A 144,179-nucleotide genomic window follows, 5' to 3' on the forward strand; every position below is an offset into this window, starting at 1 on the left:
GGTTAACTGAGGGGCGGAGGGGCGACGATCGCCGTACCAATACGCGCTAGGACGGCCTGTACGCGTATCAACAAACTTGTGTTCCGAGATAACCCTCGCCGTCCGAGGCACCTTTTCCGAGGAAATCCGGCTCGTATTCTGAAAAACTCGTATACAGGGACACTCGTATTCCGAGGTACCACTGTGTGTGTGTGTGTGTGTGTGTGTATATATATATATATATATATATATATATATATATATATATATATATATATATATATATATATATTTATTTATTTATTTTACATGTTCAGGGAAGGAATTTTAACCATTTACAAAGAAAACAATTTTTAGGGGAACTTAAAATTTCAGTTTCTTAAATTTTTATTATGTCACAATAAAAGCCATGTAGTATGAAGGCAAATTCAACACTGGTTATGATGCATACCCTCAATGAAACCCTGGTTGTGACGTGCAGTTTAAACATTAAGAGTCTATCTCATCAAACCTTTGAAGAACTTAATTGAATTATTTTAATTTATGCCAAAAGTGATTTTCATGTTAATGGCCTATGAAATATAAATATTCTGTAGCAATTATTAACCCCTTAACTGTGTTGCCTCCAAATGTGACACCCCCGCAGTGCGCAGGAAATAAATTATCTGGAAAAAATTCTTTTTTCTTTTTAACACTTTCGCGCTCTCGGCGCTCAAAAAAAATCAATACCCCAGATGCTTTCGGCACTTCGCGCGCCTACGCGGTAAGACCGAAAAAGTGTACACTCTTTTGACTGTCCTGACAATAATTGAAGGCGCACGTATTTAAATTTGGTATCACTGTGTTCGCAATGAAATTGTCTATAAGAGCATACCTATAAAATGCCGCCCAACCATAAGGAGTATCAACACCAAATAAAAAACTATGCAGATCACTCGCCGAGAGCGCCAAACAGCAACAAAATGTTTCCACTCTCTTAATGGTTGCAAAGCCTACAGTTGTCCTACATCGCTAATTTTGGTATCATTGGAATCGCAATAAAATTCTCTACACGGACATATGCATATGAATGTTTAATATAGGTAATTGCCCACTTGCAAGAGTGTGTGAAGTGGAGAGTAGTTAGCCGCGAGCGCACTGGCGAAAACACAGGGGGGAAATCATGCTTGGAAAGTTTATACATTTATACGTTTCCTGACCCTACTTTTCTATGTACGTATTTCTTTTTTATACCAATGTGTTCGCAATAAAATTTTCTATAAGATGAAATGTATAACATTTGTACAAAGCATGTGTAAGAGAAGCGCCAAATATAGAACCACGTCGCTCAGTATGCGTTCGCGGCAGAAACGAACGCATTGTTTTCGTTCTTGATGTTTGTCATGTTTATACTTGTTGAAACATTTTATAATTTGTATGACAGTGATCGCAGTAAAATTCCCTACACAGACATATACATAACACATACAAATATTTCCCACGTGTCGGATATATCAACGGCTAAAGGGAACCCACTACCATACAGCCGCCACACCCAGAGCCACACCCGCCACACCCCCAAACATACTTTGTGTTTTTTTTTTTTATATCACATAAACTCATAGAAGTTTGTGATATAATATTCATTCTGGTACCAAACAATTCGCAAATAAATTCTCTACAAAACGTATATAATATAACTTCTTATAGATGATAAAAAATTCCAAATAGGTGTGCTTACCCTGTCTATGTTGATTGAAGATCAACAGTTGAGCATTTTTTCTTCACTCCACCATCTTCAGGCTTCTGATCCTGAAGTTGCTCATCTGATGTTTCTTAGGTAGAGTGAAGCTGTTGCCGGTGGTTATTTTTTCTCCACCCAAAATATCTTTCTTCGGTGGTACCTTGTGTAGCAAGGCGCAGCGCACAGTGCCACATCACAAGTTTTACATCCATATATCACGTCCCTCCTTTTGCCAGACTTGAAACAAACACGGCATCTTCTTTTTTTTAGCCAAGTGCACGAGTTCATGCGTCAACTTGTAGTTGAGACGTTGTTCTGAATCTATAATTCTTGTATTTCTTGGATGCACTGGAGGAATATTGCCTTCTACAGGAACCACCAAACTTGTAGTAGAATCTTCTATGAAATCAGAAACATCAAGTGGTTCTATGTCCTCAATGTCCATTTCAGAATTTGTGGTTGATGAGTGGGCTTGAGGTGTTGAGGTGAACAGAGGACGCCTCGCACCAGATGGCCCGGGTGTTGAAACTGCCGCGTCAGCAGGAGGAGCTGCGCTGGCATCTATGTCGGGAACATGTGGTATGCTTGTTGTTGTTGGCCATTCCTCGCTGTTCCACGCCAATAAGGCTGAGTCACAAGGCTAAGGCCAATCTGAGAGTATCCCCATCCATTTCGGTTAAAAAATGGAATTTATAGAAATATTTTTTCGATGGACGAGAAAAGTAGTCTGTTATGCGGAATCGTAAGAAAAAACAGTGACGAGTTATCTCTAATCTAAAGCGCGAAAGTGTTAAAGTGTCAAAAACCCTTCCCTCAGTATGGGTATGTAAAAAAAAAGTCGAAATTGTACTTACTTTGGCTGCTATGGGGTCCGGAAGTTGGGGCGTGACGTCATCATTCCCCGTGCGCCCGTGCCGTAAGCTCTCGGGGGCGGTGGGGCGCTCGGGGCTGGGCGCGCGAGTTGCCGCGAATATATTTTCGTTCATTTTTTGCGCACCTTTCCAAATACATTTTCATTGTTTTTATGTGCCAATCAATGTATAATGAACACGTACACTATAATATCGCAGTACAACATCCGTACTGTCCGTAGACACTGTGTTACGTGCATGAAACTTGTGTACACATATGCAGCACATATTTACTATGTATCATGCTAATTTGTGTATATATACAATCTATTTACACACTATACACTGTCACACACTATATACATTAACCATCAACACATTCAGAACACCGCGTAGCAGCTGCTTCGTATGGGCCAACAGGAGCATTTGGCCATGAACACATTCAGAACACCTCGAGTGAGAGCAGCCACACCCAGCCTGTCTCCCTCACTCCAACATCTTACTCGCCAAAATTGCTCCTCCCACCATACTGTTATAGTTCTTATTACACATGTTCTATATACCTATCTACATGTTTTATTTACCAGAACTATGTAAGTAAGCCGGTATTGTGTCCAAACAGTACAGTGGCCACCATACACTGCATGAAAAATCATACAGCAGACGACGCTACGATTATGTCACCTCCCTCACCAAAATAGCTCCTCTCAACATGCTCCTGTTGCTGTTCTTACACTATATACACACACTATATATACCCATGTACATATGTGTTGCCCATAGCGAACCACTAAGCTAGTATGGTGAGCAAAACAAGAGTGGCAGCCACACACACAATGAGGCTACCTCAATTCTCGCCCTCCCTCCCTCATCAAAATTCCTCCTTCCACAATACTACGCACAATGCTAATTATAACCACATTCCTGCTATTATCACAATCCTGGTCACTAATTCCTGTAAATGAATAATTGACCACACGTTTATTTTGAAAAGGAACCTAAGAAATCATTTGAAGATTCCTAGATGAACGAAATAATGCTGTGGTGCTGTGGCTAGCGCTGTGAACATCGTGAACAGCATTGAATCACTGATATTTGAACATTGTACCCAGTCATTATCACACTCAGGCTCTAATATAACACTATCATAGCTAAATAATACAAGTTATATATATATTTTGACATTATTAGGCGATGCTGTGGTCACATGCTGAACAGCAGTGCTGTGCGCTCATGCTGCGAGCGCCAGCCTTGGTTGCTCACACACTACTGAGGCTCCCACACCCGGGAATGTGGACCACGATTTTTTTTTAAGATGGCGTCTGTTTACAAGAGCCCTGAGGAAGCTGATGTGAACCCCATGTAGCCGCGGGAGTTTTGAATGGAACGTGAAAAATACAAACACCCGGAGGCGCGTTGCGCAAACCAGACGTGAGCCTGCAGGCGCGTTGCGCAGTTTAAGGGTTAAACCACTGATTCACATTCATATGTATATTTTTTAAATAAAAAATATTTGTGTTATTATTATCTGATCATTGCTCAAAGAAGGGGGTATGAATATTGTAGAAAATGGAGGTTATATGATAAAAATACATTAGTGTTCATAAAAAATGTGCAGATATCTGCTATTTTACTAATAATCTTGATTATACTGTACATTCACAGAACCTGATTTAATACATTTGGAAAATGTTAAGGTCATCAAGTTTCAATCCATATACAATTCACATCCCTACATTGTTAACATTAATTATTTATTGTCTTCAGAACTTCCTGAGTTTCATATGAAGATTCTTTTCTTTCATGGCCATGTGTCTTAACCTCTTCCAGTAGGCTTTGGTATTGGGATCCAGCTCTTCCAATGGTGGTGGCTTACCTGCAGAAAACATCACAAGTGTTAGTGCTAAACTTCATATCGATATATACATTGTGTAAGGAAAAAGGATGACCTTTGGAGACAGTAATAGCCTCTCAAGACAGTAGGTCTCAAAGTTCATGATGGAGTAAACAAGAACATTTTTTCCATAACTTTCTCATAGAAGAGAATGGAAGATTGATATGTTTTTATATACTAATAGTACTACTTTCATGAGACAGGAAGACTCTTCTACTCTTCTCAGCTTCTCTTCTACTATTTGATCAAAGTACAGTATCTACAACACAGTCCCACATTTCCCGCAATAGAAGTGTGGGTATATTTGAGTGTAGCCAAATTCATCAATACAAAGGGCTGGCTCAGCCTCAGCTTTATGACCCACACCAACCTGGTCCCTAATAAGCACACACACACTGGCGTGTAATATAAGCAAGTGACAATTCCTAACTGCAGAATCTTCTTTCATAACACTATTCCTATAGATAATTTTTTGCCAACAACTTATCTTGGGTAAAATCAGCAATCAACTTGCTGGCTGACTGCCGATTTTGGTGGAACTGATTAAATTTGTTAATCGAGGCACCACTGTAGTACCAGGGACAGCATGGTCCCGGTAGAGTGAACCAGACTGCAAAATGATCATCCGCTGCTATCAAGACCATCTGTCTACATCCATTAGTATAGAACTGGGAGGATGTTAATTAGGGGATAAGAACTTGTTATCTGTATTGCAAAAAACCCAGAGTTGAATGTAATGAAATGCCATTTTCTGGGTAAGTCCAGGAGGCTCCCGGGAGCTATCCATGGCTGATATGGATACCCAAACTATTTTCCATCAGTTGAAGTGGGTGGAGTTCTAGGCCTACCGGGGACCACGAGTCAGAACCTGGCCCCCCTCACAGAGGCACGAGGAGCAATGGCCCATAGAAATGCACATGTGATTGTGGGGCATTCTATATCTGCCATCGATCGGGACAGGCACCCAGAAAGGTAAGCGCCACAGAACAAACTCCTATTCTGGTTAACAACGAAAATCATCAAACGAGTGGACATAACTCCCCAAAAGAAATATGAGCAAACAAGCGTGACGTTACACGAGCCGCGCTGCATGTCTGCGCAGCTCCTCCTTCCCCGGGAGGCGGAAGGGGGGAGTCCCAGACCCTCGCACCGACCGGAGGGAGGGAGGGTTGCCGGGAGCCTCTGGGACTCACCCATAAAATGGCGTTTCATTACTTTCAACGTTGGTTTTCTGGGGGAGCCCCTACGGCTCTCCGGAGCTACTTCACCAAAGACAACGTAAGAAAAGGGGACTTACCCGGGAGGCGGTCGGTGCTCCACTCCTCAACTCGAATTCGAGACAACAGGCTGCAACCACGGACCCAAAGCAACACAGGCCTGACTGGGCCAAGGAACGTTCACGAGGTAGCGTGCAGCCAGGACCCTGTTCGAAAGCAAAAAAACCCAATGCCCAAATGTCAGCCCAAGACATATTGCCAAAGACGGCAGCAAGAGCAGCAAACTTATGAACAACATGGGCACAGGGATAGACTGCAGGCTGACTGGATTTAATTACCCTACAGACGACCTGAGAGACCCGAACCCATGAACAGGGAAGAAGGGAAACCGGATCAACCGAAAGCGCATCCCTGGACACAGAGGCCGTGGCGCGCAGATAACAGAGGGGGGCCGCAACCGGACAACACATGATGAACCCCAGCCTTGACGAACCAAGCATCAACAACCCAAGGACCCCTCCGGAAAGCAGCAGTCTCATTCTTCCCCAGAAAAGAGGGAGACGGTTGTAGATAAACATACCTATGACCACGACCAAAAGAGGTAAAACCTCTGCACCGGAGAAGAGCATGAAGCTCCGCCATTCAACCCCCAGAGGCCAATGCCAACAGAAAAAGAGCCTTAGCAAAACAATCCTGAACCGAAGGGGCCACAACAAAGCGAGGAGAAGAAAGATAGAAGAGCACTCTGCCCAAACACCAGGACGGCTCAGGCAGCGCATGAGTAGGCCAGAGGTGAAACAACGCACGAGACAGCTTGCAAAATGGTGCAGAAGTAATTTCGATACCGAAAGAAAGTTGCAGCAGCTCCGCCAGTGCCGCATGATACAAGGCGACAGAATTAGGCATAAGATGACGGTCCTGGAACAACCAAGAGAGAAAGGACAACACCACCCGATCCAAAAATGAAAAGCAATGACAAAGGGACAAAAAGAATCGGAAGGACAGCCTGGAAACTTCATGCTGACACCGAGAGGAAGCCTGCAGATGGGAAACCAGCAAAGAAGCCACCTGATCACCATAGTGATGGTGATAAACTCGAGTAAAAAATACCCAACACGAAGACTTGAGGAGAAGAGCGAACCAGTCTCGTACCGGAACGGGCCGATCTCCTGAAAAAGGCAGAGCCGTGGAAAAACCTCCAGGTTCGGACACCGGGCAAGCAGCACCTGAAATCACAGCCGAGCCGGCCACCATGGGGCTAGATGGACTACACGCCCCTGGTAAGTCTCCAAGCGAGCCAGGACCTGGAGCAACAGCTGAACCGAGGAGAAGAGGTACTGGAACCCCCTTCCTTACCTCAACCAGTCCTGCCGAAAGGCATCCATCCCGAGAGCCTCGCAGTCGGGGAAGGACACCACATATACCGGAAGACGCCTCGACCACGCTGACGCGAAGAGGTCCACTTCCCAGTCTGAACATCTGGCAGAGCCAACTGAATGAGTCGGCGTCGACCATCCATTCCATGGACAGGGGAACGAACCGGGACAGGCTGTCCGCCAGGACGTTGGACACCCTCCGGACGTAAATCGCCAGGAGAGCCAAACCTCAAGAACTCTGCAGATGAGTCACCCGAAGCGACCAACCCCAAAGAGCGAAGGATTGCATCAAACTCCCTTGGTTCAGGCAATGAACCACAGGGGAGCAGTCCGAATGGAGACGGATTGTCGATGTGTGGGCGACCTGAATCCTCAAAAGTGCAAACCACACCGCTGCGAATTCCTGCATGGTGCTGTGGGCCCAACGGAAGGACGGATCCCACCACCCCTGACTGGCCTGGTAAACAGTGGACACAAAGCCCCAGCCGAGAGATGATTCATCTGTGAACACATCGAGCAAGGGCTCGGGTAGGCGCCAAGGCACAGAACCCCGAAAAACCCAAAGAGAAAGCCAGTACAGGCGACACAAGGCCCCCGGAGGACGATTGCAAGAGAGGTGGAAGGGACGTGCCCAAAGGAACCACAACAGCCGATGAAGCCAAACCTGGCCCGGCGGGTAGACCAACATCGCAAAGTTCAGGCACCCACACAGACCCCCGAGCAACTTCCAGGTGACCCGGGAGTGCCCCAGAAACAAGCACAGGCGGGACCGCAGCCTAAGGAGAGACGCCGAAAGAAGAGACAAGGAAGCGGTCTGAGAGTCTCACACAAGACCCAGCCAGGACCAAACCTGGGAGGGAACCAGATGGGACTTCCTCCAGTTCACCAGGAACCCGAACCCGGCGAGCTGGGAAAACACCAAATCCCTGGCGAGCAGACACGCGGACCGACTGGGAGCCCAAACCAGTCAGTCGTCAAGGTAAGCTAACACTCGAACACTTAACAGATGCGGACGGGCCACCATGACCCGGGTAAGGCGTGTGAACATGTGAGGTGCCAGATTCAACCCGAACGGGAGACAACGAAAGTACTAACTCTGACGCCCCACAACAAAACCAAGCCAGTCCCGAAACCCCAGATGAATAGGGACGGGCCAATACGCATCCTTAAGGTCCAGTGACACCATCCAAGACCCCTGCTTCAACAGAAGCTGGACCTGGGACAGAGTGGTCATCCAAAATGAGGGGCAAGAAACCCACGGGTTCAGACGGGACAAGTTTAGAATGAACCTCAGGTCCACAGTCCCATTTCAAAACTGGAAATAGGCGGGAAACCTACCTGAGAGATATCGTCGTTTCGACCACGCCCAAGCGCACCCACTCCAAGACGATCTGACAGAGTGCAAAAGAGGAAGCCTACCCCATCAGCCCTGAACCACCCAAAGGAGGAGCTACCCAATGCCACCGCAGGCCAAGAGAAACGACCCAAAAAGCCCACAAATCGTGAGAACAAGCGTGAGTGAAAAGAGCAAGCCTCCCCCCATCGCCCTGTCAATGGGGCGAACCGCAAAGGGGCCGCTGTCTCTTACGAGAACTCGACCTGTGCGCAGAGCAAACACCGCGTCGGCCAGGAGCAGTCAGGACCGCAGGCGGCATCGGCACTGAACCCGACACCTGTGGCTGACCCCGACGAACGGAACTGCGAGCCCTGGCACGACCTCGCCAGGAAGGAACCCTTCGGTTCCCTGGGAGCACCAACAATTCAGACATTGGGCGGCAAGTGGAAGAAGCCGCCTGAATATAATGCTCAACCGCAGAGGCCACAAAAAGCAGAGGACAAAAAGGGGAAGACAACCTAAGAACCAGGGCCCAAGCGGATTCAAAGGAGGAGGCGAGAACAGCCAGTTGACACGTGAAACGTAAAGCAAAAAACCGCAGCAACGCCTCTCGCAGGATCGGCACAAGCAGCTTAAAAAAAACAGACGACACACGAGCAGCCGAGACTAAGGCACCAGACCAAGGAATGGCCCCAAGCGCCTCTACATCCTCCGCAAGCCAATCCGAGGACAGTTCCAGGAGGGAAAAGAACCACAGGACCAAAGTCAAAAACCCACGAGCTCGCAAGTCCTCAGCCACAAGTGCAGCTGACAGGGAAGGAACCTGCACACGAGGTTCCTTCCCTCCTGGAAGGAAGGCAGGAGCGATAAGGCACTCATTATGATGTGCAAAATCATCCCCCCCCCAGGTACACCTGAACCACCGTCAACACTTCGTGCCACTCAAACGCGTGGGTCCGACAAAACGAGTCCCAAGCATCCAACAAGAACAAGGGGTAGTCTGCAGGCCAGGATGACCCCGGAACCTCATAACGCACCCAGCAAGGACACAATGATCCAAACCTGAACGAAGAAGGATCCATTATGGAGGCATACCCCGGGTCATGTAGGAGGTAAGCCACAATGGCTGACCGAATCTCAGGCGGTGAGATGCGGAAAGCCGAAAACCTCTGCAAAGACGGACCCGAAGAATCCGCAGGGACACGGAACAGAACTCGGGGAGGAGCAGAACCAAAGTCCAAATTGCAAGCAGAGGGGAGAAAATAAAACCCCACTCCTTGCAACAGTAAGGATGGAAAATACAGGCAGGGCCCAACGGAGCCCAAGGCCCCCAAGCCAGCTCCTCCCCAACCCCGGGAACCCCCACTCCAGGCCCCGGGGCTGAGTTGTCCTCCAAAGCCCCGGCCTCACAAGAAAAAGCCAAGGCAGCCGAAAAAACGGAAGGGAAGGGAAGGGAAGGGGCCCACTGGTCAGACCCCGGAGCAACAACAGGAGGAACAGACTAATATCTCTGCAGCTACCCTGAACGGGGCAATCCCCAAAACTGCCCGAGTCTCAAAAACCTCTAAACTCTGCCCCGACCCCGAAGCCCTCAGACGCTTAGGGGCCGAAAGCAAGGGGGGGGGGGGAGGACAAATGAACTACCAAAGGAGAAGAACGAGGGGCGCGGATGGAACCAAGGCCGAAGCGACCAACACCCCCAAGTCCGAGTCCCTACAGGCAAAGCGGGGCAGCCTCCGGGTGTCCAGGGAAGCGACAACCTGAACGCGTTGCAATAACCTAAACCTATCCTGCAACGCGCGTGCTGTCTGCACTCGAAGAAAATCATTATCAGTCTGGGTGAATTGAGTCACAAACAAGCAACAAAGCTTGCAGGACTCAGGGTCGAATGTGTCACCAACCCAACAGGCAGCATGACGGAGGCAAAAACAATGAGTGTCACCCTGAGACAAGAGGCCAGAGCAACCCTCAAACTCGCACAAAACGAGAGGGGGACGCAGGGGTCTCCTCCATCGGATCCAAGAGCCCTTGCGGGGTTTTCCAGGGCCCCTAGACTGGGTCTGCTTAGGGTTATCCCAGGCAGGGTACTGCTAACCGATGCCCCAAACTACCAAGTAAACTGCTAAAAGCTGAACCCACGGGGGAGTCCACTAACGAGGGCGAAGCAGGGGGTGCCACCAAAACGACCCTAATATAAGGAGGGTGGGAGAAGACAAGGCAGACCTCCCCCCCCAGGCAAAAGGAAAAGAAAAACCTTGCAAGAGGGCAACATACCCAGAGGGAACAGAGCCAGCTGCTGTTATAGGTGAAAACTAGCTACACAGTACCCCGTGCCCCACCAGTGCAATAACTGCCACTTACCCCAAGGCAAACAAGGAAGGAAACCCCCCACACACTTGGGCAGCCAAACGTCAAGCAGCGAAAGGTCAACAGAGATAGACCCAAGGCGACTTGTGGAAGGGAACCCAAAGCCCAAGGGTGATACTTACAGGGCACTCAGGGAAGGAGACCCTAAGTACATGCAGCCCGAGTACCTGAGAATACTACTCCCAACTCAAACGACCACCGTAAGAGCAGCACTGAAAACAATGAACAGCACTGTGAGAAGACTGGAGCTGGAGCCACACGACTGTGCACGATCCCATCAGCCGAGGAACTGGGGTGAGGATCGCCGGCGCGAGGGTCTGGGGCTCCCCCTCCCGGGGAAGGGGGAGCTGCGCAGACATGCGTGTGTGACGTCATACTTGTTTGTTCATTTTTCTTTTGGGGAGTTCTGTCCACTCGTTTGATGATTTTCGTTGTTAATCAGAATAGGAGTTTGTTTTGTGGTGCTTACCTTTCTGGGTACCTCTCCCAGTTGATGGCAGATACAAAATGCTCCAAATCACATGTGCATTTCTATGGGCCATTGCTCCTCGTGCCTCTGTGAGGGGGCCAGGTTCTGGTTCGTGGTCCCCGGTAGGCCTAGAACTCCACCCACTTCGACTGATGCAAAATAGTTAGGGTATCCATATCAGTCATGGATAGCTCCAGGGAACCGTAGAGGCTCCCCCCAGAAAACTGTCTCAAGTAAATTATGTGAATTTTGGCTACCTTTCTGGACGTAGTGTTTTCCCAACACTGCGCTGTCACCCTGCGTACCTTAACATGTGGTCACCACCCATTGTGTCACCATGTGCCACACTGTGTTCACGCATGTTCATCACCCCGTGTCACAAACACGCTCCATACGCTGCACGTTGAGAGCGCGCCAATCTCACCCGTGTGAGCGAGACCCTACTCACCTCCACCCCTCACACACTCCATGAGTGTTCCTACACCATTACTCCACATATGTTCCTACATGCAAAAATTGCCGAGTTCGATCTTCAATCAACTACAGAGTCATCTCTTGTATGTATGGGAGAGGTTGAGCAAAAGAAGGCCGGTTTTATTAATGTGAGTACAGTACTCATAAATTTATCTCTATATTTTGTTCTATAAATTTATCTCTATATATAGAGATATATCTATATCTTGAGTTCCTAGTGTTGACTTTTTACATCAACCTTCTGACTTGACATTGTCTCATTAGCACCTGTACAGGTGAGAGAAGCGTAGTAGAGGAACGCACATGTAAGGGACTGTTACAATACATCTGTGGGATTACTGTAAATTTGGTCTCTGTTTGCATATGTGTTACACATATTTACACATTTAGTCAGGTTGTACTATTGTGTTGAGTTGTGGTTCGGTTCAATATTACACCAATCTGGTTATAGATTTCCATGTGCATGCTTTGATATCATTTCTTAAGAAACCAGTGAGTCCAGAGAGATAAGCGGTGATCTGTTGAGATACCCTGATTTATTGGTTACCGTGTACTCGCCTAGTTGTGCTTGCGGGGGTTGAGCTTTGGCTCTTTGGTCCCACCTTTGGTATGTTTATTGATTGATGTCTTTGTGATTATTAATGCTATTGTGAGTTGTGTTGTGTTATAATTTTGTGTTACCATTTTCTGATCTGTTTGCGTGACAAGGATTTATGTTATCTTTAATTGTAAATTGAAGAGTCAGTGCAGTTAATTAGTTGTTTTGATAGCTGTTTGATGAGGCAGTGTAATTAATGCAATCAAGTGAAGTGATATATTCTTGTTTGGCAAGCTGTCTTAAGTGAAAGCGTTGTGTGAACATAATTCGTTTTGATTAATTAGCTGTCCATGTCGCGGTAATTAATGTAATTACTTACTGATTGTTTAATTGTCTTGGTGACAGAGTAATTATGGTGGGAGAATTGTTGTTTTGATTGTTGGACTGACAAAGTGCCAGGTTGTAATTAACGTAAATAACCTTTGACTGTCTGGATGATAATAATTAATGTAATTAACAAAATTAGTGTAACTAACTAAATAGTTGTTTTGATTAAATTGATGGAGAATCAATTGTTCTAGTCTGTGTAATAGAACGATAAAGTAATTGCTGTTGTTTTGATTGCCATCCTAAGAGACGTGTGTCAACGTAATTTTAGTTAATTAACATACGGAGACTGTCTCAATGACCAGTCTTGCTGTGGTTACATTGTTGTTAAACTGTTTTGCTGTAATTGTTTAGATTTGCATCTTGAGTCCAGGTGAGCACCCATTTGTTCAGTCTGGTTCATTATACCAACCAAGAGAGGTACAGACAGGAGTCCATACTATACTAAGGGCTGTTTGTTTAACTGTCATTAGTGTTAAATTTTTGGGGGAGTCTGGAATGATTAATTCAATTTCCATTATTTCTTATGGAAAAATTCCCTTCAGTTTACGAATATTCAGCTTACGAGCCGTCAAAGGGAACAGATTCAATACGTAAGCTGAGGTACCACTGTACCAATTTTAAAAAAATGGTACTCTCCCCGTACCTTATCCTGATTCTCAGTTCTACGAGTTAAGTACCTTATACTGTGTTACCATGTTCTGGTAAAGTGTGTAGTTAGTACTTGTGTAGCCTAAGCTAGTGTTTATATCCCTAAGTTTACTCTAGGGTGTTTTAGGGAAACCACGTGTGCTCAAGTTTTACCAGACTACCTAGAGCCTTTACAAGTGTCCTCCTGTTGCAATTGTAAACCTTGCATCCTGTCTATGTGGACCAAGGTGTTTAACATAAGGTAGAGTGGTAAAGTGATTTATGGTATTAATGTATATGGGGAGGTTGTTATTAGAGGGTTTAATAAATAAGTTAGATTTTGAGATGTATCAATTCATCCTGTTGAAGTGGTGTAGATGATTAGCTACTAGACTGCAGACCTGTAATTTAAAACATAGAATCATTACTAGGAATCTTGTTCCTTGGGGGCCAGGCCTATCTATCCCACTATTTTGGATACATCTTGAATCTAGCTATTGGCCCTTCTCAGTACAACCATTGCCCCCATAACAGGGTCCGTTACGAGATTCCGGAGTCGTCCTGGCTGGCGGACTTTCCTGTCTTTGATTTGAAGGTCTGGCATTCTTTCTTCCGAACCCGCATGCTTCAGTGGCGCGAGGCTTCAACGGGGGGGCGGGGGGGGGAGGGGGGGGGAGGAGGAGGAGGAGGACATGGAGCACCTCAATGAGTGCTTGTTTGCCCCTGCCCTTTCCCCGGGATGTGCGCGTGGTGCAGCTCCATGTGCAGGTTCCCTCCTCGACTGCACAGGTTGGTGAGGACATGCTTGCCCATGTCATGCTTTGGCCAAAGCCAAAGCCTTTTGGCTTTGGCCTTGCATTTCTTTTCCCTCCTGGAGCTGTCTTCAGACTGGCTTGAGGAGGATGTGGGGACGCTCGGGGCCATTCCGGGGTCCGGTGCCTTAGGCTCGGCGGCCCGCTCGTCATCTGCCTTGCTGAAGCTGTTTGCGTCAATCCTGCGGGATGCGGTTTCCCTGTTCTATGCTTCCCGGCTCGTGTGTCAGCAGGCGGTGCTTGCCTCCTCCCTGGAATCGGCCTGGGCCCTGGCTCTTAGGATGTCTTCGCCTTTCTGTCCTCTGCTTTATGAGGATTCTGCCGTGGCGCAGTATATTCAGGCTGCTTCAGCTACTTGTCAGCCTATGTCTGACTTGTTGGTTCTCCAGTGGTCACGAGGGGGGCCTTGCCGGAGGGGTTGTGCCAGGGCTTGGGGTTCCTCTCGTTATGGTAGGCCACAGGCGCTGGGTTCGGGTTCGGCCCCGCATTCGGAAACGCCTTCGTCTGGTCAGCGCGGTGTTCGCTCTGTGCGAGGTTCTAGGTCTCGTAAGGGGTGCCGGCCCTTTCACGGTTCGCACCATTGACGAGGCGATGGGGGGGGGGGGCTTGCGCTGTTCGCTCACGCTTGGCCCCACGATTTGTGAGCATCTTGGGTCGTTTCTCTCAGCCTGAGGTGGCGTTGGGTGGCCCCTCCTCCTTCGGGAGGTTCGGGGCTGGCGAGGCTGGCAGGGCAGGCCTCTTCCCCTGCGCCCTGTCGAGTCATCTTGGAGTGGGTTTGCGTGGTCGAGATGACGACGTTCCTCAGATGGGTTTCCTGTCTGTTCCCAGTACCGAAACGGGACTGTGCAGACCTGCAGTACATTCTAAACTTGTCCCGTCTGAACCCCTGGGTTCATTACCCTTCCTTTCGGATGACTATGCTATCCCGGGTTCGACTCCTGTTGGAGCCGGGCGCTTGGATGGTGTCCTTGGACCTCAGGGACGCTTATTGGCACATCCTGATTCATCCGGGGTTCAGGGACTGGCTCGGGTTTATTGTGGGACGTCAGGGTTACCGCTTCCGTTGTCTCCCATTTGGGTTGAACCTGGCACCTCGTGTGTTCACACTCCTTACATGGGTCGTAGTGGCCCATCTGCGTCTCTTAGGTGTTCGGGTGTTGGCCGAACTAGACTCGACGACTGGTTGGTTTGGGCTTCCAGCCAGTCCAGTTGTCTGCTAGCCAGGGATTTGGATCTTTCCCAGAATGCCGGGTTCGGGTTCTTGGTGAACAGGAGGAAGTCCCATCTGGTTCCCTCCCAGGTTCGGACATGGCTGGGTCTTGTGTGGGACTCTCAGACCTCTTCGTTGTCTCTCCCTCCGGAGTCTCTCCTTTAGCTGCAGTCCTGCTTGCTCCTGTTTCTGGGTGGTTCCCAGGTCATCCAGCAGTTGCTCGAGGGTCTGTGCGGGAGCCTGAACTTTGCGATGATGGTCTACCCGCCGGGTCGGGTTTAGCTACATCGGTTGTTCTGGTTCCTTTGGGGACGTCCCCTCCGCCTGCCTCTTTTTCCGATTGCTGGGTTCGGACCCCGGGGGCTTTGCGTCGGTTGTTGCATCGTTAGCTTCCTCTTTGGGTTTTTCGAGGTTCTGTGCCTTGGCGCCTACCCGAGCCCTCGCTCGATGTGTTCATGGACGCGTTCTCTCTCAGTTGGGGTTTTGTGACCAGTGCTCACCAGGCCAGCCAAGGACGGTGGGGTCCATCCTTCCGTCGATCCCACGGCACAGTGCAGGAGTTCGCAGTAGTGTGGTTTGCTCGTTGAGGATTCGGGTCGCCCGTGGATTGACGATCCGGCTCCATTTGGACTGCTCCCCGGAGGTTCATTGTCTGAACCGAGGGGAATCGATGCGGTCTTTGGCTCTTTGGTGCTGGTCGCTTCAGGGGAATCGTCTGCTAAGTTCTCGGGGTTTGGCTCTCCTGGCAGTTCATGTGCAGGGAGTGTCCAATGTCTTGTCCGACAGCCTGTCTAGTTTCATTCCCCTCTCCACGGAATGGATGGTCGATGCAGACTCCTTCAGTTGGCTTTGGCAGACGTTCGGTCACCTTGAGGTGGACCTCTTCGCGTTCGCGTGGTCGCGGCGCCTTCCCCTGTATGTGGCGCCCTTCCCCGACTCCGAGGCCGTTGGGCTCGATGCCTTTCGGTAGGACTGGTTGAGGTGGGGGTTCCTGTACCTCTTTCCCCCGGTTCAGCTGTTGCTCCAGGTCCTGAGTCGCTTGGAGACTTACCAGGGGAAAGTTTTCCTCTTGGCCCCATGGTGGCCGGCCCAGCCGTGGTTTCAGGCGCTGCTTGTTCGGTGTCCAAACCCGGAGGTTTTCCCACGACTCCGCCTCTTCCAGCAGATCGGACCAGAACATCATGTGGCTGGTTCGATCTTCTCCTAGAGTCTTCGTGTATGGTATTTTTTACTAAAAAAAAAAAAAGTTTATCATCATCTCTATGGTGATCAGGTGGCTTCTTTGTTAGTGTCCCACCTGCAGGCTTCGTCTCGGCGGCAGTATGAATGGTTTTGTCCGTCTGCAGCCGTCTCTTTCTTTTCTGGCAAAGAATGAGACTGCTGCTTTCTGGAGGGGTTCCTGGGTTGTTGATGCTTGGTTGGTTAGGCCGGGGGTGCATCATGTTTTGTGTCCGGTTGCGGCTCTTCGCCATTATTTGCACGCCACGGCTTTTGTGTCTGGGGACACACTTTGGGTTGATCCGGTTTCCCTTCTTCCCTGTTTGCGGGTGCAGGTCTCCCAGGTCGTCTGTAGAGTTATTAAGGCTAGCCAGCCTGCTGCTATCTGCATGCCCATGACGTTCGTAAGTTTGCTGCTCTTGCTGCTGTCTTTGGCAACATGTCCTGAACTGACATTCAGGCACGGTGATTTTGGCAGTCGAACAGGGTCCTGGCTGCCCATTATCTCATGAACGTTCTGGGGCCCAGTCAGGCCAGTGTCGCTTTGGGTCGGCGGTTGGAGCCAGTTGTCTCGACTTCGAGTTGAGGAGTGAGCAGCGACCGCCTCCCAGGTAAGTCCCTATTACAATTTTCCTCTGTGGGTAGTTAGCTCCGGGGAGCCGAAGTGGCTCCCCCCCCACCCCCAGAAAACCAGCATTGAATGTAATGAAACACCATTTTCTGGGTGAGACCGGGAGGCTTCCCAGCATCCCTCCCTCCCTCCGGTCGGCTGTTTTTCGCGTACTTTGACATCCAGCCTTAGAACTGACAGGTGGATAGCCAGTGTGGGGGTCTGGGGCTTCCCCCTTTCTCTGTCCCGGCGAGGAGGGAGCTGCACAGACAGCGGCGCGGCGACATCTGACATCATGACGTTGGAGCCAGTCGGCCGAGCGGACAGCATGCGGGACATTTGATCCTGTGGTCATGGGTTCGATCCCAGGCGCCAGCGAGAAACAATGGACAGAGTTTCTTTCCTCCCTATGCCCCTGTTACCTAGCAGTAAAATAGGTACCTGGGTGTTAGTCAGCTGTCACGGGCTGCTTCCTGGGGGGTGGAGGCCTGGTCGAGGACCGGGCCGCGGGGACACTAAAAATGCCCCGAAATCATCTCAAGATAACCTCAAGATGCTCATTTCTTTTAGGGGAGTTCTATCTACTTGTTCGGTTTTTGGTAGCAATATTTTCAACAGAATAGGGGTTTGTTTTGGAATGCTTACCTTTCTGGGTGCCTGACCCAGTCGATGGCAGACAGAATGCTTCCAACCACCCGGGGGTGTCTATAGGCCATTGCTCCCCCATGCCTCTCTGAGGGGGCCAGGTTCTGGCTCGTGGTCCCCAATAGGCCCACAGAACTCCATACACATGACCGATGCCAAAGTCTGACATTAACATATCAGCCTAGTAAACTCCGGGAACCCTTTGGGTCTCGCCCAGAAAATTTCATTACATTCAACACTGTTTTTTTTTGCCTCGTCAAATCAACTTAAGTGGTTCGTTATGGTGAACAAAACATGCAGATACTTGTATATAGCCTGTGTATATAGTGTAATAGCCACAAAAGTATTTGTTTATTGTTTTATGAACATAATAATTGAATTACTAATATGCACACCATAATTTTGAGTATAGTGATGATTCACACATTTTATTATATAAATATATCACACTACACACTACTGAATAATATTACTGCAAAAAACTAAGAAAAAATCAGAGACATTGAAATAATTAGGTAATAATATCTTTGTGGCAACTCTTGCCTGTCAGCTGGGGTGGAGCAGACTTCCTCTGGCCCCTGTTCTGTTACGCCTCGTTTTTGCCAGACTTTCCCCCCGCCTTATTGTGGCCAAAATATGCCACTTACGATTTTGTATTATTTTTCCTGTGATCAGGGAACACCAATGAACACTTTTAAAGATGAATTTTTTTTTTTTTTTTTTGCACCTGTGGGTGTTGAGGGCCAAATAGCCCAAAGCAGCTTTCGGGGCACTGCACACCTTGTTTCGGCAAACACTTCACAGTGCAGTTGTTAAGGACATATTTTTATTGTTTTTATAAATGTTCAGGTAACGATAATTTAAAAATGTTTCCAAGCTCAACCATTTTCGTTAACCAGACCATACACTAAAAGGTGAAGGGAGAGCGACGTTTCGGTCCGTCCTGGACCATTCTCAAGTCGATTGTGATGAAGTAGATGAAGGGAATAAATAGGCTAGAGAGAGATGAGGAGCAAAGTGTAGTAGCGGAGATAGTAGTAGGAACTGCAGAAGCCTATTGGCCCATACGAGGCAGCTTCTATTATAACCACCGAATGAGAAGAAGATAGTAATAGGAATAAGAAGAGGATAGTAAGGGAACGTAAAGAAAACAAACCATTTTCATTTTCAACCATTTTCATTTCAAAACACAAAGAGTGATGAAAACATTAAAAAACAATAAAATATAGCCTAATTAAAAAAACCAGCGTTGAATGTAATGAAACGCCATTTTCTGGGTGAGTCCCGGAGGCTCCCCGGAGCTATCCCAGGCTGATATGCTAATGTCAGACTTTGGCATCAGTCATGTGTATGGAGTTCTTAGGCCTACCGGGGACCACGGCCAGAACCGGGCCCCCTCAGAGAGGCAAGGGGAGCAATGGCCTATAGAAGCCCCCGTGTAGTTGGAAGCATTCTATGTCTGCCATCGACCGGAACAGGCACCCAGAAAGGTAAGCGCCCCAAAACAAACCCCTATTCTGGTTAAAATTGCTACCAAAAACCGAACTAGTGGATAGAACTCCCCAACCGAAAACAAGCAAACTAGTGTGACGTCACACACTGCCGCGCCGCTGTCTGCGCAGCTCCCCCATCCCCGGGAGGGGGAAGGGGGAGCCCCAGACCCCCCGCGCCGGCTACCCACACCTCAGTTCTTGAGGCTGGATGTCAAAAACGCGAAAAACCGCCGACCGGAGGGAGGGAGGGATGCCGGGGGGCCTCCGGGACTCACCCAGAAAATGGCGTTTCATTACATTCAACACTGGTTTTCTGGGGGGAGCCCCGTCGGCTCCCCGGAGCTAACTACCCACAGACAGAAAAAGAGGGACTTACCCGGGAGGCGGTCCTCGCTCACCCCTCAACTCGAAGCCGAGACAACTGGCTGCAACCGCCGACCCAAAGCAACACAGGCCCGACGAGGCCCAGGGACATTCTCAAGGTAACGAGCAGCCAGGACCCTGTTCGACTGCCAAAATCCCCGCGCCCGAATATCAGACCAAGACATGTTCCCAAAGACGGCAGCAAGAGCCGCGAACTTACGAACGTCATGGGCACGGGGATAGACCGCAGGCTGGCTGGACATAATAACCCTGCGGACGACCTGAGAGACCCGAACCCGCGAACAGGGAAGAAGGGAAACCGGATCAACCCACAGCGCGTCCCCGGACACAGAAGCTGTGGCGCGCAAATAACGGCGAAGCGCCGCAACCGGACACAAAATATGATGCACCCCCGGCCTGACCAACCAAGCATCAACCACCCATGGACCCCTCCGGAATGCAGCAGTCTCATTCTTCGCCAGAAAAGAAGGAGACGGCTGCAAACGAACAAAACTATCACCACGACCAAAAGAGCAGAAACCCCTGCGCCGGAGGAGAGCATGAAGCTCCCCTACCCGACCCCCAGAGGCCAAAGCCAACAAGAAAAGTGCCTTGGAAAAACAATCCTGGACCGAAGGGGCCACAACGAAACGAGGAGATGAAAGGAAAGCGAGCACTCTGTCCAAAGACCAGGACGGCTCAGGCGACGCATGAGCAGGCCGGAGGTGAAACAATGCACGAGACAGCTTGCGAAACGGCGCAGACGTAACATCGATACCGAAAGCAAGCTGAAGCGGCTCCGCCAGCGCCGCACGATACGAAGCGACAGTGTTAGGCATAAGATGACGGTCCTGAAACAACCACGAGAGGAAGGACAAGACCACCCAAACAGACAAGGAGCTAACACGACGAAGACGCAAAAAGAAACGGAAGGACCGCCAGGAAACTTCATACTGCCGCCGAGAAGAAGCCCTCAGGTGGGACACCAACAAGGAGGCCACCTGATCACCATAGAGATGATGATAGACTCGAGTCAAAAAAACCATACGCGAAGACTCGAGGAGAAGATCGAACCAGCTACGTGACGTACCGGCCCGATCTGCTGAAAGAGGCGGAGCCGCGGGAAAACCCTCGGGTTCGGACACCGAGCAACCAGCGCCTGAAACCAAGGCTGGGCCGGCCACCAAGGGGCCAGAAGGACAACTCTCCCCCGGTAAGTCTCTAAGCGAGTCAGGACCTGGAGCAACAGCCGAACCGGGGGAAAGAGGTATAGGAACCCCCACCTCGACCAGTCTAGCCGAAAGGCATCGACCCCGACGGCCTCGCAATCGGGGAAGGGCGCCGCATAAACGGGAAGACGCCGCGACCACGCCGACGCGAAGAGGTCCACTTCGGGGCGCCCGAACGTCTGGCAAAGCCAACGGAAGGACTCGTCGTCGACCGTCCACTCTGTGGAGAGGGGAACGAAGCGAGACAGGGCGTCGGCCAAGACGTTGGACACGCCCGTACGTGAACCGCCAGGAGAGCCAAACCCCGAGAACTCAGCAGACGAGTCACCCGAAGCGACCAACCCCAAAGAGACAAGGACCGCATCGAACCCCCGCGGTTCAGGCAATGAACCACCGGAGAGCAGTCCGAATGGAGCTGAATCGTCGATCTGCGGGCCACCCGAATCCTCCCCAGAGCAAACCACACTGCCGCGAACTCCCGCACCGTACTGTGAGCTCGACGGAAGGACGGATCCCAACGCCCCTGGCCGGCCTGGTGAGCACTGGTCACAAAACCCCAGCCGAGAGACGATGCATCCGTGTACACATCGAGCGAGGGCTCGGGTAGGCGCCAAGGCACTGAACCCCGAAAAACCCGAAGAGGAAGCCGGTGACGCAGCAACCGACGCAAGGCCCCCGGGGGTCGAACTCTGCGATCGCGAGAGAGGCGGAAGGGGGAACCCCGAAGGAACCAGAACAGCCGTCGAAGCCAAACCCGACCCGGCGGGTAGACCACCATCGCGAAGTTCAGGCTCCCGCACAGCCCCTCGAGCAACTGCCGGGTGACCCGAGGGCCCTCCAGAAACAGACGAAGGCGGGACCGCAGCCGCAGGAGAGACTCTGGAGGGAGAGACAAGGAGGCGGTTCGAGAGTCCCACACGAGACCCAGCCAAGTCCAAACCTGAGAGGGAACCAGATGGGACTTCCTCCAGTTCACCAAGAACCCGAACTCGGCGAGCTGGGAAAGAACCAAATCCCTGGCTAGCAAGCAAGCTGACTGGCTGGGAGCCCAAACCAGCCAGTCGTCGAGGTAGGCCAACACCCGAACACCTAGGAGACGCAAACGAGCCACCACAACCCGTGTAAGGCGCATGAACACGCGAGGTGCCAGGTTCAACCCGAACGGGAGACAACGAAAGCGGTAACTCAGACGCCCCACAACAAAACCGAGGCAGTCCCTGAACCGCGGATGAATCGGGACATGCCAATAAGCGTCCCGGAGATCCAGGGACACCATCCAAGCTCCCGGCTCCAAGAGGAGCCGAACCTGAGACAGCGTAGTCATCCGAAAGGAGGGGCAATGAACCCAGGGGTTCAGACGGGACAAGTCCAGAATGAACCGCAGGTCCGCGCAGTCCCGTTTTGGAACCGGAAACAGACGGGAAACCCATCTGAGGGACGACGTCGTTTCGACGACGCCCAAGCGTACCCACTCCAAGACGACTCGACAGAGCGCAGGGGAAGAAACCTGCCCTGCCAGCCCCGACCCCCCAAAGGGGGGAGGGGCCACCCAACGCCACCGCAGGCCACGAGACACGACCCGAAAGGCCCATGAATCGTGGGACCAGGCGCGGGCGAACAGCGCAAGCCGCCCCCCCATCGCCCCGTCAAGGGGGCAAACCGCGAAAGGGCCGGCGACCCTTACGAGACCCAGAACCCCGCACGGCGCGAACACCGCGCCGACCAGACGAGGGAGGGTCCGCAGGAGGAGCCAACCCCAAACCTGACACCACAGGCCTACCACGACGAGAGGAACCCTGGCACGACCTTTCCAGGAAGACCCACCCCGGGACCCCCGGAAAACCAACAAGTCCGACATCGGACGACAAGCCGCCTAAGAGCCAGAGCCCAAGCAGATTCCACGGAGGAACCCAGCACAGCCTGCCGACACGTGAGACGGGAAGCATAGAACAGGGAAACCGCATCCCGCAAAATCTGAGTGAACAGCTTCAACAAGGCAGCCGACGAACGCGCAGCCGAGGACAAGGTGCCGGACCCCGGGACGGACCCAAGCGTCCCCACATCCTCCATGAGCCAATCCGAAGACAGCTCCAGGAGGGAAAAGAACCGCAAGGCCGAACACAAAAGGCCCCGGGCGCGCAAGTCCTCCGCCACGAGCGCCGCCGAAAGGGAGGGAACCTGCACATGGAGCTGAATAACGCCCACATCGCGGGGAAGGGCAGGGGCAAACAAGCACTCATTCAGGTACTCAAGTTCACCCCCAGGAAAACCTGAAGCACCATGGAAGCTTCCCGCCACTCCAGCGTGCGGGAACGACAGAAGGAATGCCAGGAATCCAGACCAAACAAGGGGCAGTCTGCTAGCCAGGACGACTCCGGAACCTCGTAACGGAGCCAGAAAGGGAACGAAGTCCCAAACCTGAACGTGGACGGATTCATTTCCGAGGCATAATCGGGTCACGCAGGAGGTAAGCTGCAAAGGCCGCTCGCACCACACCAGGTTGGATGCGATAAGCCGAAAACCTCCGGAAGGACGGAACCGACGTACCCGGGGAACACGGAACCGAACCCGGGGAGGGGCCGACACCAAATCCAACTCGTACGCAGAGGGGGGAAAAGAAAACCCCACTCCTTGTAACAATAAGCCCCGCTCAGTGGGAAGAAAAACCCAGGCGGGGTCCAGCGGGGCCCAAGGCCACCAAGTCAGCCCCTCCCCAGCCTCGAGGTCCGTCACCACAGGACCCGAGGCCGAGTCCTCTCCCCAAGCCCCGACCCCACTAGACAAGGACAGAGCAGCCGGAAAAGCTGGAGGAAGGGGGGCCCCACTGGTCAGACCCTGAAGCTTCGGCCGGGAGACAAGACTCGAATGCCTCTGCCGCCCCCCCGGGAAGGGGCAACCCCCGAAGCTGCCCGAGTCTCGAGATCAAGTAACCCCTGCTCCGACCCCGAAACCCTCAGACGCTTCGGGGCCGGAAGCAGGGGCGGGGGACCAGAACAAACAGAAGGGGAAGGACGAGGAGGTGCGGACTGAACCAGGATCGAAGCGACCCCCACCCCCAAGTCCGGGTCTCGAAAAGCAAAGCGGGGCAGCCCCAGGGCATCCGGGGAAGCAACCAACCGAGCGCGTTGCAACAGACGAAACCTAGACTGCAACGCACGTGCCGCCTGTACCCGAACAGAATCATCAGAGGATTGGGTAAATTGAGTCACAAGCAAGCAGCAACACTCACAGGACTCAGGGTCGAAAGTATCACCGACCCAACAGGCAGCGTGGCAGAGGCAAAAACAATGAGGGTCACCCTGAGACAAGGGGACCGAGCAACCCTCAAACTCGCACACAGCGAGTGGGGACTCCGGGGTCACATCCATCGGACCCACGCACCCCCTAGGGGATTCCCAGGGTCCTGAGCGTTTACTTTAAGAGGACTCGCGCTCAGGTAGTCCCAGGCAGGGTGCTGCAAACCGGCGCCCAAAACTACCAAGCAAACTTCTAAAGCTGAACCCCAGGGACGTGTACTCTCACGGGGACCTAGCAGGGGGCGCCACCGAGGAAAACAGTGGAAGGGCAAAAACAAACTGAATAAAATGACAGAACCCCCCACCAGGCAAAAACAAAAAGAAAAACAAAACCCCGCAAGAGGACAGCGAACCCCAAGGAACAGAGCCGGCCGCGATGTCGGGAAATACAAGCTGAGCAGCACCCTGCGCCCCTACCAGTGCAAACTGCCTCTTACCTGCCGGGAACAAGGGAGAACAGAACACCCAAGAGCCCAACAGGCGGCCGAAAAACCGAAAGGTAAAACGGACCAGCAGAGGCAGACCCCGAGGTGCCTGTGGAAGGTGGCCCCAAGCCCCAAGGGCAGTACTTACAGGGCACCTAGGGAAGGCAGCCCTAGGCGCATGCAGCCCGAGTACTGAAGATAACTCCTGGCTCTCGCACCCACAAAACTAACACCACATGCAAAGCACAGTGCAGTAGCGACACCGGAGCCAGAGCACACGACCATCGCCTATAGCATCAGCCTCAAGAACTGAGGTGTGGGTAGCCGGCGCGGGGGGTCTGGGGCTCCCCCTTCCCCCTCCCGGGGAGGGGGGAGCTGCGCAGACAGCGGCGCGGCAGTGTGTGACGTCACACTAGTTTGCTTGTTTTCGGTTGGGGAGTTCTATCCACTAGTTCGGTTTTTGGTAGCCATTTTAACCAGAATAGGGGTTTGTTTTGGGGCGCTTACCTTTCTGGGTGCCTGTTCCGGTCGAAGGCAGACATAGAATGCTTCCAACTACACGGGGGCTTCTATAGGCCATTGCTCCCCTTGCCTCTCTGAGGGGGCCCGGTTCTGGCCGTGGTCCCCGGTAGGCCTAAGAACTCCATACACATGACTGATGCCAAAGTCTGACATTAGCATATCAGCCTGGGATAGCTCCGGGGAGCCGACGGGGCTCCCCCCAGAAAATAGCACAACTCTCAAGAGTGCCTTTAGGCGCTCTGCGCATTTTGATTGTTAAGCATTTCAGTTATTTTCTTTTCTTCTTTTGTAGTAGTGTCGTCTGCATTCTCTTTCTACATTAGACCTCTTTCTGGCTTTTCTCAAAGCCAGTATGAGTGCCTTTAGGCGCTCTGCGCATTTTGATTGTTAAGCATTTCAGTTATTTTCTTTTCTTCTTTTGTAGTAGTGTCGTCTGCATTCTCTTTCTACATTAGACCTCTTTCTGGCTTTTCTCAAAGCCAGTATGTTTCAGGCAGACTTTATATGCTTCAGAAGTAAATTTTTCTATTCCTTGTGTAGGATTTTTATTACTTAGGACAGTTTCCCATTGAATGCAGGCGATGAGTCACAATAACGTGGCTAAAGTATGATGACAAGACCACACACTAGAATGTGAAGGGACGACGACGTTTCAGTCCGTCCTGGACATCAATCGACTTGAGAAGGGTCCAGGACGGACCGAAACGTCGTCGTCCCTTCACATTCTAGTGTGTGGACATCCCATTGAATGTTTGTAGGTTCCCTGTTTATTTTCTTCCAGTGTATACTTTTATTATTAAAACTGAATTTACTGAATAACTCCCTCTCGCTTGATCACTGTTTTAGGTCTTTTCTGAGTATTGATGGTAGTTAGCACTTCAATGATCATGTGATCTGAGTATGTGATATCCGAGATCGTAATTTCCCTTTTTATGTCTTCATTGTTTGTGAAGATCAGATCTAGAATATTTTCATTCCTAGCTGGCTGTGATATCTGCTGGTTGAGTGAAAATTTGTCACAGAATCTTAGTGGTTCTCTAATCTGTGTTTGGTTATGTCCAGATAGATTTCCTGGTATAATATTATTGCTTGCTATTCTCTATCTTAGGCTAGTCAGGTTGAAGTCACCTAGGAAGATAATATTAGGTATTGGGTTTGACAAATTATCAAGGTTATTCTCTACTTTGTTTATCTGTTCTGTGAATTCATCAGCCATTGCATCTGGCAGTTTGTACATTTTCCTTCGTGAGGGGTGATCATAACAATACCTTGCTTCTTGCACCTCTGTGAGGCGGCCAGGTTCTGGCTCTAGTCTCTGGTAAGCCAGTAAGAACTCCTAGGATTGATGTGACTCGTGTGTGTGCTATCTCAGTGAGTTAGCTTCAGGGAACCGCTCTTCAGCCCCTCCAGAAAAGGTACAAAATTTAATAAATTACACTCACCAGTTCGAAGTGTCCAGAGCCAATCTGGGTACTCGGAGTCATCCTTTATTTTAACGTCTTCTCTATTCTCCTTCACTGGATGTGACCCACATACATAAGTAACCAGTTTTACTGGATCTGTCTCCACTGGCAGATGCTAGAAAATAAAATTTACATAGGATAAGAGAGAAAGCAGTGAAATCCTGACAGAACAGTATAAATTCATGGTCAGAAACCTGATAAATCCAGAAACAGCACTACTGTATTTTATGAATGCAGTCCATCCACCATTTCAAATTCTATATATAAATGCAAAATATAATAAACAAAATTTGCCTGTATACCCAGGCATGGGAGGTCTATTTTAAAAACATACTCGTGACACAACTGTACACTCAGTAGCAAAATGTTAAATAATGCTTGAATGGAAATGTAAGTGTACCAAAAAACCAGCGTTGAATGTAATGAAACGCCATTTTCTGGGTGAGACCTGGAGGCTGCCCGGAGCTATCCAGGCTGATATGTAACTATTAGCTTTCTGGCATTAGTCAAAGTGCATGGAGTTCTTGCCTACCGGGGACCATGAGCCAGAACATGGCCCCCTCAGAGAGGCACGAGGAGCAATGGCCTATAGAAACCCGTGTGGTTGGGAGCATTCTGTGTCTGCCATTGACTGGGTCTGGCACCCAGAAAGATAGACACCCCAAAACAAACCCCTATTCTGGTGAAAATATTACTATAGAAAGCCGAATGAGTGGAAAGAACTCTCCAAAGAAAATTAGCAAACGAGTATGACACCATCATGTATGTTGCCGTGCCGCTGTCTGCGCAACCCTTTACCCCTCCCCGTGGAGGGGTAAAGGGCCTTTACCCCGTTTTCCCCCGTGGAAAATAATTGAGGGGCTGGTCCCAAACCTGCACACAGAAATAACACCACATGAGACCAGAAGACATGGCAGGATGTGCAGAATACCCCCGTTGAAAAGCAGAGGTGCAACAGGTACTCTGAGAGAGAACTCTATCAACATCAGAGGCCCGAGACTGTTCAACACGCTTCCACTACACATAAGGGGCATAACTGGCAAACCCCTCACAGTGTTCAAGAGAGAACTGGATAAGCACCTCCAAAGGATACCTGATCAACCAGGCTGTGACTCATACGTCAGGCTGCGAGCAGCCGCGTCTAACAGCCTGGTTGATCAGTCCAGCAACCAGGAGGCCTGGTCGACGACCGGGCCGCGGGGACACTAAGCCCCGGAAGCACCTCAAGGTAGCCTCAAGGTAGCTCCCCAGAAGTGGGGAGGGGGAAGGGGGAGCCCCAGACCCTCATGCCGGCGATCCAACTGGCAGTTCTTAGGCTGGATGTCAAAAAATATGAAAAGACCGCCGACTGGAGGGAGGAAGGGATGCCGGGGAGCCTCCGAGTTTCACCCAGAAAAAGGCGTTTCATTACATTCAATGCCGGTTTTCTGGAGGGGGAGCTCTGTTGACTCCCCGGAGCTAACTACCCAAAGACAAGGAAAAATGCAGGGACTTACCCGGGAGGCAGTCAGTCCATTCCTCAATGCGAAGTTGAGACAACTGGCTGCAACCGCCGACCCAATGCAACGCAGGCCCCTACCAGGCCCAGGGACACTGACACGGTAGCGAGTGGCCAGGACCCTGTTTGACCTCCAAAAAGCCCGCGCCCGAATGTCAACCCAAGACATGTTGCCAAAGACGGCACCCAAAGCAGCTAACTTACGAACGTCGTGGGCATGGGGAATGACCGCAGACCGGCTGGACTTAACACTTTCGCGCTTTGGGCAAGCGAGCATTTCTCCTATCCTAGTGGTTTTGGACGTTCCGCGGGAGCTCGTGGGAGCGCGTGGTAATACTGAAAAATGTATACTCTTTTCAACTTTGTCACCTTAATTCTCGTCCAAGGTTTTCCAATTTGATATCAATGTGTTCGCAATAGAATTCTCTACACGATTAAATGCATATGAAGTCCAGAAACCTGGCTTACCACCCGCAGCAAACAGAGAAATTGAGAGAAAGTTACCCGGGAGCGCGCAAGAGCGATAAAATATGTACACTCTTTTTCACTTTGGTCACCTCAATTTTCGTGCTAGGTTTTTCATTTTGGTATCAATGTGTTTGCAATAAAATTCCCAACAGGAGCATATGCATATAATGTAAAAAACCGTGGCGTGCTCCACCCGCCGACGTGATGAAAGTAGGTGATGAGAGCAGGGTAGAGTGCACGGCTGTCCATTACAGAGTGCGGTAATACTGAAAAGTGTATACTCTTTTCAACTTTGTCATCTCAATTCTCATCCTAGGTTTACCAATTTGATATCAATGTGTTTGCAATAGAATTCTCTACACGATTAAATACATATGAAGTCCAAAAGCCCAGCGTACCACCCGCACAAAACAAGGTGAAAGCAAGTTACCGAGGAGTGCTAAAGAGCAATGAAATTTGTACACTCTTTTCACTTTGGTCACTTCAATTCTCATCTTAGGTCTTTCATTTTTATATCATTGTATTCGCAATAGAATTCTCAACAGGAGTATATGCATATATAAAGTAAAATAAGCACAGCGTACCACCCACAGCAAACAGAAAAAGTGACAGCGCATTACCCCAGTGAGTGCGAAAAGGAATAAAATGGGTTTGCTCTTTTTAACTTCGTTACCTCAATTCTGGTCCTAGGTCTTTCATTTTGGTATCAACGTATTCACAATGAAATTCTCTAGAGGACTAAATGTATATAAAGCCCAAAAGCCCGGTGAGAAAGTGAGAGCGTGTAACCCGGGAGCGCGCAAGAGCAATAAAATGTGTACTCTCTCTACACTTTGGACATCTCAATTCGAGAATTGAGATGTCCAAAGTGTAGAGTGTGTACACATTTTATTGTACAAAGTGTAGAGAGTGTACACAAAGTGTAGAGAGTGTACACATGTGTACACATCCTAGATTTTTTATTTTGGTATCATTGTGTTCACAATAGAATTCCCTACAGGAGTATATGCAAATATAATGTCCAAAAGCCCAGTGTACCACTCACAGCAAATAGAGAAAGTGACAGCGTTACCCCAGTGAGCGCTAATAAAGGGCAATAAAATGGGTATACTCTTTCAACTTTGTTACCTCAATTCTGGTCCTAGGTCTTTCATTTTGGTATCAAGGTATTCGCAATGAAATTCCATACAGGAGTATATGCACATAATGTCCAAAACCACGGCGCGCCCCTCCCGAAGCCACCACCAATTTGACGCCCGCCAATTACTGCCGAGGACTGAATGCTGAGTCCTTACCGGACCTTCCTCTATTTAACGGAGGACTCAATGCCGAGTTTTCGCCAAGCGAAAGTGATAAAAAAAATGTTTCTCCTAGTTAAAATACCAGTTTGTTTTGTGTTTAATTTAATATTTCATTTGTAAGTGTTTGAGAGTATGTTGAGCCAAGTATTAGTAAATGTGTATGATTGTGTGTGTGTGGAAAGTTTTCCCGCGCATTTTCGCATCAACCATCCATTCCGTGGACAGGGGAACGAACCGGGAAAGGCCATTCGCCAGGACATTGGACACCCCCCAAACGTGAACCACCAGGAGAGCCAAACCCCGAGAACTCGGCAGGCGAGTCACCTAAAGCGACCAGCCCCAAAGAGCCAAGGACCGCATCGAACCACCCTCAGTTCAGGCAATGAACCACTGGGGAACAGTCTGAATGGAGCCAGATCGATTGCGAGTGACCCGAACCCTCTAGAGTGACATCCACACAGCCGCAAACTCCCGCACCGTGCTGTGAGCCTGACAGAAGAACGGACCCCAGTGTCCCTGGCCAGCCTGGTGAGCACTGGTCACAAAACCCCAGCCCAGAGACGACACTTTCATGAATACATCAAGCGAGGGCTCGGGTAGGCGCCAAGGCACTGAACCCTGATAAACCCGAAGAGGAAGCCGGCGACACAGCTACTGATGCAAAGTCCCCGGAGGCTGAACTCAGCAGTCGTAAGAGAGACGGAAGGGACGTCCCCAAAGGAACCAGAACAGCAAAACCACACCCGACACAGCAAGTAGACCATCGTGGCTAAGTTCAGGCTCTCGCACACACCCTCGAGCAACCGCCGCATGACAGGAGTCCCGCAGAAACAGACGAAGGTGGGAACGCAGGCAAAGCAGGGCCGCCGGAAGAAGAGACATGGAAGCGGTCCGAGTGTCCTATACAAGACCCAGCCAAGAGCGAACCTATGTGGGAACCAGATGGGACTTCCACCAGTTCACCAGGAACACAAACCCGGCGAGCTGGACAAGAACCAAATCCCTGGTGAGTAGACACACGGACTGGCTGGTAACCCAAACCAGCCAGTCATCGAGGTAGGCCAGAACCCGAACACCTAACAGACGCAGGTGGGTCACCACAACCCAAGTAAGGCGTGTGAAAACATGAGGCGCCAGATTTCAAGCCGAATGGAAGGCAACGAAAGCGGCAACCTTGCCGCCCCACAACAAAACCGAGCGAGTCCCTGAACTTCGGATGAATCGGGACGGGCCAATACGCATCCTTGAGGTCCAGGGACACCATCCAAGCGCCCGGTTCCAACAGAAGATGGACCTGGGACAGAGTAGTCATCCGAAAGGAGGGGCAATAAACCCACGGGTTCCGACGGGACAAGTCCAGAATGAACTGCAGGTCTGCGCAGTCGCAACCGCGAAGCCTCCCCCTATCACCCTGTCAATGGGACGAGCCGCGAAACGGCCGACGCACCTTATGAGAACTAAGCAGCGCACAGGGCCAACCAGAAAAAGACGGAACCGAAGGACCAACATCCCACAGAAGGGTAACAGTGAACAAACATGCACCGAGATGCTCAAATTCACCCCCTAGGAAAATCTGCAACGCTGTCTGAGCCTCCCTCCGCTCAAGCGTGCGGGACCGACAGAACGTGTTCGAAGCCTCCAACGAGAAGAGCGGACAGTCTGCTAACCAGGACGACTCCAGAACTTCATAACGAACCCAGTACAGACACGAAGATCCATATACGTATTAACGTGGATCCATCATGAAAGCATAATCTAGGTCCTACAGGAGGTAAGCCACAAGAGCTTCCAGCAACACACGTGACGGAACATAGGAAGCTGAAAACCACCGGAAGAACGGGACCAAAGAACCCACAGGATCACGGAACGAAACCTGGGCAGGGGTAGACGCCAAATCCAATTTGTACGAGGAGGGAGCAAAAGAACCCCTCTCCTTGTACCACCAAGCCCCGTTCCGAGGATACAAAAACCCAGGCGGGGTTCAATGGGGCCCTAGGCCTCCGAAGGCCTCCAAGGCCTCCAAGTCAACCCCTTCCCAGCCCCGGGAACCTCACCCCGAGGACCCGGGGCCGAGCCGTCCTCCAAAACCCCCCCGCCTCTAAAGAAAAGACAGTAGCAGCCGAAAAAGCAGAAACGAAGAGGGCCCACTGGTCAGATCCAGAAGCTCCAGCTGGAAGCATTCTTGACTCGAATGCCTCTGCCGTCATCCCGGAAAGGGACTTCCAGAGACCACTCGAGTCTGCACACCAACTAAACCCTGCCCTGCCTCCGAAACCCTCATACATTTCAGAGCTGACAGCCGGGGGGGAGGGGGGGTGTGAACCACTGAAGGAGAAGGACAAGGAGGGGCAGACGGAACCAAAGTCAAAGAGACTCCCACCCCAAGTCCAGATCCCTATAACCAAAACGGGGCAGTCTTGGGACTTCCGGGGAAGCAACGAACCCATTGTGTTGCAGCAACCAAAACCGAGCATGCAACGCCTCTGCTGCCTGCACCCTCATATCATGCTTGGGTGAACTGGAGCACGTACAAAGAACAAACATCGCATAACTCTGCGTCAAAAGAATCACTGACCCGACAGACAGCATGGCAGAGGCACAACCCGTGATTATCACCCTGAGACGAGGGTACGGAGCAACTATCAACCTCACACGAAGCGAGAGGGGACTCAAGGGTCGCACCCATCGGACCACGGTTACCTGGTTGATACCTGGTTGATGGGGTTCTGGGAGTTCTTCTACTCCCCAAGCCCGGCCCGAGGCCAGGCTTGACTTGTGAGAGTTTGGTCCACTAGGCTGTTGCTTGGAGCGGCCCGCAGGCCCACATACCCACCACAGCCCGGTTGGTCCGGCACTCCTTGGAGGAATAAATCTAGTTTCCTCTTGAAGATATCCACGGTTGTTCCGGCAATATTTCTTATGCTTGCTGGGAGGACGTTGAACAACCACGGACCTCTGATGTTTATACAGTATCCACTCAATTTAACGGCCTCTTTTATACCGATCTGCCGGTATTAACGACCGGTTTGGGAGACCGGTATCTGCAGCCTACTATACCGGTCTGTGGTCGATATTACCGACGGTCGGTATTGGGTTTGTTGTGGCATCAGCGTCCCCTCACATGGCGACCAGGCCACCGACCTGGATCGTCCAGAGTCATATATTACATCTTAATTTTCTTTTAAAATGATTCACTTTAATGAAGAAAATTGTAAATTATTATTAATAAAATATTTTGAAACAGTTTTTATTAAGCAAAAGTCTTTGTTTTCTATTAAATACCTTTTATAGTATAGGCCACTAGGTATTTTTTTCCCACGGACCTAGAATGTACTCCGCCGGGCCATGTGTTCCCATTGTTTATCGTGAACTCGCGCGGCTAGCTTCAATTGTAAAGGATATTACTGTACTGTAATTGTGATCTTTTTCAATTTACAAAATGCCAAAAGTTACCCAAAGGAAGCGCTTGACGGTTGCACAGAAGCTGGAGTTAATTAAAAAACTTGATAAAGGATATTCTCATGCACGAGCAGCAGCAGAGTTTAACATCGGGAAAAGTACAGCAAGTGACATCAAGAACAGAAGGATACTCTATTAAAATATGTGAGCACAACAGAGTGTGCTACTTCTGGTGCTGCATGTTCGAGAAAAACAGTAAAGTCTGGTCAGTATCCACAATTGGATGCTGCAGTGTATAAGTGGTTTATTCAGCACCGCACAATTGGCATGGCAATAAGATTGAAGAGCTTAAAGTTGCAGCAAGTAAACTTGCCATTCAATTAGGTATAAAAGATTTCAATGCAAGTGATGGTGGGTTGGAAGATTTAGGCTCGGCATAACATTTCAACACCAAAAAATTTCTGGTGAGGCATCAAGTGCTGATCCCACTAATGTTGATTCATTCAAGGCTAAATTAAACGAGTACATTGTCAGTAATAATTTAAGCAATATCAAGTATATAATGCTGACGAGACTGGGTTTATGTGGCGAGCTGTACCAAGTACATCCTTAACCAGTAGGATGCAAGAAACTATTCCTGGACGAAAGATAAGCAAGGAACAGCTCTCAGTCTTGCTCTGTGCTAATGCTGATGCCTCTCACAGGACAAAATGTGCCGTGGTAGGCAAGTCTAAAAATCCTCGAGCCTTAAAAAATATAATGCAGGCATTACCTGTAATATATTACAATTCTAAGAAATCATGGTTTAATCAAACAATATTTATGGACTGGTTTGAAAACCACTTTTGCAAAGAAGTCAGAGAATTCCAGATCAACAAATGTGGAATAAAGGCCAGTGAGGTTAAGGCATTGTTGCTGCTAGATAATGCTCCTGCTCATCCCATTAGCAAGTTAATTTCAAGGGATGGCAGAATAAAAATGCATGGCACTTCCACCAAACACAACATCCTTGATCCAGCCCATGGACCAAGGTGTTATCCTTGCTGCTAAACGTATGTACCAAACAGCAATGCTTGAAGATGTTTTAGTTGTTTACCTAGTGAGGAAGATGAATTGACAGGAAAGGATACAAGGGCTCAAAGAACACTAGAAAATCTAAAAAAGTACACAATCAGGGAAGCAATATTCCACTGGGCTAGCTTTGGAATAAAGTGAAAGAAACCACACTAACAAATTCATGGAAGAAACTGTTAACAGAGAGGCTAGATGTGAAGCAGCAGTATCTGATAGTGAATTTGAAGGTTTTGAAAATGAAGCCAATGATTTTTGAAGGGTTTGAAGAAACGATCCGAACAATGTTGCTCCAAGCTGGTCAGGGTGTACAAGTGAATGATATCAATGAATGGTTAGAAAATGATTACGATCCTGGTTATGAATTGTTAACTGAAGAACAGATTGCGCAAAGTGTTCTCGGAAATGACTCTGATGATGACTCGGACGATGTTGGTGAGCTCTGCCTAGAGGTGTCGGATATCAGAAAAGATTGAACAAGTTGAGGAACTCATTGAATATTCAATAAAAAGTAACATGAGGTTATTGAAATTTTTATGTACACCTTACAGCCTTAAAGCAATGTCTCAGAACGTTAGCCAGAGAAAATCAGATTCAGACAAAAATAGATAAATTCATGATTTCAACGGTTCGTGAAAAATCTTCGTCGACAAGCGATGCTGCACCCGTCGATGCTGAATCACCATCGACAAGTCGTGGAGCATCCGCCAGCAACGAATGCTCTGCAAGCGATGCTGCACCCGCCGATGCTGAATTCCCATCGACAAGACGTGGAGCATCCGCCAGCAATGAATGCTCTGCAAGCGATGCTGCACCACGCCGATGCTGAATTCCCATCGACAAGACGTGGAACATCCGCCAGCAATGAATGCTCTACAAGCCATGCTGCACCCGCCGATGCTGAATTCACCATCGACAAGTCGTGGGAACATCCGCCAGCAACGAATGCTCTACAAGCCATGCTGCACCCGCCGATGCTGAATTCCCACCAACAAGTCGTGACAAGTCATCCACTAACGATATAAAATATGGATTGAAAGGCATATAAATTAGTGTAAAAAGTGTTGATAGAGTACAGTATTGTAAGTGTTAATGATTAATTAAGCCTAGACAAAAAGATACTGTACAGTGTAAATATACAGTAGAAATAATTGTCAATAGTGAAGTAGAATTAGAACACATGTGAATTAGTAGTAAGGCTAGCTGTTGTGTGAAGTGATTGCCTGAAAATAAGTGTACATACAGTATGTACCCTGTACAGGCATACCTCAGAATAAGAGTTTAATCCGTTCCTGGAGACGCCTCGCCTTCCGAAAACTCGCATTCCGAAGTTAATTTCCCCATAAGAAATAAAGGGAAATGAATTAATCCGTTCCTGACTACCCCAAAAACCCCACATCAACTAAATTTTTATACCTAATTTACCTAATTCATCTAAATAAACCTACAAAACTGTGTTCCAGTTATTACTTACCTTGCTGTCGAGTGCTGTAGGCGTATGGAAGATGGTGAGGAGGGGGGAGGAGGAGAGGAGTTACTTGTTTGGAAGGGGAGTCCCCTTCCATAATCACATCACATAACCCCATGCCTTGTAACACTATGGATACCACTTCTCTTTCTAAATTTTTCAAACCAGCCCCTGCTTGCCTTAAACTCTTTCTTATCTGCATCACTCGTTGCAGGGGTATTCTTTAGAAGGTCTTCGTGCAACACCCTGGCTTTCTCACAAATAATGGCCTCCGAAACACTATCACCCCTCAACTCCTTGTCGTGTATCCAAATTAATAACAACTTTTCCACTTCTTCAAGTATTTGTGGTCTTTGTGCCATTTATGTTCTTACTCCTTTTGCCACTTTAGCACCCATAATCTTATTTTTCTTCTTAAGTATAGTGCATATTGTTGATGTGGCTTTGTTGTACTGCCTACAAAGTTCAACAACACGTGTACCGTTCTCATGCTTCCGAATGATCTCTTGTTTCTCCTCTATTGTCATCCTCACATGAGCTTTCTGGCCTTTATCCTTACCACTGGCTTCTTGGGACCGATGGTGAGATATATAATAACAAATTGTATAGACAAATCACCAAAAATCCAACAAAACACTGAAAATCCGCGAGAAGAATTGATGTGGGGGTAGTCACTGAGCGCGAGACAATAATAAACTGAGGGGCGGCGGGGCGGAGGGGCGACGATCGCCGAACCACCACGCGCTAGGTCGGCTGTACGCGTATCAACAAACTCGCGTCCAAACTCGCCTCCCGAAGTAACCATCGCCTTCCGAGACAAATTTTTGGAGTAAATACACCTCGCCTTCCAAAAACCTCGCATACAGGGACAATCGCATTCCGAGGTACCACTGTATACAATATAAACAATATAAAACAAGCGCTGCAGAGGATGACGTAATCATCACAGCTTCGTAATCTTCAGCTTCATTAAAAGTAAGTCAATTTACCAATTTCATTATAGTATTACAAGATATTAATTGTTTTTTTTCAACAAAAGCTACATATTAGTCTCTGCAAATGTATATTCTATCGTCAGCAGAGAAAAGGTGAGCTCAAAATATTTCGTCTTGGCTAGCTCTCAGTGACAAGGCTCGATCGCCATTGTTATGGCATGGCCGCCACAGCCTGTGTCGTAACATTAAAAATACATTACCTGCACTGTTCAGGGTAAATCAAAACACATCTCTAAAATTTTATTAACACTTTCGCGCTCTCGGCGTTCAAAAAAAAACAATACCCCAGATGCTTTCGGCACTTCGCGCGCCTACGCGGTAAGACCGAAAAAGTGTACACTCTTTTGACTGTCCTGACAATAATTGAAGGCGCATGTATTTAAATTTGGTATCACTGTGTTCGCAATGAAATTGTCTATAAGAGCATACCTATAAAATGCCGCCCAAGCATAAGGAGTATCAACACCAAATAAAAAACTATGCAGATCACTCGCCGAGAGCGCCAAACAGCAACAAAATGTTTCCACTCTCTTAATGGTTGCGAAGCCTACAGTTGTCCTACATCGCTAATTTTGGTATCATTGGAATCGCAATAAAATTCTCTACACGGACATATGCATATGAATGTTTAATATAGGTAATTGCCCACCCGCAAGAGTGTGTGAAGTGGAGAGTAGTTAGCCGCGAGCGCACTGGCGAAAACACAGGGGGGGAAATCATGCTTGGAAAGTTTATACGTTTCCTGACCCTACTTTTCTATGTACGTATTTCTTTTTTATACCAATGTGTTTCGCAATAAAATTTTCTATAAGATGAACTGTATAACATTTGTACAAAGCATGTGTAAGAGAAGCGCCAAATATAGAACCACGTCGCTCAGTATGCGTTCGCGGCAGAAACGAACGCATTGTTTTCGTTCATTTGATGTTTGTCATGTTTATATTTGTTGAAACATTTTATAATTTGTATGACAGTGATCGCAGTAAAATTCCCTACACAGACATATACATAACACATACAATATTTCCCAGGTGTTGGATATATCAACGGCTAAAGGGAACCCACTGCCACACGCTCGCCACACCCCAAACATACTTTGTGTATTTTTTTTTTTACTCATAGAAGTTTATGTGATATAATATTCATTCTGGTACCAAAAAATTCGCAAATAAATTCTCTACAAAACAAAAGTATCCCCATCCATTTCGGTTAAAAAATGGAATTTATAGAAATATTTTTTCGATGGACGAGAAAAGTAGGCTGTTATGCGGAATCATAAGAAAAAACGGCGACGAGTTATCTCTAATCTAAAGCGCGAAAGTGTTAAGACAATATTAACTCACTGATTGATACATGAAATATTTTGCAATACAAAGGAATGAATCAATTTTTTTCCCACCCATCTGGACTTGATCAGAGTGTGTTTACACATCATCCATGCAGCAGCCAGCAACTGGCTTAATCGTCGGCCGTGCACTAAATTGGAATGCAATTACACAATGAACTTTATTAATTTTAGTTATTACAGGCATACCTCAGAATGCGAGTTTAATCCGTTCCTGGAGACGCCTCGCCTTCCGAAAACTCGCATTCCGAAGTTAATTTCCCCATAAGAAATAAAGGGAAATGAATTAATCCGTTCCTGACTACCCCAAAAACCCCACATCAAACTAAATTTTTATACCTAATTTACCTAATTCATCTAAATAAACCTACAAAACTATGTTCCAGTTATTACTTACCTTACTGTCGAGTGCTGTAGGCGTATGGAAGATGGTGAGGAGGGGGGGAGGAGGAGAGGAATTACTGTTTGGAAGGGGAGTCCCCTTCCATAATCACATCAGGCAGTGAGGACCTTTCTGGTGTGCTCTCCCTGGGACGTTTAACCTGAGTGCCACTAGGTCCTGGTTGAGGCTCACTGCTCGATTTCTTCACCAATATTTGTCCATGGAAGCTTGCTTTTCCCTTCTTCGCAAGCTCTCTCTGTAGTAAGGCATCACATTGTCATTGAAAAGATTAAGACAACGGCCTACTACAGCTTTGTCTGGGTGAGTCTGTTCAATAGTTGTTTGAATCTCTTCCCACATCTGACACACCTTCTTAATTACTGCAGAAGGGACATTCGCTGGTGCTGTTGCCACCACCTCCTCCTCCACTGCAGAATCATTCGCTGCTGTGTTGGCTTGCTGTTCCTGTTGAAGGGCTAGGAGTCTTCGGTGGTCAGTTCTTCGTTGTGTTCTTCCACCAACTCCTCCACATCATCACCATCCAATTCCAAGCCATTTTCTGGCCTAGACTAACAATTTCCTCAACAATAGGCGCATCATTTATAGGCTCAAAACCCCTCAAAGTCTAGTTCTCTCACACCTTCAGGCCCACAATTTTCTCCAGCCAGAGATCAGGGTTCTTTGAGTCACTTCTTGCCAGGCTTTGTCAACGAGTTTTAAAGCACTAAAAATGTTAAAATGCTCTCTCCAGAACTCTTTGAGGGTGAGGTTTGTGGCTTCAGTCACTTCAAAACATTTCCGGAAAAGTGCCCTTTCATAAAGTTTCTTAAAATTCGCTATGATTTTCTGGTCCATAGGCTGAATTAGAGGAGTGGTGTTAGGAGGAAGGAATTTAACTGTGAGGAATTTATTGTATTGAGGCATCAAATCATCTTCCAAGCCTGGAGGATGAGCAGGAGCATTGTCAAGGAGAAGCACGGCTCTGAGTGGCAATTGTTTCTCCTGCAGATATTTTTCTATGGCAGGGCACAGCACTTCATTCACCCACTCTGAAAAAATAAGCCTAGTCACCATGCTTTTTTATTAGACTTCCACATCACAGACAAACGGGTTTTCTGCACATTATACTGTTTGAAAACCCTTGGATTTTCAGAATGATACACTAGCAAGGGTTTAATTTTAAATCGCCACTCGCATTTGAACACAGCACAAGCGTAAACCTATCTTTCATAGGCTTGTGTCCAGGCAAGGATTTTTTCCTCCTTGGTAATGTATGTCCTCTTAGGCATTCTTTTCCAAAACAGTCCTGTTTCGTCACAATTAAACACTTGTTGCGGTAGGTATCCCTCAGCCTGTGCAAACTCTTTAAATTCGTCAATAAATCGTCCAGCGGCTGGTTTGTCTGAGCTGGCTGCCCTCCCCATGCCTTGTAACACTATGGATACCACTTCTCTTTCTAAATTTTTCAAACCAGCCCCTGCTTGCCTTAAACTCTTTCTTATCTGCATCACTCGTTGCAGGGGTCTTCTTTAGAAGGTCTTCGTGCAACACCCTGGCTTCTCTCACAAATAATGGCCTCCGAAACACTATCACCCCTCAACTCCTTGTCGTGTATCCAAATTAATAACAACTTTTCCACTTCTTCAAGTATTTGTGGTCTTTGTGTCGTTAATGTTCTTACTCCTTTTGCCACATTAGCACTCATAATCTTATTTTTCTTCTTAAGTATAGTGCATATTGTTGATGTCGCTTTGTTGTACTGCCTACAAAGATCAACAACACGTGTACCGTTCTCATGCTTTCGAATGATCTCTTGTTTCTCCTCTATTGTCATCCTCACATGAGCTTTCTGGCCTTTATCCTTACCACTGGCTTTCTTGGGACTCATGGTGAGATATATAATAACAAATTGTATAGACAAATCACCAAAAATCCAACAAAACACTGAAATTCACAACAAGATTTGATGTGGGGGTAGTCACTGCGCGCGAGACAATGGTGAACTGAGGGGCAGCGGGGCAGAGGGGCGACGATCGCCGAACGACCACGGCGCTAGGTCGGCTGTACGCATATCAACAAACTCGCGTTCAAACTCGACTCCCGAAGTAACCATCGCCTTCCGAGACAAATTTTGGAGTAAATACACCTCGCCTTCCGAAAATCTCGCATACAGGGACAATCGCATTCCGAGGTACCACTGTACAGTATAAAATATATCCTACCTGAATGTTACTTGAAAAATTACCCGACCCGACTTAACTTCGGAAATAACGGAGCTCCAGAAATAACGACCAGGGTACAGCCCCATATAGGCCGTTAAATTGAGTGGATACTGTGTTCTCTGATTGTGCCTATGGCACCTCTGCTCTTCACTGGTTCTATTCTGCATTTTCTTCCATATCGTTCACTCCAGTACGTTGTTTTTTTACTGTGTAGATTTGGTACTTAGCCCTCCAGTATCTTCCAGGTGTATGTTATTTGATATCTCTCTCGTCTTCTTTCTAGTGAGTACATTTGGAGGGCTTTGAAACGATCCAAATAATTTAGATGCTTTATTGCGTCTATGCGTGCTGTATATGTTCTCTGTATTCCCTCTATTTCAGCAATCTCTCCTGCTCTGAAGGGGGAAGTGAGTACTGAGCAGTACTCAAGACGGGACAACACAAGTGACTTGAAGAGTACAACCATTGAGATGGGATCCCTAGATTTGAAAGTTCTCGTAATCCATCCTATCATTTTTCTGGCTGTCGCAATATTTGCTTGGTTATGCTCCTTAAACGTTAGGTCGTCAGACATTATTATTCCCAAATCCTTTACATGCTGTTTTCCTACTATGGGTACATTTGATTGTGTTTTATACCCTGGAATTACCCTGGAGTACCTGGAATTTATCACTGTTAAACATCATGTTATTTTCTGATGCCCAGTCGAAAACTTTATTAATATCAGCTTGAAGTTTTTCAATGTCTTCAGCCGAGGTAATTTTCATACTGACTTTTGTGTCATCTGCAAAGGATGATACGAAGCTGTGACTTGTATTTTTGTCTATATCTGATATGAGAATAAGGAAAAGCAGCGGTGCAAGGACTGTACCCTGAGGTACAGAGCTTTTAACTGCACTTGGACTAGATTTTATATGGTTGACCGTTACTCGCTGAGTCCTGTTTGACAGAAAACTGAGTATACAGCGTCCTACTTTACCGGTTATTCCCATTGACTTCATTTTGTGTGCTATCACGCCATGGTCACATTTATCGAAAGCCTTTGCAAAGTCCGTGTATATCACATCAGCATTCTGTTTTTATTCTAATGCTTCAGTGACTTTGTCATAGATACCTGGTTGATACCTGGTTGATGGGGTTCTGGGAGTTCTTCTACTCCCCAAGCCCGGCCCAATGCCAGGCTCGACTTGTGAGTTTGGTCCACCAGGCTGTTGCTTGGAGCGGCCCGCAGGGCCACGTACCCGCCACAGCCCGGCTGATCTGGAACTTCTCTTAGAAAACAGTCCAGTTTTCTCTTGAAGATGTCCACGGTTGTTCCGGCAATATTTCATATAGTCGCTGGGAGGACGTTGAACAACCGCGGACCTCTGATGTTTATACAGTGCTCTCTGATTGTGCCTATGGCACCTCTGCTCTTCACTGGTTCAATCTTGCATTTTCTTCCATATCGTTCACTCCAGTACATTGTTATTTTACTGTGTAGATTTGGGACCTGACCCTCCAGTATTTTCCATGTGTATATTATTTGGTATCTCTCTCGTCTCCTTTCTAGAGACGAGAGAGATACCAATACCTTTTTTTCTCCTTTATCTCGTCTATGCGTTGCCGTATATGTTCTCTATATTCCCTCTATTTCAGCAATCTCTCCTGCTCTGAAGGGGGAAGCGAGTACTGAGCAGTACTCGAGACGGGACAACACAAGTGACTTGAGAGTAACAACCATTGTGATGGGATCCCTGGATTTGAAAGTTCTTGTAATCCATCTGATCATTTTTCTGGCTGACGCGATATTTGCTTGGTTATACTCCCTAAATGTTAGATCGTCGGACATCATTAGTAATCACCTAATTGTACTCACCTAATTGTGCTTGCGGGGGTTGAGCTTTGGCTCTTTGGTCCCGCCTCTCAACTGTCAATCAACTGGTGTACAGATTCCTGAGCCTACTGGCTCTATCATATCTACATTTGAAACTGTGTATGGAGTCAGCCTCCACCACATCACTTCCTAGTGCATTCCATTTATTAACTACTCTGACACTGAAAAATTCCTTCTAACGTCTCTGTGGCTCATCTGGGTACTAAGTTTTCCACCTGTGTCCCCTTGTTCGTGTCCCACCCGTGCTGAAGAGTTTGTCTTTGTCCACCCTGTCAATTCCCCTGAGAATTTTGTAGGTGGTTATCATGTCTCCCCTTACTCTTCTGTTTTCCAGGGATGTGAGGTTCACTCCTTTAGCCTTTCCTCGTAGCTCAATCCTCTCAGTTCCGGGACGAGCCTGGTGGCATACCGCTGAATCTTCTCTAACTTTGTCTTGTGTTTAACTAGGTATGGACTCCAGGCTGGAGCTGCATCCTCCAGGATTGGTCTTACATAAGTGGTATACAGGGTTCTGAAAGATTCCTTACTCAAGTTTCTGAAGGCAGTTCTTATGTTGGCCAGTCTAGCATATGCCGCTGATGATATTCTTTGATGTGGGCCTCTGGGGACAGGTTCGGTGTGATATCAACTCCCAGATCCTTCTCTCTATTTGACTCTTGCAGGATTTCCCCTACCAGATGATACCTTGTGTTCAGCCTCCTGCTCCCTTCGCCTAATTTCATCACCTTAACACTTTCCCGAGTTGAACTTTAGCAGCCATTTTCTAGACCATTCCTCCAGTTTATCCAGGTCATCCTCTAGTCTCTGTCTATCTTCATCCGTCTTGATTCATCTCATAATTTTTGCATCATCAGCAAACATCGAGAGGAATGAGTCTATACCCTCTGGAAGATCGTTCACATATATTAGAAACAGGATGGGTCCAAGTACTGAGCCCTGTGGGACCTCCGCTGGTGACATCTCGCCACTCTGATGTCTCCCCCCTCACCGTTACTCGCTGTTTCCTGTTGCTTAAGTACTCCCTTATCCACTGGAGCACCTTCCCTTTTACTCCTGCCTGTTGCTCCAACTTTTTTAACAGCCTTTTATGGGGTACTGTGTCAAAGGCTTTTTGGCATTCCAGGAAAATGCAGTCGGCCCACCCTTCTCTTTCCTGCCTAATTTCGTTGCCTGGTCATAAAATTCTATTAACCTGTGAGGCAACGATTTACCATCCCTGAACCCATGGTTGGTGGTGCGTTACAAAGTTATTTCCCTCCAGATGCTCTACGAGCCTTTTCCTCACGATCTTCTCCAGCACCTTGCATGGTATACAAGTTAAGGAAACTGGCCTGTAATTCAGTGCTTCTTGCCTGTCACCCTTTTTGTATATTGGGACCATGTTAGCTGTCTTCCAACTTTCTGGTAAGTCTCCTGTTTCCAGTGACCTGTTATACACCATAGAGAGTGGCACACTTAGTGCTTCTGCACCTTCCTTTAGTATCCATGGTGAGATTCTATCAGGCCCAACAGCCTTTGTCACATCCAGCTCCAGCAGACACCTTTTGACCTCATCACTGGTGAGGTCAAATTCCTCCAAGGTTGCTTGGTTTGCCGCCTCCTCATTTAGTGCAGGGCTTCTCCTTGTTCTATTGTGAAGACCTCCTGGAATCTCTTGCCGAGTTCTTCACACACCTCCTTGTCATTCTCTGTGTATTTGTTCTCCCCTATCTGCAGCTTCATCACTTGTTCCTTCACTGCTGTTTTCCTCCTGATGTGGCTGTGGAGCAGCTTTGGTTGGGTCTTGGCTTTACTCGCAATGTCATTTTCAAACTGTCTCTCTGCTTCCCTCCTCACTCTGATGTACTCATTTCTGGCCCTCTGGTATCTCTCCCTGCTCTCTGGTGTTCTGTTATTTCTGTAGTTTCTCCATGTTCGTTTACTCAGTTGTTTTGCTACCTTACATTCCTGGTTGAACCATGGCTTTTTCTGTTGTTTTTCGTTTTCTCCTTTTGGACGGGGATAAACCTGTCTGCAGCTTCCTGGCACTTTTGGGTGACAAAATCCATCATGATCTGCACATTCTTGTCTCTAAGTTCTGTTTCCCATGGTATTCCCCTGAGGAAGTTCCTCATCTTGTCATATTTTCCTCTTCGGTAATTCAGTCTTTTCCCCTCCACTCCCATCCTTGGATAGGTTATCCCTACCTCCACCACGTACTCAAAGGTCAGTACACTGTGGTCACTCATTCCTATGGGGGCTTCAACTTTGACTTCCCTTATTTCTGACTCATTCAGGGTGAATATCAAGTCGAGTCTAGCTGGTTCATCATTGCCTCTCACTCTTGTGGGTTCCTTGACATGCTGGCTCAGAAAATTCCTTGTTGCCACTTCCAAGAGTTTAGCTCGCCACGCATCTGCACCACCATGTGGGTCCCCATTCTCCCAGTCTATCTTTCCATGGTTGAAATCACCCATGATTAAGAGTCTTGAGCCATTCCTGCAGGCAACTGAAGCTGCTCTCTCTATTATATTAATGGTTGCCATGTTGTTCCTATCAAACTCCTGTCTAGGTCTTCTGTCATTTAGGGGAGGGTTGTAAATGACTGCCACTATTATCTTAGGTCCACCCATTGTTATAGTACAAGTAGCTCAAGTAGCTGTGAGAGGCACGATCTTCCCGCTAGAAATCCATGTTGGCCTGGGTTGTGAAGGTCATTGGTCTCCATGAAATTGGTGACCTGACTCCTAATCACTCTCTCAAACACTTTTATTATGTGCGATGTTAGTGCAACTGGTCTATAACTCTTTGCCAATGCTTTGCTCCCTCCCTTGTGTAGAGGGGGTATGTCTGCTACTTTAAGTGCATCTGGTATCTCCCCCGTGTCCAAGCTCTTCCTCTACACTATACCGAGTGCCTGTGCTACCGGCACTTTGCATTTCTTTATAAATATTGAATTCCATGAGTCTGGACCTGGGACCGAGTGCATGGGCATGTTTTCAATTCTCTTTCAAAATTTAGTGCACTCGTGTTGATATCAGTTATATTTACAGGGGTTTGAATATCCCGCATAAAGAAATTGTCTGGATCTTCCACTTTCATGTTCAGTAGCTATAGTTCAAACCCTATGGGGGGCCCCCATAGGGTTTCCCATGGCCCTTTGTTTTGGTATCACGCTAAGGATAGCCCAGGCAGGGTACTTTCGAACCGGCGCCCCAAAACTACCGAGCAAACTTCTAAAGCTGAACCCCCGGGATGTGTCCACTCATGGGGGCTAAGCAGGAAGTACCACCAAGATGAATGATGATGAAGATAGACTGAGACTACAGGACGACCTGGACAAACTGGAGGAATGGTCTTGAAAATGGCTACTAAAGTTCAATTCAGGAAAGTGTAAAATGTTGAAATTAGGCGAAGGGAGCAGAAGGCTGAACACAAGGTGCCATCTGGGAGGTGAAATCCTGCAAGAGACAAATAGAAAGGTCTGGGGGTTGATATCACACCAAACTTGTCCCCAGAGCCCCACACCAAAAGGATATCATCAACGGCATATGCTAGGTTGACCCACGTAAGAACTGCCTTTAGAAACTTGTGTAAGGAATCATTAACCACCGTGCTGCGCGGAGTTTATTGTGAATTTCCCCCGGTGCACATGAAATAAAGTGTTCCCAAAAAATTGTTTTTCTTCATAAAATGATAAATTCCCTTCCCTGAACATGTATTTGGACATGAACATTTGGAATACCAAATTCCACTTACTTTGGCTGTGAGGACGTGGACAAGGTGCGCTGTGACGTCATCAGGGCCTGGTCGCCCGTGCGTGAACAGCCCAGACACGGTCGCGTGGGCCATTCAAGCACCGGGCGTTGCCACAAATATATTTTCAATTATTTGTTTTATGTATTTCCAATGCGGTTTTATTTGTTTTTGTTTTCATATATGATGCATATTTGTGTCCTTTACAATATGTATACAGTAGAACGTTCATAATGTTCCATGGAACTGTGATACATGTGTCAGTAATGTGTCCACAATAAATGCTTATTGTCGCAATATTACCTGTTAAAATTTTACTAAAATTACAATATGTACAGTTTCACACACTTTTTACACAGTAACACAATGTATTACACACTCAGTACTTCGGAAGTGAGTAATAGTCAACGAAGTAGCCCATGGTACACAGCGCGACTTCGCTCCCAGTGCACCAGGTACAGATAAATTTTCGCTTCCTGTTTCTTCATTCTGTGTGTTTGCAAATAACGCACTCACGTACACTCTTGTCTTTAGTACTTGTAGGTTGTATGTAGCCAAGCTTGTAAAGCATAAGGTAGTACTGAAAAGATTATAGGAAAAGATCAATTTGTAAGGTAAGTCTTGAAAGGATCGCTTTGTATGGTCCCACACAGAAAGAGATTCAGCCAGCCTCAAAGAGTGTCCGTCAGTTAGGAAGAGATTCAGGTATTCTTGAAAATATCTATGGAAAACACCACCATGGAAGCTGCTAACACTGTTAATCTATGCTATTTGTATTAGATGCATCATCACTGAATGCAGAAAACGATTCATCTACAGTATGTATCATCTAAATAAATTGTAGATAGCATAGGATTGCAAGGGTGACGCTCCGAGCTACAACTGGATACACCCGCTGTATCGTCCTCATAGGTGCTGTATCACTTACATCTGACCTTTGTGTTAGGTCCTCATTGCGCCTGGCTTGACCAATATTATGACCCCTTATACTGTATTATTCAAAAAATAAGGTTTGAATTTCACCGACAGAGCGTTATCTTTAAACACCGCATCGGACAGGTGTTTGGGAGCATTGGTCACAAAACCCCATTCAAGGGACCAGGCAGATGTGAACGCATCAAGCGAGGGCTCTGGAAGGCACCAAGGCACCGAACCCCAAAAAATTCGAGGAGGAAGCCGGCAATGCAGTAACCGACGCAAGGCCCACAGGGGTCGAACCCAGTGGTCGCGAGAGAGGCAGAAAGGACAGCCCTGAAGAAACCAGTACAGGTGCCAAGCCAAACCTGTCCCAGCGGGTAAACCAGCATGGCAAAGTTCAGACACCTACACAACTACTCGAGCAACCTTCGGGTGACCCGGAACCCCCTCAGAAACAGCTGAAGGCATAACTGCAGTTGCAGCAATGCCGCAGTAGGGAGACAAATGAACGCAGTTCGAGCGTCCCAAATAAGGCCCAGCCAAGTCCAAACCAGGGACGGAACCAAATGGGACTTCCGCCAGTTCACCAGGAACCCGAACCTGGCGAGCTGGGAAAGAACCAGACCAAGGAAGCCGGACCTTGGACAGAGTAGTCATCCAAAAAGAGGGGCAAGGAATCCAGCAGTTCAGACGGGACAAGTCTAGAATGAACCGAAGATGCGTACAATCCCATTTCGGCACCAGAAACAAGCAGGAAACCCACTTGAGAGACGAGGTTGTTTCGGCAACGCCCAAGCACACCCAGTTCAGGATGACCTGATGGAGTGAAGGGGAAGAAGCCTGCCCCGCAGCACCGAACCTTCAAATGGTGAAGCCGCCTAACGCCACCACAAGCCAGAAGACACGACCCAAAACGCCCATGAATCATGGGACTAAACACCGCCCGACATGCAGAGCAAGCACTGCGCCGACCAGACGACGACGGCTCCAAAGCTGGCACCAATGTCCCACCACACCTTGTTCCCCCTCTTATTTTTCACTCCCCCTTTCTCAAACCAACAAAATCATTAGAGAAAGGGGGAGTGAAAAATAAGAAGAGGGGGAACAAGTTCCTGAAGAGGGCATACACCAACATAGTAAGATCAAAGATACTGGAGTTAAGTGATATAATACAGCTGCAGACACCAGACATTGTTGCACTTACGGAGACAAAACTTGAAGATGCTATTTTAAATGAGGTCATATTCCCAAGGGGCTACTCAATTTGCAGACGGGACAGAAAAATCAGGAAAGGCGGTGGCGTTGCTATGCTGGTGAAAGAACACCTAAAGGTGAAGGAAATAATGACTGCCAATCCACAAGAAGTTGACATAATAGCACTAGAGATCTGCCATGAGGATGATAAACTAATGATCATAAATGCATATAGTCCACCGCTAAGCAGCACATGGTCAAAGGAGGAGCTAGATAGTAAACGAGAAGGTCTTATAACAATAATGAGAGAGATCATAGCGAGAGCGGATAACGATAGTTCACGACTGTTGATAGTCAGCGACTTCAACTTGAAATCCATAGACTGGGAAGCATATGAAGCTAAAACAGAAGATTTTGGACCTGTAAATTTGTAGACCTCATCCTGGAAACATTCTTGTATCAACATGTTAAACAAGCTACGAGGATGAGGGAAGGGGACGTTCCCTCCGTGCTAGATATGATATTTACCAGGAAGGAGGAAGAAATATTTGACATTCAGTACCTTCCTCCCTTGGGTAAAAGTGACCATGTCTTTTGGGAATAAAGTATGCAATGCATTATAATCTGGAAGAAAATATGACGGTCGATGCAATAGAAAAACCTGACTTTAGGAGAGGACATTATGGCAACCTTAGAAAAAATTTATTGAGTATAATTGGACAGACTTGTTGCTAGGCAAGGAAGTGAATGAGATGTATGTCAAGTTTTGTGAAATATATAACAAAGGCACAAAAAAATTTATACTAAACAGAGAAGCAGAACTAGGAAACAGGATTGGTTCAACAGAAAGTGCGAGAGGGCCAGAGACCAAAAGACACAAAAATGGAACCAATACAGGAAGAGGCCAAACCCCCAAACATACCAGCGATACAAAGATGCGAGAAACAACTACACGGCAGTGAGGAGAGTGGCAGAAAGAAATTTTGAAAAAGGGATTGCAGACAAATGTAAACAGAACCAGGTCTATACTATAAATTCATAAACAACAAATTGCAGGTAAAGGATAATATTCAGAGGTTGAAAATGGGAAATAGATTCACGGAAAATGAAAAGGAAATGTGTGAAACATTAAACGAAAAGTTCCAAAATGTGTTTGTACAAAATGAAATCTTCAGGGAACCAGATACAATAAGAATTCCAGAGAACAACATAGAGCACAGAGGTGTCTAGAGACGAAGTGGAAAAAAATGCTCAAGGAGCTAAATAAGAACAAAGCAGTTGGTCCAGATGGAGTTTCACCATGGGTTCTGAGAGAATGTGCACCTGAGCTCAGCATTCCTCTTCAACTGATTTTTCAGGCATCCCTGTTTACAGGAGTTGTAGCTGATGTGTGGAAAAAGGCTAACATAGTTCCAATCTACAAAAGTGGAAGCAGGGAAGACCCCCTTAATTATAGACTGGTATCATTGACAAGTGTAATAGTCAAAATATTGGAAAAAATAATTAAATCTAAATGGGTAGAACACCTGGAGAGAAATGATATAATATCAGACAGGCAGTATGGTTTTCGATCTGGAAGATCCTGTGTATCGAATTTACTCAGTTTCTATGATCGAGCAACAGAGATATTACAGGAAAGAGATGGTTGGGCTGACTGCATCCATCTGGACCTAAAAAAGGCTTTCGACAGAGTTCCACATAAGAGGTTGTTCTGGAAACTGGAAAATATTGGAGGAGTGACAGGTACGCTTCTAACATGGATGAAAAATTTTCTGACTGATAGAAAAATGAGGGCTGTGATCAGAGGCAATGTATCGGACTGGAGAAATGTCACAAGTGGAGTACCACAGGGTTCAGTTCTTGCACCAGTGATGTTTATTGTGTACATAAATGATCTACCAGTTGGTATACAGAATTATATGAACATGTTTGCTGATGATGCTAAGATAATAGGAAGGATAAGAAACTTAGATGATTGTCATGCCCTTCAAGATGACCTGGACAAAATAAGTATATGGAGCACCACTTGGCAAATGGAATTTAATGTTAATAAATGCCATGTTATGGAATGTGGAATAGGAGAACACAGACCCCACACAACCAATATATTATGTGAGAAATCTTTAAAGAATTCTGATAAAGAAAGAGATCTAGGGGTGGTTCTAGATAGAAAACTATCACCTGAGGACCACATAAAGAATATTGTGCGAGGAGCCTATGCCACGCTTTCTAACTTCAGAATTGCTTTTAAATACATGGATGGCGATATACTAAAGAAATTGTTCACAACTTTTGTTAGGCCAAAGCTAGAATATGCAGCGGTTGTGTGGTGCCCATATCTTAAGAAGCACATCAACAAACTTGAAAAGGTGCAAACACATGCTACTAAGTGGCTCCCAGAACTGAAGGGCAAGAGCTACGAGGAGAGGTTAGAGGCATTAAATATGCCAAAACTAAACGACAGAAGAAAAAGAGGTGATATGATCACTACATACAAAATAGTAACAGGAATTGATAAAATCGATAGGGAAGATTTCCTGAGACCTGGAACCTTAAGAACAAGAGGTCATAGATATAAACTAGCTAAACACAGATGCCGAAGAAATATAAGAAAATTCACTTTCGCAAACAGAGTGGTAGACGGTTGGAACAAGTTAGGGGAGAAGGTGGTGGAGGCCAAGACCGTCAGTAGTTTCAAAGCATTATATGACAAAAAGAGCTGGGAAGACCGGACACCACGAGCGTAGCTCTCATCCTGTAACTACACTTAGGTAATTACACTTAGGCAATTACACACAGCAGAAACTCGATGCCTGGCACTACCCCTCTGAGAGGCCTAAGAACGGCCACCCCAGAGCACTCGGCCTCGGCAACTAGCCGAAGCCGCCTGCAAAAACTGAGCAACAGCTCTGTCTGCAAACAGCAACGGACAAAATGGTAACAAAAACCTAAGAGCCAGGGCCCAAGCAGAGTCCAAGGAGAGAGCGAGGATGGCTTGACGACACGTGAGGCGAGAGGCAAAAAATACACACACTGCCTCCTGAATCGTAGAAACCTTTCACCATTCAAGCACACGGGTACAACAAAACCCGTGCTACGCTCCCTGAGAAAAGAAAGGGCATTCTGCCAGCCAGGAAGACTCGGGAACCTCATAAAGCACCCAATACGGGGAAGAACTGAACTCAAAAGAGATCGGATCCATCACAGAGGCGAATCCGGGTCATCTCTAGGTTATCTTGAGGTTGCCTTGAGATGATTTTGGGGCTTAGTGTCCCCGTGGCCCGGTCCTCAACCAGGCCTCCTTTTTTGTTACACAACCCCAGGAAGCAGCCCGTAGCAGCTGTCTAACTCCCAGGTACCTATTTATTGCTAGGTAATAGGAGCATCAAAATGAAAGAAACTCTGCCCATTTGTTTCCGCCTCCACCGGGGATCGAATCCGGAACCTCAGGACTACAAATTCAAAGCGCTATCCACTCAGTTGTCAGGGTCACACAGGCGGTACGAAGGTATCGGTATGCAGCAAGGGCCTCCTGAACCTTCTTCTGGGAAATGTGGGAGGTAGAAAACCCTCCAGAAAGAGGAAACCGAGGAACCCAAAGGAACCCGGAGGCGAATGTGGGGGGAAGCTGACCCCAAATCAAATTCGTACAGGGAAGGGGGATACAAAAAACCCCAAACCCTGAAACAGCAGGTCCCCACAACGAGGGCACCAAAACCCAAGCAGGATCAAAGAATGTCCAAGAACCCCAGGCCGACTCTCCCCCAGCCCCGGGAGCCTCCGAACCAGGTACCGGGGTGGAGCTGTCCTCCATGCCCTCAACCCTTGAAAGAAAGGCAGCAAAGGCAGACTGCAGGGGCTTCCCAGCAGTCTTCCCTGCTGGGAAGACCTAGAAGATTCAGCAGGAGGACTAGGCTCAAATGCCTACATCTCCGTCCCAAATTGGGCAGCCCCCAGAGCCGCCCGAGTCTTATCACCATTTAAACACTGCCCCGACTCTGAAACCCTTAAATGTTTGGGAGCCGGCAGCAGGTGGGGGTGGGGGGTGGAAGAAGGGTGAGCCACACCCACCAGGGAAGGAACTGAAGGCGCGGACTGAACCAAGTTCAAAGTGACCAACGCCCCCAGGTTCAGGTCTCTAAAACCAAAACGGGGCAGCCCTGGGGCATTCGAGCTGGCAACCAAACCTAGCTCATTGCAACAACCTATACCTAATATGCAATGTTAATGCCACCTGACCTCTGAGAAGTTACGAAGAAGAATGGGTAATCTGAAGTACAAGTGGGGAACACATCTCGCAAGACTCCGGGTCGAAGGTGTCGTCGACCCAACTGGCAGCATGAAGGAGGCAAAACAGGCAATAGTCACCCCCCAAGACAAGGATAACGAACAACCCTCGAACTCGCACAAGGCGAGATGGGATTCGGAGGACACGTTCATCGGTCAACCAAGCCTGGTTGGCCCTGGAAAATAGGGCTAGCATCAGGGCTAGCCCTGATAGCATCAGCCCTATTTTTCAGGGCCAGCAAGGGGAAGCATCCCTATGGGAAGACCAAGTAATGGTACTGCAAAGCCAGTTAAGCCCATATGGTAATTTAAATTGACAACAGATATAATAGGGCGAACTGATCCCCTGTGAAGTGTACAAGCACAGGGGCCTAGAGGAGGGCCACCCAAATAATCCAAGGCAGACGAATAGTCAAATCAGGCAGATCCCCTCCTGGCAGGAAGAAACAAAAAGAAAGGAAAACTCCGCAAAAGCACAACAACAACAACAGAGGGACAGAAAACACGGCCGCCATTAGGTAGGTGAGCTGCACAGCACCTTGCGCCTCAGCCAGCAACAAAAACACTCCCTACCCAGAGCCAAACAAAGGTCACAAGACCCCAGCTGACTCCAAGGGTGGGATCAAAGCTGAGCAGCAGTAACCCCTACGGGAGTGAGATCCCAAAGGCCCCAGGGAAGATAACCCTGGAACCCAAGGGTAGTACTTACAGGGTGCTTAGGGAAGGTATTCCTAAGAGAATGCAGCCCCAGTACACTAATTTCTCCTTGCCATCACACCACACTCAGCAGGCGACACCACAAGGGCACAAATTCCTGGCAGGAAATTGAGGCCAGAGTTGACAAATGCCCCAGTCGGCTCCAGTCTACTAACTGGGAAGTGGATTGCCGGGTGGGGAGAGGCAGCGCGAACAAACTGCGTGCCGGGTCAATGATATTTGCTTCTTTCCTTGTTTCTTTTGGTAGGAGTACTGGGTCTCTGTTCGGTCTTAGGTTGCAATTTTCTACCAGGTGTGGTTTGTTTGGGGATGCTTATCTCCCTAGATGCCTAACCCCGGTCAATAGCAAACATGGAAAACTCAAAAAAACAGTGGGGATTTCCTTAGGCCATTGCTCCCTGCGCCTCTCTGAGGGGGGCCAGGTTCTGGCTCGTGGTCCCCGGTAGGCAGAACTCCAATTGACTGAAGATCCAGATTAATATCGCTAATATCAGTCCGATAGTTCCAGGAAGCCGACAGGGTTCCACACAGAAAGAAAACTTAACATATTTCATGAAATAGTATTATTTCTTTATTTCCTATCACTTCACAGTGATAAGTTTGCTATACAGCACTGACGTACACTGAACTTTGTACAGGAGTATTATTAGATTATTATTAGTATTATTAAATATACACCTACAGTATATAAAACAAATAGCAATGAAAAGCAGAATAACTTACCACTTTTTCAATAGTTGGACCAATTTTTCCCTTGCCCTTTTTACCAATACCACCACCTGAAAAATATTAAAAAATTACTTTTCTTACCAAGTAAAAAAAAAACGTTGAATGTAATGAAATGTCATTTTCTGGGTGAGCCCCAGTGACTCTCTGGAGCTGTACCCAGCACGAGCAGAGCACAGCCGTACCCAGCACGAGCAGAGCACAGCCGTACCCAGCACAAGCACAGCCGTACCCAGCATGAGCACAGCTGTACCCAGCATGAGCACAGCCATAGCCAGCACGAGCAGAGCACAGCCGTACCCAGCACGAGCAGAGCACAGCCGTACCCAGCATGAGCACAGCCATAGCCAGCACGAGCAGAGCACAGCCGTACCCAGCACGAGCAGAGCACAGCCGTACCCAGCACAAGCACAGCCGTACCCAGCATGAGCACAGCCATAGCCAGCACGAGCAGAGCACAGCCGTACCCAGCACGAGCAGAGCACAGCCGTACCCAGCACGAGCAGAGCACAGCCGTACCCAGCATGAGCACAGCCATAGCCAGCACGAGCAGAGCACAGCCGTACCCAGCACGAGCAGAGCACAGCCGTACCCAGCACGAGCAGAGCACAGCCGTACCCAGCACAAGCACAGCCGTACCCAGCATGAGCACAGCCATAGCCAGCACGAGCAGAGCACAGCCGTACCCAGCATGAGCACAGCCATAGCCAGCACGAGCAGAGCACAGCCGTACCCAGCACGAGCAGAGCACAGCTGTACCCAGCACAAGCACAGCCGTACCCAGCATGAGCACAGCTGTACCCAGCATGAGCACAGCTGTACCCAGCATGAGCACAGCCGTACCCAGCATGAGCACAGCCGTACCCAGCATGAGCACAGCCATAGCCAGCACGAGCAGAGTCGTACCTCAAGACCGTCAGTAGTTTCAAAGCGTTGTATGACAAAGAGTGCTGGGAAGACGGGACACCACGAGCGTAGCTCTCATCCTGTAACTACACTTAGGTAATTACCTAGCACAAGCACAGCCATACCCAACCCAAGCACAGTTGTACCCAGCACGAGCACAGCAGTAGTTAGCACCAGTACAACAGCAGCCAGCACCAGCTCAGAAACAGCTGAAGCAAACACAGCAGCAGCGAGCACCAGCAAAGCTGATGCAAACATCTAAGAACATCGTGTGTGGAGTGTACAGTTAGAACAAGTGTTAAATTTAAGTCATAGTGTTAGTGTTAAAATTAGGGTTGCAGTAATTTGTGTACAATAGTTTTCATAAACTGTATTGTAGAACTGTAGAAACCCGCTAATCCGGGATCCGCCAATCCGGAAAACTTCCCAATTCGGCAAAAATCGTGGGTGGGTAAAGTTATCTCCCTATCTGGCCAAATGTTCACAGAAGTCGGATTAGTGGATATTTGGCCGGATCAGAAATCTGAGCTGGTTAACTTGCTACCGATGTTACCAAATTCCGAGAATAAGCCAAACAAGTGGTGAATAGTCTGGATCAAAAAGGCAGGCATCAGGCCATACCATATTAATCACATACGGCTGTGGCTCGAGGCATGTGGTGGAGGAAGGGGTGGGGTGGGTGGCTGGTGTCGGGAGAGAGGGGGAGCGTTGGGAGGGACTGCCTGGGGGAATATGGGGGATGTGGAGGGGCCTATACAGAACAGTAATTACCATTAATTTTAGAACAATTCATCACAGTCAAAAACAAAAGAAATAATTATATAATAACAAATATACAAGTTTCCTAAAAACAATTTCCACAGGCTGAAGTTTGCTTAAAAAATAACGAGTTTTTTCCTCCTGGTGACCTACTTAACGTGCCTGCCTGCCCCAAATGGACCAGTCCAGGCCTGGTCAAGCCAAACAGCCCATGTGCTCCAGACTCTCAGCCTGTGCAAATTTTCTGATAAAGAAAGAGATCTAGGGGTGGTTCTAGATAGAAAACTATCACCTGAGGACCACATAAAGAATATTGTGCGAGGAGCCTATGCCACGCTTTCTAACTTCAGAATTGCTTTTAAATACATGGATGGCGATATACTAAAGAAATTGTTCACGATTTTTGTTAAGCCAAAGCTAGAATATGCATCAGTTGTGTGGTGCCCATATCTTAAGAAGCACATCAACAAACTGGAAAAGGTGCAAAGACATGCTACTAAGTGGCTCCCAGAACAGAAGGGCAAGAGCTACGAGGAGAGGTTAGAGGCATTAAATATGCCAAAACTAGAAGACAGAAGAAAAAGAGGTGATATGATCACTACATACAAAATAGTAACAGGAATTGATAAAATCGATAGGGAAAATTTCCTGAGACCTGGAACTTTAAGAACAAGAGGTCATAGATATAAACTAGCTAAACACAGATGCCGAAGAAATATAAGAAAATTCACTTTCGCAAACAGAGTGGTAGACGGTTGGAACAAGTTAGGTGAGAAGGTGGTGGAGGCCAAGACCGTCAGTAGTTTCAAAGCGTTATATGACAAAGGGTGCTGGGAAGACGGGACACCACGAGCGTAGCTCTCATCCTGTAACTACACTTAGGTAATTACTGCTAGGAGGTGAAAGGTTACACCACAGTGCCGCGCCATGAGTGAAACATTTTTTAAATAACTCTTTTGTTTTCATAGTAACTTTGAACATTTTTGGCCAGGACTATGTCTGGTAGCAGCATCAATCATTCTGGAGGTGTTAAGAGGAAGAAGGTTACCCTAACAATTAAAGACAAGTTACGTGTTATACAACTTTGTGAAAGTGGCCGGTCGACTTCAAGTGTTGCCAAGGACTTTAATATAGGCACTAGAACTGTTTTTGATATATGGAAACAAAAAGAGCAATACCTGAAATACATTTCAACCAGAAGGTGCAAGCACTAGCAGAGGGGTGCAGTGGAAGAACTTTAAAGTCATTGAAGAAGGCTTTAAAGAATTCACAGTAATTCTTTGAAGAATTCTTCAAAGTTCTTTGAAGACCTTTGAAGAATTTGAAGAGAAAAACTCTTCACATCTACGGTCAGCAATGAGGAGAATGAAGAAATGAATTTTGAAGGATTTACAGATGAAATCCATGGAATGTTCAGAAATGTTGGCAAAAATTTAGAAAGACAGGATGTGGTTGATTGGCTTGAAAAACATGCTAATGAGACAGAATATGGTGTGATGAGTGAAGAAGAAATTCTCCAGTCTATTACTGGTGAGGTCGACGAAGAGGCGGAGGATGAAGAAGGCAGTGAGGAACCAACACCACAGACAACAAAATACAGTTTACTCATGTCTTCTGTTGACATGTTAATTAATTTTTCATCCAACTGCGCTAATCTAGAAGTTGGAAACATGTATCAGTACCCGAGGCGAACCAAAGAGCTGATCATAAAAGAGGCAATGAACACAGAAGGCAAGCTAAACTTGATTCTTATTTTGCAAGAAAAGCAACCAAAGACCCTTTAACCAGTCAGGCCTCACAGGTAATCCAAGCACCTTCAACCAGTGAGGCCTCACAGGCAAGCCAAGTGCTTTTAACCAGTGAGGCGTCACAGGCAAGCCAAGCACCTTCAATCAGGGAGGCTTCAGCAGCTGGTAGTCAAAACTGACCTTGCCTCATGAACTGTACAGTAATTTTAAGTGTTAATTTTAGTGATGTATTAGAATAGGTTACATAAATTGTCAAGAATTCTTAACTTCAAGATGTGTAGCATCAATCAAAAAGACGAACTACAACATACTAAGTTGAGGCTTCTAGTTGAACATTTTATAATTATATGTGGCAATTCAAATTATGTTGTTTGTGGTATAAAAATAGTTGGAAACGCTGCAACCATTTGATTATCCGGGATTCGAACATCCGGAATACGCCCTTATATGGCCAAAATCGTGACCGGATAAAGTTCTCAATATCCGGCCAAAATGGCCATGGGAGCCGGATAAAAGCTGGTTTAGCCAGATAAAAAATCGGAGCCGGTTAACTTGCTGCCGATGTTAAACTATCCGGACAGTCAGCCAGATAATCATTGAATTGTCCGGATATGAAAGCCATAGGGCGGGCTGTACCGTATTAATCACGTCTGGCTGTGGCTCGAGGCATATGGTGGAGGCGGTGGGGTGGGTGGGTGGTGTCGGGAGAGAGGGGAGCATTGGGAGGGACCACCTGGGAGGATAAGGGGAATGTGGAGGGACCTATACACTACAGTACAGGAATTACCATTAATTTTAGAACAATTTATCATAGCCAAAAACAAAAGAAATACTAGTAATTATGTAACAGAAAATACTATACAAGTTTCCTAAAAACAATTTGCACAGGCTGAAGTTTCCTTCAAAAATAGTTATTTTTTTTTTTTCCTGCTGGCGGCCTACGTAACGTGCTTCCTTGCCCAAAGTGGACCCGTCCACGCCTGGTCAAGTCATGTGCTCTCGACCCTCATGTTATACCACAGTGACGCGCCATTAGTGAAATATTTTTTTAACACTTTCGCGCTCTCGGCGCTCAAAAAAAAAAAATACCCCAGATGCTTTCGGCACTTCGCGCGCCTACGCGGTAAGACCGAAAAAGTGTACACTCTTTTGACTGTCCTGACAATAATTGAAGGAGCACATATTTAAATTTGGTATCACTGTGTTCGCAATGAAATTGTCTATAAGAGCATACCTATAAAATGCCGCCCAAGCATAAGGAGTATCAACACCAAATAAAAAACTATGCAGATCACTCGCCGAGAGCGCCAAACAGCAACAAAATGTTTCCACTCTCTTAATGGTTGCGAAGCCTACAGTTGTCCTACATCGCTAATTTTGGTATCATTGGAATCGCAATAAAATTCTCTACACGGACATATGCATATGAATGTTTAATATAGGTAATTGCCCACCCGCAAGAGTGTGTGAAGTGGAGAGTAGTTAGCCGCGAGCGCACTGGCGAAAACACAGGGGGGAAATCATGCTTGGAAAGTTTATACGTTTCCTGACCCTACTTTTCTATGTACGTATTTCTTTTTTATACCAATGTGTTCGCAATAAAATTTTCTATAAGATGAACTGTATAACATTTGTACAAAGCATGTGTAAGAGAAGCGCCAAATATAGAACCACGTCGCTCAGTATGCGTTCGCGGCAGAAACGAACGCATTGTTTTCGTTCGTTTGATGTTTGTCATGTTTATACTTGTTGAAACATTTTATAATTTGTATGACAGTGATCGCAGTAAAATTCCCTACACATATACATAACACATACAAATATTTCCCACGTGTTGGATATATCAACGGCTAAAGGGAACCCACTGCCACACGCTCGCCACACCCCCAAACATACTTTGTGTATTTTTTTTTTTACTCATAGAAGTTTATGTGATATAATATTCATTCTGGTACCAAAAAAATCGCAAATAAATTCTCTACAAAACAAAAGTATCCCCATCCATTTCGGTTAAAAAATGGAATTTATAGAAATATTTTTTCTATGGACGAGAAAAGTAGGCTGTTATGCAGAATCGTAAGAAAAAACAGCGACGAGTTATCTCTAATCTAAAGCGCGAAAGTGTTAAATAACTTTTTTATTTTGATAGTAACTTTGAACATTTTTGGCCAAGACTATGTCTGGTACCAGCATCAATTGTTCTGGAGGTGTTAAGAGGAAGAAGGTTGTCCTAACAATTAAGGACAAGTTACGTGTTATACAACTCTGTGAAAATGACCGGTCGACTTCAAGTGTTGCCAAGGAATTTAATATAGGCACTAGTACTGTTTCTGATACAGAGCACCACTTGGTCCCCGAATTTTAGTTATCCGAAACTTCCAGTTTCCCGATTGGGGTTGGGGAATCCAGCTACACGAACTAAGTTCAGGTAGGATGTATACCGGCAAGCTTCACGCCGGCCGGGGTTGGGGTTACCCTACATGAACCAAGTTCGGGTGAGGAAGCAGTCTGCTAAGCATTGCGCCGGCCCGTGGTGATGGGTGGGTGGGGGCGTGGATGGGAGATGGTTTAGTTTGCCCACTGACCGTGTCACGCCACCACTCTGGTGCCTGCTACACTGTGACGTCACAGATTCACGGCCTATTGTTCCCATTGTTTGAATTTGTCACGAGACTGGAGTGTTCATTCCGTGACTTTGTTAAAGATATCAGCACAATCAAGGAACATCTGTGCACCATGTCGACTCCAAATGCATGCATTGTGTCAGTGAAAGCATCAACAAGCGGGTTACATAAAAGAAAGAGGTCAGTGATGACATGTGAAGAAAGTTGAAATAATTAAGAAGATGTAGAGTGGTGTCCCAAGAAGTGTCGTGTGTGCTGAATATGTCATTAGTAAAAGTACTGTTTTTGATCTTCTTAAAGCTAAACCTATCACTTTTGATTATTTCCCTAGAAGTGAAAGTGATAAGGCAATACGAAATAGAAAGGCAGTAAGTAAAGCAAAGGTGGAGAATGTTGATAGAACGAAATAGTGACTGCCAATCCACAAGAAGTTGACATAATAGCACTAGAGATCTGCCATGAGGATGATAAACTAATGATCATAAATGCATATAGTCTACCACTAAGCAGCACATGGTCAAAGGAGGAGCTATATAGTAAACGAGAAGGTCTTATAACAATAATGAGAGAGATCATAGCGAGAGCGGATAACGATAGCTCACGACTGTTGATAGTCGGCGACTTCAACTTGAAATCCATAGACTGGGAAGCATGTGAAGCTAAAACAGAAGATTTCTGGACCTGTAAATTCGTAGACCTCATCCTGGAAACATTCTTGTAACAACATGTTAAACAAGCTACGAGAATGAGGGAAGGGGACGTTCCCTCCATGCTAGATTTGATATTTACCAGGAAGGAGGAAGAAATATTTGACATTCAGTACCTTCCTCCCTTGGGTAAAAGTGACCATGTCTTTTTGGGAATAAAGTATGCAATGTGTTATAATCTGGAAGAAAATATGATGGTCGATGCAATTGAAAAACCTGACTTTAGGAGAGGACATTATGGCAACCTTAGAAAAAAAATTTGTGAGTATAATTGGACAGACTTGTTGCTAGGCAAGGAAGTGAATGAGATGTATGTCAAGTTTTGTGAAATATATGATAAAGGCACAAAAAAATTTATACCAAAACAGAGAAGCAGAACTAGGAAACAGGATTGGTTCAACAAAAAGTGCGAGAGGGCCAGAGACCAAAAGACACAAAAATGGAATCAATACAGGAATAGGCCGAACCCCCAAACATACCAGCGATACAAAGATGCGAGAAACAACTACACGGCAGTGAGGAGAGAGGCAGAAAGAAATTTTGAAAAAGGGATTGCGGACAAATGTAAAACAGAACCAGGTCTATTTCATAAATTCATAAACAACAAATTGCAGGTAAAGGATAATATTCAGAGGTGAAAATGGGAAATAGATTCACGGAAAATGAAAAGGAAATGTGTGAAACATTAACCCTTAAAGTGCACATCAAGTCATATGACGTGCTAGACGTTGTTCCAGTCAACTGCGCATCATGTCGTATGATGTGTTGGAGTACTACGCAATATTTAAACAGCCCGCGGATACACGGGGTTCACCACACCTTCATCAGCGCTCTTGTAAACAGACGCCATTTTTTTTTTAAATCGTGGGCCAAACTCCCGGGTGTTATTGGCCTCAGTATTGAGTGAGCAACCAAGCCTGATGCACGCAGCATGAGCTAACAGCACTGCTGTTCAGCTTGTGACCACAGCATCGCCTAAAAATGCCAAATTATACTTGTTCATGCTATTATGTAGCGATGATATTATTACAGAAGACCCCTGACTGTGATAAAACTGACCAGGGTTCTGATAATAGCAGGATTGTGGTGATATTTAGCGCTGTGCGCCATGGAGAGAGGAGTAATGCTGTGGGAGGGAGGGTGGTGGCGATGTCTTTTGACTGTGTGTGGCCACCTTTTATTGACTGCACTCAGCATACCAGCTTAGTGGTTCGCTATGGTGAACACAAATGTAGATACTTATATATAACGTGTGTATAGAGGGTATAAACAGCAAGAGAAGGTTTGGAGCCGCCATTTTGGTGAGGGCGGTGGCGTCGTCTGCACGACGCCACCGTGCAGACGACGGTGTTGTTTACTGGTTACCACGATGGTCTTTGGGCACCATACCAGTTTATTTGTACAAGTATGGTGAATAAAACAGGTAGATATTTATATATAATGTGTGTATATAGCATAATAACACCACACAGTATTGTTGGAGGAGAAATATTAGTGCGTCTGGCCTTGAGGGCGGCCGCCGATCAGCTGACTGTGTGAGTAGCCACATCTTTGTGCCTTTACTCACCATACAAGCTTAGATGTACAGTTATGGTGAACAAAACATGTAGATACTTATATATAACGTCTGTATATAGTGAATTATAGCAAAAACATTATTGTGGGAGGAGAATGTGGGTGAGTCAGATGACTGGAGGGAGGGCGGGAGTGGCTGGCTGGTAAACGGCGGTCACTCCTCGTTACTTTTTGACTCATAATAGCTACTTAGTGGTTCGTTATAGTGAACAAAACATGCAGATACTTATATATAACCTGTGCTTATAATGTAATAACCAACAAAGTATTTGTTCACTGATTGATGAACATAATTGAATCAACAATATGCACACCCAACCCGTTCTCGCAAATTCGTAAAGTCAATATTGACTTATTAAATAAGTGCATAGATGACATACTAAACATAATAGATACCTTTAAAAAGCTTCATAGAAAACACTGACCATACCTAACCTTGTTAGTATCTTAAGATAAGCATCTTATAGCTTCGTAATTACAATTGTTACTTAACCTATTATAGGTATAGGTTAAGTAATAATTGTAATTACGAAGCAATAAGATGCTTATCTTAAGATACTAACAAGGTTAGGTAAGGTCGGTGTTTTCTATGAAGCTTTTTAAGGGTATCTATTATGTTTAGTATATCACCTATGCACGTAGTTAATAAGTCAATATTGACTATACGAATTTGCGAGAACGGGTTGCAACACCATATTTTTTAGTACAGCAATGATTCACTCATTTTATTATATAAATATATCAAACTACACACTATTGAATAATATTACAGCAAAAAAAGTATGAAAAATCAATCAGAGACATTGAAATAATTCGGTAATTATCTCTTTATGGCAACTCCGGCCTGACAGCTTGCGAGCAACAGACCGCCTGGGACGCACGCTGAGTCAGCGCCTATAATTTGCCAGACTTCCCCGCCCTATAGCGGGCAATATATGCCACTTACGATTTTTTTATTATTTTTCCTGTGATCAGTGAACACAAATTAACAGGTTAGGAAGAAAAAATAATTTTTTTTTTTTCAAAATGACATGCGCCTGTGGGGATGACAGGATATTAAACCCCAAGCATGTTAAGGGTTAAACGAAAAGTTTCAAAGTGTGTTTGTACAAAATGAAATCTTCAGGGAACCAGATACAAAAAGAATTCCGGAGAACAACATAAAGCACATAGAGGTGTCTAGAGACGAAGTGGAAAAAATGCTCAAGGAGCTAAATAAGAACAAAGCAGTTGGGCTAGATGGAGTTTTGCCATGGGTTCTGAGAGAATGTGCACCTAAGCTCAGCATTCCTCTTCAACTAATTTTTCAGGCATCCCTGTTTACAGGAGTTGTAGCTGATGTGTGGAAAAAGGCTAACATAGTTCCAATCTACAAAAGTGGAAGCAGGGAAGACCCACTTATTTATAGACTGGTATCATTGACAAGTGTAATAGTCAAAATATTGGAAAAAATAATTAAATCTAAATGGGAAGAACACCTGGAGAGAAATGATACACAGCACCACTTGGTTTCCGAACTTTAGTTATCCGAAACTTCCAGTTTCCCGATTGGGGTTGGGGAGTCATGCTTAGGAAGGGGTCCGCCAAGCATCACGCCGGCTTGTTGTGGTGGGTGGGAGATGGTCCAGTTTGCCCACTGTGACTTCACAGATTCACGGCCTATTATTCCTATTATTTTGAATTGCCATAAGGCTGGAATGTTCATTCTGTGCTTTTGTTTTACATATCTGCACAATCAAGAAACATTTGTGCACCATGTTGGCTCTAAATGCACGCATTGCGTCAGTGACGGCTGACTGGTGGGTGGATGGACGATGGAGCTTAGGTGGGAGGCAGTATGAATGAGGGGGGGGGGGGGAGAATCAGTGAGAGAGGGGGAGAGATGCTAGGAGGGAGGGGGAGGTAGGGAGAGATGTTAGGAGGTAGGGAGAGATGCTAAGAGGGAGGGGGAGGTAGGGAGAGATGCTAGGAGGTAGGCAGGAAGGGATGGAAGTAGTGAGAATTAGGGAGGGAAAGGCAGGCTGGCAGGCACAGGCAGGCAGGCACAGGCAGGCAGGCACAGGCAGGCAGGCAGGCACAGGCAGGCAGGCAGGCTAGCTTGCAGGCAGGCTGGCAGGCAGGGAGTGAGTGGTAGTCACGCGGTTGAACTGCGTGACCTTGAGAGATGGGATGTAGGGGGGCGGGTGGTTTGTTGGTGGTGGGGGTGAGACCCGTTAGCATGATGGTAGGCAGGCAGGCTTGCAGGCTGGGAAGGAGGCAGGCAGGCAGGCTTGCAGGCTGGGAAGGAGGCAGGCAGGCAGGCTTGCAGGCTGGGAAGGAGGCAGGCAGGCAGGCAGGCTTGCAGGCTGGGAAGGAGGCAGGCAGGCAGGCAGGCTTGCAGGCTGGGAAGGAGGCAGGCAGGCAGGCTTGCAGGCTGGGAAGGAGGCAGGCAGGCAGGCTTGCAGGCTGGGAAGAAGGCAGGCAGGCAGGCAGGCTTGCAGGCTGGGAAGGAGGCAGGCAGGCTTGCAGGCTGGGAAGGAGGCAGGCAGGCAGGAAGCGATATCTGGGTGTTGAAGTGAACCATGAACCACGTGACCTTTGAGAGTGTGTGTGTATGGGTTTGGGGTGGGGGGAGAGGGGGAGGTGTGTCGGTAGTGGGGGAGGGACCGGCTGACTCAGTAAGCCTAATCCACACTCCACAGACCTGTGACTCAGATTTGTTTCTTAAATGTACAGTACATCATCGTATAATTTAGGCAGGATGTGCCTGCAGGCTGGCAGGATGTGCCTGCAGGCTGGCAGGATGTGCCTGCAGGCTGGCAGGATGTGCCTTCAGGCTGGCAGGATGTGCCTGCAGGCTGGCAGGATGTGCCTGCAGGATGTGCCTGCAGGCTGGCAGGATGTGCCTGCAGGCTGGCAGGATGTGCCTGCAGGCTGGCAGGATGTGCCTGCAGGCTGGCCGGATGTGCCTGCAGGCTGGCCGGATGTGCCTGCAGGCTGGCCGGATGTGCCTGCAGGCTGGCCGGATGTGCCCGCAGGCTGGCCGGATGTGCCCGCAGGCTGGCCGGATGTGCCCGCAGGCTGGCCGGATGTGCCCGCAGGCTGGCAGGATGTGCCCGCAGGCTGGCAGGATGTGCCCGCAGGCTGGCAGGATGTGCCCGCAGGCTGGCAGGATGTGCCCGCAGGCTGGCAGGATGTGCCCGCAGGCTGGCAGGATGTGCCTGCAGGCTGGCAGGATGTGCCTGCAGGCTGGCAGGATGTGCCTGCAGACTGGCAGGATGTGCCTGCAGGCTGGCAGGATGTGCCTGCAGGCTGGCAGGATGTGCCTGCAGGCTGGCAGGATGTGCCTGCAGGCTGGCAGGCAAGCTGGCAGGCAGGCGGGCACGATGTTCCTGCAGGCTGGCAGGATGTTCCTGCAGGCTGGCAGGAAACATCCAGAGGATGTTTGCCAGTCGTCTTAATAATCAGTTAGGAACAATTAAGGACTTTTATAAAGCGGATCAGGACTTCACTTATTGGTGAGTACAAATAAAACACGGTCGCATTTACGCTATGAACCTGTCGATTTTTTCCCCTAGAGTTTTTTCGTAAATTTTTCGGAACCATTTCTTTTTACATTTCTAGTTTATTTTTTCCCCTCTATTTCTCGTATACGAACTTACATGTTAACCGACGGGTCTCGTCCCCAAGGGGTTCGGAAACCAAGTGGTGCTCTGTATAATATCAGACAGACAGTATGGTTTTCGATCTGGAAGATCCTGTGTATCGAATTTACTCAGTTTCTATGATCGAGCAACAGAGATATTACAGGAAAGAGATGGTTGGGTTGACTGCATCTATTTGGCCTAAAAAAGGCTTTCGACAGAGTTCCACATAAGAGGTTGTTCTGGAAACTGGAAAATATTGGAGGAGTGACAGGTACGCTTCTAACATGTATGAAAAATTTTCTGACTGGTAGAAAAATGAGGGCTGTGATCAGAGGCAATGTATCGGACTGGAGAAATGTCACAAGTGGAGTACCACAGGGTTCAGTTCTTGCACCAGTGATGTTTATTGTCTACATAAATGATCTACCAGTTGGTATACAGAATTATATGAACATGTTTGCTGATGATGCTAAGATAATAGGAAGGATTAGAAACTTAGATGATTGTCATGCCCTTCAAGAAGACCTGGACAAAATAAGTATATGGAGCGCCACTTGGCAAATGGAATTTAATGTTAATAAATGCCATGTTATGGAATGTGGAATAGGAGAACATAGACCCCACACAACCTATATATTATGTGAGAAATCTTTAAAGAATTCTGATAAAGAAAGAGATCTAGGGGTGGTTCTAGATAGAAAACTATCACCTGAGGACCACATAAAGAATATTGTGCGAGGAGTCTATGCCACGCTTTCTAACTTCAGAATTGCTTTTAAATACATGGATGGCGATATACTAAAGAAATTGTTCACGACTTTTGTTAGGCCAAAGCTAGAATATGCAGCAGTTGTGTGGTGCCCATATCTTAAGAAGCACATCAACAAACTGGAAAAGGTGCAAAGACATGCTACTAAGTAACTCCCAGAACTGAAGGGCAAGAGCTACGAGGAGAGGTTAGAGGCATTAAATATGCCAAAACTAGAAGACAGAAGAAAAAGAGGTGATATGATCACTACATACAAAATAGTAACAGGAATTGATAAAATCGATAGGGAAGATTTCCTGAGACCTGGAACTTTAAAAACAAGAGGTCATAGATATAAACTAGCTAAACACAGATGCCGAAGAAATATAAGAAAATTCACTTTCGCAAACAGAGTGGTAGACGGTTGGAACAAGTTAGGGAAGAAGGTGGTGGAGGCCAAGACCGTCAGTAGTTTCAAAGCGTTATATGACAAAGAGTGCTGGGAAGACGGGACACCACGACTGTAGCTCTCATCCTGTAACTACACTTAGGTAATTACCGATTGCTTTGAAATTCCGATACTATACAACGTTCCATTCGAATATGCGCCTTTTTATATACCTACTATATAGATGCCACCTCTGTGACAGGTACAAACATGCGTTTTTGAAAAACAGCGCCATCTGCTGCACATAATAACAACATGCATGCCATACTAAATATGTCACGAATTCCATTTGAATGTTTCCGATTGCATTGATAAATTTTATTTTCATAGATTTCGATTTATTTAATTTTTTATTGAATTATATTGTGTGACATTGTGTTGGAATTGAGCTGTGTTGTTTACCATATCGTTAATTTCGTAAGTATAAGTATAGATGCCACACCTGTGACAGATAAAACTATGCTTTTCTTGAAAAACAACGCCATCTGTTGCATGTAAGAGCAACACACATGCTATACTAAATGTTACAATTCCATTTCAGTGTTTCTGATTGCATTGATAAATTGAATTTTCATAGATTTTGATTTATTTTAATTTTGATTTAATTATGTTGTGTGAATTGCATTGGAATTGAGCTGTGTTGTTTACCATACCGTTCATTTCGTGAGTATAGTTTATTTTATTACTTTTTCATATTTTCATTTCATTTTTAACTTTTTATTATATTTCAGTGGTGGGAACATCAGATCACTTGATGTTTCCAATTTTCTGATGGGAACATCAGACCATTTGGGAAGGCATTGGACGAGGGAGCGGGGAATGGTGGGGATGATGAGGGGCCAGAAGCGAGAGATGTTGGGGAGGACGAGGGGACAAGGGAGGAGGTAATGGTGGGGAAGGACGAGGAAACGGGGGAGTTTGGGATGGTGGGGACGAAGGAATGGAAGAATGGAGAATGGTGGGTAGGACAAAAGGACAGGGGAGTGGGGCATGGTGGGAAGGAAGAGGGGATGGGTGAGTGGGGAATGGTTGGGAGGCCGAGGAGACAAGTGAGGGGGGAATTGTGGGGGGAGGGGGTGGGACTGGGGGACAGGGAAGGTTCCAGGGGACAGGAATATATACTAGCAGTACCCGGCCAACACGTGGCCGGGTACTGCTAGCATATATATATATATATATATATATATATATGAATAAAAATGTAAATGTTCGTTTGTTCAAAATCGCTAATCTCAGAAAGTTCTTCACCTAATTTTTCTTTGAAATTTTCACACAATGTTCCATTCGCATCCGAGCGGGTATATATATACATATTATATAGATGTCACGTCTGTGACGGGAAAAAAACATTTTTTTTTTTTTTAAAACTTCATTTTTTCATGTTTTTCATGGGCGGAAAATCTTTGAAATCTCTTTACTGATTGCTTTGAAATTTTGACACAACGTTGCATTCAAATAAGCGCGCATTTTTATATACATCCTTTATGCATGCCACACCTGTGACAAGAAAAATCGTGCTTTTTTAAAAAAACATCGCCATCTGTTGGACGTAAGAGCAACACACGCTGAAATCGTCGAAAGTTCTTCATCGATTGCTTTGAAATTTTGATACAACGTTCCATTCGAATACACACGTGTTTTTATATACCGACCATATAAATGCCACACACCTGTGACATGTAAAAACATACTTTTTTGAAAAACAGCGCCATCTGTTGCACGTAATAGCAACTCGTGCTATACTAAATATGTTACGATTCCATTTCAATGTTTCCGATTGCATTGATAAATTTAATTATTTTCATTTTGATTTAATTTATTTTATGTGACATTGCGTTGAAGTTGAGCTGTGTTGCTTACCATACTGTTCATTTACCGAGTATAGTTTATTTTTGTATTTTTTCTTTGTTTTTCATTTCGTTTTTATCTGTTTTTCTTATATTTAAGTGATGGGAACATCAGATCATTTGATGTTCTTAATTTTCTGATGGGATCATCAGATCGTTTGGGAATGCATCGAAGGAGGGAGTGGGAAATGTTGGGGAGGACAAGAGGACGGGAGTGGGGTATTTTGGGGAGGACGAGAGGACAGGGGAGGGGGTAATAGTGGGGAGGACGGGGCAGTTGGGGATGGTGAGGACGAGGAGATAGAGGAATGGAGAATGGGACAGAGGAGTGGGGGTTGGTGGAAAGGACGAGGGGACGGGGGAGGGGGGAATTGTAGAGAGGATGAGGGGATGGGAAGTGGTTGATGGTGGGGAGGAGGAGGGGACGATGGAATGGGGGTATGGTTGAAAGGACGAACGAACGCTGGAGTGGGGAATGTTGGGGAAGACAAAGGGACAGGGGAGGGGAGGAATAGTGGGGAGGACGAGGGAACGGGGGAGTGGGGAATTATTGGGAGGAAGAGGGGACGGGTGAGTGAGGAATGCTTGGAAGGAAGAGGGGATGGGTGAGTGAGGAATGGTTGGGAGGATGAGGGGACGGGGCATGGGGAATGGTGGGGAGGACTGGGAGACAGGGGGAGGTTGCTGTGGTTCAGCAACGGACATGCGTTGCTGAGCCACAGCAATGCATGGCTGGGAACAGCTAGTCATTAAATAAATAGCGAATACCACACCATCACTGGTGTCTGGACACATGAAAACTTCCTACACATCAGTGTCCAGCCAGGCGGGCAATACAGGTTTCACAACTCCAATAAATTATGTAATTCAGAGAGATGTGTTGATAAACGTCAATGTTTTATATTGTATTGAAAATACAGATATTAACTTTGTTTTTAAACATTTAATGAAACAATATTTCAAGTATAAGAACCAAGATATATTTAGGATTTAACAATTTCCTATAAAGTTGCAATTACAGTGGTACCTCAGCTTACGAGCGCCCCTGGTTACGAGTTTTTCGGGTTACGAGTAGGATTTGCTCGGAAAATTTGTATCGGGATACGAGGGTTGCCTCAGGATACGAGTTTGTTGATACGCGTACGGGCCGACCTAGCACATGGTGGCACGGCAATCGCTGCTCAGTTTACCAGTGCCTCGCGCCCAGTGACTATCCAGCCTGAATTCTTCACAAGGATTTACTGTTTATTTTCGGAGAATTTGAGCATAAAATTTGTTATAATATACATCGCAATAGGTCCCAAGAAAGCCAGTGGTAAGGTTCAAGGCAAGAAATCGCATATGAGGATAACAATAGAGGAAAAGCAAGAGATCATTCGGAAGCATGAAAATGGTGCATGTGTTGTTGAACTATGTAGGCAGTACAACAAATCCATGTCAACGATATGCACTATACTTGCCAAGAAAAAGGACATTATGAGTGCTAAAGGGGCAAAAGGAGTATCAACAATCACGAAGCAAAGACCACAAATACTCGAGGAAGTGGAAGAGTTGTTATTAATTTGGATACACAACAAGGCGTTAGCGGATGATAGTGTTTCAGAGGCCATCATTTGTGAGAAAGTCAGGGTATTGCACGAAAACCTTTTAAAGAAAACCCCTGGAACGAGTGATGCAGATATGAAAGAAAGGCAAGCAGGGATGGTTTGAGAAATTTAGAAAAAGAAGCCGTATTCATAGTGTTGTGAGGCATGGGGAGGCTGTCAGCGGCTGAAAGATTTATTGAAGAATTTAAAGAGTTTGCAAAGGCTGAAGGATACCTACCGCAACAGGTGTTGAATTGTGATGAAACAGGACTGTTCTGGAAAAGATTGCCTAAGAGGACATACATTACCAAGGAGGAAAAAGCATTGCCCAGACACAAGCTTATGAAAGATAGGTTTACGCTTGTGCTGTGTTCAAATGCGAGTGGCAATTTGAAAATTAAACCCTTGCTAGTGTATCATTCTGAAAATCCAAGGGTTTTCAAACAGTATAAAGTGCAGAAAAACCAAATGTGTGTGATGTGGAGGGCTAATAATAAGGCATGGGTGACTAGGATTTTTTTTTCAGAGTGGGTGAATGAAGTGGTGTGCCCTGCCATAGAAATATCTGCAGGAGAAACATTTACCACTCAAGGCCCTGCTTCTCCTCGACAATGCTCCTGCTCATCCTCCAGGCTTGGAAGATGAATTGTTGCACAGATACAGTAATTTTCTCACAGTAAAGTTCCGTCCTCCTAACACCACTCCTCTAATTCAGCCTATGGACCAGAAAATCATAGCGAATTTTAAGAAACTTTATGAAGGGGCACTTTTCCAGAAATGTTTTGAAGTGACTGAAGCCACAAAGCTCACCCTCAAAGAGTTCTGGAAACACCATTTTAACATTTGTAGTTCTTTAAAACTGGTTGACAAAGCCTGGCAAGAAGTGACTCAAAGAACCCTGATCTCTGGCTGGAGAACACTGTGGCCTGAATGTATGCCAGAATTAGACTTTGAGGGGGTTTGAGCCTGTAAATGATGCGCCTATTGTTGAGGAAATTGTTACTCTGGGCCAGCAAATGGGCTTGGAATTGGATGGTGATGATGTGGAGGAGTTGGTGGAAGAAGACAACGAAGAACTGACCACCAAAAAACTCCAAACCCTTCAAAAGGAACAGTAAGAAGACCCTGCTGAAGATGTTTCACCAGTGGAGGAGGATGAGGCAGTAGCGAATGTCCCTTCCACAACCATTAAGAATTGGTGTCAGATGTGGGAAGAGATGCAAACTTTTATTGAAAAGACTCGCCCAGAGAAAACTGTAGTAGGCCATTGCATTAATCTTTTCATTGACAATGTGATGCCTCACTACAGAGACATCTTGCGAAGAAGGGAAAAATATCTTCCATGCACTGATTTGTTGTGAGAACATAGAGCAATGAGCCACAACCAGGACCTAGTGGTATGCAGGCAGAACATGCCAGAGAATGCACCGCAGAGAGGTCCTCACTGCCTGATATTATAATGGAAGGGGACTCCCCTTCCAAACAGTAACACCTCTCCTCCTCCCCCCTCCTCACCATCTTCCATACGCCTACAGCAGTCATCAGCAATAGTAAGTAATAGCTTGAACATAGTTTTGTAGTGTAGATTTTTATGAATTAGGTATAAAATTTAGTTTGAAGTGAGGGTTTTTGGGTAGTCTGGAACGGATTAATTCATTGCCCATTATTTCTTGTGGGGAAATTAGATTCGGGTTATGAATTTTCGGGTTACGAGCTGTCTCCAGGAACGGATTAAACCCATAAACCGAGATACCCCTGTATACCTTAATTGCATTTGATCATCATCACATACGGACAGAAATGAACTTATAAAATTGTTGTCACTTTAATAAACAAAACAGTAGTAAAGAGATATATGCATGTTAATTATGACGCAGGATCGTTCTTAAGAACTTAATTTTAAACCTTAACATTATTATTATAATTAATTCATTGTGTTGGGGAAAAGGAAGCCAGAGTATATTCATGCACGTTAGGCTTTTATCAAGGTCATCCCTAAGGTCGAATTACTGACCCCCGCACAGGATGCAACCTCACAACAAGCTGACTAACTCCTGAGTACATACCTACTTCCTGCTAGGTGAACAGATACATTAAGTGAAAGGAAATATACCCAACCATTTCTGTCCCACCCAGGATTCAAACCAAGAATTCTCGATTGTGCGCCGAGAACGAACACAACTGTACTACTTGGACCCCTATATATATTTGATATGTTCTATATCATCAGAAAATCAGAAACACAATATATTTTCAAATATTTGTCATTAACGTATTTATTTTGTAAACAGAGGTGTATTTTAGTTACCCTAGAGTATTTATAGAGCACAAATATCATTGACTCATCCTGTGACCTGTAGTTTATTGTGCAACCCATACTCATCCTGTGAGTGGTAATTTATTGTGCACCTCATACTCATCCTGTGAGTCATAGTACATTGTGCAACCCTTTCTCATCGTATGAATCTTTGTTTACTATGCTCTCCATACTCATCCTCTGCGCGATAGTTTCTTGTGCAACCTATACTTATCCTGTGAATGGTAGTTCATTGTGTACAATATACTCATCCTGCGAGTGGTACAGTAATTCATTTTGCAGCCCATACTCATCATCAAGAAGTTTATTTTACCAGCATGGTAATATAAATTAAGAATAAAGGCTTAAGGGGGCTTATCACACTAAATTAAAAGTTGTTCAATTTGCTTATAAATTTTTTTATGAAATGGTTATAGAAAGGGCTGCAACTGGTCCAAGTTTCACCATCACACCCTAAACAGAAAAGGAGAAAAAAAATACACAACGTATTATGCAACGAATGTTCAACATTCTCAAATAATCTCAGGAAACACATGTGTCAACTAAAATGTCTACTATGTGCTGTAGAAGCACAAACTCTTGTAATAATTGTAATATGTATGTGCAATATATTTATATGTAAAAAATGTTTTTTTTTCTTTTTTTTTTCTTTTTTTTTGGCCAATTTTTTTTCTCGTTTGTTATCAAGGGATTTGCATGAAACTTGCACACCTTGCTCAATGGATGCCTATCTGCAAGGGTGCCAATTATGAACGAAATCTGTCGAAGTCAAGCTCAGCTACAGGTGGCCGAACTTGGATCTTTATTTTACTCTGGAAAGTAATTTACAACTTCAAGGCGTTTCTCAGCTTTCATTTATTAATCAATTTACATGCAAATTACACCTTATATGTAGAGTTTGTGCTTCTACAAATCTATTGAGACATTTTAGTCCAAAGTCCATTTGTTGATTTTATAAAAATTTATAAACATCATATATTGCATATTTTTGGAAGGGTAACTTTGAAAAATTATATTATTGCACTAAACACTTTCTTTGATAAAACTGATCAATACAATCTATTATTATGTGTTAGTTTAATATCTGAGTGTTATAGAAATGATTTTAGTTGACACATGTGTTCCCTGAAATTATTTGAAAATGTTGAAAATTCGTTGCATAATACGTTGTGTATTTTTTTTTCTCCTTTTCTGTTTAGGGTGTGATGCTGAAACTTGGACCAGTTGCAGCTCTTTCTATAACCATTTCATAAATAAATTTATAAACAAATTGAACAATTTTTACGAAACCCGTAATATGCCCCCTTAACTGGATTACAGGCCAATAATCAAAATAAGTGCCATCACTAATTGCCATGACAAATGACCTAGGCTCCACTTCCGCCTTCAGCAAGCTGCCACCGGAGGCGAGTAATTTATTGTACACCCCCGCACCCCTAGTCCTGGGAAGGGGGGCATTGGAATGTGGACATGTGAACCAATTACCCCCTCCTGTTAAATAATAAAAAAAAAAATACTAATACAGTAGAACCTCGAGTGATGAGCGCCTCAATTAGCGAACAATTTGGATAACAAGCACCCCAATCGCCGACAATTCGTCTCGTTTGGCGAGCACTTGTTTGAATTACGACAACACCACATGGTGGGGTCGCGCTGCTTTTCGCACATTCTCGGACACCTCCGATGGCGCAAATAAATTATTTTTATTTGTTTAAAGATGCTAACAATGCTGGGATGTTGCAAAGCATTGACTTTTTTGTAGAAAAAAGAAATGAAATTAAAAAAAAAAAATGTCAAAAAGGTTTGTTCGGCAGGTAGGCTGCTCATTGTTTCTTAAAAAAAATAAGAAAAAAAAAAAGTTGAAACAATTTGTAAAACGGACAAATGCCATATACAGGTAGGTTCGTTCAGTGTTTGTCGGGTAGGCTGCTCCATTATTGAGAAATAAATGAAAAATACAAAACAAATGGAACACATTTGAAACAAAGAAAGATTGTCATAATGGAGCAGCCTACCCGACAAACACTGAACAAACCTATATGGCAATTGTCCGTTTTTCAAATTGATTCAACTGTTTTTTTTTATTTTTTGTTTTTTGTTTTTTTAAGAAACATGGAGCAGCCTACCTGACAAACACCAAACGAACCTTTTACTATAAAAAATGAAAAACAAAAATTTAACAAATTTGAAGAAAGAAAAATGTCATAAAGGTTTGTTCACTGTATGTAAGGTAGGCTGCTTCATTATTTAAAACATCGAATATCATATTGATGTTTGTCGGTGGTAGAACCGATTAATTTGATTTCTATTATTTTAAATGGGGGAAATTGGCTTTGAAAGATGAGCGTTTCACATAGCGAGCTCGGTGACGGAATGGATTAAATTTGCTATTCAAGGTTCCACTGTACAGTGGAACAACAGAACAATGTACAATCAGATCATTGTAAACAACACCTTGATAAAGAATGAAGGTTAAATTTAAAAATTTGGTTTTTAATACACTTACACATTTATTGGGTCTTTCCTTCGCCTTCATTCAAGCACTACAGCATTATAGTAAGTTTTCCATTATTATTATTATTTAGTTTTATTATTATTATTATTATTATTATTATTAACAGGAGCAGGGAGATTGGTCCACATGTCCACATTCCAATGCCCCTTCCCAGGGCTAGGGGTGCGGGGGTGCACAATAAACTACCCACCTCCGGCTGCAGCTTGTCAAAGGCGGAAGTGGAGCCTAGGCCATTTGTCATGATAATTAGTGACGGCTCTTATTTTGATTATGGGTCCGTAATCCAGTTAAGCCTCTATTCTTAATTTATATTATTCCTAATTTATATTACCATGATGGTACAATACACTTCATGATGATGAGTATGGGGTGCAAAATGAACTACCACTCACAGGATTAGTATGGAATACACAATGATACTACCACTCACAGGATGAGTCTGGATTGCACAAGAAACTAACACGCAGAGGATGAGTATGGAGAGCACAGTAAACAAAGATTCACATGATGAGAAAGGGTTGCACAATGTACTATGACTCACAGAATGAGTATGAGGTGCACAATAAACTACCACTCACAGGATGAGTATGGGTTGCACAAACTACTGGTAACAGGATGAGTATGGGTTGCACAATAAATTACCGTGCAGAGGATGAGTATGGGGTGCACGTAAAAAAAAAAAGACTCCCAAGATGAGTATGGGTGTGCACAATAAACTACCACTCACAGGACAAGTCTATGATATTTGTGCTCTAAATTAAGGTAACTAAAATGCACCTGTTTCCAAAATAAATATCTTAATGACAAATATCTGAAAATATATTGTATGTTTCCAATTTTCTGATGATACAGAACCTATCATCATATATGTATATAGGGGGTCCCAGTAGTATAGTTGTAGTCACTCGACACACAATTGAGAATCCCGGGTAAATTTCCTCTCACCTAATGCAACTGTTCACCTAGCAATAAGTAGGTACTCAGGAGTTGCTCAGCTTGTTGTGCGGTTGCATCCTGTCCGGGGTCAGTACACTCAACATCCTATCATCCAGACACCTCGGGCCCAACTGTGATTGGATATGTAGTCGTGTGTGGATAAGCTGTCGAATTTTCCCCCTGAGCACGAAAAATAATATCTTTATGTACAAAAGTACAACAGTACATTGTTCTTTCACTAGATATTTCAAAAAAATTCCATAGAATACTGGTAATACAGCATCAGTGAATATGGGTACTCAACAAGTGTCCACATGTTTCTCTACATATTATAGTAATTAATAATTATGATCTTGGAATGATGTGTACGTGAGTATAGTGGTGTTAAGTGGGGGTTGAGGCACAGATGTTGAGGGGAGGGTTGGGTTTTTGTTTGATTAGGTTAGGTTATGTTTAGTTAGGTTAGGTTTGGTTAGCTTTGGTTAGGTCAGGTCAGGTTGACCTGACCTAACACAATTTACACAATTGATTGGCTTGTATGCAGGCCTTCACACTCCTTGAGCTAGCCATCAAATTACTATACAAAGGCATATCTTCACTTTCACTTCAGTTATATTTATGCCAAAGTATTAACACGCAGCTTATTGTTCTGTCTTTATGATGACGTAGAAAACTTCGTTTATTACAGTACAGTATTTAGATTAACCACTGTGATGCGCCAAGTTTATTGTGACATTCCCCCTGTGCGCATGAAATCAAGTGTTCCCAAAAAATTCTTTTTTGTTTGTAAAATGATAAATTTCCTTCCCTGAACATGTCTATGTAAAAATAAATGCCAAATTCCACTTACTTTGGCTGTGGGGATGTGAACAAGGTGTGCTGTGATGTCATCACGGCTGGTCGCCCGTGCGTGAAGCTTCCAGACACAGTTGCGCGGGCCATTCAAACATCACGAGTTGCCACAAATATATTTTCAATTATTTATTCTGTGTACTGTATTTTCAATGTGGTTTTGTTTGTTTTTTATCGTATATGATGCATATTTATGTCCTTTACAATATGTATACAGTAGAACGTTCATAATGTTCCATGGAACTCTGATACATGTGTCAGTAATGTGTCCACAATAAATGTTTATTGTCGCAATATTATTTCACTAAAATTACAATATGTACAGATTCACACACTGTTTACACAGTAACAAACTGTATTACATACTCAATACAGTACTTCGGAAGTGAGTAATATTCAACGAAGTAGTCCATGGTACACAGAGCGACTTCGCTCTCATTGCACCAGGTACGGATAGATTTTCGCTTCCTGTTTCTTCATTCTGTGTGCATGAAAATAACACACTCACGTACACCCTTGGCTTTAGTACTTGTAGGTGGTATGTAGCCAAGCTTGTAAAACATAAGGTAGTCTTGAAAAGATTATAGGAAAAGATCAATTTGTAAGATAGTCTTGAAAAGATCGCTTTCTAAGGTCCCACAATGAGATTCGGTCATTCTCGAAGAGTGTCAGTCAATCTGAAAGACATTCAGGCATTCTGGAAGAGATTCAGCTATTCTTGAAAATATCTATGGAAAACACCACCATGGAAGCCGCTAACACTGTTCATCAATGCTACTTGTATCAGATGCATTATCACTGAACCCAGAAAATGATTCATCTATTTATCATCTATATAAATTGGAGATGGCATATGTGGGCAAGGGTGGCGCTCAGAGCTACAACTGAATACGCTCACTGTATTGCCCTAATAGGTGCTGTACCACTTGCATCCGACCTATGTGTTAGGTCCTTATTGCGCCTAGCTTCATCAATATCATGACCCTTATGTTCTTCAAGCAATAAGGTCTGAATTTCACCGACAGAGAGCGATCTTTCAACACCGCGTTGGACAGGTGTTTGGGAGCCAGAGCCGCATGCGCCACCCATGGTTGCTCACTCTGTATTAACCCAGCCAGCAGCCCTAGGGCATTCTGGGAATTTTTTCCAAGATGGCTGCCTCTCACTGGAGGTCCTAAGAATCCATTTCGTACCCAACCTTCCATGAGCGCATACGAAAAAATAAAAAATACTTTTGTCGGTTGGCACAGCAATCGGCGAACGGCATTTGTCATTTGGCGCAGTGCAGTGGTTAAATTAACATTGATCTTCGAAGGTCGTAGTTCCCATCAATAGGAAGAGCGTCGGCCAAGAAACCTTGTTTAAAATATGAATATCTTTCCTCTCTAATAAGGTATAATCTGTGATGGATTCACAAAAACTATTTTATCTCTGCCTTTCTGATAACATATACAAATACTGTCTCCACTCGATTATCCGGACTATATGGGAAGGATCCCCAGCTGGATAATTACATTTCCCGGATAAGAGTACAGTACTTTTTCACCTCTGAGTCCAAAAGGGACTATTTCCAACAATTTTTATACCACACTCATGATTTGAATTGACACACACTAATTAGTGTGTGGGGCTGAGCGGGTGGTTAGCTGCCTGGCTGGTAAGTGGGCAGGGAAAGTGGGTGGGCAGGCAGGGATAGGTGGGTTCAGGCAGGTGGGTTTTGGATGGGTGGATGGCAGGCAGATGGGCTTGGTGGGTGAACAGGTTTGAGCAGGCAGGTGGGTGAACAGGTGGGTGGGTGGGTGGATTGGCAGGTGGGTAAGTGGGCATGCAGGCAGATGGGTAAACATGTGGATGGGCAGGGAAGTGGGTGAACAGGTGGATGGGCAGGGAAGTGGGTGAACAGGTGGGTGGGTGGGTGAGCAGGCAGGTGTGTGTGCAAGTAGATGGGTGAACAGGTGGGTGGGTGGGCGAGCATTCAGGTGGGTAGGTGGGCGAGCATTCAGGCGGGTGGGTGGGCAAGCAGGCAGATGGGTGAACAGGTGGCTGGGCGGGCTATCAGGCAGGTGGGTGGGCGAGCAGGCAGATGGGTGAACAGGTGGCTGGGTGGACTATCAGGCAGGTGGGTGGGCAAGCAGGCAGGTGGGTGAACAGGTGGCTGGGTGGGCTATCAGGCAGGTGGGTGGGCGAGCAGGCAGATGGGTGAACAGGTGGCTGGGTGGGCTATCAGGCAGGTGGGTGGGCAAGCAGGCAGATGGGTGAACAGGTGGCTGGGTGGGCTATCAAGCAGGTGGGTGGGCGAGCAGGAAGGTGGGTGAACAGTTGGGGGGGGCAAGCAGGAAGGTGGGTGAGCAGGTGGGTGGGTTGGCAGGTGGGTGGGTTGGCAGGTGGTTGGGTGAACAGGTGGGTGGGTGAGCAGGCAGGTGGGTGAACAGGTGGGTGGACGAGCAGGCAGGTGGTTGGGTGAACAGGTGGGTGGCCGAGCAGGCAGGTGGGTGAACAGGTGGATGGGTTGGCAGGTGGGTAGGTGGGCATGCAGGCAGGTGGGCGTGCGGGCAGGTGGGCGTGCGGGCAGGTGGGCGTGCGGGCAGGTGGGCGTGCGGGCAGGTGGGCGTGCGGGCAGGTGGGCGTGCGGGCAGATGGGTGAACAAGTGGGTGGGCGAGACTGGACAGAGACAGATCACACGTCTGTGATCTCCTGCCTAGTCACCCCCCCCCCCCCACCTCATGCTGGCCTTCCCATCTCCCCTCCACGTGTCGACACGTGGGAGTTGACACGCTGCCCGGTGACTTTTAACATATGTGCCTTAAGTTCTGTTAAATCCCATTTTATTTTTTTTGTAAATATTTAAATGAATAAATAGCAAACCAAATACTGTACTGTACTGTTCAACTATTATAGTGTGTTATTTAATTAATATTCGGAACTAGCTCTCCACAGCAATAAGAAAACAATATTATTCTTGCAACACCTCCAACGCCACCTTCCTTCATTAGGCTTAAGCGAGTCACATACACACTCAACAGTTCTCCCTCCCTTCCTGCCCGACTCACCCCTCTTTCCTTCCCTCCCTCCTGCCCGACTCACTCCCTCTTTCCTTCCCTCCCCGACTCACTCCCTCTTTCCTTCCCTCCCCGACTCACTCCCTCCCTTCCTGTCCAACTCCCTCCCTCCCTTCCAGTCCGACTCCCTACATCCCTCCCTCCCTGACCGACTCCCTCTCTTCCTGTCCGACTCCCTGACCGACTCCCTCCCTTCCTGTCCGACTCCCTCCCTCCCTTCCTGTCCGACTCACTCTCTCCCTCCCTCTCTCCCTTCCTGTCTGACTCCCTCCCTCCCTGACCGACTTCCGCCCTCCCTCCCTTCCTGACCATTATTCCCCAGGTGGTTCCTCCCAACGCTCCCTTCTCTCCCGACACCACCCACCTACCCCACCCCCTCCTACACCATGCTCCTCAGGCGCCTCAAGCCACAGCCATACAGGATTAATACGGTATGGCCCGCCGCCTGGCTTTCGTACCCGGCCAAACACCCACTTTTTCGGCTCCCATAGACATTTTGGCCGGATAGTGAGATAACTTTATCCGGCCATTTTAGCCGGATAAAGGCGTTTTCCAGATGGTCGGATTCCGAATAATCACGTGTCTACAGTATACGCTTTATTTGTGAATCTCTATTAATTAAGCAATGTATCAGAGCGTGTAGAGTTCGGTGTTCTATTAGCAAAAAGGACCTGAGTAGTTTAAGTAGCGAACGCACACCAGTGAATAATGTTAGTATCTAACAAAATTATTGTTCTGTGGAGTCAATTTAACTTCCAGACACGTTTATTTAAATAAATATTAAACATTTTGTGGTTATTTATGAAAGATATTATTATAAATACGCATCCTACTTGTTAATATCACCAATTAAATTTGCGACAATTTGAGCAAAGAAGTGCGACGACTGGATCATTATGTACAGGAGGCTGATATGACAGCAAACACTCTCCAGGCAACAATATGTCTTGGATAAGTCACTCCACAACACTGTCGCTTGGACCCTCGACTTCCTACGGCATCACCTATTTATTTATTTATTTATATACAAGAAGGTACATTGGGTTTATGAGAGTACAGGGATTTGACGTTTTACATTCTTGTAAAGCCACTAGCACGTGTCGGAAAACCCGACACCATTTACAGATATTAAATACACACTGTCTTCAGTGTCGTGAAACTTTCATCAAAATATTTTCAGAAATTTGTTTTAGAAGAATTTTTAAAAACTACGAACGTTTTGTTGATAAGGAGAACAGCTCCTAATAACTGGAACTGAAGGATTATGCAGTAATAAAGAGATGCATAATCCTTCAGTTCTGATGGTTAATTTTTCTTTACTTCATTTCAACACATACTGCCCTACAACTTTCACATATTTGAGTACGAATGCCAAACAATGTTTATTAAAACATACAATTAAATTAGCAAATTATAACTACCTTTATTCATTGTTGATAACTTCAACTTCAATTATCTCTAAAACTAGAGTTTCAACTTTGAGTGGCTTATAAAATTCCACTTTTTGACCAATTCTCACTATTTTGACATATTATGTGCTCTGCTGTATGTTCTACAATCCCTTCAGAATGAATTTTTCATAAACTTTGTATATTTAGTTATAATTTTTTTTGGTCTAAATTTGCTACATATTTCAAATGCCCTATTGACGATTTTTTTTACAGCAAATTATACTGAAAACCTATATTCTAATTTGATGAAAATGAAGATCATATGCTAGTCTGAGAGAATAACAACATTAAATGAACAATTGGTGATAGTTCATATTTTTTATTCTGAATTGAAAATCTGAAGTTTTCAATATTCAATTTTAAAATTAATTTTGATTCGCTTGTTTTTCAAGTTACGTCTGTGATCATTTAGATGAAGTTGTAGCATTTGCCTAGTTGATTATGCAAAAAAAAATTGGAAAGTGTTTGTGCAAGTTTTAAAAACTTATGTTAACACTTTCGCGCTCTCGGCGCTCAAAAAAAATCAATACCCTAGATGCTTTCGGCACTTCGCGCGCCTACGCGTAAGACCGAAAAAGTGTACACTCTTTTGACTGTCCTGACAATAATTGAAGGCGCACGTATTTAAATTTGGTATCCCTGTGTTCGCAATGAAATTGTCTATAAAAGCATACCTATAAAATGCCGCCCAAGCATAAGGAGTATCAACACCAAATAAAAAACTATGCAGATCACTCGCCGAGAGCGCCAAACAGCAACAAAATGTTTCCACTCTCTTAATGGTTGCGAAGCCTACAGCTGTCCTACATCGGTAATTTTGGTATCATTGGAATCGCAATAAAATTCTCTACACGGACATATGCATATGAATGTTTAATATAGGTAATTGCCCACCTGCAAGAGTGTGGGAAGTGGAGAGTAGTTAGCCGCGAGCGCACTGGCGAAAACACAGGGGGGAAATCATGCTTGGAAAGTTTATACATTTATACGTTTCCTGACCCTACTTTTCTATGTACGTATTTCTTTTTTATACCAATGTGTTCGCAATAAAATTTTCTATAAGATGAAATGTATAACATTTGTACAAAGCATGTGTAAGAGAAGCGCCAAATATAGAACCACGTCGCTCAGTATGCGTTCGCGGCAGAAACGAACGCATTGTTTTCGTTCGTTTGATGTTTGTCATGTTTATACTTGTTGAAACATTTTATAATTTGTATGACAGTGATCGCAGTAAAATTCCCTACACAGACATATACATAACACATACAAATATTTCCCACGTGTTGGATATATCAACGGCTAAAGGGAACCCACTGCCACACGACCGCCACACCCAGAGCCACACCCGCCACACCCCCAAACATACTTTGTGTTTTTTTTTTTTACTCACAGAAGTTTATGTGATATAATATTCATTCTGGTACCAAAAAATTCGCAAATAAATTCTCTACAAAACGTATATAATATAACTTCTTATAGATGATAAAAAATTCAAAATAGGTGTACTTACCCTGTCTATGTTGATTGAAGATCAACATTAGAGCATTTTTTCTTCACTCCACCATCTTCAGGCTTCTGATCCTGAAGTTGCTCATCTGATGTTTCTTAGGTGGAGTGAAGCTGTTGCCGGTGGTTATTTTTTCTCCACCCAAAATATCTTTTTTCGGTGGTATCTTGTGTAGCAAGGCGCAGCGCACAGTGCCACATCACAAGTTTTACATCCATATATCACGTCCCTCCTTTTGCCAGACTTGTAACAAACACGGCATCTTTTTTTTTTTAGCCAAGTGCACGAGTTCATGCGTCAACTTGTAGTTGAGACGTTCTGAATCTATAATTCTTGTATTTTTTGGATTCACTGGAAGAATATTGTCTTCTACAGGAACCACCAAACTTGTAGTAGAATCTTCTATGAAATCAGAAACATCAAGTGGTTCTATGTCCTCAATGTCCATTTCAGAATTTGTGGTTGATGAGTGGGCTTTAGGTGTTGAAGTGAACAGAGGACGCCTCGCACCAGATGGCCCAGGTGTTGAAACTGCCGCGTCAGCAGGAGGAGCTGCGCTGGCATCTATGTCGGGAACATGTGGTATACTTGTTGTTGTTGGCCATTCCTTGCTGTTCCACGCCAATAAGGCTTTTATTCCTACTGCGTGAAACTCTAATAGTGTTAGTTTTTTTGTATCTGTTGAGTAGTGGTTATACAATGCGTATGCATTGTGCATGGCCATTTGCAGAAAATAGAAAGTGATCTTCTTGGTCCATTTGTGGGTTTTTCTTGCAAACTCATAATATTTGACCATTTGATCAAAATGATCAACACCTTTCATGAACTTATTGTAATCCACTATGGCCTTGGGTTTGTTCATTTTCACAATTTCTACTCCAGTTCTCCCGTCACCTTTACGAACGCGTTTCCTGCGCTGTGCTTGAGTAGTGTCGGCATTGTGGATATTGGTGATGACAGAGACGGGGCGCTTGTCCTTCCAAACTATAACAAAGGTGTTATCCTTACGCATGTATACGGTCGTGTCGGTTGCCATTTTACCCTTTACAACTTGTTGCAGATCCTTGGGGGCGCCACGTTGGAGTCTAAGTGTGCCACATGTGTAAACACCAACTTCACGTAATTGTTCTGTTAGGCTTACCGAGTTATAGTAGTTATCCATATACAAATGATAACCCTTGTTGACTAGGGGCGCCATCAACCCCATCACGGTTTCCACTGTCGTTTTTCCAATTCCACAATACACATCAAATTTATATATGTAGCCTGATTTCCCTTCGGCCAACATATAAAATTTTACACCATATTTATCAGGCTTGTTGGGATTGTAGACCTTGAAAGAGAGGCGGCCTCGCCAAGCCATTGTACCCTCATCGAGACTCAATTCTTTTTTGGGGATATATACAGATTCAAATTTTTCTGAAAAATAGTCCATTAGTGGTCTAACTTTTATCAATCGGTCACTATTATTCACTGGAACGCCTTTTTTGTTATACATGTGGAAGAACTTAGAAATGTGTTGGAACCGAGCAGACGACATAAACAAGTTGAAGAATCGACAATGCCACATCTGATTCGTCTGCCAGTACATCCTCATTGTAGGCATCTTCACTAAGCCCATCAGTATGCACAGGGCCAAATATCGGGCCATTTCTTTCACCGACACTGGTTTCCACGTTTTTCTTGCTGACTCAGCCATGAGATGTATGATGTGTGTGGCATGCAAATTTGTTTCATACGCTAAGTATTCAACCACTGCTCTAGTGAAAAATAATTGTAAAAACTGCAATGGAGTAGCAGGTAGTGGAATTGTTAGGCCAGGGGTTGCAGTAAAGTCATCAACGATGGGAGGAGTATTGCTACGATTCCACTCATCACCCAGCCTAGCCCTCTTTGGTACCGGACACGTGCGGTTACCGCGTGGCGGGTCTGGGGCTTCTTCATCACTCTCATCCTCACTCTCACTCGAAATATCTTCATCACTTGAGGAAACCTCATAAAGAACATCATTTTCCGGTTCGTCAGCCTCCAAATCATCATCAGAAGACCCTGAAAAGGCTTCAACAACGTCGGGAATCCTGGATGGAGTGAGATTGACCCCACGATACAGATCGAAAATCCTGGCGATCTCTTCTGCTTTCCTAGATTTCCTACCTTTGTTTTGCGTTCCACTGCTTGTTCCTGGTGCAGCATCCATGTTGAAGGTATTGAATGGGTTTTAGGTACACGAGAACGGAAACGGAACGGAAATAAATGCGTAAAACGGGTCACGTTTGCCGCGAGAGGGGAGCGCACTGTGGGCACTTGGCGTGTCAACAAAACAATGGGCCGACCACGTGACCGGGTAGGCCGAGATGCCATGTGTTCGGTGAGGGAGAACGGGAATTTCATGGAGAACAATCTGAGAGTATCCCCATCCATTTCGGTTAAAAAATGGAATTTATAGAAATATTTTTTCGATTGACGAGAAAAGTAGGCAGTTATGCGGAATCGTAAGAAAAACCAGTGACGAGTTATCTCTAATCGAAAGCGCGAAAGTGTTAAATAATTTCTTGTAAAAATCATCGTACAGTCCAGCTGGTTGATCAGTCCAGCAACCAGGAGGCCTGGTCGACAACCGGGCCGCGGGGACGCTAAGCCCCAGAAGCACCTCAAGGTAAGGTACAGTGGCACCTCGACATACGATTGCCCCTACTCACGATAATTTCGAGTTACGGTGTAAATTTCATCGAAAAATGCGACTCGACATATGATGGTGTTGTCGACTTCCGATATTTAATGGTACACGTTCGGGTCGACCGAGTGCGTGGTTCCCGGTCACGCGGCCGACCTGCCTCAGTTTACTACAGCTGCCCGCTTAGTGACGATCGCGCCTATAAGAAATTCCGCTTTTGTGGTGATTTTTTGCATTTTGAACATTAAAGTAATTATTACATATCACACCATGAGTCCCAGGAAAGTCAGTGGTAAGGGCTCAACATATGAGATCCCATGTAAGAATGACCATAGAGCAGAAACAAGAGATCATTCGTAAATATGAAGATGGTGTGCGGGTTCTTGAACTGGCTAGGCAGTACAACAAATCTCAGTCAACGATATCCACCATACTGGCTAAGAAAAATGACATTACGAGTGCTAAAGTGGCAAAAGGCATATCAATAATCACGAAACATAGAACACAAACACTTGAGGATGTTAAACAGTTATTATTAATTTGGATACACAACAAGGAATTCGCGGGTGATAGCGTTTCGGAGGCCATCATTTGTGAAAAGGCAAGAAAATTGCATGAAGACCTTTAAAAGAAAACCCCTGGAACAAGTGATGCAGAAGTGAAAGAATTTAAGGCGAGCAGGGGATGGTTTGAGAAATTTAGAAAAAGAAGTGGAATTCATAGTGTTGTGAGACATGGGGAGGCTGCCAGCTCGGACAAACCAGCAGCTGAAAGATTCATTGGGGAATTTAAAGATTTTGTGCAGAGTGAGGCATACCTACCACAACAAGTGTTTAATTGTGACGAGAAAGGGCTATTCTGGAAAAGATTGCCAAAGAAAACATACATTACCAAGGAGGAGAAGTCATTGCCTAGGCACAAGCCTATGAAAGATCGGTTTACTCTTGTGTGGTGTGGTAATGCGAGTGGCGATTTGACAGGTGAGGAAATTTCTTCAGGGATGAATGTGCCAGAACAGAATGTCTCTTCCTCAACAATTAAGAAAATGTGTGCAGCATGGGAAGAATTGCAAACCTTTGCTGAAACGACTCACCCAAATCAAGCTGCAGTAGGTCATTGCCTTAACCACTTAACTGCGCCAACCGAGTTTTCTCGGTCGGCGGGAAACTGCGCCAACCGAGAAAACTCGTTTTGATTTTTCGTAACCAATTCTAAATGTGTACGAGGTTGGTTGTGTACGAAATGGACTCTTAGGACCTCCAGTGAGAGGCAGCCATCTTGGAAAAAAATCCCAGAATGCCCTAGGGTTGCTGGCTGGGTTAGTACTGAATGAGCAACCATGGGTGGCGCACGCGCCTCTGGCTCCCAAACACCTGTCCGACGCGGTATTGAAAGATAATGCTCTGTCGATGAAATTCAAACCTTATTGTTTGAAGAACATAAGGGTCATAATATTGGGGAAGCCAGGCACAATAAGGACCTAACACAAAGGTCGGATGCAAGTGATACAGCACCTATGAGGACGATATAGCGAGCATATCCAGTTGTAGCTCTGAGTGTCACCCTTGCAATCCTATGCTATTTATTTAGATGATACTTAGAGGAATCGTTTTCTGCGTTCGGTGATAATGCATCCGATACAAATAGCATACATGAACAGTGTTAGCGACTTCCATGGTGGTGTTTTCCATAGATATTTTCAAGAATACCCGAATCTCTTCCCAACTGACGGACACTCTTGAAGCTAGCTGAATCTCTTCCTGACTGACGAACACTCTTGAGGTAAGCTGAATCTCTTCCTGTGTGGGACCATACAAAGCGATCTTTTCAAGACTACCTTACAAATTGATCTTTTCCTATAATCTTTTCAATACTACCTTATGCTTTACAAGCTTGGTTACATACAACCTACAAGTTCTAAAGACAAGAGTGTACGTGAGTGCGTTATTTGCAAGCACACAGAATGAAGAAACAGGAAGCGAAAATTTATCTGTACCTGGTGCACTGAGAGCGAAGTCGCGCTGTGTACCATGGGCTACTTCGTTGATTATTACTCACTTCCGAAGTACTTAGTGTGTAATACAGTGTGTTACTGTGTAAATAGTGTGTGAAACTGTACATATTGTAATTTTAGTGATTTTTTAACAGGTAATATTGCGACAATAAACATTTATTGTGGACACATTACTGACACATGTATCACAGTTCCATGGAACATTATGAACGTTCTACTGTATAGATATTGTAAAGGACACAAATATGCATCATATACGATAAAAAAACAAATAAAACCGCATTGGAAATACATAAAACAAATAATTGAAAATATATTTGTGGCAACACCCGGTGCTTGAATGGCCCACGCGACCATGTCTGGGCTATTCACGCACGGGCGACCAGGCCCTGATGATGTCACAGCGCATCTTGTCCATGTCCCTACAGCCAAAGTGTGGAATTTGGTACTTATTTTTACATAGACATGTTCAGGGAAGGGAATTTATCATTTTACAAAGAAAAAAGAATTTTTTGGGAACACTTTATTTCATGCGCACCGGGGGAATTTCTCAATAAACTCCGCGCAGCATGGTGGTTAACCTATTCAATGACACTGTGATGAATCATTACAGACAAATGTTAAAACGAAGGGAAAAACAAATGTCTCTTGACAAATTTGTAGTGAGACAAACAAGCACTGAACCACAACCAGATCCTAGTGGTATTTAGGCAAATGTAGGAGAGTACCCCAGAGAAAACATCACTGCCTGATGTGATAATGGAAGGGGACTCTCCTTCCAAACAGTAACAACTCTCCTCCTCCCCATTCATCACCATTTTCCATATGCCATCAAGAGCCCTCCATAGAGGTAAGAGAAACTTTGGTACTGTATTGTAGTTAGAAAAAAACATTGTATTCAGTATAAAATGTATTTGTATGTTAATATTTTGGAGGGTGGGGAACGGATTAATTCAAATCCCCTTATTTCTTATGGGAAAAATCGCTTCGACTTACGATATTTCAACTTACGATCCGTCTCTGGGAACGGATTAGCATCGTAAGTCGAGGCCCCATTGTATATGTATGTATTGCGCGGTCGAAGGGTTAATCTAACATATAATTTTAAGAAGGTAAGTTCTAGCAAAATTTAAAAAAAAAAATTTACAAGTGCATTGTGAGAGAGTATAAAAAAATACATTGTGTAAGAAATTTGATAAAAAAAAAGTAGGTACAGTACATTAAAGTAAATTTAAGGGTCGTCCACAGATACAGTTCAGCATAATTTGAGGATTTTGCGGGATATTATTTAGCAAACTTTGTCTATAACATGATATAAGATAACAGCAATGATTACAATGGTGAAGTTGTATGGCATAGGTACATACATTGGGGGAATAGGGCAGCACTAGATACAGTGTGAGTTTCAAGCACCAGATAGGAAACTATGAAGATGAAATTAGGTACTTTTTTTTTTTTAACAAGGCAAAAGTTTGACAGCTTTTCAATTCATTAGGGAGTGAGTTCCATATACTAGGTCCTTTTATTTGCATAAAATGTTTACACAGATTCAGTTTGACTCTGGGGATCAACGAGAGATTTATTTCTGGTGTGGTGATTTTGTGTTCTATTGATTCTGTCCAAGAAGAATTTCAGAACAGGGTTTGCACTTAAGAACAGGGTTTTGTAAATGTAATTGACACAAGAGAATGTGTGGAGCGAGATTATGTTTAGCATGTTTAGGGAATTAAACAGGGGGGGGGGGCTGAGTGTTGTCTGAAAGCCGAGTTTGTTATTGTTCTGACAGCAAGTTTTTGCTGGGTGACGATGGGCTTGAGGTAGTTTGCAGAGGTTGAGCCCCATGCACAGATACCATAAGATAGAGATATATTAGCGCATAGTATAGTGAGAGGAGAGCAGAGTTTGAAACATAATATCTGATTTTAGAGGGTATACCAACCATTTTTTAGACTTTCTTGGTTGTGTGTTGTATGTGGATGCTGAAGTTGAGTCTCTTGTCTAAGTATAGGCCAAGGAACTTTCCATAATTTTTATTGCTAACATTGTCTATCCGAAGCTGAATTACATTTGTTGATTTGCTTCCAAACAAGATGTAGTAGGTCTTTTCTATGTTTAGTGTGTTGACATCCATAAGTAAACTTTGTTTAGTTCATTGTTTACAACATTATTTAGTGTGTGTGTGTGGGTTGGGGTCTGAGTAGATGAGGTTAGTATCGTAAGCAAATAATACAGCTGTAAGAATGTTGAAAGACATTAGGCAGATCATTGATGTATATAAGAAATACGAGAGGACCTAAATGCTGCCCTGTGGCACCCTTATGGTAAATGGTAGAGTGGGAGAGGTTATTTCATTGATTGCTACATACTGGTGTCTGTCACTAAGATAGCATCCAATATAGTTCAGGGCAAGGCCTCAGATTCCATATTGGCGGAGTTTAAGTACGAGGTGATTATGGTTAATAGTATCAAAGGCCTTTCTCAGGTCAATGAAGAGTCCAATCGAAAACTCATTTTTGTCAAGGGCTGAGTAGATTAAGTCAAGCAGACTAACAATTGCATCATTGGTACTCTTTTGGGAGCGGAAGCAAAACTGGCAGGGACTTGGTATGTTGAATTTTACGAGATAGGAGTAGATCTGTTTGTAAATCATTTTTTCAGATAGTTTTGATAATATAGGTAGATTTGATATTGGTCTGTAATTGTTTATGTATGCTAGACTGACTCCTTTATGAACTGGCATTACTCTTACTTTTTTAAGGATATCAGGGAAGGTATGACACTAAGGGATTTGTTGAACAACAAAGCTATGGGTGGCGCAAGGGCATGGGAGACACTCTTGTATACCATGGATGGTATTTCACTAATGTTCCCAGCTTTGGTTTTCAGTGAATGAATGATGGACACAACATCTGTATGGCTAACTGGTGACAGAAGAGAGTTTGGGTAGCTGCCTGAAAGATATGTGGTAACATGTGTCTGAGTCTGTAGGATTTTTTCTGGCAAGGTTAGCAACAATTGATGAAAAAAAGCTATCAAATTCAGCTGCCATTTCTAGATCTGTTGCAGGCGTATAGCCATCCTTGGAGATTTTTATCTGGTTATGTGAATGTTGTTTAGATCCTAGGATGTTAGAGTGGCTCTCCATGAGCTTTTCATGTTGCCTTTTGCTTCTTTGAATTTACTCTCATAATAGGAGAGTTTTGCTTTTTTTAATATACTGATAAGCACTGATGAGTACCTCTTAACTACTTCCTTTGCAACTAGGCCAATCCTAAATTTTTTTCATATTCATATTTCTTGTCGATTGCTTTGAGTATTCCATTTGTGAGCCAGGGATTGTTTAACCTTTTGTCAGTTACTTGCATGGTGAGGAGAGGACAATGAGTGTTGTGAAGGATTTTGGAAAGGAAGAGGTTAATTAATGAACTTTTATCATGATTATTATTATATTCAGTCCCAGTTTATATTGTGGAGTACATTTGTGAGATTGTCTATTGTTGCTTCGTAAAAGTGCTAGCAGGATTTGAGTGAAATTGGGTAGATTTGGGTCATTTTATGGACCGCTTCCGACAACACTGGCGGTGGAGACAGCTATGGCAGTAAACACAATTCTCGGGTTAAAACAACAGTAATCTCACCGAGAGCCCTGGAGTACTGGAGACGTTGGAGATGTGAACATGTTGGTGTGAAGGAGAGTGTCCAGGAGGCCCTGAGCGCAGCAGCACACGCCCGCAGACCTGCCATGTTTACCACACCAGGCCGCCAGGGACCCCACGCTCACTACACCACGGATCCCTTCAACAATAATAATAATCATTTATTTATTTATTTATTTATTTATATACAAGAAGATACATTGGGTTTGTGAGAATACATAGCATGGTAATTTATAATCTTGTAGAGCCCATTATGTGCCTCTGTAACCCTTTCCACTACCGCCCACAAGATGGGTATGGGGTGCATAATAAATGAACTAAACTCAACTAAAACCTTGTAAAGCCACTAGTACGCGCAGCGTTTCGGGTAGGTCCTTAATCTAACAGATAATTTTAAGTAGGTAAATTCTAGCGGAATTAATAAAATGATAACAGATACATTGTATTACTCATTATTACACATTATTACTCATTATGTATTACACATTATTGTATTACTCATTACTCATTACTCATAGAATTACTCATTATTGCTATCTAAGATAATTAGACGAGCCAAAACTAAATACTACGAAGATAAATTTACCCAAATAAAGAGCAACATTAAACAAACATGGAGAACAATTTCACAAATATTGGGATCAAAGAAGTCCTTAAATAACAAACCGACTCTCCTGTCTAATAACGATGGTCAGCTTTCAGCCTCTGATTCTGCTATTGAGTTCAATAGGTTCTTCTCTTCCATTGGTTCATCCCTTGCTAATGATATTCCATCTTCCAGTACTGACATTAAGGACTATCTTACAGGGAACTATCCCCAGTCTCTGTACCTAAAGCCTATTAATTCCATTGACGTCAATGAGATAATCCTTTCCCTTAAAACCAAGTCTGGTGCCCTTGAGGAGATACCAACTTTAATCTACAAAAAAGCCTCCAGATCTTTAGCCCCTGCTATTGCTTTGCTCTTCAACAAGTCACTTGAACTCCAAACCTTTCCAGATATTCTAAAAAAAGCGAGAGTAACGCCTGTCCACAAATGTGGTGATCTCACAGATGTTAACAACTACAGACCTATATCAATCCTGCCAAACTTGTCAAAAAATTTTGAAAAACTAATCTATAAGCAGCTTTACTCATATCTAGCCAAACTCAATATACTTAGCCCTTGCCAATATGGTTTCAGGCCCAAAAAAAGCACTAACGATGCACTTATTAGTATGCTTAACTCGATTCATACAGCTCTTGATAAAAATGAGTTCCCTGTTGGGTTATTTGTGGACCTGCGTAAAGCTTTCGATACTGTCAACCACCAAAACCTTCTTCTTAAATTACATCATTATGGTGTCAGAGGACACTCCCTACAATACCTCAAATCCTACCTTACTGACAGGCTCCAATGTGTTTCTGTGAATAATACAATTTCTCCCACCCTACCCATCAACATTGGTGTTCCCCAGGGCAGCATACTTGGCCCTCTCCTCTTTCTCATCTACATTAATGACCTTCCAAATGCCTCCCAACACCTCAAACCAATCCTATTTGCTGACGACACAACCTTCATTTACTCCAGTCCTGATCCCCTTGCTCTAAATGCCACAGTAAATACTGAGCTAAATAAAGTCCATCTGTGGCTAACTGCCAACAAACTCACCCTTAACATTGACAAAACTTTCTATATTCTGTTTGGCAATAAATCCTCTAATCAAATAAATCTCAAAATTAACAATACCCAAATTTGTAACAAATTAGATGGCAAATTCCTTGGCATTCTCATTGGCCACAAGCTGAATTTCCAGGGACACATTCTAAACATATCAAAAAAAGTTTCAAAAACTGTGGGCATTCTTTCTAAGATCAGATATTATGTACCACGCCCTGCCCTGGTGACTCTCTATTACTCCCTTATCTATCCATATCTCAACTATGGTATTTGTGCTTGGGGCTCTACTACCCAAAATCACTTACGTCCTCTAATTACTCAACACAAAGCTGCTATTAGGACAATATCCAATTCTGGCCCCAGACATCACTCGGTACCCCTACTCAAATCTCTGAATATGTTAGACATTAAGTCACTGCACATTCTCTCATGTGTATTATACATATATAAAACGCTAAACTATAATGCCAATCCTGATCTCAAAAGCTTCATAGAAGGTTGTAACAGAACCCATGAGCACCACACCAGAAATAAATACAGTTTTGATATTCCTAGAGTACGACTTAATCAAACCAGAAATGCTCTACAAATCAAGGGGCCCATGCAGAATGTGGAATGACCTTCCCAACCATGTTAAAGACAGTACCTCTCTCAACCAGTTTAAGTTAAAAACGAAGCTATACCTAATAAATTCCCTGTAACCTACCTTACCCCTCTATTGTCAACCCATGTATGTTTTTTTTTTTTTTTTTTTTTTCAAATCAACGCTGTTTTAATGTAATTTTCTGTAATAATTTGTAATTGTATTTGTGCTGTTTTTTCAACAATGTTCCCCCCTCTTTTACCTCTATTTTTATTTGTACTCAACGCATTTTTTTCTTTTTACCCATTAGTTTTAAGCTTTAGTCAGTAGTGTTTTTACCTGCCCGAAACGCTTTGCGTAATAGTGGCTTTAGGCATTGTATGTACTAGCTCTTATCTATAAAGCCAACAAACTTTGTAAAATCTCTTTATGTATGTACCTTTGCCTAAATAAAAAATATTATTATTATTATTATTATTATTATTATTGTAAGAAAGAAAAAAGATGAGATGAGATTAGTAGTGTAACGTGCGGTTATGTTACGTTGTTGGGTTGATTAGATATACACTGTTTAGTGAGTTTCATATTTATTTAGTAGTTCTGGATACAGCAGTGTTTTTAGACGTTGATACGAAGCCTGGAGCAGAGCTGAGTGAGGCCGAAGTCGTGGAGCTCTATGCGGGAGAGCGTATAGCATAGCGGCTCGATTGGGAATTGCGAGTGTCTGAACTCGGGGAGCGAGAGCATTGTAGCTGGATGCGATCGTAGTCTGCTGCCTGATCTGTGTCGAAGTTGTTGCGTCTTGGGTCGATTAGAACTACTCACGCTGAGTACTACATTCTTGACTGGAGATTGTACTGTCCGCTATTCATCAAATCGCTTGCATATATGGTGATTACACCTCAGCTCCCTCCAACAAGGTGAGAAGAGTATTACCTGTAATTGGGGAAAGGATTGTAGCTTCTGAAATTAGTGCTAATTATTTATGCTATTAAGATAATGAGATAATGGAGCGAGTATAAGATTTACTCGCTACAGTAGGTATATTAAAGCACATTGGTATATTAAAGCTCTGATTGATTGCATTGACAGCTTGATTGGTAATTTAAATGAAGATTAATAGGCACCATACAGCAAATTGAAAGCACATATAAGAAGACAGCAATCATCACAATGGTAAAGTTGATTGGATTAGGTACATGAAGTATGGGAGATTGGGTAGCACTAGATACAGTGCAATTTTAAACCACAAGGTAGAAAACTATGAAGATGAAATTAAGTACTTTTTAGTTTTGTTTTTGAATGATGCAAAAGTTGGACAGCTTTTCTGTCCAACTTTTAGAAAAGGTAGGCAGACCTGCAGACCTTGTCCTGTAGGTCTTTTTTCAATTCATTAGGGAGTGAGTTCCATTGACTAGGTCCCTTTATTTGCATAGAGTGTTTGCACAGATTAAGTTTGACTCTGGGGATATCAAAGAGATATTTATTTCTGGTGTGGTGATAATGGGTCCTATTACCTCTGTCCAGGGAGAGTTTCAGAGCAGGATTTAGATTTAAGAACAGGGTTTTGTAAATGTAGTTGACACAAGATAATGTGTTAAGTGAGATTATGTTTAGCATGTTTAGGGAGTTGAACAAGGGGGCTGAGTGTTGTCTGAAAGCAGAATTAGTTATTATTCTGATAACAGATTTTTGCTGGGTGATGATGGACCTGAGATGGTTTGCAGTGGTTGAATCCCATGAACAGATACCATAAACTGTCGTCAAAATCAGAGAGGTGGTGGCACTGCTCTTTACTACCACCAAGAACTAACATGCTTAAAAGTAATTAGAATTAGAGACTGCTGTGGGGAGTATATCTTCGCAAGCTTCAGAGTCAAGGGTGCCGAGTCTGTCCTGTCTGTGGGTGCAGTCTATAGAATTCCTAACACTGATGTGTCCGAATTCAACTCAAACCTTAGAAATCTAATACTCGATAACAGACTGAACAAAAACCATCTAATTATCGCAGGGGATTTTAATATTGACCTCTGCGAGCCTGAACACCCTACTGCTGTTAGCTTCCTCAACTGTATGAATTCCTGCTTCCTCATACCCTTAATCACTAGACCAACTAGAATCACTGATAGTACTGCCACATCCACTAGATCACATCTGGACAAATATAACCTCTCCGCTTACTTCAGGTATAATCACCAATAGCACTACAGACCATTACCCCACATTTCTCTTAACTAACATTAGCAAACCACCTGTAGAGTCAAGGGAGTTAAGTTTTAGGCTGCACAATGAAACTGCTATACACAATTTTATAACTGCTGCTGATAATGTCAACTGGGAGTCCGAGTTAGGTAACATAGGGGACATCAACCTAGCAGTGCAATCTTTTCTTCAAAAAACTCTTAGCCTTTATAACACCCACTGTCCTATGCTTACAAAACAAGTCACAACCAAAAGGCTTAACAATCCCTGGCTTACAAAGGGAATACTTAAATCCATTAATAAGAAACATGACCTTGAGAAGAAGTATAGGTTAGGAATTGTCTCCAAAGATTTCTCAAAGAATTACTCGTTATTGCTATCTAAAATAATTAGACGAGCCAAAACTAAATACTACGAAGATAAATTTACCCAAATAAAGAGCAACATTAAAAAAACTTGGGGCACAATTTCACAAATATTGGGATCTAAGAAGATTTTAAATAATAAACCAACACTCCTGTCCAATAACGATGGTCAGCTTTCAGCCTCTGATTCTGCTATTGAGTTCAATAGGTTCTTCTCTTCCACTGGGTCATCCCTTGCAAATGATATTCCATCTTCCAGTACTGATGTTAAGGACTACCTTACAGGTAACTATCCACAGTCTCTGTACCTAAAGCCTATTAATTCCACTGACGTCAATGAGATAATCCTTTCCCTTAAAACCAAGTCTAGTGCCCTTGAGGAGATACCAACTTTAATTTACAAAAAAGCCTCCAGATCTTTAGCCCCTGCTATTGCATTGCTCTTCAACAAGTCACTGGAACTCCAAACCTTTCCAGATATCCTAAAAAAAGCGAGAGTTACCCCTGTACACAAATGTGGCGATCTCACAGATGTTAACAACTACAGACCTATATCAATCCTGCCTAACATATCAAAAATTTTTGAAAAACTAATCTACAAGCAGCTTTACTCTTATCTAGCCAAACACAATATACTTAGCTCTTGCCAATATGGCTTCAGACCCAAAAAAGCACTAACGATGCACTTATTAGTATGCTTAACTTGATTCATACAGCTCTTGATAAAAATGAGTTCCCTGTTGGGTTATTTGTGGACCTGCGTAAGGCTTTTGACACTGTCCACCACCAAAACCTTCTTCTTAAATTACATCATTATGGAGTCAGAGGTCACTCCCTGCAATACCTCAAATCCTACCTTTCTGACAGGCTCCAGTATGTTTCTGTGAATAATTCAATTTCTCCCACCCTACCCATCAACATTGGTGTTCCTCAGGGCAGCATACTTGGCCCTATCTCCTCTTTCTCATCTACATTCATGACCTTCCAAATGCCTCCCAACACCTCAAACCAATTATATTTGCTGACGACACAACCTTCATTTACTCCAGTCCTGACCCCCTTGCTCTAAATGCCACAGTAAATACTAAGCTAAATAAAGTCCATCTTTGGCTAACTGCCAACAAACTCACTCTTAACATTTTTTTAGTTTAGTTCATTTATTATGCACCCCATACCCATCTTGTGGGCGGTAGTGGAAAGGGTTACAGAGGCACATAATGGGCTCAGGGACTGAACCCCACAATTCATTTAGCTAAGCAAGTTACAATCTTGATGAGCTAGTTACAAAATTCAATATAAGTCATCACATCAACAATGGGTTCGAGATCGACCTCAAGTACAGGTTCTAAATTAAGCAACTGACATATGTGGAGAGCTAGTGTCAAAATTTATGTTTGTCCTGCACACCGCCCCCCATCCAGTGGGCAGCGGTGGATAGGTTACAATCACTTAGTTACTACCTACAGTTAGCAAACTGGGGATATTTGGCTAAAATTTCTGGTAGCAGATCATTTTGAATGAAATATTGACACATCGCTGGAACATTGGTTATAGAATTGTCTCTAAATTCACGTATCTTTTCGCACTCCATCACATAGTGACGGAGGGTGTGCGAATAATTTTGTTGACACAGTTTACATTTGGTCAGGTCTACATCAGCAGATAATGAGAATTCCCAGAGATACTTGTAACCGAGTCTAAGCCGAGCAGTAGTAACATCTAGAAGTCTGCTGATTTTATTGGATGATCCATAGATGTGTGGCTCCTCTTGCATGATAGTATGATGATAGATGGAATTACTGGTGTCAATTTCACTTTGCCTCTGATCTACAAGATCTTGTTGAAGTTCTCGGTGTACTGCTGCTCTCAGATTGCTCATTGACAATCCAAGGTTACACTCAACGGCTCCTTTAAAGGCAGAATCTTTGGCTAACTTATCAGCTCTATCATGCATTCGGAGGCCAACATGAGATGGAGACCACATGAAATGGACTCTGTTACCATCCTTAATAATTTTGTTGTATTTGTGTCTAGCTTCGGACACGAGCATGTTACAGTTATGTCTTAAAGAGTTGAGAGCATTTAAGGATGATAAGCAGTCACTTACAATTAATGTATCAAGTTTTGAGACTTGTACACATTTCAGTGCAAGGATCAAGGCAAATAGTTCAGTCTGAAGGGTAGAGGCCCAGTTGTTTATTTATTTTATTTTTATTTAGGTAAAGGTACATACATAAAGAGATTTTACAAAGTTTGTTGGCTTTATAGATAGAGCTAGTACATACAATGCCTAAAGCCACTATTACGCAAAGCGTTTCGGGCAGGAAAAAACACTACTGACTAAAGCTTAAAACTAATGGGTAAAAAGAAAAAAATGCGTTGAGTACAAATAAAAATAGAGGTAAAAGAGGGGGGAACATTGTTGAAAAAGCAGCACAAATACAATTACAAATTATTACAGAAAATTACATTCAAACAGCGTTGATTTGAAAAACAAAAAAAACAAAAAACATACATGGGTTGACAATAGAGGGGTAAGGTAGGTTACAGGGAATTTATTAGGTATAGCTTCGTTTTTAACTTAAACTGGTTGAGAGAGGTACAGTCTTTAACATGGTTGGGAAGGTCATTCCATATTCTGGGCCCCTTGATTTGTAGAGCATTTCTGGTTTCATTAAGTCGTACTCTAGGAATATCAAAACTGTATTTATTTCTGGTGTGGTGCTCATGGGTTCTGTTACAACCTTCTATGAAGCTTTTGAGATCAGGATTGGCATTATAGTTTAGCGTTTTATATATGTATAATACACATGAGAGAATGTGCAGTGACTTAATGTCTAACATATTCAGAGATTTGAGTAGGGGTACCGAGTGATGTCTGGGGCCAGAATTGGATATTGTCCTAATAGCAGCTTTGTGTTGAGTAATTAGAGGACGTAAGTGATTTTGGGTAGTAGAGCCCCAAGCACAAATACCATAGTTGAGATATGGATAGATAAGGGAGTAATAGAGAGTCACCAGGGCAGGGCGTGGTACATAATATCTGATCTTAGAAAGAATGCCCACAGTTTTTGAAACTTTTTTTGATATGTTTAGAATGTGTCCCTGGAAATTCAGCTTGTGGTCAATGAGAATGCCAAGGAATTTGCTGTCTAATTTGTTACAAATTTGGGTATTGTTTATTTTGAGATTTATTTGATTAGAGGATTTATTGCCAAACAGAATATAGAAAGTTTTGTCAATGTTAAGGGTGAGTTTGTTGACAGTTAGCCACAGATGGACTTTATTTAGCTCAGTATTTACTGTGGCATTTAGAGCAAGGGGATCAGGACTGGAGTAAATGAAGGTTGTGTCGTCAGCAAATAGAATTGGTTTGAGGTGTTGGGAGGCATTTGGAAGGTCATTAATGTAGATGAGAAAGAGAAGAGGGCCAAATATGCTGCCCTGGGGAACACCAATGTTGTTGGGTAGGGTGGGAGAAATTGTATTATTCACAGAAACACATTGGAGCCTGTCAGTAAGGTAGGATTTGAGGTATTGTAGGGAGTGTCCTCTGACACCATAATGATGTAATTTAAGAAGAAGGTTTTGGTGGTTGACAGTATCGAAAGCTTTACGCAGGTCTACAAATAACCCAACAGGGAACTCATTTTTATCAAGAGCTGTATGAATCGAGTTAAGCATACTAATAAGTGCATCGTTAGTGCTTTTTTTGGGCCTGAAGCCATATTGGCAAGGGCTAAGTATATTGAGTTTGGCTAGATATGAGTAAAGCTGCTTATAGATTAGTTTTTCAAAATTTTTTGACAAGTTTGGCAGGATTGATATAGGTCTGTAGTTGTTAACATCTGTGAGATCACCACATTTGTGGACAGGCGTTACTCTCGCCTTTTTTAGAATATCTGGAAAGGTTTGGAGTTCAAGTGGCTTGTTGAAGAGCAAAGCAATAGCAGGGGCTAAAGATCTGGAGGCTTTTTTGTAGATTAAAGTTGGTATCTCCTCAAGGGCACCAGACTTGGTTTTAAGGGAAAGGATTATCTCATTGACGTCAATGGAATTAATAGGCTTTAGGTACAGAGACTGGGGATAGTTCCCTGTAAGATAGTCCTTAATGTCAGTACTGGAAGATGGAATATCATTAGCAAGGGATGAACCAATGGAAGAGAAGAACCTATTGAACTCAATAGCAGAATCAGAGGCTGAAAGCTGACCATCGTTATTAGACAGGAGAGTCGGTTTGTTATTTAAGGACTTCTTTGATCCCAATATTTGTGAAATTGTTCTCCAAGTTTGTTTAATGTTGCTCTTTATTTGGGTAAATTTATCTTCATAGTATTTAGTTTTGGCTCGTCTAATTATCTTAGATAGCAATAATGAGTAATTCTTTGAGAATTCTTTGGAGACAATTCCTAACCTATACTTCTTCTCAAGGTCATGTTTTTTATTAATAGATTTAAGTATTCCCTTTGTAAGCCAGGGATTGTTAAGCCTTTTGGTTGTGACTTGTTTTGTAAGCATAGGACAGTGGGTATTATAAAGGCTAAGAGTTTTTTGAAGAAAAGATTGAACTGCTAGGTTGATGTCCTCTATGTTACCTAACTCGGACTCCCAGTTGACATTATCAGTAGCAGTTACAAAATTGTCTATAGCAGTTTCATTTGACTCAAGAGGTGGTTTGCTAATGTTAGTTAAGAGAAATGTGGGGTAATGGTCTGTAGTACTATCGGTGATTATACCTGAAGTAAGCAGAGAGGTTATGTTTGTCCAGATGTGATCTAGAGTCGTGGCAGTGCTATCAGTGATTCTAGTAGGTCTAGTGATTAAGGTATGAGGAAGCAGGAATTCATACAGTTGAGGAAGATAACAGCAGTAGGGTGTTCTGGCTCGCAGAGGTCAATATTAAAGTCCCCTGCGATAATTAGGTGGTTTTTGTTCAGTCTGTTATCAAGTATTAGATTTCTAAGGTTTGAGTTGAATTCGGACACATCAGTGTTAGGAATTCTATAAACTGCACCCACAGACAGGATAGACTCGGCACCCTTGACTCTGAAGCTGGCGAAGATATACTCCCCATAGCAGTCTCTAGTTCTAATTTCTTTTAAGCATGTTAGTTCTTGGTGGTAGTAAAGAGCAGTGCCACCACCTCTCTGACGTTTATACGGACTCCCCACTCAAAGTATAGGCCATCGCCCATTGTCAGGACAACTGCACTTCCAGCTGCACCCTTGGTGCGGTATAGGGAACCATCAGTGTATATAATTTGAGAGAGAGAATGCTCTGTGGACAGAGCATCAATATGGCTTAAGGCGTTGAGCTTTGCCTCAAGACGAAGCTTGGGCTGATCTCTAATTTGCTTCTTGGGTGGAAAGGGAGGGATTAAAACTGGAAAGGGTGTAACCTCCCACGGTGCAGGAAAGTGCCGTTGTTGTTTCTCTTGGTACAAATCATGAACCCCATACATTCTGAGTTGAGTTCCAGTTTTTGTTATCCATTTGGAACAATGCTGATCTTCAATTTACATTGACAAAACTTTCTATATTCTGTTTGGCAATAAATCCTCTAATCAAATAAATCTCAAAATAAACAATACCCAAATTTGTAACAAATTAGATGGCAAATTCCTTGGCATTCTCATTGACCACAAGCTGAATTTCCAGGGACACATTCTATATATATAAAAAAAGTTTCAAAAACTGTTGGCATTCTTTCTAAGATCAGATATTATGTACCCCGCCCTGCCCTGGTGATTCTCTATTACTCCCTCATCTATCCATATCTCAACTATGGTATTTGTGCTTGGGGTTCTACTACCCAAAATCATTTACGTCCTCTAATTATTCAACACAAAGCTGCTATTAGGACAATCCAACTCTGGCCCCAGACATCACTCGGTACCCCTACTCAAATCTCTGAATATGTTAGACATTAAGTCACTGCACATTCTCTCATGTGTATTATACATATATAAAACGCTGAACTGTAATGCCAATCCTGACCTCAAAAGCTTCATAGAAGGTTGTAACAGAACCCATGAGCACCACACCAGAAATAAATACAGTTTTGATATTCCTAGAGTACGACTTAAACTAGAAATGCTCTTCAAATCAAGGGACCCAGAATGTGGAATGACCTTCCCAACCATGTTTTAAAGACTGTACCTCTCTCAACCAGTTTAAGATAAAAACGAAGCTATACCTAATAAATTCCCTGTAACCTACCTTACCCCTCTATTGTCAACCAATGTCTGTTTTTTTTTTTTTAAATGGCGCTGTTTGTCGACAGAATTGTATTTGTGCTGCTTTTTCAGTAATGTTCCCCCCTTTTTTATCTCCTTTTTTATTTGTTCTCAACTCATTTAATTTATTCTTTATGCTCAATTAGTATTAAGCTTTAGTCATTTAAGTTTTCATGCCCGAAACGCTTTGCGTAATAGTGGCTTTAGGCATTGTATGTACTAGCCCTGTCTATTATTCCATCACTCTTTGTAAAATCTCTTGTATGTATGTACTTTACCTAAATAAACATTTGATTTGATTTTTTGAATTAAGATAGGGATAGATTAGTGTATAATATAGTGAGATGAGAGCAGAGTTAGGTACATAATGCATTAGGTACATTAGGTACATTCCTGCCTCCTCATACCCTTAATCACTAGACCTACTAGAATCACTGATAGCACTGCCACGACTCTTGATCACATCTGGACCAACATAACCTCTCCGCTTACTTCAGGTATAATCACCGATAGCACTACAGACCACTACCCCACATTTCTCTTAACTAACATTAGCAAACCACCTCTAGAAACAAGGGAGTTAAGCTTTAGGCTGCACAATGAAACTGCTATAAACAATTTTATAACTGCTGCTGATAATGTCAACTGGGAGTCCGAGTTAGGTAACATAGGGGACATCAACCTAGCAGTGCAATCTTTTCTACAAACAACTCTTAGCCTTTATAACACCCACTGTCCTAGGCTTACAAAACAAGTCACAAGCAAAAGGCTTAACAATCCTTGGCTTACAAAGGGAATACTGAAATCCATTAACAAAAAACACGACCTTGAGAAGAAGTATAGGTTAGGAATTGTCTCCAAAGAATTCTCAAAGAATTACTCATTATTGCTATCTAAGATAATTAGACGAGCCAAAACTAAATACTACGAAGATAAATTTACTCAAATAAAGAGCAACATTAAACAAACTTGGAGCACAATTTCACAAATATTGGGATCAAAGAAATCTTTAAATAACAAACCGACTCTCCTGTCTAATAACGATGGTCAGCTTTCAGCCTCTGATTCTGCTATTGAGTTCAATAGGTTCTTCTCTTCCATTGGTTCATCCCTTGCAAATGATATTCCATCTTCCAGTACTGACATTAAGGACTATCTTACAGGTAACTATCCACAGTCTCTGTACCTAAAGCCTATTAACTCCACTGACGTCAATGAGATAATCCTTTCCCTTAAAACCAAGTCTGGTGCCCTTGAGGAGATATCAACTTTAATTTACAAAAAAGCCTCCAGATCTTTAGCCCCTGCTATTGCTTTGCTCTTCAACAAGTCACTTGAACTCCAAACCTTTCCAGATATTCTAAAAAAAAGCGAGAGTAACGCCTGTCCACAAATGTGGTGACCCCACAGATGTTAACAACTACAGACCTATATCAATCCTGCCAAACTTGTCAAAAATTTTTGAAAAACTTATATACAAGCAGCGTTACTCATATCTAGCCAAACTCAATATACTTAGCCCTTGCCAATATGGCTTCAGAACCAAAAAAAGCACTAACGATGCACTTATTAGTATGCTTAACTCGATTCATACAGCTCTTGATAAAAAGGAGTTCCCTGTTGGGTTATTTGTGGACCTGCGTAAAGCTTTTGATACTGTCAACCACCATAACCTTCTTCTTAAATTACATCATTATTGAGTCAGAGGACACTCCCTACAATACCTCGAGTCCTACCTTACTGACAGGCTCCAATATGTTTCTGTGAATAATACAATTTCTCCCACCCTACCCATCAACATTGGTGTTCCTCAGGGCAGCATACTTGGCCCTCTCCTCTTTCTCATCTACATTAATGACCTTCCAAATGCCTCCCAACACCTCAAACCAATTCTATTTGCTGACGACACAACCTTCATTTACTCCAGTCCTGACCCTCTTGCTCTAAATGCCACAGTAAATACTGAGCTAAATAAAGTCCGTCTTTGGCTAACTGCCAACAAACTCACCCTTAACATTGACAAAACCTTCTATATTCTGTTTGGCAATAAATCCTCTAGTCTTATAAATCTCAAAATAAACAATACCCAAATTTGTAACAAATTAGATGGCAAATTCCTTGGCATTCTCATTGACCACAAGCTGAATTTCCAGGGACACATTCTAAATATATCAAAAAAAGTTTCAAAAACTGTGGGCATTCTTTCTAAGATCAGATATTATGTACCACGCCCTGCCCTGGTGACTCTCTATTACTCCCTTATCTATCCTTATCTCAACTATGGTATTTGTGCTTGGGGTTCTACTACCCAAAATCACTTACGTCCTCTAATTACCCAACACAAAGCCGCTATTAGAACAATATCCAACTCTGGCCCCAGACATCACTCGGTACCCCTACTCAAATCTCTTAATATGTTAGATATTAAGTCACTGCACATTCTCTCATGTGTATTATACATATATAAAACGCTAAACTATAATGCCAATCCTGATCTTAAAAGCTTCATAGAAGGTTGTAACAGAACCCATGAGCACCACACCAGAAATAAATACAGTTTTGATATTCCTAGAGTACGTCTTAATCAAACTAGAAATGCTCTGCAAATCAAGGGGCCCAGAATGTGGAATGACCTTCCCAACCATGTTAAAGACTGTACCTCTCTCAACCAGTTTAAGATAAAAACTAAACACTACCTAATAAATTCCCTGTAATCTACCTCACTCCTCTATTGTCAACCCATGTCTGTTATTTTCTTTTTTTTTTTTTTTTTAATCAACACTGTTTGTCAACCTATTGTATTTGTGCTGCTTTTTCAGTCATGTTCCCCCTTTTTTTTATCTTTATTTGTATTTGTTCTCAACACCTTTTATTCTTTATGCTCAATTAGTATTAAGTTCTAGATATTAATGTTTTTCTTGCCCGAAACGCATTGCGTAATAGTGGCTTTAGGCATTGTATGTACTAGCTCTATCTATATATCAATCCATTAATGTAACATCACTTGTATGTATATACCTTACCTGAATAAACATCTGAATCTGAATCTGAATCTGAATCTGATAATATCTGATTTAGAGAGTATACCAACTGTTTTAGAGACCTTCTTAGTTATGTGTTGTATGTGGGTGCTGAAGTTGAGTCTCTTGTCTAGGAATAGGCCAAGAAACTTTCCATCATTTTTACTACTAATTTTAACATTGTCTATCTGAAGCTGAATTGCATTTGTTGATTTGCTTCCAAATAAGATGTAGTAGGTCTTTTCTATGTTAAGTGTTAGTTTGTTGGTTGACATTCATAAGTGGACTTTTTTAGTGCATTATTAACAACATTATTTAGTGTATGTGGGTTGGGGTTAGAGTAGATGAGGGTAGTATCATCAGCAAACAATATAGGTTTCAGAATGTTAGTGACATTGGGCAGATCATTGATGTATAAAAGAAATAGGAGAGGTCCCAAAATGCTGCCCTGTGGCACTCCAACGGTTATTGGTAGAGTGGGAGAGGTTATATCATTGATAGCTACACATTGGTGTCTATCACTAAGATAGGATTGGATATAGTCCAGAGCATGGCCTCGGATTTCGTAATGATGGAGTTTACGTAAGAGGTAGTTGTGTTTAACAGTATCAAAGGCCTTTCTCAGGTCATTGAAGAGTATTTATTGAATATTGAAGAGTATTTATTATTATATTGAAGAGTATAATAATAATAAAATAATGGCATAATAATAATATAGGATAAAAACCCACACTTGTGTATTTGTGAAATTTAACTAAGGAGATTAAATTTCACAAATACACTCGTGTGGATTTTTATCCTGTTATTATGTCTGAGATTTTTTTTAACAAGCTTAGGTATACACAGCAATGTGCTGCTACCCTATTCTATATGAAAGACTACACAGTGTGGATACAAAAAACTAGCCATAAGTTCATCTAATATTCCCATCTAATAGGATGGTCATCTAATATTCCTATCTCACAGGATGGTTACGAGTTGGACTTGCATATAGGGAAACCCGTACGCCAGCAATGCTCAAGCTCTTTCAGAAAGCCCTAGCCAAGGCGAGGGAGCGCACGACAGAGCTCAGGCAAGATAGCTGGGAAACTTTTGTTAACAGTCTCAACTCTCACACCGCCCTCAGTCAGACATGGAAGGATATTAAATGAATTAAAGGCCATAAGATCGGCCAAGTAGCACACCCTCACCCTCTACACAGAGCAAACGAGTTAGTCGATGCTTGGGCAACCACCTCTAGCTTCAATAATCTTCCCTCAGACATACAGTTCAGATTAAAAGCTGGTTACGGAGATCGAGAAAGGCTTGTTGACTTTATGCTCCACAAGGAAGATGAATGCAACGTGCTATTTACTGAGTTTGAATTTGTAGCGAGTAAGCCTTATACTCGCTCTATTATCTCATCATCTTAATGGCGGAACTAATTAGCACTAATTGCAGAAGCTATAATCTCTTCCCTACGTTTGTTGTTATAGATTCAGCTACTCGGAAGTTCCAAGCAGCACAGGCTATGCATGATGAGCCCGTAACTTACCTGGCACAGGAGCGGAGCTAGTAGCACGGGCTATGGTGAGCATGTAGTGGACTTACCTGGCACAGGAGCGGTGCTGTGAGTAGTAGGGTGTACGACTCACAGAGGAATTTTTTTTTCTGGGAGAAAATTCCCCTGTGAGTCGTGGGGGTTTCAGGTGAATTTGGAAATTCCCCTGTGAGTCGTACGACTCACAGACGAATTTTTGTTTTCGGGGAAATTCATGTGTATCGCTTGGGGGTTTTCAGGTGAATTTGGGGAGTCACAGATTTGGAATTAGGGAATTCTTATAATGAAAAATAATGTCATACGAGTTTGTTAAAGTTCTTATGAGAAAAATAATTTCCGAGACATAGAAGTTTGTTAAGGCCTTATGGGACAAATTCAAGTATCATATGTAGCGCTTAGGGTTTCCAGGAGAACTCTACGGACATATTTTACATGTTTTCAACTTACAAAATCGTCTATGTAAGCCTTAGTTATTCATATAAATTTAGAAAATCACCTGTGTAAGTCATGGTTTTCAGGGTTTCGTACATCACACCCCCCTCCCTCCCTCCCCCCTTACCTCGCAATCTGTCGCGTCACCTTTATTTACTTTACGCCCGGCCAGCCAGACCTCTTATCTTATCTTATCTTCTTCATAATATCTGGACCGTCCCTCCTCTCTCTCTCTCTCTCCTTTCATTCAGTTCAGTTCAACTATTTTCCAACATCGTATGTTTGCTCCTTTTCATTAAGCAGGTCAGTTTTACACAAATAAATCATGTTAGTAAGCATGTTCTAGCTCACGTTCCCCCACCTTACTCCCTGTCGTATAATGAATACTATCATTCCAATCCCTCTAAAATTTAAAAATAATCATATTTCAAATGTAGTTCAATACAGTAATTTAGTTACCAAGCTCCAGCGCTTGTCCTCCGCCTTAGCTCTCTCTCGTATCTTCGTTAGTATCAGTCCAATTTCCCTGAAATTTTTACCCTCTGTATTTCAGGCACCATAAATAAGATCAAAACAGTTACCAAGCTCCAGCGCTTGTCCTCCGCCTTAGCTCTCTCTCATATCTTCGTTAGTAACAGTCCAATTTCCCTGAAATTTTTACCCTCTGTATTTCGGGCAACGTAAATAAGATCAAAACAGTTACCAAGCTCCAGCGCTTGTCCTCTGCCTTAGCTCTCTCTCGTATCTTCGTTAGTATCAGTCCAATTTCCCTGAAATTTCTACCCTCTGTATTTCAGGCACCATAAATAAGATCAAAACAGTTACCAAGCTCCAGCGCTTGTCCTCCGCCTTAGCTCTCTCTCATATCTTCGTTAGTAACAGTCCAATTTCCCTGAAATTTTTACCCTCTGTATTTCGGGCACCGTAAATAAGATCAAAACAGTTACCAAGCTCCAGCGCTTGTCCTCTGCCTTAGCTCTCTCTCGTATCTTCGTTAGTATCAGTCCAATTTCCCTGAAATTTCTACCCTCTGTATTTCAGGCACCGTAAATAAGATCAAAACAGTTACCAAGCTCCAGCGCTTGTCCTCCGCCTTAGTTCTCTTTCGTATCTTTGTAAATAAACCATCAATTTCCCTTAAATTTTTACCCTCTGTATTTCAGACACCGTAAATAAAATCAAGTCAGTTATCGAGCTCCAGCTCTCGTCCCCCGCCTTAATTCTCTTTCGTATCTTTGTAAATAACCCATCAATTTCCCTAAAATTAAAAGCAGACATACTTCAAAGTTAGTAAATAAGATCAAGTCAGTTACTGAGCTCCAGCTCTCGTCCCCCACCCTCTTCCACCCTCAAGTCTTTGTAAATAAGCCATCAATTTCCCCGAAATTTTTACCCTCTGTATTTCAGACATAGTAAATATGATGAAAACAATTATAAAACTCTAGCTCTTGTCCTCTGTCCAAGTTCACTCCTGTAAATTCATTACTATCAATCCAAATCCCCCTGAGATTTAAACACCCAACTACATTTTCAGACATAGTAAATAAAAACCAGTTCAGTTATCAAGTTTCAACTCTTGTGCCCCAGCTTAGTTCATTTGTGCAAGTTCTTTATTTTCCAACTAAATCACCCTGAGATTTAAGATCACCTTATTTTCTAACGTAGTAAAATTAATCTGGACATTAGCAAAGCTCCATTTCCTCAGCCTTAGATCATCAGACATAAATATATTCGATCAAGTCCGTCTCCAGCTTAACTCTTACCCTTTCCCTCCCTTACCTTCTCATCCCCAACGTATCAAAACCTTCAATAATCATACTGTATTTGCATATTTTCTCTATATTCACTGTGTTCTTCGTATTCTCATCCGTGTTCACTCCATGTTCTTCAATGTTCACAGTCCCATTCAGTTCATATTTTCACAAGTATCTCCATTTTTTATGTAATCTTTCTCTTAGTCTCATTATGTTCTCTACAAATTCTAGTCATATTTTCTATGTTTTCACGTTCATCACATGTTCTCTTTACAACTTTTATACTCAATATTCATGCTAACTTCCATATTTTGTGTTCTTTGTCAATATTCATGTTCCTCTACAAGTTCATGTTCCTCACAAGATCACTTCGTTTTTCACCTTCACTTACATGTTTTCTACATTCTTTGTCATATTCTCCATGTTCTTCACAAGTCCATTGCTCATTCTTTGTATTCCCTATTCTCCTTATCATGTTTTCATGTTCTCTGTATAACTTTTATACTCAATATTCATGTTCTCAATGTTCTTAGCTTGTTCTTCACACGTTCAGTGTTCATTCTTTGTATTCCCTATGTTCCTTATCATGTCTTCATATTCTCTATAAGTTCATATTCCCTGCATGTTCACTCTATTCATCAACTTTTTCTTACATGTTTTCTGTGTTCACCGTATGTTCACTGTGTTCATTCCCTTACTTAACCTCATTTTTTTTTATGTTCTTTGTTTCTTCCATTCACTAACTAGTTCTTTGTCAAATAATATTATACTGCATTACAGTTCCCTCAACAATTTTAGTCACCCAGTTTTATTTGCAAAACTATATCAAAGTAATTCTCGTTGTCATCTTAATAGTTCTACCAACCCCGTTCTTAAACAAATCTACACTTTATTCAGTTCCAAATTTACAAAGACAAACCTTTCTTGTAACTTCTTAACTAAAAATCTTTCGCCAATCAACTAAAACATAGTCACTTTCCTCATTTCTCAACTAAACTTATTATCCAATCAACCAAAAATAGTCAGGATTATTCTCATTCAACACCGTTCTTAACGAAACTTATTCCCTAGTCACCAGAAAATAACCGTGTTCTTCATGTTTCATTGTCATTTCATAACTAAAAGTATTCATCAATCAACAGAAATAGTCTTGTTCATCATTTCGTAACAACCATTATGTTTTCGTCAAAGTAAGAAAATATAGTCACAGATATCTATCATCGTCATTCTTAACTGACATTTTATACTTTGTTGAGCACTAAAATAGCCACTTTCGTCATGTCTTGTCTTTTTCCATAACTAAAAGTATTCATCGGTCGACTAAAAAATAGTTACTTCATCATGTTTCCTTGTCATTTCTTAACTGAAATATCACTTCTCTCATTTTAAAATAGTCAGAAATAGCCTCGTTCAACACTGTTCTTAACTAAAGTAACCTTTCACTTCGCTAGAATAGTCATATTCATCGTTGTTCCTAACTAAATTATATGTCGTTAAGTAAGAAATATAGTCAAAGACACTCTTCGAGACATCAAGGACTTACTCAAAGACATCAAAGTTGCACTCAAAGACATCCTTTTCATTCATCAGAGAAACTTTCTAAGACGTCTTTGTTCATTAAAGTTAATCTCTTGTCCACAAAGTTATTCTGAGCTATCAAACTTGTTCTCAAAGACATCAAATGTTATTCACAGAGTCATCAAAGTTATTTTGTAACTCACTTTGTCCACAAAGTTATTCTGAGCTATCAAACTTGTTCTCAAAGTCATCAAATGTTATTCACAGAGTCATCAAAGTTATTTTGTAACTCACTTTGTTCATAAAAGTTATTCTCAGCCATGTTATGTTATTCTCTAACTCACTTCCATTCATCAAAGACATTCTCTAACTCCTCAAAGTTAATCTCTAAGACAACAAAGTCTTTCTCAGAGCTAACAAACTTGTTCTCAAAGTCATCAAAGTTATTCTAAGACATCATCTTTCATCAAAGATATTCTCTCTAAGTCATCAAAGTTACTTTTCATTACATCAAAGACGCATTCAAATACTACCCATGTTCTCAGAAGTTATTCTCAGAACAATCAAAAGTTATTCTAAGACAACAAAGTCTTTCTCAGAGTCATCAAAGTTATTCTCAGAGTCACCTTTGTTATTCAAAGAAGCCTTCTGAGACATCCTCGTTCAACAAAAACTGTCCTCAGAGCCATCAAAAAGTTAAATACAGTCGTCAAAGTTATTCTCTAAATATCTTTTCGTTCATCAGAGAAGCTTTCTAAGACATCTTTGTTCATCCAAGTTGTTCTCTAAGACATCAATCTTGTTCTCTAAGACATCAAAGATGTTCTCTAAATCATAAAAGTTAATCTCTAAGTTACCTTCGTTCATCAGAGAAACTTTCCAAAACATCTTCGTTCATCAAACTTGTTTTCAAAGTCATCAAATGTTATTCTCAAAGTCATCAAAGATATTTTCAGAGACATCTAAAGTTAATTTCTATGTTATAAAAGTTATTCTCAGAGACATCTAAAGTTAATCTTGGTCATCAAAGTTGTTCTCTAAACATCAATGTTGTTCTCCAAGACATCAAAGATGTTCTCAAAATCATAAAAGTTATTCCCAGAGCTATCAAAGTGATCTCTAATTCATCTTCGTTCTCCAAAAAGTTGTTCTCTAAGACACCTTCGTTCATCAAAGAAACTCTCCTTCTTCCATCATGTTATTCTTTAAGACATCTTCAGTCATAAAATTTTCTCTCCAAAATGTAACTAGTTCAGCTTTTCATACCAAACCTGCATTTCTGTTAAAACATATTTTCGCAGACACTTTACCCTAAAACTGTTCTCTGAACTATCCTAACTTAACTTACCTTACCTTACCTATCTTACCTAACTTTACCTATGTTACCTTACCTTACCTACCTTTCCTAACTTATCCTGCTTAACCTATCTTACCTAACTTTACCTATGTTACCTTACCTTACCTACCTTTCCTAACTTAACCCGCTTAACCTATCTTACCTAACTTTACCTATCTTACCTAACTTAACTTTCATAACCTAACTTTACCTATCCTAACATAACTTACCTTACCTTCCCTATCTTACCTAACTTTACCTATCCTAACATAACTTACCTTACTTTCCCTAACTTAACCTAACTTTACCTATCCTAACTTAACTTACCTTTCATAACCTAACTTTACCTATCCTAACATAACTTACCTTACCTTCCCTAACTTAACCTAACTTTACCTGCTTAACATAACTTACCTTACCTTCCCTATCTTACCTAACTTTACCTATCCTATCCTAACCTAACTTGTCTTACCTAACTTAATCTTACTTTCCCAAACTGATGTATCCTAACTTATCTAGTCCAACCAGACATGCTCTAACTTACATAAGTATTCCTTCTTGTCTTTTGTGTTTCGTCAATCATTGTCTCATATTCATTTACTCATTTCATTAGTTAATTTCTCAAATGGTCACTTATGGATTTCAAGTGCTATTTGTTATATATGGGCATTTACTCATTTCATTAGTTAATTTCTCAAATGGTCACTTATGCATTTCAAGTGCTATTTGTTAGAGATTGGATATTTAAGCATTTCAAAGAATTTTTGTTATATATGGGCATTTACTCATTTCAAGGGATAATTTCTCAAATGGACGTTTTTGCATTTCAAGTGTTATTTGTTTAAGATTGGGTGTTTAACCATTTCAAAAGGTTTTTGTTATATATGGGAACTTACTCGTTTCAAGGGCCAATTTCTCAAATGGTCATTTTTGCAGATCAAGGGTTATTTGTTAAAGTTCATCAAGTTGCTCATAAGTTGTATTTAGTAGGTTCTATCTTATGTTCTTATTCCCCAACCCCTTAACCTAACCTCTTGTAATCTTAGTGTATTTAGTAGGTTCTATCATATGTTCTTATTCCCCAACCCTTTAACCTAACCTTTCAGATGTAGTTTATTGTGTTTTTTGACGTATTTGTTGAATATATTATCCTTTTCCTAACCTTTCAGATGTAGCTTTGTTTCTCCTTTTTGTATATTTTTACCCAAACCCACCATCCCACTTAACCTTCTTTCCTTCTTTACTTTGTTTTCACATATAAGTTCATTCTTTATCATAGTAATAATAAAAATTACAATAGTAAAGAATCAGATCTACTAAGACTTGAAATTGAGAAACAAGAGCTCAAGGGAGTGAGAGCATGAAAGAAGAGCAAGGAGTAAGAGAGAGGGGGCGGAAGAAAATGGGGCCAAAGAAGAGAGAATGAGAGAGAGTGTGGGCATGGGAGCACTAAGACTTGAATTGAGAAAAAAGAAAAACTAAGTGAATGAGAATGAGGGTGTGAGAATGGGAGCAATAAGACTTGAATTTAAGAAAGAAGAGAGCATTTGAGCAAATGAGGGAGAGAGGGGGGGAGGAAGAGAGAGAATAAGGGAGAGAGATAGAAAAGGAGGGTTAGAAGGAGTAGGAGAATCAAAGTAAAGAAGGAAAGATGGTTAAGTGGGATGGTGGGTTTGGGTAAAAATATACAAAAAGGAGAAACAAAGCTACATCTGAAAGGTTAGGAAAAGGATAATATATTCAACAAATACGTCAAAAAACACAATAAACTACATCTGAAAGGTTAGGTTAAAGGGTTGGGGAATAAGAACATATGATAGAACCTACTAAATACACTAAGATTACAAGAGGTTAGGTTAAGGGGTTGGGGAATAAGAACATAAGATAGAACCTACTAAATACAACTTATGAGCAACTTGATGAACTTTAACAAATAACCCTTGATCTGCAAAAATGACCATTTGAGAAATTGGCCCTTGAAACGAGTAAGTTCCCATATATAACAAAAACCTTTTGAAATGGTTAAACACCCAATCTTAAACAAATAACACTTGAAATGCAAAAACGTCCATTTGAGAAATTATCCCTTGAAATGAGTAAATGCCCATATATAACAAAAATTCTTTGAAATGCTTAAATATCCAATCTCTAACAAATAGCACTTGAAATGCATAAGTGACCATTTGAGAAATTAACTAATGAAATGAGTAAATGCCCATATATAACAAATAGCACTTGAAATCCATAAGTGACCATTTGAGAAATTAACTAATGAAATGAGTAAATGAATATGAGACAATGATTGACGAAACACAAAAGACAAGAAGGAATACTTATGTAAGTTAGAGCATGTCTGGTTGGACTAGATAAGTTAGGATACATCAGTTTGGGAAAGTAAGATTAAGTTAGGTAAGACAAGTTAGGTTAGGATAGGATAGGTAAAGTTAGGTAAGATAGGGAAGGTAAGGTAAGTTATGTTAAGCAGGTAAAGTTAGGTTAAGTTAGGGAAGGTAAGGTAAGTTATGTTAGGATAGGTAAAGTTAGGTTATGAAAGGTAAGTTAAGTTAGGATAGGTAAAGTTAGGTTAAGTTAGGGAAAGTAAGGTAAGTTATGTTAGGATAGGTAAAGTTAGGTAAGATAGGGAAGGTAAGGTAAGTTATGTTAGGATAGGTAAAGTTAGGTTATGAAAGTTAAGTTAGGTAAGATAGGTAAAGTTAGGTAAGATAGGTTAAGCGGGTTAAGTTAGGAAAGGTAGGTAAGGTAAGGTAACATAGGTAAAGTTAGGTAAGATAGGTTAAGCAGGATAAGTTAGGAAAGGTAGGTAAGGTAAGGTAACATAGGTAAAGTTAGGTAAGATAGGTAAGGTAAGGTAAGTTAAGTTAGGATAGTTCAGAGAACAGTTTTAGGGTAAAGTGTCTGCGAAAATATGTTTTAACAGAAATGCAGGTTTGGTATGAAAAGCTGAACTAGTTACATTTTGGAGAGAAAATTTTATGACTGAAGATGTCTTAAAGAATAACATGATGGAAGAAGGAGAGTTTCTTTGATGAACGAAGGTGTCTTAGAGAACAACTTTTTGGAGAACGAAGATGAATTAGAGATCACTTTGATAGCTCTGGGAATAACTTTTATGATTTTGAGAACATCTTTGATGTCTTGGAGAACAACATTGATGTTTAGAGAACAACTTTGATGACCAAGATTAACTTTAGATGTCTCTGAGAATAACTTTTATAACATAGAAATTAACTTTAGATGTCTCTGAAAATATCTTTGATGACTTCGAGAATAACATTTGATGACTTTGAAAACAAGTTTGATGAACGAAGATGTTTTGGAAAGTTTCTCTGATGAACGAAGGTAACTTAGAGATTAACTTTTATGATTTAGAGAACATCTTTGATGTCTTAGAGAACAAGATTGATGTCTTAGAGAACAACTTGGATGAACAAAGATGTCTTAGAAAGCTTCTCTGATGAACGAAAAGATATTTAGAGAATAACTTTGACGACTGTATTTAACTTTTTGATGGCTCTGAGGACAGTTTTTGTTGAACGAGGATGTCTCAGAAGGCTTCTTTGAATAACAAAGGTGACTCTGAGAATAACTTTGATGACTCTGAGAAAGACTTTGTTGTCTTAGAATAACTTTTGATTGTTCTGAGAATAACTTTAGATATCTCTGAGAATAAGTTTGATGAACGAAGATATCTTACAGAGCAAATTTTATGTTTTGAAGAATAACTTTTTGATGACTCTGGGAATAACTTTGAGGGCTTAGAGAATGTCTTTTGATGAATGGAAGTGAGTTAGAGAATAACATAACATGACTGAGATTAACTTTTTGATAACTCTTAGAATAACTTTGATGTCTTAGAGAATAACTTTAGATGACTTTGAGAATGTCTTTGGATAACTCTGAGATTAACTTTGATGTCTTTGAAACAACATTGATGAATTGGAGAATGTCTTTGAGAACATGAGTAGTATTTTGTTAGCTCAGAGAATAACTTTTGATGACATAGAGAATAACTTTTATGTCTTAGAGAAGAACATTGATGGCTTAGAGAATGACTTCTGAGAACATGGGTAGTATTTGAATGCGTCTTTGATGTAATGAAAAGTAACTTTGATGTCTCGAAGATATCTTGCAGATCAACTTTGATGATAGAGATTAACTTTTGTTGTTTTAGAGATTAATTTTGATAGCTCCGAGAATAACTTTTATGCCTCTGAGATTAACTTTAATGAACGAAGATGTCTTAGAAAGTTTCTCTGATGAACGAAAGGCTACTTAGAGAATAGCATTTGATGACTGAGATTAACTTTTTGATGACTCTGAGAATAACTTTGAGGATGCGAGTAAATTTTGAGTGTTTGAGAGTGTCTTTTGATATCTCGAAGAGTGCCCTTGAAGTCTTAAAGGATGTCTTTGATGTCTCGAAGGATGTCTTAGAGTGTAACTTTGGTATCTTTGAGTAAGTCCTTGATGTATTGAAGAGTGTCTTTGATTTTCTCGAAGAGTAACTTTGGTGTCACGGAGAGCACCTTTGACTATTTTTCATACTTGACGACATATAATTTTTACGAAAGTGCTGAAAAAGTTACATTTGACTATTTTTCTTACTTAGCGACATATAATTTTAGTTACGAAAGTGTTGAAAAAGTTACATTTGACTATTTTTAGCGCTCCACAAAGTATAAATGGAAGTTAAGAACGACGATGATAGATATCTGTGACTATATTTTCTTATTTGACAAAACATAATTTTAGTTAAGCAAAAAGACAAAACATGATGAACATGGCTTTTTCTGTTGATTGATGGATAATTTTAGTTATGAAATGACAATGAAACATGAAGAACATGGTTATTTTCTGATGACTGGGGAATAAGTTTAGTTAAGAAATGATGAAAGTTATTATTTTTAGTTGATTGACGATGGATAAAAGCTAGTTACGAACAGTTTTGGAAAGTTTCCTTTGACAATTTTTCTTGATGAAACATAGCGGCTGTTAAGAAAGTGCTGAAAGAAGTTTCCTTTGACAATTTTTAGCTAAGAGAAAGGTTGTTTTAGTTAAGAACAGTGTTGAACGAGGCTATTTCTGACTATTTTTAGTTGACTGGATAATAAGTTTAGTTGAGAAATGAGGAAAGTGACTATGTTTTAGTTGATTGGCGAAAGATTTTTTTAGTTATGAAATGACAATGAAACATGAAGAACACGGTTATTTTCTGATGACTAGGGAATAAGTTTAGTTATGAACAGTGTTGGAAAGATTCCTTTGACAATTTTTGGTTGATTGGATAATAAGTTTAGTTGAGAAATGACGAAAGTGACTATGTTTTTAGTTGATTGGTGAAAGATTTTTTAGTTAAGGAACGTTAGATAACATGTAAGGGGAAAAACCCAGAGAACATATGGGGAACATGGCAAAGAACATATGTAAGAAAAGTTGATGAATACAGTGAACATGCTGGGAATATGAACTTGTAGAGGAACATGAATATTGACAAAGAACACAACATATGGAAGTTAGCATGAATATTGAGTATAAAAGTTGTAAAGAGAACATGTGATGAACATGAAAACATAGAAAATAAGACTAGAATTTGTAGAGAAAGTAATGAGACTAAGAGAAAGATTATAGAAAAAATGGAGATACTTGTGAAAATATGAACTGAATGGGACTGTGAACATTTGTAGAACATGGAATGAACACAGAAAACACGGACAAAAAGTGAAGAACACAGCTGAATATAGAGAAAATATGCAAATACAGGGGGACAAGAGCTGGAGCTCTGTAACTGACTTGATCTTATTTACTACGTCTGAAATATGACTGTTTAAAATTTCAGGGGGATTGGACTGCTAGTAGCGAAAATGTGGTCTCTGCCAAATTTGGGTCTTTAATTAGACTCTGATTAATTTCGATCATGAACTGGACTCTGAATATTTTGGCACAAAGTAGACTCTGGCGAATTTTGCTAGAAAACTGGACTCTGATGAATTTCGATCAAGAACTGGACTCTGTCACATTTTCACAGATTACAGGACACTGACGAATTTTGCTCTCAAAGTAGACTCTGGCGAATTTGAGCATAAACTGGACTCTGATGAAATATGAGCTAAAAACTGTCTCTGACTAATTTTGCTCACAAAGTGGACTCTGTTCATTTTTAGGTATAAAATGGTCTCTGATGAAATATGAGCTAAAACTGTCTCTGACTAATTTTGATCTCAAAGTAGACTCTGGCGAATTTCTGTTGATAATTGGACTCTGATGAAATATGAGCTAAAACTGTCTCTGACTAATTTTGCTCTCAAAGTAGACTCTGGCGAATTTTCGGTATAAACTGGACTCTGATGAAATATGAGCTTAAAACTGGGCTCTGTTCAATTTTGGTCTTTACAGATGAAATAGCCGTAAATGGATATAAAACTAAATGTTATGGCTAAGTTGGCTGTTTTCTTTAACAAAACATCTAAGACAATATTCTCTGAAAATGATCCTTTTACAAATTCGGTCATAAACATATAAATAAACTTCTATGATTATTTGAAACTCTGAAAATAGTTGTAAGGAAATAGGAGGAGGAGAGAGAGAGAGAGAGGAGGGATGGTCGAGATATTATGAAGAAGATAAGATAAGATAAGAGGTCTGGCTGGCCGGGCGTAAAGTAAATAAAGGTGACGCGACAGATTGCGAGGTAAGGGGGGAGGGAGGGAGGGGGGTGTGATGTACGAGACTTGAAAACCATGACTTACACAGGTGATTTTCTAAATTTATATGAATAACTATGGCTTACATAGACGATTTTGTAAGTTGAAAACATGTAAAATATGTCCGTAGAGTTCTCCTGGAAACCCTAAGCGCTACATACGATACTTGAATTTGTCCCATAAGGCCTTAACAAACTTCTATGTCTCGGAAATTATTTTTCTCATAAGAACTTTAACAAACTCGTATGACATTATTTTTCATTATAAGAATTCCCTAATTCCAAATCTGTGACTCCCCAAATTCGCCTGAAAACCCTGGCAGTCCAGGAGCCCTTTTTTTCCCAGATCTCTTAACAAACTTCTATGACATTATTTTCATCATAAGAACGCTTAACAAACCTCTAAAATCTCAGAAATTACTCCCTCATAAGAATTCCTTAATTCCAAATCTGTGACTAGCCAAATTCGCCTGAAAACCCTGGCAGTCCAGGAGCCCTTTTTTTCCCAGATCTCTTAACAAACTTCTATGACATTATTTTCATCATAAGAACGCTTAACAAACTTCTAAGTCTCGGAAATTATTTTTCTCGTAAGAAATCCTTACTTCTAAAATCTGTGACTGACAAATTTACCTGAAAACCCCCAAGCGATACACATGAATTTCCAAGAAAACAAAAATTCGTCTGTGAGTCGTACGACTCACAGGGGAATTTCCAAATTCACCTGAAACCCCCACGACTCAGAGGGGAATTTTCTCCCAGAAAAAAAAATTCCCCTGTGAGTCGTACACCCTACTACTGCTGTGTGTCTTATCTCTTCCCCTAATTGTAGGTAACAGTTCTTCCATCGTCCTATCCTAGTGGAGAAAGGTTTAGTTTTTTTTAGTTTAGTTCATTTATTATGCACCACTACCCATCCCGTGGGCGGTAGTGGAAAGGGTTATAGAGGCACATAATGGGCTCAGGGACTGAACCCCACAATTCATTTAGCTAAGCAAGTTACAATCTTGATGAGCTAGTTACAAAATTTAATATAATTCGTCACATCAACAATGGGTTCGAGATCGACCTCAAGTAGAGGTTCTAAATTAAGCATCTGACATATGTGGAGAGCTAGTGTCACAATTGATATGTTTGTCCTGCACAGTCAGTCAGTCCCATGCACTCAGCCCCGGGTCCAGATTCATGGAATTCAATATTTATAAAGAAATGCAAAGTGCCAGTAGCACAGGCACTCAGTATAGTGTGGAGGAAGAGCTTGGACACTGGGGAGATACCAGATGCGCTTAAAGCAGCAGACATTGCCCCTCTACACAAGGGTGGTAGCAAAGCATTGGCAAAAAATTATAGACCAGTTGCACTACCGTCCCACATAATAAAAGTATTTGAGAGAGTGATCAGGAGTCAGGTCACTAGATTCATGGAAACCAATGACCTCCACAATCCAGGCCAACATGGATTTAGAGCAGCAAGATCATGCCTCTCACAGCTACTTGACCATTATGACAAAATTACCTACTTAAAATTATCTGTTAGATTAAGGACCTGACCGAAACGCTGCGCGTACTAGTGGCTTTACAAGAGTGTAAATACTGTACTATCCAATGTATTCTCACAAACCCAATGTACCTTCTTGTATATATATAAATAAAATAAAATAAAATAAAAATAAAATAAAATCACTGAGGCATTAGAGGAAAAACATAATGCAGATGTCGTATACACAGATTTTGCAGAGGCATTCGACAAATGTGACCATGGAGTGGTTGCACACAAAATGAGGTCAATGGGTATAACTGGTAAAGTAGGACGCTGGATACTCAATTTCCTTTCGAACAGAACACAAAGAGTAACAGTCAATCAAGTAAAATCGAGCCCGAGCGCAGTTAAAAGCTCTGTACCTCAAGGTACAGTCCTTGCACCACTGCTGTTCCTTATTCTCATATCAAATATAGACAAAAACACAAGTCACAGCTTCGTGTCATCCTTTGCAGATGACACAAAAATCGGCATGAAAATTACCTCTGCTGAAGACATTGATAAACTACAAACAGATATTAACAAAGTTTTCGATTGGGCAGCAGAAAATAACATGATGTTTAACGGTGATAAATTCCAGGTATACTCAGATACGGCAAAAATGAGGATCTTAAACATAATACAGGGTTCAAAACACAATCGAATCTGCCCATAGTAGGAAAACAGCATGTAAAGGATTTGGGAATAATGATGTCCGACGACCTAACGTTTAGGGAGCATAACCAAGCAAGTATTGCGTCAGCCAGAAAAATGATAGGATGGATTACGAGTACCTTCAAGTCCAGAGATCCCATCACAATGGTTGTACTCTTCAAATCACTTGTGTTGTCCCGTCTTGAGTACTGCTCAGTACGCACTTCCCGCTTCAGAGCAGGAGAGATTGCTGAAATTGAGGGAATACAGAGAACATTTACGGCACGCATAGACGAGATAAAGCACCTAAAATTATTTGGATCGTGTCAAAGCTCTTGTTACGACCCTGGGTTCCTCAGTGGAAATCAGAGGTCAAAATTAAGCTATTAAACTTTCTTATAGTATAGTTGGACGCATCACGAGCTGAAATTGTTTGTATCTTCCCTGCCAGACGTAAGACTATTCTTGTTTCTCAAAGAGCATTTAAAGACTGAGCATTTGGTTGATTATTAAATAATAACATAGGCACTGTTACGGTGCCCTCTCCTATTTCTTTCGTTTGCCGGCTTAAAGAAACATATCAGCTCTCCCTACTGATTCTCTGAGGTTCAGGGAGTCTATTGATATATGTGGCGACCAGACCGGCTGCCAGTTATAATAATAATAATAATAATAATAATAATAATTTTTATTTAGGTAAAGGTACATACATAAAGAGATTTTACAAAGTTTGTTGGCTTTATAGATAGAGCTAGTACATACAATGCCTAAAGCCACTATTACGCAAAGCGTTTCGGGCAGGAAAAAACACTACTGACTAAAGCTTAAAACTAATGGGTAAAAAGAAAAAAATGCGTTGAGTACAAATAAAAATAGAGGTAAAAGAGGGGGGAACATTGTTGAAAAAACAGCACAAATACAATTACAAATTATTACAGAAAATTACATTAAAACAGCGTTGATTTGAAAAAAAAAAAAAAAAAAAAAAAATACATGGGTTGACAATAGAGGGGTAAGGTAGGTTACAGGGAATTTATTAGGTATAGCTTCGTTTTTAACTTAAACTGGTTGAGAGAGGTACTGTCTTTAACATGGTTGGGAAGGTCATTCCACATTCTGGGCCCCTTGATTTGTAGAGCATTTCTGGTTTGATTAAGTCGTACTCTAGGAATATCAAAACTGTATTTATTTCTGGTGTGGTGCTCATGGGTTCTGTTACAACCTTCTATGAAGCTTTTGAGATCAGGATTAGCATTACAGTTTAGCGTTTTATATATGTATAGTACACATGAGAGAATGTGCAGTGACTTAATGTCTAACATATTCAGGGATTTGAGTAGGGGTACCGAGTGATGTCTGGGGCCAGAATTGGATATTGTCCTAATAGCAGCTTTGTGTTGAGTAATTAGAGGACGTAAGTGATTTTGGGTAGTAGAGCCCCAAGCACAAATACCATAGTTGAGATATGGATAGATAAGGGAGTAATAGAGAGTCACCAGGGCAGGGCGTGGTACATAATATCTGATCTTAGAAAGAATGCCCACAGTTTTTGAAACTTTTTTTGATATGTTTAGAATGTGTCCCTGGAAATTCAGCTTGTGGTCAATGAGAATGCCAAGGAATTTGCCATCTAATTTGTTACAAATTTGGGTATTGTTTATTTTGAGATTTATTTGATTAGAGGATTTATTGCCAAACAGAATATAGAAAGTTTTGTCAATGTTAAGGGTGAGTTTGTTGGCAGTTAGCCACAGATGGACTTTATTTAGCTCAGTATTTACTGTGGCATTTAGAGCAAGGGGATCAGGACTGGAGTAAATGAAGGTTGTGTCGTCAGCAAATAGGATTGGTTTGAGGTGTTGGGAGGCATTTGGAAGGTCATTAATGTAGATGAGAAAGAGGAGAGGGCCAAGTATGCTGCCCTGGGGAACACCAATGTTGATGGGTAGGGTGGGAGAAATTGTATTATTCACAGAAACATATTGGAGCCTGTCAGTAAGGTAGGACTCGAGGTATTGTAGGGAGTGTCCTCTGACTCAATAATGATGTAATTTAAGAAGAAGGTTATGGTGGTTGACAGTATCAAAAGCTTTACGCAGGTCCACAAATAACCCAACAGGGAACTCCTTTTTATCAAGAGCTGTATGAATCGAGTTAAGCATACTAATAAGTGCATCGTTAGTGCTTTTTTTGGGTCTGAAGCCATATTGGCAAGGGCTAAGTATATTGAGTTTGGCTAGATATGAGTAAAGCTGCTTGTATATAAGTTTTTCAAAAATTTTTGACAAGTTTGGCAGGATTGATATAGGTCTGTAGTTGTTAACATCTGTGGGGTCACCACATTTGTGGACAGGCGTTACTCTCGCTTTTTTTTTAGAATATCTGGAAAGGTTTGGAGTTCAAGTGACTTGTTGAAGAGCAAAGCAATAGCAGGGGCTAAAGATCTGGAGGCTTTTTTGTAGATTAAAGTTGGTATCTCCTCAAGGGCACCAGACTTGGTTTTAAGGGAAAGGATTATCTCATTGACGTCAATGGAATTAATAGGCTTTAGGTACAGAGACTGGGGATAGTTCCCTGTAAGATAGTCCTTAATGTCAGTACTGGAAGATGGAATATCATTAGCAAGGGATGAACCAATGGAAGAGAAGAACCTATTGAACTCAATAGCAGAATCAGAGGCTGAAAGCTGACCATCGTTATTAGACAGGAGAGTCGGTTTGTTATTTAAGGACTTCTTTGATCCCAATATTTGTGAAATTGTTCTCCAAGTTTGTTTAATGTTGCTCTTTATTTGGGTAAATTTATCTTCATAGTATTTAGTTTTGGCTCGTCTAATTATCTTAGATAGCAATAATGAGTAATTCTTTGAGAATTCTTTGGAGACAATTCCTAACCTATACTTCTTCTCAAGGTCATGTTTTTTATTAATAGATTTAAGTATTCCCTTTGTAAGCCAGGGATTGTTAAGCCTTTTGGTTGTGACTTGTTTTGTAAGCATAGGACAGTGGGTATTATAAAGGCTAAGAGTTTTTTGAAGAAAAGATTGAACTGCTAGGTTGATGTCCTCTATGTTACCTAACTCGGACTCCCAGTTGACATTATCAGTAGCAGTTATAAAATTGACTATAGCAGTTTCATTGTGTAGTCTAAAACGTATCTCTCTTGACTCAAGAGGTGGTTTGCTAATGTTAGTTAAGAGAAATGTGGGGTAATGGTCTGTAGTGCTATCGGTGATTATACCTGAAGTAAGCGGAGAGGTTATATTTGTCCAGATGTGATCTAGAGTCGTGGCAGTGCTATCAGTGATTCTAGTAGGTCTAGTGATTAAGGGTATGAGGAAGCAGGAATTCATACAGTTGAGGAAGCTAACAGCAGTAGGGTGTTCTGGCTCGCAGAGGTCAATATTAAAGTCCCCTGCGATAATTAGGTGGTTTTTGTTCAGTCTGTTATCAAGTATTAGATTTCTAAGGTTTGAGTTGAATTCGGACACATCAGTGTTAGGAATTCTATAAACTGCACCCACAGACAGGATAGACTCGGCACTCTTGACTCTGAAGCTGGCGAAGATATACTCCCCATAGCAGTCTCTAGTTCTAATTTCTTTTAAGTATGTTAGTTCTTGGTGGTAGTAAAGAGCAGTGCCACCACCTCTCTGAAGTTGACGACAGTTGTGGATTGCTGAGTAGTTAGGCATGTTAAAGAGTTGAGTAGTATCATCTTTCAACCATGTTTCAGTAGGTATAATAAAAGAGAATTTGTTGTCAATAGCTTTAATCAAGGCACTAACATCATCGAAGTGTTTACCTAGGGATCTAACGTTCAAATTGATTACAGAGATATTGTGACTATGAGTTAATACATTGTTTACATCATTTGCTGCAAAATATCTGCAATTTAGATCATTAAAGTGATTATTGTCATAGATAGTGGATAAGAGGTTAAGTTCTGGGTCTATACTTGACTGCATAAAAAAAGCTGATTGCAGGAAAAACAAGAAAAACAAAAAGAAATAAATGTACACAATACTGTACCAAACAAACACAAAAGGGGCTTACAGGGGTACAATGGAGTAAGGGAGTATGGCTAGGCTAGGAAACCTAGGTAATGAATGAGATTAAAGAAAAAAACATATAAACATGGACTATACAAAACAAGATATAGATATACAAAACAAAAATATAAACAAGACTAGGCAATACAAAAAAATTGAGCAAAAATGAAAAATGAGGTAGATTGCTTACAGGTACTCTCAGGTACACTGTAAGTAACAATAGACAGAAAATATATATCAATATAGAAAAGAATGTCACAATACAATAAGATAAGCAATTACATGAACAGATGAAAAACAAATCTGCTGCAAAACAGGAAGTAATTATAGCAAAACACAATATAATAATATAACAATACAATAAGAGCTTACAAAGTATTGAGTCTGCTAAATTAGAGAATAATTATGGCAAGACACAACAATAAATGCAAGCAAACAAGGAATTGAAACAATTAGAGGTAGAATTAAGGTCACTAGATAGCCATGGAGGATACACAAGTTTGGTGGAGAGAACAAAAAATCAGTAGAGACTGTCAAGATGAATATATAAAAAAATTTGACAAATGATAATTGTAAAGTAAAATAATCTTAAAGATAATAAATTTTATTAAGCTTAGTTTTAACTTATAATTAGTATGAACTTAATTAAAAGAACAAAAATGAGATCAATAATTGATTTCAATAAATGACATAGATCAATACAAATAAATTTAAAATATAAATGGGATAGGGTAAGATTAGATTTAAGAGTAAAATTTTACAATGAAACTGAGGTAGATGCTTGCATAAGTGCATGGAGACTTGATGGATTATTTAGGAAATTATATGAATAGGAGAACATCAGGTAAATGGTAAGGCAGAGACAGCACCTTAGACAAAGTTAGATTAAGTTAGGTTAGGCTCAGGCACTGAAAGAGTTATTTTAAGTACTGGCATTGGTCGGGTTCAGGTTTTCAGATATACCACAATCACTTAAGAAGGCCAGGAGTTGTTGGTCACATTTTATTTCATATCTTTTTCCTGTAGCTTCTTTCTTCGCAAAAATCGTACCATTCCTTGTGTAGCACTGCTTGATAAGACCAGGGTTTTGTTTGCGAATTTGGCGCAGCCTGTAGAGGAGGGATCCACGCTGCTTTGTAACACACTCATTTATATAGAGGTTGGTTTTTTGCTGAGCAGCTGTTTGTATGAGGTCAAACTTCGCAGAGGGATTTGCAAGTTTGATGAGCATTCTCCTGTTACGGGGATTGTTTTTATCTATCCTAATAGCCGATTTGATTTGAACATTGACACTGATCTTTGAATTAATTAGGGTGTTGGCTATGTTACAGCAATCCTCACCTTGTTGTTCAACAGGTAGATCAGTAGAGTTAATTATCAGGGAGTCATGAAGTTGTTGTTGCTCTTGGTCATCTTTGGAAGCCGCCTGGTGAGTCTGAAGGAGATTGATCTGTTTTTCCAGCTTTTTAAGGAGGTCACTTTGAGCTGTGAGGGTTTCTTCAGCCTGAATCTTACGTATTTGATCCATTGCATCATTTGCAACAGTTTGTATGTTGAGAATTTCTTGGTTGTTGTTCATCGACGATTTAAGGAGGCGGTCTATGGTATGTTGTTGTCGGGTGACTGTGTCTTGGAGGGCCAAAATAGCTTCTGATTGCATTTTCACAAGGTTGTGCAGTTTCTGGAGCCATGGATTACTTCGGAGAGGTTTGAAGTTTATACAGGGAGCCATAGATTGAGTGAATTCTAAAGCTAGAGATCCGAGGTGAGTTGAAGGGGGGGAGTGAGGAGGGGGAGCGGATGCTGTGTTTACAAACATCGGCGAGGGTTGCGGCGTTGCCAGTGTTTATTTATTTTATTTATTTATTTATGCATATACAAGAATGTACATAAGGAATGTGAGGATACAATTATGGTAATTACAGTCTTGTAAAGCCACTAGCACGCGCAGCGTTTCGGGCAGGTCCTTAATCTAAGAAAATTTTAAGGAGGTAAATACTTGCAAAATTTATAGACAAAAAAATGATAACAGATTACATGGAATGAAAAAAAAAAGATGAGAGAAAATTATAGGTACAGTATATTAAAGCACATAGGTAGCTATGATTGATTGCAATGACAGCTTAAAATGGTAGTTGACAACAATTTGGTAGGCACAATATAAGATTGATTGCAATGACAGCTTGAATGGTAGTTGACAAAAATTGGTAGTCACAATACAGCATATGGCTAGCACATAAAAGAAGACAGCAATGAACACAATGATAAGGTTGTTTGATATTACATAAAAATTAGGAGATTGGGTAACACTAGGTACAGAGCAAATTTAAAGCTCAGTGTAGGAAACTAAATAGATGAAGTTAGGTACTTTTTGGTTTTGCTTTTAAATAAGGCAAAAGTTTTACAGTTTTTCAATTCACTAGGGAGTGAGTTCCATAGACTAGGTCCCTTAATTTGCATAGAGTGTTTACACAGATTAAGTTTGACCCTGGGGATATCAAAGAGATATTTATTTCTGGTGTGGTGATAATGGGTCCTATTACATCTGTCCAGGGAGAGTTTCAGAGCATGGTTTGCATTTAAGAACAGGGTTTTGTAAATGTAGTTGACACAAGAGAATGTGTGGATTCAGAACTCTAGGAGTAATGGAATAGGAGTAATGGAGTAATAAGGTAGATCATAATGTAGTTGACACAAGAGAATGTGTTTCATTCAGAACTCTAGGAGTAATGGAACCAGAGCGAGAGGCACCCCTACCTTGCTTGTTGTTATGTTTGGGCATGTTTTCGACGAATAGATTCTTGGTAGCGTTTCTAAAGGTAGATACTTGGTGAATTATAGAAGGGATGACTAGCGTATAGGGAACACTTGGCAGAAGGGTCGTAGAAAGGCAGGCGAAAATTGGTTAATTTTAGTTGATTACTGTTGAGGTTCACTGTGAGTTATGTCATATTAAGTCTCCATGCACTTAACTCGTGCTAGGCAGCAGTTAGGCCATGCAACGTTGAGTGGAGACGAAATTAAACACGAAATTTCAGCAGCTGTGACGGAGCCGGTACCACCGCCAGCGTTTCCCGCCGTTCTCAGTTAAGGGAGAACGTTACATTATAAGTTGTAAATAAGGGGAAATTGGCGCCCTGATATAAAATGAAAGAGTATCCCCTAATGCAGATATGACCTTTTGGAAGGGACGCTAGCCGATCGCGGATTGGCCGACTTAGGTCGCGGGCGACCAATCAGGGCCCGCCATGACGTCACCGAGTGCCCCGGGCGGCGCCAACGTCAGAGTTGACCTGACCTTGGAAGCGACAGGACGCACCTCGGTCAGCTCTCAGGGATTTGAGGCTCTACAAGCCTTTCTTAGTGGATTAGTGCAGGCTATCGCAGCCCATCTGATGTATTGGAGACCCCGCGCTTCTGGGAAGCAAAGAGGAACCAAGTTTATTGAGCGAAAGAGTGCCAAACTTGGAAAATATTCGGCGACGACGCTGGGCGGCGACGCTGGACGTTGAGGGCCTGAAAAAGTGTGGCGGGCAAGCCTTGCTGTGACCGGGTCACATCCACTGAGGGTTTTGGAAGGACAACACCGTGCCTAGGACAAGGAGCAACGCCTTGTGGAAGGGGCGAGTGTGGGAAAATAGTGGTGAGCTCAGCGCCCATCGATGAACCAGGATTGGGGTAGCTGAATCTCAGGGATTGGAACGGCGACGACGCGAAGGCTCCACGACACCTGAGGACCTGTGGAACGTCCTGGAACGTCAAGGATCGACTCAGGAAGCGTGGGAACCTCACACCATCGAGGGACAGGCGTCGTGAGCCAGGAATGTAAGGTAGATCATTTTCCCTCCCATTACCCCCTTGTGTGAGTAGGCTAGTTAGGCCACAATAGTTACTTATGTATGTGGCAACAGGACTTTAATACTTTAGTAGTAGAATAGGCTGCAAGGCAGCTTGTGTCCAGGACTGTTAGAGGGGACAGTGTGTATGGATGGCAGGACAGTGAAGAAGAGGCGCCGACGTGGTGAAGAGGCCCTCCTGTGAGAGTGTGGGACTCCTGTCTTTCTGCCCAGTTGAAGGAGTGTTGGAGGTCGTGGAAGAAGAGGCTGACGATCTCCAGACTTATTATCCTTATTTTCATATTCATGTATTACTTGTGATTGTATGTGTGATTATGTAATTTGCATCAGTAAATTCACACCTTTTCATTGTGTTTAAGTGTGCCTCCATTATGATATTTTCTCTATGAGCATACACGAAGGTTATCATAGTACCTCCTAGGGAACACTACGTTCTCTATAGAAGTTCTTATTGCCTGGAGAGTGGTGAAGACAGCACAGACTTACATAAAAATGTACCCTTAGCCATCCGATCAGTATCAGTGCCTGAATGGTGGCAACTATTAACGTAGTGGCTAGAGAGAGGTAAAGCCACACAGACCTTCCTGGGAGAGTACCCTGGGCCAACAGTCTAGTAGCAGATCTATGGGAGTAGCAATCTTCTGGCTACAAACAATATATATACACCCACTGAACTGCATTGCTGGGGTGCAGATATAATAACCCAGCTGGCGACCTTGTTAAGAAGAAGATAGAGAAGACAGGCGGGAAAGGACTTCCTGCAACCTTTTTGTCTGGCAGGCAAGACTCAGGGAGGTTATGGTTATAAGGTAAGCCTGAGTCTTCCTTCATTCCTCCACGGGTCTAGGCCGGAACTGTTAACAGCAGTTTCCCCGTGTTTGACTGAAGGGCTTCCAGGGTGAATCAGTGGCACCCCACCTTTTGTGGTGGAAGCAAAGACCTGCGGAGGTGGGCATTGTTGGTCCTCTCCTGTGTGACCAAGGAGACTCCGGTGAATCCCGGGAGTCGGAGGGGCTGAGTATTCGGCCTTTTGAGCCCCTAGCAGCCGAGTGCTAGCAAAGCCCCGGCCCACCTCCACGTGGCAGCACCAACTATGTTTACTAATACTTTCTAATCATTTGTAAAGTAAACCTGAGTAAACTTGGTATAGGGCTGCGGTACGATTAGTTGAGCAGTCTGCCGGCAGCGAGCCAGCTGGGGGGAAGGAGACTGAGACTCGATCTATTCTCTGAGCTGGCGTGGTGTGGACAGGATCCTCCTACCCTTCCTCCTCGTTTCCTTATTTCTGTGTCTTGTTCAAGCTAAGTATATACTGTGTACATTATTCAATTTCTGGCATACACGTGTTCTATGTGTAGAGTAGTATACTTTGTGTGTAGTAGGTGTTTTTAGAGTTTATATTACTAGCTATTCTTAGGGGGGTCCCAGTGGAACCACGTGGTCTCCCTACCCTAAGCTGACTCTAGCTTCAAGTGTTTCCATAGTAGAACTTTACCCTAGCTTGTGTTCAGTGTAAAACCTTGTATCCTGTCTATGTGGACCAAGGCTTTTAACGAAAGATAGTGTGGTAAAGTAATTATTATTTTTGTTATTGGTGTGAATGTATATGGGGGGGGGGTTGTTAAGGGGTTAATAAATAAGTAAGTAGTAACGGAGTATCCCTTCTTCCTGTGAGGGAGTGCTATGATCAACCTCTAGGCTGACATGGTCTAGTAGCAAATTATTATTACTGTGGATAGTTTATTTTGGGGGCCGGGCCTTTTAGTTCTCCCATTTTGATAACTCTTAATGCTTACTATTGCCCCATACATCTGTGCATGGGGGTCTACCACTGCAAACCACCTTAAGCCCATCATCACACAGCAAAAATCTGCTATCAGAATTATAACTAACTCTGCTTTCAGACAACACTCAGCTCCCTTGTTTAAATCCCTAAACTTGCTAAATATTAACTCCCTCCACACATTCTCTTGTGTCAACTACATTTACAAAACCCTGTTCTTAAATGCAAACCATGCTCTGAAACTCTCCCTGGACAGATGTAATAGGACCCATTATCACCACACCAGAAATAAATATCTCTTTGATATCCCCAGGGTCAAACTTAATCTGTGTAAACACTCTATGCAAATTAAGGGACCTAGTCTATGGAACTCACTCCCTAGTGAATTGAAAAACTGTAAAACTTTTGCCTTATTTAAATGCAAAACCAAAAAGTACCTAACTTCATCTTCTTAGTTTCCTACACTGAGCTTTAAATTTGCTCTGTACCTAGAGTTACCCAATCTCCTAATTTTTATGTAATATCAAACAACCTTATCATTGTGTTCATTGCTGTCTTCTTTTATGTGCTAGCCATATGCTGTATTGTGACTACCAATTTTTGTCATCTACCATTCAAGCTGTCATTGCAATCAATCTTATATTGTTTCTGCTGTATTGTGCCTACCAATTTGTTGTCAACTACCATTTTAAGCTGTCATTGCAATCAATCTTAGCTACCTATGTGCTTTAATATACTGTACCTACAATTTTCTCTCATCTTTTTTTTTTTTTCATTTCATGTAATCTGTTATCATTTTTTGTCTATAAATTTTGCAAGTATTTACCTCCTTAAAATTTTCTTAGATTAAGGACCTGCCCGAAACGCTACGCGTGCTAGTGGCTTTACAAGACTGTAATTACCATATTTGTATCCTCACATTCCTTATGTACATTCTTGTATATGCATAAATAAATAAATAAAATAAATAAGTTGGTCTAGTGAATAAGGGTATGAGGAAGCAGGAATTCATACAGTTGAGGAAGCTAACAGCAGTAGGGTGTTCAGGCTCGCAGAGGTCAATATTAAAGTCCCCTGCGTTAATTAGATGGTTTTTGTTCAGTCTGTTATCTAGTATTAGATTTCTAAGGTTTGAATTGAATTCAGACACATCAGTGTTAGGAATTCTATAGACTGCACCCACAGACAGGACAGACTCGGCACCATTGACTCTGAAACTGGCGAAGATGTACTCTCCACAGCAGTCTCTAGTTCTAATCCTGCCAAACTTGTCAAAAATTTTTGAAAAACTAATCTATAAGCAGCTTTACTCATATCTAGCCAAACACAATATACTTTGCCCTTGCCAATATGGCTTCAGACCCAAAAAAAGCACTAACGATGCACTTATTAGTATGCTTAACTCGATTCATACAGCTCTTGATAAAAATGAGTTCCCTGTTGGGTTATTTGTGGACCTGCGTAAAGCTTTTGACACTGTCAACCACCAAAACCTTCTTCTTAAATTACATCATTATGGAGTCAGAGGACACTCCCTGCAATACCTCAAATCCTACCTTACTGACAGGCTCCAATATGTTTCTGTGAATAATACAATTTCTCCCACCCTACCCATCAACATTGGTGTTCCTCAGGGCAGCATACTTGGTCCTCTCCTCTTTCTCATCTACATTAATGACCTTCCAAATGCCTCCCAACACCTCAAACCAATTCTATTTGCTGACGACACAACCTTCATTTACTCCAGTCCTGACCCCCTTGCTCTAAATGCCACAGTAAATACTGAGCTAAATAAAGTCCATCTTTGGCTACTCACCCTTAACATTGACAAAACTTTCTATATTCTGTTTGGCAATAAATCCTCTAATCAAATAAATCTCAAAATAAACAATGCCCAAATTTGTAACAAATTAGATGGCAAATTCCTTGGCATTCTCATTGACCACAAGCTGAATTTCCAGGGACACATCCTAAATATATCAAAAAAAGTTTCAAAAACTGTGGGCATTCTTTCTAAGATCAGATATTATGTACCACGCCCTGCCCTGGTGACTCTCTATTACTCCCTTATCTATCCATATCTCAACTATGGTATTTGTGCTTGGGGCTCTACTACCCAAAATCACTTACGTCCTCTAATTACTCAACACAAAGCTGCTATTAGGACAATATCCAACTCTGGTCCCAGACATCACTCGGTACCCCTACTCAAATCTCTGAATATGTTAGACATTAAGTCACTGCACATTCTCTCATGTGTATTATACATATATAAAACGCTAAACTATAATGCCAATCCTGATCTCAAAAGCTTCATAGAAGGTTGTAACAGAACCCATGAGCACTACACCAGAAATAAATACAGTTTTGATATTCCTAGAGTACGACTTAATCAAACTAGAAATGCTTTACAAATCAAGGGGCCCAGAATGTGGAATGACCTTCCCAACCATGTTAAAGACTGTACCTCTCTCAACCAGTTTAAGATAAAAACTAAGCACTACCTAATAAATTCCCTGTAACCTACCTAACCCCTCTAATGTCATCCAATGTCTGTTTTTTTTAAAGAGCGCTGTTTGTCGACATAATTTTATTTGTGCTGCTTTTTCAGCTATGTTTTCATTTCTTGTTTTCATTCTACTCTTTATGCTCAATTTGTATTAAGCTTGTCATTTAAGTTTTTCATGCCCGAAACGCTTTGCGTAATAGTGGCTTTAGGCATTGTATGTACTAGCTCTACCTATAAGTCAACCAATCTTTGTAAAAATTTCTTGTATGTATGTACCTTACCTAAATAAACATTTTATTTTATTTTATTTATTTTATTATTTTTAAGCATGTTAGTTCTTTGTGGTAGTAAAGAGCAGTACCACCACCTCTCGGCATTTGACGACAGTTGTGAATTGCCGAGTAGTTAGGCATGTTAAAGAGTTGAGTAGTATCCTCTTTCAACCACGTTTCAGTAAGTATAATAAAAGAGAATTTGTTGTCAATCGTTTCAATCAAGGCACTAACATCATCGAAGTGTTTACCTAGGGATCTAACATTCAAGTTGATTACAGAGATATTGTGATTATCTGTTAATACATTGTTTACATCATGTGCTGTAAAATGTCTGCAATTTTGATCATTGAAGTGATGATTGTCATAGATAGTGGATAAGAGGTTTAGTTCTGGGTCTATACTTGTCTGCATAAAAAGGCTGTTTGCAGGAAAACAAGGCAAGAATGGCAAATTACAAAATAGAAAACAAAGAAAAAAAGTAGAATAAAAATTCTAAAGTAATAAAAACTTAATGGTGATTTTAAGTAAAAAAAAAAAAAAACTTAATGGGAACTAGGAATGTAAAAAATTAACTAGAATAATTAATAACAATAGATAACCAAAAAAGTAAAAAAGCAATTATGAAATCTATAAAATGAAAAGCTTGCTTACTATACTATTATAAGTACACTATAGTTGAATACTAAAGTTACATTAAAACAAACTGAGGTAGTTTAAATAGAGATACACTCAGGAACACTGGATAATGAAGTTAATACTAGAGGACACAGGCAAAGCCAGTGTACTATGGAACATGGGAGTAAAAAGAAAAACAGACAATAATAAAGATGACAATATTATTATTTTTTTTTTTTAAATAAAGTTAAAACCTTTTGAAAGGAAAGGCAGAGCTAAAGTACACTAAGGTAATTAAATGAGATTATAATTTGAATTCAGGCTATACAGCAGACATCCCACAGTCACCGAGGAAAGAATTAAGGTGAGCTTCAGTGGTTATTGAATAGGTTTTTCCAGTGTCAGTCCTCCTAGCTATAATTTTACCATCTCGCACAAAACAGTGTTTAATTGTCTTATTATTCTAATTGTTTAATTATTATTATTATTATAATATACACATGGAAAATACTGGAGGGACAGGTCCCAAATCTGCACAGTAAAATAACAACGTACTGGAGTGAACGACATGGAAGAAAATGCAGAATAGAACCAATGAAGAGCAGAGGTGCCATGGGCACAATCAGAGAACACTGTATGAACATCACAGGTCCACGGTTGTTCAACGTTCTACCAGCGAGCATCAGAAATATTACAGGAACAACCGTAGACATCTTCAAGAGGAAACTAGATTGTTTCCTTCAAGGAGTGCCGGACCAACCGGGCTGTGGTAGGTATGTGGGCCTGCGGGCCGCTCCAAGCGGCCTGGTGGACCAAACTCTCACAAGTCAAGTCTGGCCTCGGGCCTGGCTTGGGGAGTAGAAGAACTCCCAGAACCCCATCATCCAGGTGTCAACCAGGTAAGGAAGCGATATGAGAATAGACGACCAAAATATTGTACCACTTATGGGCTATTCATGCCCGTGCCACCTCTTGGGTGGCTTAATCTTTATCAATCAATCAACCATTTGGTCACGGGAGACATCTCTCGTCATGCAGGGTGCAGTCGCACCTCCACAGATCTCCAGTATCAGCTCTTGATACTGGTGATGGCTCAAAAGGGCCACCACTTACGGGCTATTCATGCCCGTGCCACCTTTTAGGTGGCTTAATCTTCATCAATCAATCATGAATAGACGATAGAACAATTTATTTCCAGTCAAGAATGTAGCACTCGGCGTAGGCAGTTCTAATCGTCTCTAAGACGCTACAGCTTCGACACAGAACAGGCAGCAGACTCCGACTGCATCGGGCTACAACGCTCTCCCACATATATGTGGGAGCCCAGCAAACATTTTCCAGTTTGAAAATCTTCTCGACTCCTGCCACACTCAGCTTTGCTCTGCTCCAAGCTCCGTCTCAACGTTTACGACACTGCTGTATCCAAGACTACTAAATTAATATGGAACTCATTAAACACTGTGTATCTAATCTACCCAACAACGTAACATAATCGTACGTTACAATTCCAATTCCCAAGCCAAATAAAGAGAATGCTTTCCGCCCAATTTCCCTTACTAGCTGCATTTGCAAAACATTCGAGAGAATGGTCCTAAACCGCCTCCTCCGTAGAATGAGAACCATGCTATCCCCCCAGATATATGGTTTCATGCATGGAAGAAGTGTGCACCATTGCATCTCCACATTTCCTACCCTGCACACTGAAAAGTCATATACCACCTTCCTAGATCTCAAATCTGCCTTTGATATTGCAAATAGACATGTTATTTTGAGTGAGCTTGCAAGAATGAATATTGATGGTCGGCTTCTTTGTTGGATCAAGGGTTACTTATTCAACAGGAAGTCATCTGTATTTTTCCAGGGGCATAGGAGTGTAACAAGAGACTTTAATCTAGGTACCCCGCAGGGTGGTGTCCTCAGTCCTACCTTATTTATTATCTTAATAAACACGCTGTTAAACTCTGTACCGAGCAAACCCAGCGTCCACATCATTATAACATAGGGGACATCAACCTAGCAGTGCAATATTTTCTTTAAACAACTCTCAGCCATTATAACACCCACTGTCCTATGCTAACGAAACAAGTCACACCCAAAAGGCTAAACAATCCTTGGCTTACAAAGGGAATACTTAAATCCATTAATAAAAAACATGACCTTAAGAAGAAGTATAGGTTAGGAACCGTCTCCAAAGTTTTTTTTTTTTTAATTTTCAAAGAATTACTCGTTATTGCTATCTAAAATAATTAGAAGAGCCAAAACTAAATACTACGAAGATAAATTTACCCAAAGGGCAACATAAAAAAAACATTCAGCACAATTTCACAAATATTGGGATCAAAGAAGATTTTAATTAACAAACCAATACTCCTGTCCAATAACGATGGTCAACTTACAGCCTCTGATACTGCTATTGAGTTCAATAGGTTCTTCTCTTCCATTGGGTCATCCCTTGCAAATGATATTGTAACATTGACAAAACTTTCTATATTCTGTTTGGCAATAAATCCTCTAATCAAATTGTGAGGGGATGGTTCACCAGCTCACTTACAATAGTGCTCTTATGCCTGTGGGAGCCAGTACACTTGTTAAGTGCACTTGTTAAGTGGGCGGACTTAAGTTTGGTAACCAGCAACAGAAACATCTAGTGTTTGGGCTCATGTGAGAGCCCCAGTCATCAGCCGTCCATAAATGTTACCCTGGCCGGGGTGGCATGTCTGTGGACAGTGCTAGAGCTGATAGCATCATCTCATTGTATGGCATGGAGCCAGACAATTTTGCGCGGGAACAGCTAGGCCCAGGCGTGGGGTAAGCTGTGGGCCTTCCGCGCTCGCTGGCCACTTGAGTCGTTGTCATGGAAACAGCCGCCATCTTAGAAACATCTTGAGCCGCCATGTTGGTCGGCCATCTTGGAGTTGCCCGGGCTATGCTACACCGTCGCTGATTGGATGAGAGGGGTAGGCCGCTGTATGCCTTCCTTTCATTGGTTATTTCGAGAAGGACGCGGGGATAGCCGGTGTAGCCTTATTCTGAATCCAGCTGCCACCTTGTCAAGACGCTCTCTGTGCTCAATTCGGCCAAATTGAAGTATAGGGCGTCGTGGTGGCTGGACTACTCAACTGCTATAATAATAATAATAATAATAATAATAATAATAATAATTTTTATTTAGGTAAGGTACATAAAGAGATTTTACAAAGTTTGTTGGCTTTATAGATAGAGCTAGTACATACAATGCCTAAAGCCACTATTACGCAAAGCGTTTCGGGCAGGAAAAACATTAATGACTAAAGCTTAAAACTAATGGGTAAAAAGAATAAGATGTGTTGAGTACAAATAAAAATAGAGGTAAAAGAGGGGGGAACATTGTTGAAAAAGCAGCACAAATACAATTACAAGTTATTACAGAAAATTACATTCAAACAGCGTTGATTTGAAAAAAAAAAAAAAAAAAAAAAAACATACATGGGTTGACAACAGAGGGGTAAGGTAGGTTACAGGGAATTTATTAGGTATAGCTTCGTTTTTAACTTAAACTGGTTGAGAGAGGTAGTCTTTAACATGGTTGGGAAGGTCATTCCACATTCTGGGCCCCTTGATTTGTAGAGCATTTGCTGATGCTTCCTGCTTCACCAACGACAACGGTCGTCACAGAATCTGGCCGAAGTCGTCGCTTGAAGGGGTTTAAGACATTGTTATTCAGGGGGTAGAGGTACAGTGATCTGGGATCGTGGGGAATGTGCATACGAGCAGCAACAGACTCGTAGATCCCATACCAGTGTTGATTAGACTTGATAGTGCTCTGTAGCAGTCGATGGGAACGGGGAAATTTGTGTCAGTGTTAAGGCAAATTTCCCATGTTTTTTGTGAGACGCTATCGTTGTGCGCGTCACCTGGGTATGAACGCTTCACTTCACCGGTGGGTTGTGGGTGCGAACTCAGCCGTGTTGAGTGGGAGGGGTTCGAGTGTGCGCCAATTTTTCCGTATAAGTACCACGTAAGGTACTACCGCCGCTTACGCCACCCGGAGCGAGCCAGCCACCGGAAGCGGGGTGCCTGATGTATGGGAAGGTGTGTAGCCAGCAGTGTGAATGAGTAAGTACCTATGTGTGTATTTCTGGTGATTAGTAGTCTCTAAAGCTTGAATTTGAGGTCAAGTGTTCCGTCACATTGTCACGCAGCACCTGTTCAGGTGGAGTGAATTGTGGGCGAGGAGATTAATCACCTGTGTTGTCATCTTGTCAGTACAGAGGGACTTAAGTCTGGTGTACACAGACGTACAGTGTGTGTGTGTGTGTGTGTGGGTACACACGGGAACAAAGTATACATAGATTAGCCAAGGACTGAGAGGATGTCCATGTAATAATTATATTATTTCATTGTGGTAATCATTTTTGATCGTCCGTGGGACGGAGTGATATCATTTCCATGCGTGGTCTTGCAGGTGTGGAATTCCAACACTGAGCGCTCAGGTATGTGTAACGCCAGTGATTCCTGGCAATGATTATTGGGGAGTGTACCACAGTGTGGACTTAATTTCTTGTATTCTTCCCAGGGCCGTGACAAGTGTGATTTATATAAATATATATTGTGGTTGCAGTATTAATTAACGTAATTTTGGTGAGTTTTGGTGAGTGACGTGGCTGTCTGGAGAGACCGCCATCGCTCTGTCGAGTAACGTAACTCTCGAGTGTTTATCGACATGCGTGATCGATAAATCACTCACCCATGTGATTTAAGGAGTGTGAGATTCTCCTTAGTGTTCCCAATAACGTTTGATAGCTGTAGGCTACATGTGTCAGCAGTAATTATATATATATATATATATATATATATATATATATATATATATATATATATATATATATATATATATATATATATATATATATATATATATATATATATATGTATATATATATATGCGAACAAGCCTGAATGGTCCCCAGGACAATATGCAACTGAAAACTCACACCCCAGAAGTGACTCGAACCCATACTCCCAGAAGCAACGCAACTGGTATGTACAAGACGCCTTAATCCACTTGACCATCACGACCGGACATAATGAGGTGATAGCCGAGGCTATTTGAACCACCCCACCGCCGGCACTCGGATAGTAATCTTGGGCATAGCATTTTACCAAATCACCTCATTCTTTGGGGCACACGTGAGGAACACAAATGCGAAATTTGCGCATTTGTGTTCCTCACGTGTGCCCCAAAGAATGAGGTGATTTGGTAAAATGCTATGCCCAAGATTACTATCCGAGTGCCGGCGGTGGGGTGGTTCAAATAGCCTCGGCTATCACCTCATTATGTCCGGTCGTGATGGTCAAGTGGATTAAGGCGTCTTGTACATACCAGTTGCGTTGCTTCTGGGAGTATGGGTTCGAGTCACTTCTGGGGTGTGAGTTTTCAGTTATATATATATATATATATATATATATATATATATATATATATATATATATATATATATATATATATATATATATATATATATGCGAACAAGCCTGAATGGTCCCCAAGACAATATGCAACTGAAAACTCACACCCCAGAAGTGACTCGAACCCATACTCCCAGGAGCAACGCAACTGGTATGTACAAGACGCCTTAATCCACTTGACCATCACGACCGGACATAATGAGGTGATAGCCTAAGCTATTTGAACCACCCCACCGCCGGCACTCGGATAGTAATCTTGGGCATAGCATTTTACCAAATCACCTCATTCTTTGGGGCACACGTGAGGAACACAAATGCGAACAAGCCTGAATGGTCCCCAGGACAATATGCAACTGAAAACTCACACCCCAGAAGTGACTCGAACCCATACTCCCAGGAGCAACGCAACTGGTATGTACAAGACGCCTTAATCCACTTGACCATCACGACCGGACATAATGAGGTGATAGCCTAAGCTATTTGAACCACCCCACCGCCGGCACTCGGATAGTAATCTTGGGCATAGCATTTTACCAAATCACCTCATTCTTTATATATATATATATATATATATATATATATATATATATATATATATATATATATATATATATATATATATATATATATATATATATATATATATATATATATATATATATATATATATAAACTGAAAACTCACACCCCAGAAGTGACTCGAACCCATACTCCCAGAAGCAACGCAACTGGTATGTACAAGACGCCTTAATCCACTTGACCATCACGACCGGACATAATGAGGTGATAGCCGAGGCTATTTGAACCACCCCACCGCCGGCACTCGGATAGTAATCTTGGGCATAGCATTTTACCAAATCACCTCATTCTTTGGGGCACACGTGAGGAACACAAATGCGAACAAGCCTGAATGGTCCCCAGGACAATATGCAACTGAAAACTCACACCCCAGAAGTGACTCGAACCCATACTCCCAGAAGCAACGCAACTGGTATGTACAAGACGCCTTAATCCACTTGACCATCACGACCGGACATAATGAGGTGATAGCCGAGGCTATTTGAACCACCCCACCGCCGGCACTCGGATAGTAATCTTGGGCATAGCATTTTACCAAATCACCTCATTCAGTTGCATATTGTCCTGGGGACCATTCAGGCTTGTTCGCATTTGTGTTCCTCACGTGTGCCCCAAAGAATGAGGTGATTTGGTAAAATGCTATGCCCAAGATTACTATCCGAGTGCCGGCGGTGGGGTGGTTCAAATAGCCTCGGCTATCACCTCATTATGTCCGGTCGTGATGGTCAAGTGGATTAAGGCGTCTTGTACATACCAGTTGCGTTGCTTCTGGGAGTATGGGTTCGAGTCACTTCTGGGGTGTGAGTTTTCAGTTGCATATTGTCCTGGGGACCATTCAGGCTTGTTCGCATTTGTGTTCCTCACGTGTGCCCCAAAGAATGAGGTGATTTGGTAAAATGCTATGCCCAAGATTACTATCCGAGTGCTGGCGGTGGGTTGGTTCAAATAGCCTCGGCTATCACCTCATTATGTCCGGTCGTGATGGTCAAGTGGATTAAGGCGTCTTGTACATACCAGTTGCGTTGCTTCTGGGAGTATGGGTTCGAGTCACTTCTGGGGTGTGAGTTTTCAGTTGCATATTGTCCTGGGGACCATTCAGGCTTGTTCGCATTTGTGTTCCTCACGTGTGCCCCAAAGAATGAGGTGATTTGGTAAAATGCTATGCCCAAGATTACTATCCGAGTGCCGGCGGTGGGGTGGTTCAAATAGCCTCGGCTATCACCTCATTATGTCCGGTCGTGATGGTCAAGTGGATTAAGGCGTCTTGTACATACCAGTTGCGTTGCTTCTGGGAGTATGGGTTCGAGTCACTTCTGGGGTGTGAGTTTTCAGTTGCATATTGTCCTGGGGACCATTCAGGCTTGTTCGCATATATATATATATATATATATATATATATATATATATATATATATATATATATATATATATATATATATATATATATATATATATATATAATCGTAGTGTCACGGTGCCCAGTGTTATTTTGTTATTTACTGTGTGGTGATTGCAATATATTGACCTATGTTCTAGGGGTCATTTGCAGCAGTAAGTAAGTAAGTGTGTGCAGTATCCTAATATTTGGAAATTAGAGTACTTGCCGTGTGTGTTATTGCAAAGGGGTTGTTATTTGATGGTGATTGTTGCTAGTGTTGAGCAATCACCGTAGGTGATTGCAGTTCAGTAAAGTCATTGTGGGGCAGTGTTCTAGAGGGTTCATGTCCTGTATGTTATTTTACTAGGTTCTGCAGTATTTTCATTTCAACCGGATTGTAACGTAAATCACTGTGATTTGTTAGTGTGATTTGTCATTGTCGTGGGGGAACTCGGCTGTAGACGAGTACTTGGGTACACATATATTCTCCTGGTTATCTGGTAGGACATCGAAGTCCAGTATTCAGTGAGGTGATTGCGAGGCAATTAATATAACGTAACCAAGGGAATGCCCATTGCTTTAAGAGAATTTGTTCTTTGACAATTTGAGTAACGTAGAATACGTTTGGGTTAATATACTTTCCTGCAAGCAGCTACGGTAGTCTCGAGGAGCCTAGCCATCAGCCAGATAAGAATTAGAGTATTGTCTGTCGTAATTAACGGTCAGTGGGCCGGGTAATTGACGTGTTTCAGGAATTCAAAGTAATTAACCTCGATCCTTGTTTGATCGACTCACACGAAGGCTACATTGTTCCATTAACGTAACGTCGTTATCTGCCCGGAAGTACCGGCACTTGATTGACTCGTGGGAGGAGTAGCGTCATTTTAGAATAACGTAAACGTGGTGCTAATTACTGTTATTAGCCACCTGAATTGGTCTGAGTATGGAAGGCTTAGACGGAATTCATACCTTAATGTAAATTGCTGAGCCAGTGTGAAAGGTTGCGTATTTTAATTGTTTAATTATTAATCTTGAGGATAGTAATTAATTACTCTAAAGGTAATCACGAGTGATTACCGTTCTCTTAGCACTTTGGACATTGTAAATCAGAGTTTACCATCGCTGAGTGATTAGTAACCGATTAACGTAAATTAACGTAACTAGTAAAAAAGCAAGAGTAACGCCAGTCCATAAAGGAGGCAATCCGGCGGACATAAACAATTATAGACCAATATCAAATCTACCCATTCTATCAAAAATATTTGAAAAAATTATTTACAAACAGCTCTATTCCTACCTCGTAAAATTCGACATACTCAGCCCCTGCCAGTTTGGCTTCCGGTCCCAAAAGAGCACCAACGATGCAATCATTAGTCTCCTTGACATTATCTATTCAGCCCTTGACAAAATGAGTTTCCGATTGGACTCTTCATTGACCTAAGAAAAGCCTTTGATACTGTTAATCACAACTACCTCTTACTTAAACTCCAGCATTATGGAATCCGAGGCCTTGCCCTTGACTACATCCGATCCTATCTTAGTGACAGACACCGATATGTAACCATCAATGATACAACTTCTTCCACTCTACCAATTACCGTTGGAGTGCCACAGGGCAGCATCTTAGGACCTCTTCTATTTCTTATATATATAAACGATCTGCCTAATGTCTCTAATATTCTCAAACCTATATTGTTTGCTGACGATACTACCCTTATCTATTCAAACCTCAACCCAGATCCACTAAATAATGTTGTGAATAATGAATTAAAAAAAGTCCACTTATGGATGTCAACGAACAAACTAACATTAAACATCGAAAAGACTTACTACATCTTATTTGGAAGCAAATCATCAAATGCAATTCAGCTACAGATAGACAACATTAACATCAGTAATAAAAATGATGGCAAGTTTCTTGGCCTATTCCTAGACAAGAGACTCAACTTCAGCACCCACATTCAACACATAACTAAGAAAGTCTCTAAGACAGTTGGTATACTCTCCAAAATCAGATATTATGTTCCTAACTCTGCTCTCCTCTCACTATATTATGCACTAATCTACCCCTATCTTAATTATGGTATCTGTGCATGGGGGTCTACCACTGCAAACCACCTTAAGCCCATCATCACACAGCAAAAATCTGCTATCAGAATAATAACTAACTCTGCTTTCAGACAACACTCAGCTCCCTTGTTTAAATCCCTAAACTTGCTAAATATTAACTCCCTCCACACATTCTCTTGTGTCAACTACATTTACAAAACCCTGTTCTTAAATGCAAACCATGCTCTGAAACTCTCCCTGGACAGATGTAATAGGACCCATTATCACCACACCAGAAATAAATATCTCTTTGATATCCCCAGGGTCAAACTTAATCTGTGTAAATACTCTATGCAAATTAAGGGACCTAGTCTATGGAACTCACTCCCTAGTGAATTGAAAAACTGTA

At 42.9% G+C, this 144,179-nt stretch overlaps 1 protein-coding gene across 1 annotated transcript; it reads right to left on the minus strand.

Moving 5' to 3' along the window:
• Nucleotides 1–4,151: 4,151 nt before the first annotated feature.
• mRpL54 (mitochondrial ribosomal protein L54) lies at nt 4,152–91,813 on the minus strand. The gene is made up of 4 exons (XM_045748594.2): nt 91,671–91,813; nt 54,127–54,182; nt 26,507–26,642; nt 4,152–4,429 (listed from the first exon to the last, which is right to left on the minus strand). The coding sequence occupies exons 1-4, from the start codon at nt 91,774–91,776 to the stop codon at nt 4,317–4,319; spliced, it is 411 nt and encodes a 136-aa protein (XP_045604550.1). The 5' UTR covers nt 91,777–91,813; the 3' UTR covers nt 4,152–4,316.
• Nucleotides 91,814–144,179: the final 52,366 nt, after the last annotated feature.

This window comes from Procambarus clarkii, chromosome 2 (genome assembly GCF_040958095.1).
Source record: "Procambarus clarkii isolate CNS0578487 chromosome 2, FALCON_Pclarkii_2.0, whole genome shotgun sequence".
Taxonomy (NCBI): Eukaryota; Metazoa; Arthropoda; class Malacostraca; order Decapoda; family Cambaridae; genus Procambarus; species Procambarus clarkii.

Bases quoted from the DNA above. Each gene is read 5' to 3' on its own strand.
- mRpL54 (XM_045748594.2), bottom strand. From the start codon at position 91,776: ATGGCAGGTCTGCGGGCGTGTGCTGCTGCGCTCAGGGCCTCCTGGACA. The intron at 54,183-91,670 runs GTGAGATTACTG...AATATTTTTCAG, and splicing joins CCAGTACTCCAGGGCTCTCG to GTGGTGGTATTGGTAAAAAG. The intron at 26,643-54,126 runs GTAAGTTATTCT...TTTATTTTCTAG, and splicing joins GTCCAACTATTGAAAAAGTG to CATCTGCCAGTGGAGACAGA.